General features: G+C 38.3%; 2 protein-coding genes across 3 annotated transcripts; one reads left to right on the forward strand and one right to left on the reverse strand.

Moving 5' to 3' along the window:
- Positions 1-7,646: 7,646 nt before the first annotated feature.
- SNCA (synuclein alpha) lies at positions 7,647-66,479 on the reverse strand. Of its 2 annotated transcripts, none has more exons than XM_015861335.2 (6): positions 66,312-66,479; positions 64,723-64,868; positions 58,213-58,254; positions 52,371-52,516; positions 9,713-9,802; positions 7,647-8,273 (listed from the first exon to the last, which is right to left on the reverse strand). In XM_015861335.2, the coding sequence occupies exons 2-6, from the start codon at positions 64,841-64,843 to the stop codon at positions 8,241-8,243; spliced, it is 432 nt and encodes a 143-aa protein (XP_015716821.1). In that variant the 5' UTR covers positions 64,844-64,868; positions 66,312-66,479; the 3' UTR covers positions 7,647-8,240. The 2 variants fall into 2 exon arrangements, with proteins under 2 accessions (XP_015716821.1, XP_032300314.1); XM_032444423.1 differs by lacking the exon at positions 66,312-66,479 and adding an exon at positions 66,028-66,048.
- Positions 66,480-81,475: 14,996 nt separating this feature from the next.
- Positions 81,476-120,067, forward strand: MMRN1 (multimerin 1). The gene is made up of 8 exons (XM_015861332.2): positions 81,476-82,116; positions 94,097-94,216; positions 96,183-96,289; positions 101,451-101,549; positions 104,191-104,364; positions 107,282-109,264; positions 115,715-115,861; positions 116,999-120,067. Exons 1-8 carry the CDS (start codon positions 81,587-81,589, stop codon positions 117,418-117,420), a joined length of 3,582 nt encoding a protein of 1,193 aa, XP_015716818.1. The 5' UTR covers positions 81,476-81,586; the 3' UTR covers positions 117,421-120,067.
- The last annotated feature ends 24,112 nt before the right edge of the window (positions 120,068-144,179 follow it).

Raw genomic sequence — 144,179 nt, forward strand, 5'->3', positions numbered from 1 at the left:
CCAAGCTACTACAAGGCTAGAAACATTCTAGTAATACCAGTCTCCATGCACTGAGCAAATATTGTGTTGGCAAAGCCCTGCATTCAGGAGTTTTTCCCCACAATATTGAGAAGTATAAGGACATCCAAATATTTTAGGTCTGTGGAGAAGGATTATTACGGTTCTGCAAAAATGATTTTATTAAGTTGGTTCCTTCCTTTTGCTTTTGCAGCATGAGAACTGTGACTGTGCTGTGTACAGAAATCTGTCAGTGCTGAAATAGCAGGAGGCTTCCTGGGAAGTGGTTGAGCCTCAAAGGGCAATTTCAGAAAACGCGTGTGCTGTAACCAAGCACTCCAGGATGTTTTTAAAGACTGTTTGCTTTTATTTTATAATCTCTTATTATTAACAATGTGCCTAAGATTTAAATACTGTACACAAAGTCTCTGTTGAGAAGTGAAGTCTTTGTAGATGAAACAGTTTAAACCAACAGTTTCCCTTCCTGCAAATTTCATTAAGCCACCAGCTGTGTTTGGCAGAGTGAGTGTTGCCTTAAATAGCTCCTCCTGAGAAAGTTAAGGTGAAGTTGGTAACAAGACAGATCTTCCTGGATTGAGTTTTTTTAAAAAAACAATAGTTTATGAACAGCTCCATTGAAGTGGGCATTTCAGCTTTGTTCCTGTGTTGCCTTCAACTTTATGCCAGGGCCATCCTATGCTACTGCTTCCCTACCTTCTTTTCTTCTTGGAGCATCTCTCCTTCCTTTCAGCCATTGATTCTCTTTGGTCAAGCATCTGCCCTCCCTGTTGTGCCCAAATAGCTCTTAAAGCCTCTGCTGTGCTGACCCTCGGCTTCTTTGATTGTGCTCATTTCTGTAGCTACTTGTGTCTCTGAAGTGAAATGCCCCAAGCCTTGTGCAGAGAACAAATACATAGCACCCATCCTCTGAGAAATAAGATCTCATACATTTCTGATGCACAACTGAGAAGTACTTCATGCTATTTATGATTTTTAAATAAAGTCTGCAAGATGTTAACCTAAACATTTGTATTTTTTGGATGATAACTAGAATAAGCTGGCTGATTTATTATTTTTTATTATTATTATTTATTTATTTTTCAAATTGTTCACATTTTATTTGTTTCCCAACCAAATTGTTGGCAAAGGAGATTAAAATAAAAAGGACAATAAAATCTCACTTTTCCAGTCACCACAAAAACATTGATTCTCTCTCTTTAAACTCTTCAAGAAGCACTTCCAATGAATTTAGCAGTGCCATTTGGTTAAGGTAGATACTCAAAGAAACTGAAAAAGTGACCCAGAATACAAAGAAGCTGTTTTCCACCACTCAGCCACCCACAAACTCCGACCTGCAGCCCCACTCACTTGAGGTCAACTTCAAGTTCCAAACAGTCCTTAGTGTAAAATACAGCTTAAGTCCAAATAGAAGACTGAATCATACAGTACCAAACCATGGTCTTCAATTACAAAGAAAGTATCAGCAAGTTTCAATGGCTCCCTCATTAGGATAACTGCTTGCCAACAGGAGAGAAGGAATGCTTGACCTATTTATTGTATGTAGGAACAAAGGTACACATCAAAGTGCTGCCTTAACCTAAGTTTTTCAGATCTTAGCACTGAACAAATACCCTAAAACCCAAAGAAGCTGATCATGACATAGAAAACCTAGGCTTGTATAAATGTTTTTTCATAGATGAGGTAGTTATCAGCTTCCATTCTATTTTGCAGTCCCAAAATACCCGCTGTTAACATTCATCTTCTTGTAAGAATATCAAAGCATTGCAAGACAGAAGAAAAATTCTTCTATGCCATCATATATTTAATAATTTCCAGACTTAGGATCTTTATTACAAAGCTTTTGTAGATAAGAAGAGACAGAAAATTCCAAATGGGTGAGTCTATGTCTGTGCAGTCTTTCAGAAGAGCACATCTGGAGCAGAGAGGGAGACAGAACTTGTGAAAAGAAAAACCTCTGATAGATCAATTGCATGTCAGAATCTGTCAGCAGTGTGACTCATTTGTACTGTAATAAATTACTCCTTTTCTAGGCCCACTTCATGTTTCACTACAGCACCACATGAAGTAAGCCAGCGCTGATCACCCTGCTGCGGGAATACTGTGTGTGGTTAATCATTAGCAATACAGTTTTAGAAATGGCTGGAGAAGGGTGGTGCAATGCACAAATAAATAAATATTAAACAAATTAATAGAAACAAGCAGCAGGTGGGTTAAAATTTATTGTCGTGGCATAATTGAAGTATGCTATTTTGCACTATGTCATCAGTGTTTCTTTTAAAATGCCACTGAAGAGCTAAGCAGTCCAATGTGAGTGTGACATGGAAGAGACCTGATGAAACTCAGGAGCTGATGCAAGAAATATGATTCACTAATATGAAATAAAGGCTTTTGATATACTTAGTGCAGAGTTATATAATTGTTTTTAGAGTTGCTTAAATAGAGAGTGCCTCTTTTGTTCCATTCTGACTGACATTGTTTTCCATCTGAGTTACAGACAACATGTGACAAAAGTATCACGCCTTCTAATCAACATTAATTTAAAAAGTCAAGTACAGGCTCTTTGGTGTGACTGCACAGAAGTACTGAGCAAGCTTCTAAGAGTGTGACCTCCTCTCAAGTATAACAAAAACCAAGAAAATCATGCTGGTCATTTTCCTTTCACTGTCTGTGTCAGTGATAAAATAAGAGTTTTTTTTAAGTACCCATATAAATATGCTACTTAATTACATGTGAAGTGTTTCAGGTGGCAGCACAATTATCCTGACTTCACCAGAAGGTGCTTAGACAAATGGTTATATCTGTCTGTAACTCTTGTGTTTCTGTGTCCAGCAGCAAATGACCTAAAGTCTTGACCTGGAAATTCCCCTGACTCTTTAAACTCTACATCAGTGTGTGAGACACTTCATGTTGGGTACGCACATGTAGCACATAAAGAGAAAATGTGGGGCAGGAAGAGCAGCAACAAAAGAGGGTTAAGCAGGCACTACTCTTCAGTTGCAGTGCTTCACCTCCACTGAGAGTCTGGCTTTCTGGGAATTAATCTTACACAATTTTACTGCTAGATAATAGGGGAAAATAAATGGTATATGATCATTTGGTGAATCATTCATTCAAAAAGATCTTGTACCTAATCAGATTCTCTGCTCTTCAGCTCTTCATCTGCTGACCTGAGTGGTAAATAACATTGAAGGAAAGATAAGTAGGCATGTTGGAGCTGTGAATCAGATGATTTTAAGTTCTTACTAAGAAGAACCTATTCAAAAACTGTACACTGAGAGTAGGTAAATTTTAAGGTATATTCATGCAGCTCATACTCAGCTCTTACATCTCAAACGGCTGGTATATATTTTATTCAGGACCAGTGGTGCACCTCTAGTTTTTAGCAATTTACTCACTGAAGCTTAGAATGGGGACCCTGACCTTGCTGCAACATCCTAACACAATGAGCACTGTCTTGTCCTGATACTTGATGCTTAATTGCTAGACACACTCTCCAGTTTACCTGCTCTGTCACCAGCTTACACAATATAGACAAACATGTGCCACAAATAGAGATAACACAATTACAAGAACAACTCCATCCCCAGCAGGTCAGTCTACAATCTCATTTTTTTTTTGCAATTGATTCTAAAACAACATCCACCTCACTCTCATGCATAGGTAATTTGAGGCAAATAGTGGACTTCTGACATTTAAAACTAGCAATTTATGGCTTTTCCCTGCAATGTTGTTTATTTGCATGACACTGGGGATGTGCCAGATGTTCTGAAAAGTCACAAATACACATCTCCCTTCAGCTTTGTAAATAGCAGTAAATCCATTTAAACTCTTTGTGAAATATCTTTCTTGAACCTGGTACTGGGCTCCTGGCCCTACCTAGGGCCTGTAGGTATTCTTTTAGTGGAGACAATAAATAATATAACCTGAAATACCTGGGATTTCACGGATGTGTAACTACTATGATACTGAGATCTGAAATAAGCTGCAGGCCTGCTGAGAATTTACAGTCTCATCAGAAAGCAGAAAAATAACACCAATAAGCTGGCCAATAAACTGTACATGATAGTCACAAACATTGTTTTTCTTATAAATAATGTGATTAAAAATGGCAGTGAAAGGACACCACTAGGTGAACATGGGTGAATGTAGGTGGGAAAGTGGTAAGTTTCTCAGCTTCAGTAATCTTTTCTCAAGCAATAGATAAAGACTTGCATACCCATAAAGACTGTTGCAAAGCTCCCTTGGGAAGATGGTAGTCCTGTTTTCAATATAACTGACTACCTGAGGCATCTGTGCCTGAAAGCATTGTCAAACCCCACGCTATTCTTTATCATTAGCTTCTGGACCAAGAAGTCCAGGGGAGGGAGGCAGGACAGCAGCCAGAAGCTCTCGTGCCTCTTTAATTTCTCTGCCTTCCCTATGCAGCCAGAGGACCTCTATAAGTCAATACTTGCCATGTCTTTAGACAACAGTCATAGGAGCATCCTGAGGAGGATATGAGCTGTGTTTTTTCTGCTCTATGTAGAGAGAAGGTCAAAGAGTAAACCTCAGCTCTCCAGGCACACTAGACACAATGACTGGGATAAGATTTTCTACTAAAATTGACATCTGGCTACAGGGATAAGGTACTACCGTGCCCTTTGAAAATTAAGCAGATGAATGTAAGGAAAGAAAAAAGTGGGACTGGTGAATAGAGAGAAAAATAACAGAAGCTGAGAAAGAAAGATGCATGTTTCCCTGCAGTTTCTATGAGAATGTTGCTCGTAACAACATCCTTCTTGTTAAATTCCTTAAGTTAACCAACAGAAACAAATAGGCTCTGTGGCTTCTTGCAAGCAGGTCTCCTATGTAGCAGCTCAGATAAACACGGTTGTAAATTTCACCTGTTCACCTGATCAAATATTAACAGAAAATGCCAAAAATCCTCTTTTAAGCCTCCACTGGAGGTAGCATTTTCAAAGCTTTTCTTCCAATGTGGAAGAAATCTCATCTGACCTAGTTTCCTACCCTGTTTGTTACCTCTTGGCTGTCTCATCTGAGGTCCACCTGCTGTCTTTCCATCTGCCAGCCTTTTTTAGATCATATGAACCTTCTGAGTTACACATTAAATGTCAGGCAGGCTTGAGAAAAGTTGTTTATGTCTACTTTTAAGCAGATTGTATTTTCCATTAAAAATGCAGCATGAAGACACTAAAAACAAAGATCTCATTTGTTTTTGGTTAGCGTAACTCAAAAACAAGTCTGCTTAAAAGAAAACTGACGCTATTTGTTCAGAGCTGTGTATGTTCATACAGAATATAAATCAATGGAAATATTCCCTTTCTTTTCGGAGCATTAGGGATCAGGACATTGGATATCAGTTCCACTCTGTACCATCAATCTGACTAAAAGGTGCAGTACAATCACTACTCCTGGAAACCCCCAAAAGTAAAGGTTTAAAGGGTTATCTCCCTAAATAGCATAGAAAGAATGATGGGAAATTCATCAGATGAGTATGCACTGCTACGCAGTGCTAAACTTGTGCTGGATCTATGGATGTTGTAAGGCATCCATGTTAAATCCACAGGAAGCTTTGAAGTACTTTGCATCAAGTCTTATTAGTAACTAAGAATTTAAGATCTTTAACTTTTTATGTGTAGGCAAATCTCCTGTTTTGCTCTTGGATGAATTTCAGCCTTCAGATGCACAGCCCTGCATGTTCAAGTCTCCCAGTCCTTGGAGTGAGTAGTCCCTCCTCTGATCCTCAGGGAGCTGATGGACCCTCTAGCCTTGTCTGACAATTCCCTACAAGAATCACAAAGTCTAAAGTGCCCAAGATATGAAACCAAGGATGAGGTTCTTGAGGAGATGCAGACATTATACTTCTTGAGTTTAAGACACTATTAATTATCTTAACTTTTCTACAGCTATCTTGAGGAAATAATGAGAAGTCACAGTGGGGGGAGGAATTTCTTGCTGTATTCCTCATGCAAATATAATAACTTGAATGTCATTATACCAAAAGCACACAGCACAAGTATTAACACTATGATTTACAGTAATAAAAACATTATTACAAGTGTTTAATTAGTAGCCATTATAAGACCAATTAAGGCTGTCAAAACAGAAAGGAAACAAATTGTACTTTTACCCCTAGAGAACTGGGATATAGTGGGACTCATTATTAACTCACAGTTTGAGGACAGAAGACTGCTTTCAGTTAGAAATAAAATCTAAGCTCCTAGCAAAAAGTGAGCTGAGAGGTACGTTGCTCTCTGATAGACATCACTTAAGCAAATATTATCACAATACAGTAAAAGCATTTTTTAATACCCAAAGCCCTTAAAAAAATAAAAAATTGAATACAGAAATAGTTGTTTAGCTCAGCTTTAGGATCATACATAATTCTGACATTTGCAATCCACACGTCACCATTCATTTCACTGCAGGAAATAAGACAAAAAGGCATTTATTCTACCTGGAAAGGATGGTTGGACAGCCCTTAAGGAATCTAATTAAAACACAGCTTGTTACCAGAGCAGTGTATCACACTGTGTTACCATAGTAACCAGGATCCCACGGACCATCAGGGTCATCTGAGGGCATGTTGGCAAGAGGCATGAGAACTACAGCAAATGCCTATGATACATTTTGAAGGAACAACCTGAAGACTCTGCATAGCTTGCTGATGTTAGCCTATGAAAGACAACGATCTCTACATACTCAGAAAATTGTCGTGTCTCAGGATTCAGTTTATTCTTATTATTCCTTTTTAGGACATACTATTTTTCAGATCTTATTTGAGAACCCTATGACTTATTTGCAACATCTGAGCAACAAAGCAGTTTGACTCCCTAAAATAGGAAGAATACAGCAGTTGAGTCCTGAGGAAGAAGAACGTCAGAACTATATTTTATATCTAGATGGCTGCATCCAGTGTCTGCTGCAGTACACCAGGCATCTGACCAATCATCAGGATGGCAGCTTTGTTACTGCTTTTGGTGCCCCAGACTCACTAGGGAAAAAACCAACCACAATACTACATCATTGAGCTTTTCTTCTTAATTCCTTCCCATAGAATAGAAAGATCCTTTAACAACATTAATAATTACAGAAGTGTGATCCTACATTGTATGCCATCCTGATATTAATTTGCCATGGAAGCAACCAACAGACATTAAGATAGACAGGTAAATATGTCCAAGTCAAGAGATTCTTTTGACGCATTGTTTGTGAAGAAGACTGCAAATTGACAAAATGGTTTGTTGCTGATGGCCATGGAAAAGTTCTGCAGAAGAGCAGGGGGATTTAGTCTTCATTATGCACTTTACCTATTGGTGAAAATATCCACAGATGATCAAGGAGATGATAACAGTTTTTAAGCAAGAGTTTGATTGCAATTCTTTTGAAAAATAATTTTCCCAAGAAATACAGACTTGGGACTTGAGGACAACAATGGAAATTGAAAGGCCAGTTTTCAAAGCACTGTAAGGCCAGTCCTGATACTCACATTCTTCACCCTGCTTTTTGTATAGAACAGGCTTGTTTGCTTCTTTTATTCCCCCCATGCTTTTTCAGGGAGCCTGAATTCCTCAATGCACGCTCTTGGAGAGAAAATAAGCCGTCATAAATGACTACTACCCTTGAAATTCATTTTTAACAGGTTACATTTTATTTGCTTCAGTTGAACACCATTATTTACAGACACAAGTTAATAAAACACATCACAAAACAATAAAATTTCAACAGTTAATATTTATAGGTGCATAGTTCATGCTCAGTTACTTTTTTATATATATAATACATACACATTTACATAAAGCTTTCACAATAAGTCTTTTCTGCACAGAAATAATAGTCATAGGAAACAAATAAAAATTGTATCATAAACAATATCAAAGTACTGACAGCCTATCAACAAAACATGTACAGAGTTAGAAAGAAGCAGTAGACACTTAGGTGTTTTTATTTAGTGTTTTGTTTTTAACTTTTAAAAGTGAAGCCACAATATCCACAGCACAACAATGACCCTGCCAACCAGCTTTCATTTCAGCAGGAGGGAAATGCTGAAACAAGGTGGATGCAGTCACAGATACTCCAATCATTGCTGATGGAAGACTTCAAAATACACTGTAAAAACTGTAAAAAAATTTTACGACTGGGCACATTGGAACTCAGCACTTGTACAGAATGGGACGTCTTTGTTAGTAGATTTCAGGAGATATAAAGGAAGAAAAGATTTCTCATGCTTCAGGTTCATAATCTTGATACTCTTCCTATGAAGGAGAGCAGAAATCAGTGCTACTATTTCAAATAAATACATCCTAACATATATATTTTAACTTCTACTGATTGTGCTAATCACAGTATGTGCAGTGAAAAAATATTATGGATTTTTATGTGATGAGAAACTTGTCTTGTGTTTACTGTTTTGTCACATTTTCCAGATACTCTATTTGACAAAGTGTGGTGTTAACAGGAGAATAAGATTTAGCAGTGGTTAACATACCACTCAGTTATCACAGAGACTTCAGCAACGAATTTGTGACTGATTCTGAGCAAGCATAATGAAGAAAGGGAAAATAAATAAAAAACACCTGTGTGTGAAGTCTACCTACACTACTCTTTAGCCTTTTTAAAATGATGATTTTTTTTGTAAACCCATTCATGTGGGTGAAAGCAAGCTGCTACATTTCAGCTGGCATCCAGCAAAACAATTGGACATGTTCTTCAGTGATGAAGATCACAGACACTTGAAAGCACGTAACTGGGCTCCTCAGTCTGCTTATGGTGAGTTAAATGAGCCTCTTTTTGAAGGATCAGGAGTGCAAGATGTTTTACAAAAGCTCATTGCAAAACACTTCAGGCCTTATGTGGTTTACTGAAACACTAGAGGCAGCTAAATCTCTGTGCTGTTAGCATACCTTTTTTTCAGGCTCATTATCTATGTGACTTCAGGACTTGGTTCAGCTCACTCGGAACTACAAAATGATCTCTTCTGGTCCCCACTGACATAGTGAGAATTTTGTGAGACAATGCATGCCAACTCACTTAGAACTAAAGAAGAACCTCTGAACAGCACACCAGGTGCTGCAAATACTCTGGAAACCTGAACAGCAATCAGAGATCAGGTATCTATTTAACTCTTCACTGGATCTAGTTCTAGATGTTTTCACCTCTGGTTTTCAGCCTGACTATCTGCACTACTGCAAAACTGCCACTCCAAATGCTGATGAATCATAGTATCATGTATTGTTGTAAAGCTTCAGAGAGCATAATCAGGATTAGCTCAAAACCCTCAATAATTTACTCCTATAATTTTAGTTATTACACTCAGAGCAACTTCCAGCACAATCCAAAAAAACACATTAAATGTCCAACCTATTAAAAGAATCTATGGAGAAGTAGAAGTTTCTCCCCATAACCTGTATCAAATAGAAGTTACTGATGATTACTCAGAAAGTGAAACATGCATGTTTTGAAACAAAGATAATATTTTCTCATTAAACTTCAAGAAATTAATTTTTTTTCCCCTTTTTCTTCCCCCCTCCCCCTGCACTGTACCTCAGAGAGATTTTGGCCACAAACTTATTTCTCCTTTGACCCTGCAGCTCATGGTATCAGCCTATGCCACACTAATGCAACTCCAGCATTCAGTATCCTATCTTTGCCTTTCTCCTGTGGACACAAACAGCAAATACCACAACAGATTTACCTCTGGAGGCATTTCATAAGCCTCATTCTCAGGATCCGCAGGAATATCAGTATTATTCACCATTCCTTCCTGCAGGAAACCTTCTTCATTCTACATTTAAAACATGGAGAGAAAAAAAAGTAATAAAGTGTCAGATCAACTTCTTGCCTTCTCATTTATTCCAAAGCACTTCTTTCCTCCCCACACAGTGGATAATGACTATAAATGCATGTAGAAGTAAGAGGAGGCCAAAAGGGATTGGGTAGTATCAAGACACAGAAATGAAATGGTAATTCTATTATGCATTTTGTTTTTGGCAGATAATTCACCCTCCTAATCCTTTATTTCATTTTATAGTTTTTACTCTTCTCATATTACATTTCAAAGTGGCCAAAGGAGGAAGAACAACTATAAGTTATTGCATGTTGTTGTCTTTTTTCCTACAGTTTTAGAACCTAATGATATTGGGAAGCATTTTTCCCTTAATGATTCATATTTTTATATCCTTTATTATGTCGAGTAGCACCTTACTCTATGCAGTATACTTATGACACATGACACAACTTCTTACATTCTTTCTTAGAGATCTGTTATTGACCATTAAAGAAGCATTTCTATCCACCTCTCCCACCTCTCCACCATCCCTGTAGGGGTTATTAATGCAGAAGGTCACATAGAAGAAGTAACAGTTTTACCAGAACAAAGACTGCTAGAGTTCATCCTAAACTGTAAGAAAATTGATATGAAAACCAGAAGATGATCTCATTGGAACTATTCTGACTGAACTAATTTATAGCAGTTACCAATCTAGACAGAAATGTACTAGAAAAACCCTAACAAACTCAGGAAGGGAATCACTAAAAAAACAAGCAGTCCTGAGGCTAGTAGTGTGGAAAGAAATACAAAATTAAGTCTGTCACAAACAACACTAATGAGGTAATTCTTCAAATTTCGTAATTTATAGGATAGTTACGCTAAATTAAATTTAGGATGTAGATAAAAACAAATAAAAGAGCAACTAAACTGGAAATTCACCTCTGCCAGTTTAACAGAAAATACAAAATAATATGCAAAAAAGTGGCATTAAAACATCATTACCTTACCACAGTATTTGTCATGCTCCCTTGATGATTCCCAATGACTACCTTAATTTAACAGGAGATGAAGGGCATGGAGTGAGCACTACATACTGAAGAAATAGTATTTTCACTGCGAGAACTGGATTTAAGACTTTTTCTTTCCTTTGATAAACAACTATTTGGAATAAACATGAGGGAAGATTAAATAGAAAGGTGTGTGCATTAATCTTCGCTGTTATGATAAGTAGCTCAGCACTGGAAATCACTTCCCAGGGCTCTTTAAAATGTGTGGTGGTTGGGCAGAAATATTTGGAACAAATTCCTAGTATACACGGTCATACAGCACATTTGAACTTGATTAACTATCTTTATTGCATATTTCTGTAGTTGGACAGATTCATAAAGTGCTACAAGACTTCAAGGATACACTGAGACTGATGAAGTAAATGCAAAATTTCAGACTGAAGCTGAAAATGCTTAGCTCATGACCAAAATTTCTCTAACATTATAACTGAATTCAATTAATTTCTTTGCTCTTTTTGATACTTCCTAATTGTTATCCTTTCCTTTGGTCTTCTTTCATTAGCTTCTTCATACAAACATTTTGTACATCATAGTCCCATAGTATTCAGTAGTACTAACAACTCTACAATGTTAAAATTCTGCAAACACAGCAAAAAGAAGATAAGCCTTGCACACCTCAATTTCAGACACAGTATCAAATTCCCAAATTCCTTTTCTTTCTCACATTGTCCACACTTCAGATGGAATTTTTAGATGATCACCCTTTCACAATCTCATGCTCTCACACAGCTTTTACCACTGACTTTCAGACTTTGCTCTCTCCTTCAGCTGGTACTCCCTTTCACCATTGCCCCTCAGGGATCAGCAAAAGGGTATAGGCTATTTACCGCATACCAAGCTCTCTCTGGGGTGTAACCAGTTGACCTCAGTCATGCTCCATTCTTAGTTTGCTACATCTATCCATGCACCAACAGTGACTCTATCTACCAGAAACCTCGTTCTTCCTCAGTTTGGTCATATCTTTGCTTTGGTGCCCTTGCCTGTATATTCACATCTTTCACCCTCATCTTCTAGGCACATCACAGGGAGAATTTATTTCTATTATGTAAATTCTCTTCTCATGCTCTTATTTCAGACTGCTATATAAGAGTGACCAGCATCAGTTAGCAGCTCTACTGACTGGTTTTCCTATCTGAGAAAAGTTACAATCGGATATGACTGTTTTCCTGGCAGAGAAGCATACAGTCTTTTGGTGAAATTCTCATATATATCCCAGCATAAAAAGATCATATTTACAGCAAGTCACCAGTGTAACATGAAAGGTCCAGTATGAAGACATACCTTGCAGCTTTTTCAAGCATGAAACTATCAGAAAATAACAGGACTACTTACAGTTCTACTCTGGTTTATCAAAATGCTCAGACTCCTGAGATTATTTGATGTGCAATATTTAATTTCTAAAGCATATTTTTAACAGTAATTTATGCCTGGTTACTTCTCTGAAAAGTAGACTCAATTCCTATCAGCTTTGACTGAAATAGCTAAACTACGTGTGTGATATGCAAATAGTTAAGCTGCCTCATCTAATGCATCAGATCTAAGGGCCTTCAGCTCCTGTTTGCTCTCATTCTTTTATTCCAAAATACCATTCAATTTCTGCTCTCTATCATCAAACAACAGCTTTGGCTAACAACTGGTACATCAAGTGAAAGTGTGCCCCAAATTATCCCAGTGGCTGCACAAGGCAGAAAAAAATGTAGTTGAATGTTATCTGTGGCAGGAAAACACACAGCAAGTGAAACTGCTAGCACTGTTAGTAATGACAAGGCAAAAGATTTGCCAGCAGAACTTATATATATCATATAATGCTTGTTTTTAGGAACCTCTGAACCACCTGCCAGGGTTACAGATACACAGTCCCTCAAAGAGACAGAATGTATCATCTTCCCAACTTTCTTTATCCAATTCCAATGGCAAGTTCAAGATGGAGAACTATGTATGGCTTCAGATAGAAGAACCAACAGCACTAGTAAAATACAGAGTAAAATACAACATCAGTGTTTTTCAAATTCACAAACCATACTAAACCAAGAAAGGAACTCTGCTAGTAAGGACTTGTCACCTTTGTAACCCAAACACTACATCTCGATGTCACTGCAGTTCAGACAAGAATGCTGTCACTAAAGGTCACATCTGCTATATTTAACTATAAAACACAGGTGACCACATCAGTTTTAATGGCTGCTCTCTCTGCTTCTCACCTATTTTCTCTGAATTTAGGACATCACAGAAATAAACAACCTCCCCCAGTAACACAGAGCTGCTTACAGTACACGTTATATCATTATTTATTTCCTTTAAAACAAAGAAATGCAATTTTACTTTCTTGTGATCAATACTTTCATGTCTCAATTCAATTATAGAGGAGGAAAGCCACCTTTCAGAGCAATGTTCATCTTATTATGATTTTCTTTTTTTTCTTGAAGCTGCCCCCTGTCTTTTTTAAATCATACAGAAGAACAATTCCAGAGGGAAAGCTTTTAGTAGAAAATGTGAAAAGCTAAACATTAAGCTTCTGAAAGGTGAAATCAATTTTGAAATGGGGAATTTGAGCTTTTTGCAGGCATGGTATTAAAAGAACGGCGAGGTGAATGTCTGCCTGTACCCCTGAGGCCTCCCTGAAGAATAAGCAGGTGTCTGTCTGTATCTTTTTTTGAAATAAAGACATTCTGGAAGAGACTTACACTTCAGCATCCTCCAGTCTTGTGCTCTCAGATCTGGAATCATATAATTTAGGAATTCTTCCCTTGACAAAGCTTTGTGATTATCAGTCTTGGATAGTCCAAGACCTACATGCCATCAGGCAGCCTTGCCAGCCCTCATTCACTTTCCCCAGGAACAAGGGCCTCTCTCCCCAAACTTGCTGTGCTCAAGCAACTTAATGCCACTTTGTAAATGAAGGTGAGAGAGCAGCATGCCATGGTAGAATTGTATATCTTCATGAACATGAACACCAGTTCTAAATTGAGGAACAGATACAACTGCTATACAAAAGCAGTAAAATAAAGATATGAAGTAGAACTTGTTACATTATTTACTGCAATGGCTCCGAATGATTGACACCTCCTTCACCGTAGAGGAAAGCCCTGATAAAGCAGCATGCATGACAGTGCTAACTAACCCACATCTGCAATAGAATATTAAGCTAGTATTAAGAAAGCCTCCCCTTTCTTTTTGTAAGCTGGGAAAAAATAAAGGGTTTTCTCTTATTTCATTTCTTTTGGTTAAAATCATGCCCTCTTCCTTCCCTTAACTCTTGTAACACTCTTGTGCTAGAAGTGGAAAAATTGTTTAGGACTGTATATGCTTGGAAAACAAATCAAGTAGTCTGCTCATACTCCCACATTTCGGGCAGCACTGGGTAGCAAAACGGTAACACCTGATCTTCTCAGTGATGTGTCTTTGAATGTTAATTTTGTTTCATCACAAATAAATGAAATATTTTATCTAAAGTCACAGACAAAAGCAATTTTAAATGGAAGCAATGTAATTGTAACCCAACCTAACAGTAGATGTAAGCATTATAATTTATTATCTCCCTGGTTATCAGCACATTTTCTCTTTCCATTATAAATTCTGAAAAAGTGTAACAATCACATACAGCCTCATAATTACTGGAGAGTAATTCCACCTTAAACAGTTCTGTGCTCTGAGATAACTAAAGCAGAGTAGCTGTATGGCAGGAAATAAGCATATATGGCTGCTTCTGAGCAGCTTTCAGATAACCCAAGGAAGGTATCAGCCACAGTCGAATAATAACGAAGGAATAGCTTAACCCCAATCACAAGATATGGGCCCACCAGAAAACTCACAGAAAAAAAGTAGTTTCTGAGTAGAAATAATTCCCTTGTGGCTACCAGCCTGCAAATGAGATTAGGGAGGAGTGGACCCTGGTTACGCAGGTGAATTGCTCACGCCTGTGTTCCCAGGGGTGGCCTATGCTTCTTCACCAGGTGCTCAATCACTGGTTCAGGCTGTGACCTAATTGCTCTCATACAAGTACCCAAGTGTCAGCTCCTCTAATGCTTATACCGTCAAGTGATCACCACTTTGGAAATCAGTCTCACTGTTCACTGAGGTGGGAAGGCACCTCTGGAGGTTATCTAGTCCATATCCCTCCTCACAGGGCTGCTCAGGTGCCTGGTCAGGTTTTGACTATCCCTACAACCTAAGTAAGCAGGGCTGCCTTAAGTCCTTACCACTGGTAACTGAATTTCCTTCCTGCCCATGCCCATCTCATTTTGGTATTATGCGCTTGCAAGATCTTCACTCACATAATTTTCATTACATAGTTAATAAGAAAAAACTGGAGATTCCCAAATGAAAGATTATCTTTTGTATACCCTCCAGGGCAGCTGTTTTGCCTGCTGTCCAAATGTATCTCTTATTACAAGATGAACTGCAACTTTCTCTGCTAGTGGGGTTAAAATTCCTCTTTGAAAAGGAAATCATTTATATTTTTTTCTTTTCCACCAAATGTCAGCTTACTTTAGGGGCTGGGTACGGGGGCTAAGTGAACCAGTAACTGCTGTTTCCATTTGATGACTTGTCTTTTACAACTATTCTGACCATAAAGCTCCACTTACCTGAAGGGTGAAAAATCATTTAACAAAACAGCAAATTGCAAACCATGTGCATAAGAAATAGGTATTAAAATGGCATTAATTCATTTGCTTTCTAAATCCTAATGTATTCATGGTGTGAAACTGATGGGTCATAACTGAGTTGTCAGGTCAGTTTAGGATGCCCTAAAGCCCCTGCCTGTTGGCTGCAACAGCCAATGCTGCGCATAGCTGGAAGTCCCAGCAGTGAATGAGAAAGCACTAGAGGCAGTCTGGTGATTTTATTCCAGTGACAGTGGGACACGAAGAGCAAACATACCACTGTGCTGCCTAGAAAGAAATAAATGCTTTTAATTATCCCTATGCTAAACATCTAGGTGAAGAAAATGTGGAGAAAGCAGCATGCTTGCATGCAGCCTGAGTGTGAAGGAATGTGTCTGTACCAGTTCATCACTCAGAATACTGAGAAGGAACTGCTACTCTTCTCCTTAAGCAAATAATGTGAGTGAAGAAGAGAGGTTCAATTAAACAAATAAATGTCAGAGCAATAGCAGGAGTCCAATGTTTTCATGCTCTTCAGCTGGGAATGACAAATAAGTGAAAACAGTAAAGACTGAGGCCTATGGAGAGAAGAAACGTGATGACTGCCTAAATGTAGTTACACATCCATCGTGATACCTGCAAGTGAGTGTAAACACCATTTACAAAAGTTAATGTACTGCTGCAAATTCCTAAAATCAAATTTCAATACAACACAAAATGTGTATGTTTTATTTCTTCCTCTTAAAATCCCCCATTTGTAAAGATGGGGCTGAGCCCATTTCAGAATACAACACGAATGTTTTTGTGAGCAAATTTCCTAAACCCCAGATCTGTGTTTTGCATTAAATAGGCTCATAAAGTTGCCAAGTTAGAAGTGCTGATATTTTGTTACTTGCTAAGAAATGTCGTGGTTGACAAGGAAGGAGCTGCCCATCACCCAGGTCAGACCAGCAAGTGACACCCATTCAAAAGTGACAGACAGTACATTAGTTACACATGACTTGAAATAACCAGTTGCATGGGGCTGACTCAGTGTGCTATTAGCAATGCATGCAATTGCATCCAGAACATGCAATACTCCCAGCTTTATCCTCTTCAGCCTTGAAACGTTCAGAACTCCACTGACAATATCTAGCATTGCCAGTGAGAACTCCACTGCCAGGGAAAGAAAAAGCAAGGGCTTTCCTTTTTTAGCAGCAGGAATGCTGGCTAGCTAAATATGAGATCTGGGAGCACCGTGCACAGCTGTGGGAAAGCCCCAAACTCTCAGAATGACTGGGGTCACTCTGGCCTTGTGAAAGCTGCACAGTTCAAAACTCCCAGCAACATCATTGAAGTGAAGGCTGGGAGGAATGAACATGTCAGATTTTTTCCACTTCCTTAAAACCTGCATATTCTCATTGTTAGTGCCACTGCTTTGAGCCCTTTTTACTTAAGTAACAGAGGGAAAGATTAGAGGCTGTGAGATGAGCCCTTGCTGACTTCTGTTTCTTTCCACGTAACACAGCCTAACAGGTTCCTCGCTGCAAGTGTCATGTGCCCCCCAAAACGAACTCAGACAGAGGTGCCTGCACTCTCTTCTGAGCCCTGTGGGACTGAGACTGCTTTGCATCACTGCTCACACAGTAAGACAACAGAAATCCCTGAGGCTTTACTGAATGGAAATGAGGGACTGGTATTTTGGGAAAGAGCCAACTTGCACTCATCTTTGCAAGGAAAAGGAAAAAGTCTGGAGCTGAAATACAGAACACTCAGCTGAGCTCAATGGCTAGAGAAATACCCCAGTAAAAACAACTGTTTGAAGCCAGAAAGAGAAAATGGAAAAATGAATTCAAACCAAAATCAAAACAAATAGTATCAAACTACTTTTTTTTTCTCCTGATTCAGTATAATTTTCCTAGTGGATGTCAGGTAACTTTATTTTACTAAAGGCTTTGCTGTGTCACAGTTGACATTCTCCTGAACAAGGTAGAGAAGCATAGGTCAATAAAAACATTTGAGTGATTGTAAATAGCTGTGTTGATAACAGATATTCAAGCATTCCCAAAATGGAAGTCTCTCTACCATATATTTTCACAGACACCCCATGTTCAATAGCACTAACATATTCACTAAGGATTTGGAAGAAATACTAAAGCCTGTACTTACTGTATGTTTGCACTTCAGCATTACAGAGGGATAATAAACATCCTAAAATTATTTTAGTGGTCTTACTAAAATTCAAAATTATCAGGACAAAATTGAACAAGTGACTGAAATAGGTAAGATGCTGTACTTAGGCACTCACCAAATCAAAAGAGAGAAAAGAATTATGAAGTCAAAGAATAACATTAGCCAGCAATGTCACAGTTACTGCAAGAAGGGCAGACCATCCTCTCAAGTCTTAACAAGGCCTGGGGGGTAACTGGCTAGGACAATTACCAGCATGCCTCCTGAATACAGACTGCAGGCTACACTATGCATGTTAAGAAGGATGCTGGGAGATCCCCAAGGAGAACAGCAGGAATGATCATGTCCTAGAATAGAGAGGAGAGACTAAGGGACCTGTCAGGAAAATAGAAGTGAACTAGGTTCGTATAATCCTAAAGGAATCACTTTAATTAGAAGCATTTAAGAGGTTGGTGTGCTGTAGGAGCTCTATGGGATTAGCTAAACCCATCTGACCCCTGATGCTGTGGAGTATTCTGAGATCTGTATGAATTTATCAGGAATGACCTCCAAGTGTGACACCTGAGCTTTATCTTCATTAAATGAAATGAGAACATAACAGTAAATAATATTGATTGATCACATTAACTACAGCAATGACTTTGCAGCCAGCATTGAAATGAGCAACTATGTTCAGATGTGCCTCTTGTCAGAATTTATTTAATGTTGGTAAGGATTATTTAAAATAGCACAGTCCCAGTCCATGCTTCAAAGTTATACCTTATTTAAGACCACTTGAAGACCACAATCGCATTCCAACATCCCATAAATTTTTAGTGCAGATAAATTCCACAAATAATTGCACACGTTCCTTAAGCACACACCCTCTTTACAAAGAATAAATTAAATGAGAAAATAAGTTCATTTTAACAAGGTTTCTACCTCATACAGGTATTATTAAAATAAATAATAACTGTGTTATCTGAAAGAAAAAATGTAATTGTTTGTCTACAAAAAGTCCCCTATACTGAGCTGCAGAACCAGCAGCCCACTAGCACTGTGGACAACACTAGCTTTGACTGTTACACGTTGCCCTGCAGACAGTATACGTTTCAATTCTGCATCACATACATTCTGTATCAGTGTTTTCACTGAACAATTCCAGTGACATACACCAAACGATCTTTGCATGTACCCTTCAACTCAAACTATTCCATTCTAACTTGATGCATTTCCAAACTTCATATTAAAAAACAACAAAAAATGCAAATAAAAATATAAATAAGTATAAACGTACACACACAGGCATACACACAAGCATGTATGTACTTATGAGAGCAGGTACAGAGATGAATAAAATCCCATTTGCTTTCCATCTAGTTGGATCTTTCCAAAATGCAAATTATTATAAATGCAGGATTAAATGCTGATATGCTTATGCATGTCACATGGTACCTCTTTTCAGATTAAGTCCCGCTGAAATATGAGGAAATGGTGAAATGAGGAACATAGGTGAGATAGGTTATCACAAGCCTCCCAGTGGGGGTCCCTCTCATCCAAGCTGACTTTAGAAGTCTGCAATGTCTGTGTAAAAACAGTCACAACAGTCTCTCTACAGCTAAAAGAGACAGACAGGCAGTTTCAGGGCGCAGGATGGGACCCTGGTGTCCACTCTGGAAGGAACATCTCAGATCTAGTACGGATCTGTTCTGAAACAGAACATATCTAAGGAAAGAGGAAGAGGGTTCCGTTAGAGATGGAAAGAAGATAGAATATGAATAGGTAAGCAAATGCAACCAGCATTGACTCATTTGCTGTTAACTCTCCAGCAGGCTGAGAGGAGAATTAATGACTGCATGGTCATGTTCAAATGTTTCACAAATGATTCACTGGATGCGCTGCTGCTGTATTGGTTACCTCTTAGGTAACTTCAGGGAGCATATTCTTTAAAGTGTTCCTTCAGCTCCAATGGATGACATCCCTTTGCCTAGCTGGGAAATTCTAAAATGCTTCCTCTTCAGAAAGAGCAAACCAGCAATTGCCCTGAGAAACACCATCAACAATTATTTTAACTATAAAGACTTAGGAGCATTTCCTGCAACTGTGATCTATTGAATGACAGATCAAACGTTACAAATGACTACAGAATTGGCCTGCATTGTAAAATTTGTATTCCTCAGATATCTCTCTTCATCTGAAAGAAAGCATAAAACTATTCAGAGCTTTCACTTGCATTGAGAAGGATTACTTCCCAGCTCATTGGCACAAAACACAAACAAACTAAACTCTTATTTGTTTCCTGTAAAAGTAGGAACAATTCATTTTAGATAAGTAAAAAGTATTAATTAATAAATCTTACTTAGAAAACCATAGCAGAGTCCTAAAGGACTAGATCCTAAATACACAGTAGCTGAGTATTTGTGGTTTCTTTTCCTTTGACTTTGTTACTGTTATCTCTGCTTTACCTTTTGGCTTAGACAAAGGAAAGATCAGACTGAATTCTCTTTACCTACAGAATGTATGAGAAAGGAGTTCAAGGTAAAGATGACCTTTCCCAGACAATTTTTTTCTCTTACCTATGTCAGTAAAAGCCTGCTCATACACGTACCTCTGGAGAATAGCCTATCTCTATGAACATATTTTCAGACATCTGCTGTTCCAAAAGTGATACGTACTACATGAATTTTTACTACTTCTCCATATATAGAATATTTTCATAGTTGAAGTTTGGAAGGTCCAAATTTTCTAGGTCCAACCTCTGCTTCAAGTAGGTTCACCTTTCTTTAAATCACTCTCAACCGATGGGGGCTGGAGCACCTCCCCTATGAGGACAGGCTGAGGGAGTTGGGTTTGTTCAGCCTGGAGAAGAGAAGGTTGCGGGGTGACCTCACTGCAGCCTTTCAATACCTGAAGGGAACTTACTCCCAGGAGGGGAGTAAACTCTTCGAAAGGGCTGATAATAGCAGGACACGGGGAAATGGTTTTAAGTTAAAAGAGGGAAGATTTAGGTTGGATGTTAGGGGAAAGTTCTTTACTAGGAGAGTGGTTAGGCCCTGGAACAGGCTGCCCAGTGAGGTTGTGGATGCCCCGTCCTTGGAGGTGTTCAAGACCAGGTTGGACGGGGCCCTGGGCAACCTGATCTAGTAAAGGCTTATGTTTGGTGGCCCTGCCAGGCAGGGGGGTTGGAACTACATGATCCTTGAGGTCCCTTCCAACCCGGGTCATTCTGTGATTCTGTGATGTCTGGGAAAAGCCACCTTAAAAGCTTCTTGTGACAAAAATTCCATCGCATAACCATGATTGGTTCCTGCACTCAATCGCTGTTACCAGAAGTGTTTTACCTGGCGCCTAACTTTAATTCCTTTCACATTTATTCCTATTCCTACTGCCAGTATTTCTAGTACTATTTCCACTGAACACAACCCCTTTCTCTCTTAGCAGCTGTTTGATACAAGACAGACTGTCCTGACATCATCCAAAATTCAGGAATAAAGTCACTAATTCCAATGTGGTGTTTTTAAGTAGGCATTCTTTACTTATGACATTGGATGCATGATGGGATATAATTTCCCTAACTATGCATACCTTGAACAAAAGACCTTCAGCTCATATATATTACTTGTGTTACATATACAAAAGGTTTCCCTGGTGAGTACATACTCAGTACTCTCTCCCAAAATCATTAACATAGGGTCTCACCTCCTTGCACATGTTCAGTCATTTGGGGGTGGGTGTCTCAAGACCCTCAGAGAAGAAGTAAGCAGTCTTCCTCTTCATGACCACAAATTGCTCTCCTCTTGGATTCTTTCCAAGTTGGCAGTTTTAGAGTGATATACTGGAGAGGGCACCCACACTGACTTAGATAACAATGATATACTGGGTTTCTTGAGTGGATAAAGGATGTACTGCTTAGCATCAGATCAAGTATGTTCTGTTTAGCATTAGCAAGTTTTGTGTGAGCAAGGATTGTTTAATTAAGGATATCACTGACTCCTTTCAGTCTCCTCTTTCCTGGACCGTACAGCCTGGTTCTGTTCATACAGCACAGCTTGCTAACCTACTGAGCATCTGCTGCTCTGTCTCTCTGGTGCTTGTTTAGAGATGCACATAAGGTACTTCTTGCTGTAGTTGGGGTGCAGCTGCTTGGCATTTGGCATGGAGACAAGTAGGTCAGACACCACCCTGCAAGAGGAGGAGGAGGGCAAGCCCCACCCACATGTTAAGCAGGAAAACCACTATGTGGATTGATGATCTCTTCAGCCACAGATAGGATTTCCAAAAAAGAACTGTTATTGGCACCATTCTGACCAGAAAGAGCCTTCTATAGATAAGCATTGCCAAAGCATTGAAATTGAAAACTTCTCTTAAATAATCAAAGAAACATGAAAAATTAGTTGTCAGAACTGTTAGAATGACACTTTTCATCCAGTCATTCGTTATTATTAGCCACAGTGGTTCACTAAGATTTACCTTTTAGGCTGGGATCTCGGCACCTGGGGATGAACTGGTGTAAAAGTGCAGTGACACAGGAAAATGATCACCACAAATGGCTACAATTCACAAATATTAGTTGGTCACACAGCTACAAGGAGCGTAACAAGAGGGAAATATACTCTTCTCCACAGCTGCCATTATGGTTTGAAAGCAGGGACTCTAACCATAATACTGCCATCACCTTGCTAGTATTTAAACATGTGAGAGGAAAAAAAGTGATGCATGCTCTCCATACAGATGATGTACAAAAAGCAGTTGAGGCAAAACCTTATTTCTGTTCACTACATCCAGAACAACAGACAAAAACACATTGATGCCAGGAACTTTTGAGTGAAATATTACTAGTTCAGCAATTGCATTCATTATACCTTCCACTTTGAACATAAACAGGAAAAAAAAAGGAAAAAAAAAAAAAAGACATTTGGCAGTATGCTATGTTATCTTTTAACTATGATTTCCAAATCATTTCTATTTAATTTTGTTCCAATTATCTGACAACAAATATTTGCATGCCTCCATAATGGGGGTACTGCTGTCATTAAATTATAAGTTTTTCAGTGGTCCAGCCTGGACCTGGTTGATTTGTTTACTATTTAATAAAAAGCATTGTTCAACAAGAGAATTCAGTGAGGAACAAAGCTGCTGAATAACATCTTGGACAAAAATCACACCACTTAATATAAAACTGTGACATTTCTTTGAAATCTGATGTAAATGATTCTTATCTAGTGAGACAGACAGGCTCAACATCCATTCATCTGTACTTATACAATTAAATTGGTGACAAGAGAACTTTTCTACTGTATCTATGCAAAAGAAGCTTGCCAATTGATACATAAAGGGAAAGCATTCAAGTAAAGTGTGTTTCTAACATGTTCCAAGACACTGTGAAAACAAATTTACATGAGTCACAGAAATCTTTTGGAAATGGGAAGTGAGACAATAATTTTTCCAATTACTATTGCAGAAATAGAACCTTTCTAGACTGAATTTGTTTTTTATACCACTGCTGATCACCTTATGCAAAAGAAAAATGCTCCAGAGCATTTTGTTGTGTGGGTGATACTCCCATTTCCCAACTGAGTTAGACTGAACATTTATAGCAGGGGTAAAGTGTTCTAAATTGGCTTGTATCAGTACAGTGACTCAGTGATTACTGCACAAGTGGGAGGATTTCAAGCATTTGACAGTGCTTCTCATATTCTTGATGTCACAAAAGCAAATGTGAGAGAATTTAAACTCATTTTTATCATGTTATTTTAAAATTGTAAAAGGGACTTTGATCATTCAAGAGCCTGTTAAATATTTAGCAGGCAGGGAGAGAAGATTTTTTTCCCTATGAACGTTCAGTTACTTTCAAATATAATACTCATTTCTTCACAAGGATACAACGTGTCATCATTTCTCCAGGAAAAGAAAAAAAACTCAAATTAAAAATTGATATTTCTCTTCAACTTTAATGAAAAGACAATTAATATAAGTAGACACAAGATGGGGCTGTGAACCCCATGAACTTTGCAATCTGTTTGCACAGAACTTGTGTGCATATCTTTGGGACTATCATGAAATAAACTATAACTTTGAAGGAGGGTGCAGTAATTATGAGCCTTGTAAACAGCCACAGAATTAACACTACCCTCTTGAAAAGTAGGATACTTGTCCTGCCAGCACCAATACACTAAAAGCACTTAAACCTGTTAACCCCACTGAAGTGTACTTGATTGTGTTTCATCATAATATGAATCGCACACTATTAGGATATCTATCATTTTATCCCAATGGGCTGAAATTAAGCACCTGTGAGCACTGTGACTAAACTCACTCTTCTCACCTAGGCTTTCCTTTGCTCATAACCTAAGTCGAGGTATCTTCTTCACTCTCCCACACAAACGTTTTCCATTGCTCCTGGTTGCAAGCTGCCTACTATGTTAATGACTCATCCCCACTGTAAAGTACCAGTTCAGACTTCTCATTAATCAGCTTAAGCATGCTGGGTTTCGCAGTTAGCTTATGAATAATTTAAGTTTGAGCTTTATAAACACAGGGAAGTAATCTGGACACACCAGAGCAGAATGTTGGCAATGACCCTTAATATTCAATAAGAATACCTTGTGATCATGAGCCTTTCTTTTAACCCAACTCCAGGGTATTTCCTGGATATTTATCATCAGTCAAAATACTGCTTTCAAAATGAGATTGTTAAATCAGGTGAATGGCAGGCAGTCACCTCTGATGACATACTTCTGCAGAGATTTAGTACTGTATTACTGCCTAGTCTAACCTTCCTGTAGAAAAGCCACTACCTTGTTCAACAGTATGAAAAACCTAGAATAATGAAAATACTGTACTGCAAAGAGATGGGGAAGAAAAAAATTCTCTCTCAAAGCTTACTGCAAAAGGCATTGAAATCTTTATATGAATGAGAGAGACACAGAAGAACATTTTAAGTTGCAGAGAGGAGTGTTTACTTCTAATGGACTATTGCTACTTTCTCCCAACATTATCATGATGCTAACTCAACTGTGCAAGAAATTGGGCATTGCTTGGGTGGGGCTTTTCTTTTTGATGAGTAGGATAAACAAGAAATAAAACATCAGCACCATAAGCAAGTTAAACAATATTGTTTATATAGCTCTAAAGGCTTCTAGAAGCAAGGTTTTAGAGGCTCAGGTCTGTCCCTTACAGAAGTCAGACTATATAGATTACAGAATCAGAGAATCACATGATCACATGATAATATCATGAAGCAGAAGGGACTCATAAGGATGCAAGCTGGTGATCCTCAACCCTCCAATTTAAGATCTCTCTGCTCTCAAAGGTATCACCACCTTTTCCTGATGTTTAGTCATTCACAGACTTACTTAGTATATGTTCAAGATCTGTATCCAAGTCACTGATGAAAAAGTTTTAAAAAAAAACAAAAACACGCACACCAAAAACTAGCCCTAAAATGGAGCTATGTAGAACCCCATTAATGGCTGGCAACCAGCCTGATATCACCCCTATTATTACAACCCTTTGAGCAAGTCCTGTCAGTCAACTGTTCAGCCATCATATTATGTTTTTGTTTAATTGTATACTGCACATTATGTCCAGAAGTATATAATGAAGAACAGTATCAAAAACTTCACTGAAATAAAAAATTACATCTCTGGCTTCCCTTAGTCAATTAGGTCAGTAACTTTGCCATAAAATGAGATTAAGTTCATTAAGCATGACTTTCCTTTTGTGACTGTGTTGGCTATAACCAGTGACCACATTGTCTTTCAGGTGTTCAGTTTCACGTGCTGGAAATCAAGGGGAAGCAGGCCAGCCCATCTGGTTTGCAGTGATCTCAGATTTACGAAAGCCATCTCTGCCTCCCTTGAAAAAGCTAGGGCTAAGGTTATGCAGTCAGACATTGTCACTCCCAGGCCAAAGGCTTCCTGGTAACCCTGTGACACAATGCCAGCTCCTCCTTTGTTCCCTTCTGTCTGTTATGGTTGTAGCCCTAGCCTTAGCCTGCTGCTGGCAAACATCAATAAAAGACAAACAAGTGCTCCTACTAGCAGGAGTCACACATTTAATATGATCTTCCCTCACAGCAGAAAGGTAGACCATATTAGATTAAATTAGATTCACAGCTTCTTCTTTACAATCCTTTCAGTTTCAGTTAACTGTATCTTAATTATTTCTGCAATAACTTTTTTTTTTGAAAAATTACTTATTTTTATTACTAGCCACAAAATAACTTGGCTTCATACTGTACACCAAAACAATTTACACACAAACTAGGGTAAAGAGCACTGTTAGCAAAGCATGTGGATAACTCATGTAAATTTACATTCACCCACAAGTGAGGCCATCAGTTTGTTCACTGCTGAAACTTCAAAACACTGTCAGTCATGCTGACATCCCAAGAGGCTTTGCCACAGAGAATAACAAAATAATTCTCCCTTCTAACTTCTTACACTGATCAATGAATCATTTGATATAGAGATTAGAGCTAAGAAGACACGGCTGCTCAAGAAATTCAGTTGATATGTATGCAATACATCAAGACTGCATAACATCTTGACACACAGCTTAAAATTTATATTTTCTAGGTATTGAAAACCATACATTCAGCAAATATATATCAGCAGTTGCTCTGACTTAACACTACTTTCCTACCATGATCAATCACTGCTTATCTATCTAGACTAATTTTCCATAAATCACTGCAGGTCTACATGCAAGTTTGTTAAGAAAGGTTTTTATGTTGTTCTAACTGAATAGATTAATTAACTAACTGGAACATAAGGTACTAATACTAATAATACCAATAAATTTTCAGAGAAGGGCTGGTCAATCAGTCACTGTTTCACTTGGCTTCTCTCAGTATACATACACAGCAAAGAGCTGAGGTGGACCTGCTTACGCAAGGTTATATATGCCCGCACAGTTAGGCAGACAGTTTTCAGAGGATGGCTTGATTCTGAATGATCATACTTGTTTTCTTCTGAAAAACAGATGCTGCTCAACAGCAACTGAGTTTTGACTGTACACATCCCAAACTGCTTTTTTTTTTTTTTTTTAAATCTGATCAGCGATCTCCACTTTGAGATTATTGAGTGCTTACAGCCCTGATGCCCATCTCAGACATTCTAGCGCATAAATTTAGAGGAGAAAAAGACAAAAGCAATGAACATCTGCTTGGGAGAGATGCAGACTTTATAACAACTAGGTAGGAAAACATAGATGTCATTGAATATTCGGTCTAAAACATTGCAGAAAAGTTCGTCTTAACTCCACCAAGATTTTTTCAGATATTTTTGGCGTCCACTAATACTCACTGGCTTTGCTTTTTCTACAGTCGAGCCACAATATTTACTGCTTTACCTGAAGGCCTTACAGCATCCACTGGTTACTCAGCTGTCACTCTGCAACAGGCAACTAGCCAAGTTCAATTTCAGAAATATTTCCCTGCAGAGTGACAGGCAAGACAGATGGAAATAAATTGCCTTCTGAGCATGAAAAATATGTATTTACTGATGAAGTAATCTGGACGTAAGTGAAAAAGTTTGGTTTTTTTTCCTTATGGGCACCAGCTCTCACAGAGTTAGTTAACTTCAGCTCATACAGTTTACATCAGCCAAACCAAAGATCTTCATGGCTCACTCTGTAAAGGAAGGGCAAAGCTTGCCTCCTGCCAGTGGCTGCCAGAATCAAGCCACAAAATCCTATAACACAATTAAGACTTGATATACCAGGTTAAGTGAGTAATCCTCTAATGCTTGTGTCTTGGAAACACTGCTTAATTTCTTTCCAGTCCACAAGCACCCACAGCTTTCCCACTGGAAGTGTTTGAACTTCCCTAAATAAATACCTTTCCAGCACAAAAGTGGTCGAGCAGAGGAAACAAAATACTTTTACTAATGCTACACAGAGATGGCATCTCAATGTCAGACAACAGCCTCAGACCTGGGCTCATCACAGAAAAGGGCTGCCCACAGTTGACAAAACTCGCAACAATTTAGTTGGGCTCACTTCTCAAGCAGCTTTGATTTTCTGCCTGAAATACATTTTCTTCCACCCCCACCCCCACCCCTGCCCCTCAGCAGCCATTTGAAAGCTGGACTAGGTGATCTTACTGGCCTTTTCCAACATTAATCATTTTATGACTTTTTGCCTGTTTCTCGAAGTCATGGTTCTTCTGGTCGATGCCACCCCAGTTAGGACCTCAGTCCCAATCTCACTATGATTTTCAATCCATCAAGGCCAGTTCTCACCTGGTGTCCAAAAAGCACTGACCTGTTGCAATGTGTGGTCCCATGTCATTACCAAGGAATATGTCCTGGCTAGAACTTTGGCAGAAACTGGGCTTCTCTCCTCCATATCCTGAATGGATTTTCTACCCCAGCACCAAGTTAAATAGTCATTGCTGAGCCAGTTGCATCAGCTCCTGGTAGCTGAAATCTGCCAAAATGCATTATTGACCACACCTGTGAGAACTCTCAACACACTAATTCAGTGAATATCACTGTTTCTGTTCCACCTCTTAGGTTTTACATTTAAACTGACCCCAAGATTTAAACAACTTTGTAAACTACCTATGAGGTATTTAAGAACTCTTACCACACACTGTATTTATCAAAATGCTAAAGGAGATTTCCAGTTCAAATTAAACACCTTTTTATTCCCTCCCACAACAAATTTCTTTGCTTTAGTCATGGCAGTCTGACACCATTCACTAGTCCATACCCAACAATTTGTAAATTAATAGTTGTCTTCCTACTTAGAAATTCAACAAAGTAATTAATTTTAGAGAATCAGCTTGTCAAAATTCACAGTGAAATCACTATGCAGAAGTCCTACACTGAATTTCCATTGTCAAATTTGTTTGGAGTAGTTGTATGTATTGGTATCACGAAACCAGTCTGTCTTTACTGATATGACTGCCAGAAACAACATCCATTAATATAGTTATTTCAGCAGTATGGCATTCTCTGAGACATTTCCTTAAAATTTTGTTTTTTTAAACAGTAAAAGCTTTGTTGACTCTTGGGATGAAGATGCTTGGAGAACTATATCAGTTTATCCCTGCCTTCTATATATAATCAGCTCCTCTAGCTATCATAACCTCTCATGTACACACCGAATCTATCCAAACTTCCCATACATTCAGAAACAAATGTAACCTTGCTGGGGTAGTATTGATCTGCCAGCTCTTCCCTGACATTTCTTTTCTTTTACCATCAATTATTAGACTGCATTAAGTTTATTCCCTCCAGTGCAATGTGACTGCTGAGAAAGAGCCTATTTCAAAGCCTGTAAAGTTCACAAGCAAAAAAAATGTTCTGTGATGCTTGTTGTTCTTCTAAATCTGCACAACAAGAACTGGCTCCCAGTCTCTATTCTGGACAGCTTCTAAATTTCACAGGCTGCTTCTTGAGGTCCATTTGAAGTGGGGAGTGGTGAGCTTTGCACCACTCCAAAGCCAAACAGTTCCAGTTGCCATGGTTTTGAAGTCAAGAGTTTTCCATATTTACTTGAAATTTCTGTTTCCTTCAGCAAATTCTGAAGGGAGAAGTTCAAAAGCAAAAATAAAATACTGCTGATACCAAGCAGTACCTTCCAAGTGCAAACAATAATCGCATGAGAAGATGCTTTAGACATTAATGATGCAATGACATTAACAGATGTGATCATAACAATCTGCTTCTGTGCTTTGAAAAAGTTATTTCTTTTGTTTTGGGGATGGGTGGGAAGGCATGAGTAGGAAAATAGCTACAATTCAGGTAATACCCTTTGAAGGGCTATACTAGAGACACAGAGGCAAGAAAACCACTCAAGTAACATGAAACACCATCTGCTTTCCTTTAGCTTCTGAAGTGTAGCAGCACTGTCAATATTGCCAACATTAGTCACTCTCCTCATAGTACTGGATGTTTCTCTTATGCTCTCAGCTCTCAATCAAAATTACACAACTACATCTTATTAAAAAGAAATTAAGAAGAAACCAGATACCTGGGAAAACTGAAAAAAGTCAGAAGTTCAGAAAAATCAAGTTAAAACTATGTATTTAGGCAGTTAAACCTGCATATTTAAACATATTTGAACTAGAGAACTAATTATGATAAAATATGTTAATAAGACTATTAATAGAGTAATAAGCATACTCCAGGGAACATTTTTCAAAGCAGTTTCCATGTACTCAAAGGAAAAAGCAGTCTTAAGAATAGGTTGAGTTAGAATCAGATTTTTGAATATGGCCTCAGAATATTTCAAAGATCTTGTTCTAAGCCCCACTCTAGTACTGAGGTAGCTTGTGAAATTAGTGGGACACCCTGTCTTTGTAAGCCACAGCGTTCAAACACTGTTTCACCTAGATCACAGGTCTCACTTCCTCCTCATCCAAGCACAGCCTGCATTACTGCCTAGGAAAGAATAAAAACTCTGACTTTCCTGCATACTTTACACTTATCAGTATTTTGTGTGACTCAGCTGCCTCACACCATTTTTATTTTTATGCAAAGTGAAGAGAAGTTTTGCTATTCTTGAGTGGAAAGTATGTCACAGGACTGCCTGCTAACAGCACCCAATGAGTGCTTTGGGCACTGTGCTCCAGCCAGACATCAGCATGTCTTTGACTGGTGAGCAGGGAAGGGCAGCCTTAAATTCCTCTTAAATTCCTTGCAGGACTTGGGACTGAGAAGAAAAGTGAGAAAAAGAAAACTACCAAGTATCTTATTTTTCCCATTACATGCTATCTGCACAGTTGATGGATTTTAACATACCTAACAGCACTCGTGGGAGCAATGCCCCACTTTCACAAACTGAAGGATAAGAAAATTAAGGCTCAGCTTTTCAGGCCTTTGAATTCTTCATTTTTTTTTATTACTTAAAGCATCAAATACACAGAAACTGAGAGAGTTTTAGCTGACAATGATCCACTAGCTCACCCTGTTTTAACACCAGAACCCTGATCCTACTCAAAATTTTGCATGCACATGCCTAAGTTAACACACTCGCACTGAAAAACAAACCTAAACACATACATGGTATTTTACAGGAGCCAAAATGTGGCATTACTCAGTCCAATTTGTGGGGGGCAGTGCTCAGGGTCACTTATCTTTTCCCTTTCCTCCATCCTTTCAGACAAATTATCAGAGAGTATTTGGATATTCAAAACGAGACCGCTTCTAGAAACCTAATTCTCAAGGATTAGGAAATTAGCCCTCTGAAAATCAGGCCTTCTTAGATGTCAGTGCAGATAATCTGAAGCAGTCATTTAAACTGTGCTTACTTTTACACCATTAATTTTAAAACTTAGAAGGGAGAGGACAGACCATGAGATCATCTGCTTTGCTGTCCATGAGCTGCTACTGTCAGTATAGATGTCGGGGAGAGGAGACATGCGTTTGACACAAGCAATCTATTCTCTTAATTTACTACAAATCAGTTCAACAGCTACTAACAGTGGTCACCAACATGTGCTCAGACGTCATCTATAAGCTCATTCATCACCAAACACCCAAACTTCCACATCTTTCTACAAATAAAAACAAACTTCTATTACACTAGCATAGTTTCAAGTTCATACTTTACCAATCAAAAATGTGTAAAGCTGATGCTTGGAATTAAGTAAACCGGCCAGATCGAGAGTTACTAGCATTATTTCCTTAAAGTCCAGTTTGTTTTGTATCAGGCCTTATGGCTGCAAGATTTTCACGAGTAGAATCATCATTTATCTCTTTGATTTTACCTTTGAAATCTTAGAAATTATAATACAAAACAAAATGCAAGGCTGCCAGGCTTACTACATATCATCTATATCACATGGATCTAGCATCATCAAAATCCTTAATTCCACAAAAACTGGAAAGCAGTTAGCAAATAGCAGCAATATTAGAAAGCATCTTCATTTCAGAAAACAGCATTACAGCAAATGTAGATAAAGCCATGAACATAAAAGAAGAAAAGCACTATCACCATATAATTTCTATGTCACCAAGCCTTCAATTACCCTGTAGAGAATGAGGAAACTTCATCCTTTGTTCTAGCAGGAAGAAGAGAAGCAGGCAAACAGAAGTGAGGAACAAAGGAAATGTTTTTCAAGAGAAACCACATAAGCAGAGCAAGCAAGTAGTATGTAGCTACAGAAAAATTACAGGAGGAAAATGAGATTGAATCACTGCCCCTGGTAAAAAATAAATAATAAAAAAATAAGTCCTGCCTTATAGTGGCATCTCCTGTGTCCAAAGGTAAGACAGATGTCCTACTCTTCTCACCTCTAAAGTAGAAGCAACAAGGGATACTATACACTATTTCTCCACATGTGTATTATAGAGAAGACTAACCTTCCATTCCCCTTCACCCCCTAAACTTTTTGCTGATGACTTCATGTGCTTGACACCACTTTCATCTTTTATCTGTTGAACTCATGTGTTGCTAGGTATTTCCACATGGCGTCCCTTTTTTTTTTTTTTTTTTTGAGTAATGCAGTTTGCTTCTCCAGCATATGTTTCTCCCTCTGCTACTTCAGCCGTTGTTTCAGTATAGCTGGTTTGGATCCATTATTTAGGCTAGCTTACAACCTCCATTATTGATTTCACACCCACGCAGACCTTTAAAACACAAATACAGCCCTAAAAACTGCTTATCTTTAGTATCTCATTGTATCAAGTACACTTTCTGTCCTTCTGTAATCTCTGGCATACTTTCCTCATTTCTGTTCATTGTCCATAATAAATAATATAGGAAAAAGCATACTACTATTGAATACTCTTCTGCTTGAATGATTAAGAAGTGCTATTCTTTTTTCTTGCAGGAAAATTTGATATTGAGTCCTCAAAGCGCTGCTAAGCATACGACTTGTCATTTGTTGGCTCCTTCTTGAGAGATTTGGTAGACGTGCAACCAAAGTAAAGCTCTAATGCACTGCTTCATCAGCTAATTTCTTGTGTCATCAAAAAAAACCCCAAACAAACAAAAAAAAAAACAAAACCAAAAAAACCACAACACAAACAGAACCATAATAGAACCACCTTCTTGTGGAATTATGCATCAGAATGTAATCTAATGGGTAGTAAATTAATTGAAACATAAGAGGTGCTAAATGTTCAATAAAGATACAAATATTATTAGGCCAGCATAACGGACAACACATCTTCTGAAGTTCTCAAATAGGGATCATTCCATGTGATGTAGCTACTATACATACAGACAGGCAAGATCTTATGGTTTTAAATTCTTTTCTCTGCCTTCTCTCAAATGCTCTATAGCGCTTCTGGTAAAACTGGAATTTTATCTATCTTTCTCGGAGGCCCAAAGAAATGAAACCAATGAAAGGGGTTGGACTCAATGACTCCCAGAGATCCCCTCCAACTCCTATGATTCTATGATCTAATTTATAATCCAATGTCAGGGTTACATTATAGTTTGTGGAACACTATGTCTTTCAACTTAAACACTGAGGAATTGCTTTCCCAGCACTATGCTGCATAATGCAAGACTCAGATTTACTATGTTTTTCAGAAGTCTTTACATACCGTACTTGTCTATTCACACTGTACTGAATTCTCCTTTTTAGAAAAGGCTCCTAAATGTTCTGTGCTAACAAAGATGACATTTATAAGTCTTACCATGAGCCTTTTTTCTCCTCAACTAATTTTATCATGGTAGGAGTATGTCAGTTATTTATGGCATGCATTTGGGTGGAGTGTGGGGTTTTGATTGCCAACTTGAAGAACTTTTGTTGTTGGACTTCTTGGCCAATCCTCCGATCATTTAAGCATGTATTAGGCTTAGTAACACCAGAAAAAAAGAAGCCTAGTGGAATGTACACTAGAAATACCTATTTTAGGACAGTTATAATTATTTTCAAGTTAGTCACCTTAAAATCTTAATTACAGGTCACTCAAAAATTTCAATGAACAATATCTTAATTTTTAACTCTAAATTGACTTATTTTATTGCTGCTCAAGAGGAGACAGAGCAAGTAGCTGTTGCCCTCTAAAGCACTGTAAGACAAAGAGCAATTTAAATTTACTTTTTAATTGGAAATATTAAAATTTCTAGAGTTATATGCAAATAATGCTTCATTGAATTACTTTCTCCACATTCAGTGACAGCCTTCCATTATGCAGAGCACAATATCTGCAGATGTTGACAGGGTACATTATTTCAGTTTTTCAAGAAAACACTGCTTCTGCCCTTTTATAGTCTTGAAACTTAGAGTAAAAACATCAGATCCAAAGGCAGTCCTCCCTGCGTTCACTTCAGAGAAGGGAGTAAAATAACCAGGACAAGCCTACACTAGCTCTTACATTCTAGACTTTGGACACCTTATTTTTGTTTGTTTTTCCATGAACAGTTCTCTGCAGGGAGAAGAATAAAATCTCAAGGAGCGTGTCAAGTTTGCAACAAGAAGAGGGCATAATTCCTGCCTATGTTTTCTTCATAAAATTTTGGGAAACTGGAGCTTCCATTCTAGGTTTTCCTTTGAAGAGTTATAGAATAACAGCATACCTCCAGCCATCATAGCTACGCAGCCCTGCAAACAAGAAACAGCTTCTGAAAACAAAAAACAAAAATCTAGCTACTCTTTTACCACATTTTCTAGGGAATACTTGACCAGACCTTCAGGTGGCCTAAAATAAGATCAGTGAAGATCAATAGACAACCACAGGCAGTCACATGGTACTTTGGCATAAGAATGAGACACCTACAGAGGGCATTTGAGAACCACTCTATGCAGGTCTTAAAGCTACTCTCACAGAAGTGTAAGCTTGCAACCAACTGCATGGATAAAAGATGTTGGCCACCACTATACACAGCTGAAAATCCTAGGTCCATGGGGAAGCCAAATGGCAATCAATAAAACACGTTGCCCTGTTATGAAACAATCTTGCCAGACAAGTTTGCTTCTTTTGCACAGAAATGAAAAATTAGTGGAATTAAGTGGGCACAGTTCAATTGATACATTTAGATTTAAATGAAATGTACCTCAAAATTTTAATTAAAAATAATTTATTTGAATAAAAACAAGGCCTTCTGAGTCAAAAGTGAAAGCCTGGAAAGAAAGAATACTAATAAATGACAGTGGTTCAGTTTGAAGGAAGATGCCTCACATCAGTTACTGAAGAGATTTTAAAAACATTTTTTATCATTATCTATGGCAGAAAAGATGGTGTAACATTCACAAGTTTAGAAGTGGTAGCAAAGTGGAAGGAATTCTGAATACTCAACAGACCAGGAGCACAAACATCTAGAAACTGAATCCCAAGAGCAAAAGCTGCAGAACATATCTCAGCAGTCCTATCTGTATTTGATCAAGTCAAGAAAATAAAGAAAACCAACTTATGTCTACAACTTGTTAGTAGGGAACATAGAGACATGTATAACCATTCCAGTTATATTATTCAGTCTGGGGCAACAAAACAGAACTCCACTGAATAAATTGCAGAAAAGCATAGGATTTTTCCTTCTCCCCTATTTTATTACAATGTGAATATTTTTACAGTAAGAATAACAACCTTGGTTGTAGGCTATAAACTGAAAACATCATAAATATCACAAATTCCACAACCAAAACCTTCTCACAGAGCATTTAGTTAAGCTGTGAAACCCCTTTCTGTAAGACACTGTAGTTGCAGAGGGTTACTTGTACGCAAATAAGCACCGGACAAATGGAGGAGTATTGCATAGAAAAATACTGCCTCCCATACAACACTTCCAAGTGTGAAAGTCTCTCATTAGCAAACCTCTTGGGACAAATGGGAAATATTGGAGAGTGACACGTGGCAACCCACATCCAGCATCTTTGATTCCTGCTGCCAGTAGTGAATGTTCACTGTTGTAATTTTCAGGAATTTCTTGGGTGCATATAATTATTTGCCCCTCTAGAGCAATGGGATGGTATGGCCTACTTAGTATGAAACATTTCTAATGTTATGAAACGCTATTTTATACAGAAGGGTTTCCCAACCTTATCATATCTCAAAATCACTATATTCATTCTCGCTGAGCTTGTTCATCATGGCCAAAAATCTAAAACAACAAAATATATCCAGTAGCTGCAGAATAGTTCCTAGACAAACTACATTTGATACTCTCATACTCTCACCTTCTTAGACATTGCAGGATCAAATAAGGTTATGACAGTACACATTACTTGAAGCTCCAGCATTTAAATTAGACTTAATCCAAATGTTTTAAATCAGTAGGCACTGTACACATGTCCTGAAAACCCAACATGCTTTTCTTTTATAAATCCAAGAAGCCTTTAACACTTCAAAGATTTCAATGACTTGCAATTTCCAACAAGCACAAAATAAATAAATAAATAAATAAATAAAGACAATTTAAATCTGACATTGCAGGCATAGGCCATCTTTTAACCCTCTGATGCAGCAACACTAAGAAATGCATTTGAGTTTGGACAAGTCAGCATCACAACTGAATTCAGCATTGTTCTCTGACACTCTCCCAAGTCCTTGTATTAAAAGCTTTTAGCTAGAAACATTGTTCGAAGGGATTGCTGCTAAGCTTTGTTTTCTTGTTACTGCAAGCAACCTAATCTTCAAAATGCTAAAGACAGACAGTCATGACACAAATAAAATTTTAATTATTTTCAATTCGAAAGGATGAGTGATTCATGAGGTTTGGGCTGCGCATGAGAAGAAGGCTGGCATCAAGATTTCTTTCAACATTCAGAAACCACTGACAGCACAATTTCTAAAATGCTATAGAAGTGCTTGTGAATTTTAACTAATGCAAATAGAAACTGTGGAGAAACAAGACACTGCCCAGCTCCAGCAGCTAAAACCAGCAACATGTCTCTCTGGGACAGACCTCAAACTTTACTTATTTTCACCTAATGAGCTCAAGTATCCTGCAGTGATTATCTGAGGTTTTTCTGCACTCTCAAGCAGAGGAAAAGATCTGCAACAGTTTTTAGCATGGAAAAGCTTATTAAACCTCAGGTTGTCAAGAGAGCCCTAGAAGGCTTGTTAGGTCATCCTCTAAACTCTATCTGCAGGTGTCTGAATTGAAACTGATGTAGTGAACCTATACTCACATACCTGACTGATGCCAGAAGACACCTGAGTAGCTCACGTTCTGACCAGCATTATTAATTGGACTAAGTGCATTCTTCTTCCTCCCAAACACCAAGAGAATTCCAAGCTTCCCTCCCCAGATTTCCAACAGACTAGAAGCATTTGTTCTAAAGATGACAAATGAAATTTGGCTTTTTAATACTTTGAAATACATAATCTGCAAGATCTTTAGAGTTCACAAGCAGATAATTTTTATCAATAATTTTTGTCTCCTAGTTTAATAGGTTACTCTTCTGTTCCATTTTATTTTCCAGGTAAAATTAAAAACCTCCGAATACAAGTGAATCCAGTACAAAACAAATCTGGAGTACTGTAGTTTTCCATCCATCCAAATTATACACTTCTCAAGATAGCTTCAGACAGCTGCACGGAATTCTTCACCCAAAGAGAAATAAAAGTTGTGTTGTATTCTACTCACAGGTTTTGATTTGGTTTATAATGGCTTTGAGGGAACAAAACAATTCACAAGTCACTGTTGCCAATTCAGGCTGACTACATAGTTATTAATTATGTCCAAGCAGACACTGAACACTTGTTTCAGTTTTTCAGCTCTTATAACTGTCTAGTTCTGTTTTAGATATGTTTACTTAAGCCAGTCCTGTCTAAACAATGTGACACAGAAGAAAGACATTGTCAAGAAAAACATGCATAGAATACTGATATCATAGTTCATCCTACTGCATGTGAGTTCAGGTAGGAAACAATTCAAATACAGACAGCCCAAGTAAACAAAAACATCTCTGTTCTTTTTACACCAAAATCCTTTTCTTTCTATTCGCAGACATATAAAGGACAAAAGTTAAAATATACAGTGCCCTAAAATCCTGTCTTCATGACACAATTTTACAAGCTCTGGGAAGCTTAACATCTATCCAAAATCTCCATCACTTAGCAAAAACTGTCTGCTTCTATGGCAGTTTGAAGTAGCTCTGGTCATTTATTGCATTATGACGACTACAGTGCTAAAGATGCAAACTGCAAGAGCTGGGAAAATAAAGGAAGGAAGAAGGAATAAGAGAAAAAAATGATAGGAAAGTACTAAGTTATCACTACAGAACTCAAAAGTTTATGTACAGAGGAAGAAATACGTTAATAAGGCAAAACATGTTGAAAGGCAGCATATGCTGTCTCTGACTGTGGCACATAGGATAGGTTAAATGGGTATTGATACAGTAATACTTCAGGAAAGCAAACGACGGCCTGGGTGATCTGTTTAATAGATTTACTTACATATGGTTTTTTTTAATTATTCTGTTTTATTGTGGAGTAGTTCTATGCAGTGCTTGACTGAACATTATTTCATACACTCACAGCTAAAGAACAAAACAGTTCCTCTGACAAAAACATCCTACTCCCCAACTCCTGGGCTTCCTAATCTTGTTAGTAGTAGCACAATTACATCAGTACTGATGACTGAGAAGTAGAATAGAGTATTCAATTTGAAATCTGGCCTTGGACCAAATTATCTCAGATCCTCAAATGTTCAGTCTCAATACAGACTAGAAAAACGAAACTGTTGATATGGCATAAACACTCAAAGGCCAGAGCAATCCTGAACAGAAAGCAAAGTGAACAGAAAACAAATGTTTTAGGCTTGACTGAAATTGTTCTTTTCAGTCTTCTCCCATCTTCCCCTTCTAAACTGACTCTCAAGGAGCGCCAGTCCATGCTGAGATGGCTGAGAAAACAATTAGATAAAACTGACCAAAGGAGTGAGTAAAGCTGAACCACAACCTTTGCTCAGCTGCCATCGTACCAGCCCTGCCTTTTTACCTCTAATTGTTGTTTAAAATCTTACCAACCTTCAAAGGCATACTAGGTAGAACAAACAAATAATGGTATAAGCTGGAATAATAATCAACATACTTAAAAAAGCTTTTATTCATTAAGTCTCATTTGAAATGAGATTAAGGGATGAACTGAACTGATCTTAACACCATTCTTTCATAGCATCAATGTGACATTTCCTGCAGCTCTGTGCTATTTGGATAGTATCTGCCTACTGCTTCATGTATCTAAATGCAGCACCTGCTCAGACGATTAATGCTGACCCCCACAGTAAAGTGAAGAGGAAGACAAAACATGCTGAGGAAGGACAAAGGACAATCTAATATTTCCAGGTGTAATTTTGCTTGTATTAGAAGTGAAATTTATTTCCAGTCTCTAGAAACTTATTTCCAGTCAGTGTTCAAATTGTGACCACTAAGTTTTATTATTAACAAAAATCTGAACATCTTTGATCCATGGCATACATTTCTCTAACAGCGGGAGCTCAGCAGAAATGTGTCACAACTATCCTGAACACAGAACCCAGAAAAAAATCTGCAAGAACTCCATATGGATGCATCCCAAGCACATACGAGGCTTAACAAAACTAAGCAGTAAGTATAGTCAATCTATTTAGAGACATGACTGAAAACATACTGTTGTGCAGAGCACTTCATCAGTTACTCTGAAGGTAGACTTGCACTTCAGATTTTTATATTATCAATGTGCTGATTCACTTTTGCTTGTTTTCCCCTTACTTCATGAGCAACTCCATCAATGTCAGATCAGCTTATTTACTCACCAAAGCACCACTGAACAACAGAAGAGTGTTACCCTTACTTCTACTTTTAATGTCAATATACTAACAGAAATTAATCTTGTCTAGCACACTCAGAGAAAGCTGATAACAAGTAGAATGTAGTCATGCACGAGCACATGCTTCCAGTTAATGTTTGATATATTTTTTTTTCTTCTTTTTTTTTTTCTACTGTATAACTGTATTGGAAAATATGTGTCCCAAGTCTCTCCTGGAGGTACTCCACTTACTGCTCTGTTAGACTGTTCTCTAGCCTTTTGATCTTATACTGAAATAACTTGTGTTTCTCAAGCTGCACAGTTCAATTCAGGCATCACCAAATATGGAGCACCGGTCAGGCACCCTCAACCCTTAAGCTTGGCTTAGAATCTATCAGATGATTTTCCAAACTCCTATTCTGTTATTACTCATCCCAAAACAAGTATGAAAACTTCCTGCAGTGCCTTACTGGATGTAAGAAAGCTCCTCCTACACAAAGGGAAATAGAATGTCTGTACTTCTCGACCCCACCTCTCAAATCAGCCTCAGACCATGGCAAATGCCAAATTGTATCTTGTCAGAACAAGAGGCACTCTTTTAACAAAGAGGGACAGTGTTCAACAGATGGATGGGTGATTCAAAGTACAGACTGCAAGGTCTGGGGATGAGCTAGACAAATCCCTTCCCCTCTCCTTCAAAAGAAATTTATGTTAGCAAGTTGCCTAAGCAATTTGAATACTTCCAAAACAAAGTTGTCTCTCTCAAAAAACAAAAACAACAAAAAACCAAAAAAACCCAACAAAATAAAACAAAAAAAATAGTAGCAACAAAGCCTCACACATGACACCAGACATCAGCATTATTTTTCTCCATAAAGGATATGAGCTAAATGATTTCAATACACACACGGAAAGCTTACCAGAGGCCAGATACTAAGATGTTACATTAGCTTTAAGCACTCAACTACTGTTAATACTGCTACAAGACCAGGCTCTGCCCCCCGCCCCCCACCCCCCCCCATGCTGCCTTTGTAAAACTTTAGTTGCCCTCACCTGTTCAGAACTTTTAAAATAAAGGCCCTCACTCAGACCTACAAGCAGGCATGGCTTAAAATATCAGTAAGTTCAGAAACCTCCAGGTCTAACACCCACATCTTTTGACAGCTGAGCACCAGCTACTGTCAAAGAGCAAAGCAACGATTATTGTGGTGTTTAATGCAATGATAGCACACATTTTAGAGCTGCAGGGAGAAGCAGTATCTGAGTTAAAGAGAAAACTTTACCTGCTGACTAATTTTGTTTTCCTTTCATTGACGCTGTTACAGTCCATTTATAATAACACACTTACCTACTTGGCTAGGTAATAATTACCACATACTATCAAGTTAACAAGAGCTATCAGCAGAAACAAGGTGAGTCAGCAGCTTTCAACAGCTTTGTCAATGAATGCTGCCAGAACAGATATAGAATCATTTAATCATAGAATCTTCAGAGTTGGAGAGGACCTTTAAAGGTCACCTCATCCAAATCCCCTGAAATGAACAGATATACAGAATTGCTTTGATTATTGTCCAGACTCCCCTTGAAAGTTTCCAGGGACCAGGCACCCATCACATCTCATGGCAACCTGTTCTAGTGCCTCACCACCTTCTCTGTCAAAGACTTCCTCCTTATATCTAACCTAAATATACCTTCTTTGAGCTTGAAGTTACTTCCCCTCATTCTATCACCACAGACCCTGCTAAAGAATCTGTCCCCTTCTTTTCTGTATCTTCCCTCCAGATACTGGAAGGCTGCTATCAGGTCATCTCAGAGCCTTCTCTTCTCCAGGCTGAACAACTCCAGCTCTTTCAGCCTGTTGTCACAGACTAGGTGTTCCATCCCTTGAATGTTTTTTGTGGCTCTTCTCTGGACATGCTCCAATAGGTCTGTCTCTCCTGTACTGAGGACTCCACATTTGGATGCAGTACACACATTGAGGTCTCACCAGCACAGAGTAGAGGATCTAGATCACCTCCCTCAACCTGCAGGCCACTCTTTGGATGCAGTCCAGGACACAGTTGGCTTTCTGGACTGCGAGGGCACATAGCTCGCTCATATCCAGCTTGCCATTCACCAGTACCAAGTAGAAGCACTATCAGTATCCCCTTTAGAACCACCTGTCCTGATCAAAACAGGTATCATTTTTTCTAGTAAATTTTAAATCAAAAATGCTCCCAGGCACAGAAAAACTTCAACTAATTGTACATTTATAGCAGTTGGAGCCAGCAGAGCACAGTAGCATGGAGGCAATTACCATCACCACAGATATCTTAACTAGTTACATTCACCCATATAAGTATGATCTACCATTCCCCGTGTTCTCTTCTCACACCTGCAAACCAAAAAGAACAGCCAAGTGTGATTCCCCTAGAAGAAGCCTGCAAAGGAGTCTGTGTAGCTGCTCCACTACCCATAATGTACCACACATGAAACGTAAAGTCTGAGTTAGCTCAGGAAAAAAGGACTCAAGCAGAAACAAACTATCCTTGTTTAAATGTCAACAACACAATTACCACCCCAAAAAGATTCCAGAGCTGGTCGTACATTTTGCCTTCTATACTAATTTCATTAACTATTTTCTTATTTCTCACTTCTGAACACAGCAAACATTTGCAGAATTCCAACCAGCTGCTTGTACCAGGGGAAATTCAGACTGGAATCTGGAAAAAATTTCTGAAAGAGTTTTCAGTTGTTGGAACAGGCTGCCCAGGGAAGTGTCAGAGTCACCACTCCTGGAGATAATAAATGTGTAGATGTAACACTGAGAGACAATGTTTAGTGGGCACGGTGGTGATTGGTTGACAGCTGGAACTGATGACCTTAGAGGTCTTTTCCAACCTTAATGATTCTATGATTATAAAGCACACATCTGAAATAAAGCTCAGGGAAAAATCTGCAAAAGAACTGAGACTTAAAAACCTTCTATCATAAATGCATAGATGGCATGTAGGAGGTGGAAAGAAGCATCACTAAATCTACCACCTTTCCTGTGAATTATGAACACATTACCCCTTCCAAAAATAGGCTGAAGGAAACATTGTGCCAATGACCGTGAATAGCAAGCTCACCACGCTTGTTTAGACAGCAATTCATCTGTATTTGAACATAATCCCTCCTTCAAAGCTACTAAAATAGTTTTTATTATAAAACAACAACAACAACAAAATAATCACACAAAACTTCTTTGAAATATTGATGTTTGGAAAGAAAACCTTCTCATTTCTGAAATCTGTATTTTAAATTCAAAGATAGAAAGATGAACTGACTAGCACAAACAAAACTCCTAGCAGAAGTTTCCAGTTTCTGCCTGACACTGTTGCAGCCCTTTGCTACAGTCTGCCGAAACAGCCAGCATCTCCTCCTTTCTCCCTTTATCTCTATAAACATATATTCTCCAAATGGGGCTGAACACAGCCAGTTTCCATCCAGCACTAAACAAAGAAAATGCACTTGAAATAAACTTTTAAGAACTTGGTGGGGATGAGGAGGATAAATCTTACTCCAGTCTGAGTATCAGCGTGAAAGATTTGTATTTACATTGACATTCCAGTGATTTTACTCTTGACCTGTTCAAATACTGTTCTCCAGAGAGGAAATGAATTCAGCCTTAAGCTCTGTTCAGTCTCCAATCTTTCTCTTAAAAAACATTTATATATAGCATGCCTACCTGAACTCTGATGGTTATAGCTGGAGGGACTTGTAGGATGAAATACTGCTTGCTCAAAATTGTGACTCAATCATTAAACCTGATACTCAGGAATCTGTAAAGTAGCAGTTGTTCACAACACCAAGTATTGTTGAAGTCAGATCAGGGTTAAACAAGCATCTTCAAACATAATTGTTACATAGCTAAGATACACTGGGTGCTAAGTAGCAAACTGAAATGTTTGATGCCCCAGTACAATGTCATTATTTTTTAACTGCCACGAGTATACCAAGCAGAACGTAAGTGGTTCATGTACACCTTATTTATAAACTGCAAAGAGGTGCACAATTGAAAAGGCTATGACTCTTCTTAGACACTAAAGATCTTGATTCAAGCTGACACTCAAAATGTAACCCAATCAAACCCGGGGTTTTGTCAGTTCTAGTGACTACATACATGCTTAGAATTAGACCACACAGTTCAGTACCTTTGAAGTATCAGATGTGTATAAATCATCTGCTTAGTTAATAAATACATGAGGAAAAAAATCAGGGACTGGTTAGAAGTAATCAGAAGTCAGTTCTCAGTGCTGTAAATGTAGAACTCCCAGGCTCTTTCCTAAATGCTCAAATGTTTAAAAGAGCTGGAGTCCAGTTGTTCAGATACAAAATACTCTTGGAGTATTTTGCTCTCTACCTGCCTTTACCAGAGGCTGCTCCTCTTTTTACTTGGGGTTGAAAGAAAAAGGGGGGCAAAAGAAGTTCTTTACCAGCTACACATGAGATGACAAAGCATTAACAAACAGGTCTGAAAGCAAAAACCAGAAGCTCGGAGAGCAATCAGTAATACATCCCAGATGCCTTATTATTTTGGTCTACTTTCACTCTTGCAAAAATCAGTGTTTCTGGAGGACAAATTAAGCAGCTTACACATCCAGTTTCCACACGGGATATTTTGCATTAGGCCACTGGCAAAGAAAGGTCTGAAATCTACTTTTTCTGATGTATTTCTAAGATGTTCAATGTAACTTCCTACAGTAACAAGTTTTAGTCGGTAGATACTTTAAAAGCAAACATTTTGAGAAAAGTACTTTAAAACTGGGGAAAAAAAAAAAAAAAAAAAAAAGTACTTAGAGACAGGTACTTTAAACTGCTATCACTGATTCTTACACAGGCCATTTAAGTTCCTTCAGGGGACAGATTTAACACAGCTGAAAGCAAATGAGAGCCAGATGTTAACACTGTTTTACTGTAGAAAAGGTAGGTCAACATGTCCTCCTTTCTACTTAGTAATATGCTAGTGGTTTTGGAAAAATCCCAGACGTTCACAGGTTGCATGCCAGCTTTCATCTAATAACAGAAACTCTACAGGAAGTTTCATCAGCGGTCAAAGTGGCCATCAAAAGTGTGTATCATATGTCACTGGTATTTGCTAATTACCTGTGGTCCTCAAACTCCCTTTCTGCTGTAATAACTACAGCACTACAATTAAGTAGGCAATCCTCACAAAAGCATTCTGATTTTTTTCCTCCTTTCCCTCTGTTACAGATGCTCTGTTTGTTTAGCTCATAAGATGTCATAGGGCTATTATTCTGAAAATATAGACTGGGCTCTCTCTCTCCACAGAGAAGTATTTCCTCTACAATTTAGTTCTGAGCACTTTGTTTCAGTTTATACTACTCTAATCACCACAGCAATCCAGGACCTCATTGTGCTGCTTATACCCACTGAGGACCCTACTGCAGTGCTCAGAAAATATGGTGGCAGACAAGGACATGTTGCAGTCCTTTGACAAAACATCATTTCAGCACCTGCCATAAACTTCCATTGCTAGCTAAAAAATAACAAACAAAAAGCAACCCATCATCTGCAAGGTTTGCATTTTACTGTATTAGGAAACAGCCTCAGTTATGTTCATAAAGCCTCTCAAGATAACGACTTCCAGATAAGAATGGAATGAATTGCATTTAATCTACCTATTTTTTGAGGTTATAACATACAACGTTGGTCAACAGAGGAAAGGAATACTGAAACACAGCAGAAGGAGCCAATTATTATATCCTAGTAACGTTTGCAATCTTGTAAAGTCTGTACCTCAAGCTGCACAGAAGTACCACTATTAAGCCTGCGCAATTACCATGGGTTACACAGAGTCATTTCCCATCTGCAACATCAGAATTTCCATACAACAGTGTACAAGTAAGAACAGGAATAGCTGGCATGACTATCATCCCCAGATGAACTTAAATACATTTCTCTAAGTAAACAGCACCTTTCTGAACATTTAACATGGATATGACAACTATTTAAAGCAGGAAAAAAAATATATCACCATGCACAGCACACAAAATCCCACAGATGGCTGCATAGGAAAGGCTAGAACACCATGAAACAGAACGGGTGCCAGATGAGCCTGAGAGACTTGCACAGCTCTGTATGCACACAACAGCCTGGAATGTGTTATGGGGGCATGTCAGGTCAGTCAGGAAGGAAACGAAAGATGGGGGTTTTAGGAGGTGGATGAAAGACTGGAGTAAATACCACGAGGAGAAAAGAAGAACAGGCTGCAAACAAGCAAACCCTTACATCAAATGCAAAGTCACTCTCTCCTGATAAAAGAACCAGGAAGGTCTTCTGCACCTTCTTCTAAAGTTAATGAAAAATTGTGTTTTTCTGTTGTAGAGACATTTGTAAATCATATTGTAATGACACATGCACAACTCATATTGCAAAATACATTTATTCTTTGAGACCAAGGGACATTGGCACATTCAGTTTAAGGATGGGGTACTTTATTTCTCCAGGTTCAAAGCTAAATCTGCAGTTAGGCAATTGCTTGGGAATATAGATCAATATGAAGTCACCCAATAGCTTTACAACCTAATTTCTCTGCAGGTAATTAGGAATGCCTTACAGTCAGCAGCAGCGAAGGCAGCAGGTAGACATAGTATCACCCTGTACTAAAATACTATCCCATAGTGAGAAACCAGAAGAAAACAAGAGGCCTTTACATTTAACTCATAGATGTTTCCAAATTAATGAAGAGCAATAAAATCCAGGATATCAAGATAAAACCACAGAAATTATCTCACCCTGTGACTCAGACAACTCAAGTTCTGTTTTAGTAATAGATGTCAATACATGGAAAGGCCATAACACAGAATACAGCCTTCCTTCAAACACTGCAGTTTTCCCCTGTGAGGAAAAACCCTGACAATGTGCTGCACAACAGGAAAGGCATTTTCTCAGCTCACCAGAGGCCAAGCAGAGGTCGCAACTCAAAACCTTCCCTGCATCTCCACACACCGATCAAACACCAAAACTTTAATACTTCTAACTGGAGGCATTTTACCACCTATTCTTCCTAATTTCTTGTATTTTCCAGTGCAAATTTCTCTATATATCAAAGCCTCAAAAGTATTTCATATATTGTTGCTCAAAACTGACATAAAATTGAGCTATGTACGTCCGGAAATGCCGCCAGCAGGTGCACATTTATCTGCTGAGAAGTGACAGAAAAGATCTCAAAGTAAATAAAGGTAAATATATGGGGTTTGCCTTTGTATTTTTTGTTCAGTGTTTTCTGATTTTCTGATTTTCCTATTTCTCAGCCTGTTTCCTGTGGGTTTTGTTACAATGCTTCACATAATGAAATTGCGCCTAAACATTAGACTGTTTCAATAAATACTCTGTAATGCTCTTTACAAGGCCATAATGCAGTATCAACACATGCTGCATTTAAAGTAAATGCATGTGGCTTGCTTACATGGAGACACCAAGGGAAAAGCAACTGGTTCAAGTGGCTTCAATTGCAACTGTCCAGTTTATTTTGGATTGAAAACACAAACTGATGAATCAAAGCCATGCGCATTTCAGTATGGAGCATTCATACATGATCACAATGCAGTTTCACAAGTCTTCTTGGCTTTCATATCTCTGGACAGCCTCCATGATTCCTGAGCTTTCCCACTCCAAGAACAGATATGCAATGTTATGAAAGGGAGATTTGACAGTGTAAAGTCCAAAACCTTAATGTTATCTAGCTGTAGGTGCCTTACATTTTAGAATAAATTAATGTTCCCTGTATTATTTGCTTCAAAAAAATGGATTAGCTTTTCACAAGCATTTTGTTATTCAATATGCTACCGGTAATCCTGGGATAAGAAGGGTTCAAACCCTTTTAAGAAAGGCCTAGACAAATATCTATCCAGCTCACCTGTTATCAAACAGAAGCATCAAGTTTACTGACAAGTCCTCTTACTACATGAATCTGAAGGAAAAGCTAACAAGTTTACTGACAAGTCCTCTTCATGAATCTGAAGGAAAAGCTAACAATCGCTTTCACTTAATAGGAGCCTCTTGAGGTTCAACTCATGAACAATGTAGAGCCCTTATTGGGCATTCATCTCTCCCTTGTTCTTCCATTTTCACTCCATCTACCCGAATTGAAAAAGGAAACAACACTAAATCCTGATAAGTACCCTGTTTTGCAGCAAATATTCACACATTATTCATATATAAAGAAATCAAACAGTAAGTGGAAGAGTAACCCTATCTCAAAGTACATGCCCTTCATTAGTGACAGTTTAAATAGAAATGTAAAAGCAAGTATTGTCTAATAGATGCCTAGTTGTGCCTACATGAACAGACCTACTTATCTAATGCATCTATCACACCTGGGCTTCCCCAGAGAGAACACTGTCTGGTGCACATTCTACCACAAACGAAAGCTTTCTGAAAGCAAAGATTGCTTTTACTATTGCTACTACAGACAAAGCATGAGTGACAACATTAAAACCACAGCTGGTTCTGCACTGAACAGCCAGAAATCCCATTCTCTGCAATGCGAAGCCAGAATGGGCACTGCTTGCGTTATGTTCAGGCCCTCTGGCTACTTCGTAGACTCAGATCTAGATTACATGCAAGTAATCATAAGCTTATCCATTCTCTACTTTGACCTTAGATTAGAGCCACAAATGGCAAAAAGCAATGGAGATAATTAGTCAAAAGAAAGCAATTAAATGCTGCTGCACCTGCTCAGACCACTTGGTTTACCGCACCTACAGAAAGTATTTAGGCAGTTACTAGGGCAGAAGCTATTTCTGCATATAACACTGAAATCTTATTTTAAAGTTCTTTATTCAGAACATCATTTTTTCCTCATAAAAAGCTTTAGAGGAAAGGAATAAACTTGCTTATTGTATCAAGATGACAGCAGTTTATGTCTCACATACTTTACACTAACTGCTCCACTTTTTCTTGGGTCAGCTGGCTAATAGCATGACATGTAAAGGAGAGGTGGAAAAACTCACCAATTCCTTTCCTGAAGGATGAAATAGTATATTTATGTCCAATAATTTCTAACTTTAATTTTCAAGCTCACTTACAGACTGTAAAAAAGATATGGAATAGTGTTCCTTCAATGAGCCAGGTCTTCTGCAAGATATGCTGAGCAAAAAGACTGCCAGAACATAACGAAATATGAACATTTTGCCAAAATGAACTGTTTGAAACAAAACTTTGGAATAATCAGACATTTATTTATTTATTTATTTATTTATTGGAATGTTACTCACAAAAAAAAGTGCATTCAAATTTCTTTTAAAAGTTTCAAGAATTTAAACCAAAAATATATATCTTATTTTTAAAAATAGAGAAAAAAAAAGAGGAAACACCTGTTTGAATTTCACCATATTACTTCAGTGAAATACACATGTCAGTTCTAAGCTCTTGGATCTTTCAGCATTAGAAAAATGCATAAAAAAATTAAAAGTGTAGAGATCTACTTCGAAACTCCAAAATATAAAGTGAAAAAAAAAAAAATCTTCTAAACTAAAAGTGGTAAGTAACATTTCTTTGAAGAGTACTCAGGAAATCTTATATAGCAATTTTCAAATAAATGCAATTAAGAAAGACTTTTAATTATTGAAAAGAATGCCTAATGCCCAAATTAAACATCTTACCTTTTCCTGAATGCTTGGTAAATAAACCATTGAGCTACATTATCACCTACATAATTACCTATTTATACATTAACTTCTACATTATCTGCTACTATAACTTTGTTTTTGCAAGCGTTATTCAGAATGCAATATGTTACATTAAAAGCTTGACTGTTTGTTTTGTTTGGCTTTTTCTTGCTAGCGTAGTATAAATAAAACTATTCATCACAGAAGTCAGAGAACTAAAACAGACACACTCCTGCAATGCTAGAGAACCAAAAACATGAGATAGCAAGAATATAGGGAGGTTAAGAATTTCCATTATTTAATTACTGTAATGAGATGGAAGAATCACAATGACAGCAGAGTAGCAAAGTCCTAGGCTGAAGCAAGCAACAAATTGCTCAAATGCAACAGTAGGCACAGAAACAAAGGAAAGAATCTGCTTACTTTCAGAAGGCCTCATGTATGCATTGTTCTCCAGACAGAAGAGAACCACCACTGCCAATCCTTAAATGAGGTGTGGAAAGAGGTGGATCCTGGCTCCACCCCTTCCAGTCACTCAGGTACATTGCATGCACCTGAGCTCCCCTAGGTTGGCCCTGCCTTCCACCAGTTGCTCAATCACTGGTTCAGGCCATGAATTAGCATTTCCAGTAGAAACTACTTATTTGGAAGCATCCAACTTGATAGTTTGTATTTTGTTCTAAGGCAATATTATATAATGGATAATCAGTTGTTGTTGTACCTTCATATTATCTATCTATATATACACACACTGAGCTAAAAGTACAATACACAAAGTATTTCACAGCTTTCTTAACTTAAAAATAACATGTTCATTTCTACAATAAATGTAATAATTATAAATCTGACATTTGTCTTCACTTTTTCATTCATTCATAGATCCATGTTGGCAAGACATGAAAACTTTTGAATTCTAGATCATGTTACAAATTCTTTGACATTTATTGAAATGCTACTCGTAGTGCATTAGACCTTTTAACTTTAATACAAATCTACTAACTGAAACCACCTTTGCTGCATTAAGTAGTGAGGTTCTGCCAGTATGTTTGCCCTCTTGGGCAATTCTATGAATAGCACACACTGTCACAGCTGTCACATTGTCTGGCAGCTTGGTGTGATCTCAGCTGGATGATTGTGCCTGCTCTTCATGCATTAGAGTCTCTATCTTGTAACTTGCATTGCCCAAGCAAGTGGTGTCTTGCACACAGAATGGCTTAAGTTGAAGCAGATCTTAAAGATCACCTTGTTCCAAACCCCTTGACACGGTAACAATAGCCAAACACTAGATCAGGCTGCTCAGGATTCCATCCAACCTGGCCTTCAGTGCCTCCTGAGATGGCGCATCCACCTCTTTGGACAACCTGTTCCAGCACATCACCAACCTCTGAGTAAAACATTTCCACATCTAGCCTCTTTTAGTTTAAAACCATTCCCCCTTGTCCTATCACTATCAGACTGTGTAAAATCTCAGTCCTGCTTGTAAGCTTCCTTCAGGTACTGGAAGGCCACAGAAATGTCTCCCCAGAGCCTTCTCTTCTTCAAATTAAACAAGCCCAAGTCCCTTAGCCTTTCTTCATAGGAGAGGTGCTCCAGCCCTTGGATCACTGTGGCCCTCCTCTGAACCCACTACTACAGTGGGACACAGTTGCATGCTTCAGGACAATACCAAATAAATGCCTTCTAGAAAAACAAAGTTAGAGACACTGACTAGCCACACTCAAGTTCAAGGAACAAATTAGGTAGTGTGGTCTATTGTGTCCAATTTCAAGTAACCTGAGGTTAATACAACCTAAGAAAAGGCAATCTTATAGAAAAATATATAGAGAATTACACTGAGATTCACACTGTATGACTCATTTTACCTTTCCATTATTTCTGGAGGTCTCCTACTTCCAAAGCTGGATACAGACACTGAAACTAAATTGGAATGGATTTATATTATATTTTTGAAATGGTTATTCATCTCCTGCAAGATGAATAAGACACAAGATGCAGTGGAGCCTGTTAAGAGCTGTAGACACTGATCAGCTAACTAGCCAGCCATGCTGTGTAGCTGTCTGAGAAACTTGGCCTAAAAATACCAGTATCAAGAATCAAATGAATGGTTTCCTCTATCTCAAGAACAAAGCACCAGTTCAGAATAACAGTGCTATTTATAGGGCTATGGAATAATATGCATCACATTATGGATGCTCTTTAATTTCACAGATGTGTCTCTATTCTGTTACAGCCATCATAACTCATATGTAAGTATTATAATATACAGAACAGAATTAAATCAAAGTCCATAGAGATTTGCATCATGTTCTATAATTATAAAGCACTATAAGCTTACATTAAAGATGAAAAATATTAGTTATGGTCAATATTAATGTAGGCAGCTACACATTAAAGCAACAACGATCCTTATGGCATCAATTAAAAGGTTCAAAGAACTACCAACAGAAAAGAATATCCTCAGTGCTGAAGTACCGAAGAGCTAGTGGTGAGCATTAGCAGAAACTAAGGGTGAACACTACCATGCTCACTCCATACCCCTTTGTCCCTCTGGCAAGTTCATTAAGTACTTAAATTTGTAAACCTTAAAAATAGCTTTTATAAAGAACCATGGGCACATCAAAAGCAACATTTTCTTTATATTTGAGCAAAAAAGGGCTAAAAAGTTCCCCCAGGAAGCCTCCTTTGAAAAAGAACAAAACCACTTATGAGATGTTTTCCAGACCAATCTATCACAGAGGAGTGAATGCCTACCACAGTGTAATACCACTTTCTTCTCCTGATTTAAGCACCAATAGTCTTTAAAAGGGAGACAGAAATACACTATAATAACAGATGAGGATAAAGAAGAGCATTTAAGGATTCAATTTTAACAGCCCCTCTGGACACTAAATGGAAAAAAGATACACCATGGAGCTTCATTTTAAAAATCAATATGACACCCATATTTCTGTGAAAATACTAGTATTCTTCAGAACTTCATTTTGTTATTATACAACACAAATGTTCATACACAAAGTAGTATGAAAGGAAAAGTTTGGGTTTTTTTCTGGGTTATTTTTGTCTCCAAGCAATAATATACATATTTTAGAAAGCATCATTTCCATCAGTTGCCTAGGGTCACTTTCTTTCTAGTGTAAGTGGAAGAGCATGACTTCAGTATACTAGCAAAACAAACAAAAAATGCAGTGAATTATCTTCCCATTGAACATTATGGCAGTTCTACAGCTGTTGGCCCCAGTTAGAAACTACTCTTCAGTTCTCAATAGTTTGATAACCTACTGCAGGTTATCAAAATTCAAGCTGTAAACACCTGCAATTTTTCTTTGCTATTCATTTGTTTAGCCTAACACAAACTATTCTGCACTCATACTACTAACTGAGGCAAAAGGAATAGCTCCACCTGACCTTGAGTTCAGAGGGGCCACTCATCATTTACTTCATCATCTGGAAAAAAGCATAAACAAACCAACCTGTTTAGCCAGCTGATCCTTCTTCACCAAGCCAGTGGCTGCAGCGATATTCCCTGCTCCTTCCACTGTCTTCTGGGCCACTGCTGTCACCCCTGTCACCACAGCTCCCCCAACATTGGATACCTGCTCTTTGGTCTTCTCAGCCACTGAGGATAAGCAGAAGATGGAAAAACATTACAGCTTTGGGAACTGTAAGTTACTGAGGTTTTCAGAGTTGCATTTATCACTGGCAGCCCAATATCATGAAAAGCCATATAGCCATTATACTTTGAATGCCTCAAGTGGATCTTCAGTAATGAATCTTTCAAACCGATCACAGTGGAGCAGGAAAGGTAAAAGCAAGCCTCATCTATGGCACTTATTACACCCAACTCACAGTGTAATGTCTAATTAGCACACTCCATATAGCACAGTTTGGAAATTCATTCAGATTAGTTCAAACACCCCTGCTGCATGTCACATGGCATGGAAGACTCATTTATTTTAAACCTTAGATTCAAAAGCTATTGATTACTTTTCTTATTTTAAAGTACGTGACTAATAAGCAAAACTACTATTGCTTGACCAGAGAATTTCTAATACAGCATTTCATCTGATTTTCTGAGATTTCTGCCTCACTGCTGATCCTTCCATCTATAACATACAAACTACAAAAAGATTGAATGCCAAAAATGCCTAAGCAAACTGGATTAGTAACTAACTTCAAAGCCTTAGGGAAACAAAAACTCATTTAGCCTACATATACATCAGTGGCTGACATTCTACCTTTCAGAGTATTACTGGATTCTTTCTGCTCATTCATTCCCAAGGGCTCTTCTCTGACAGCAACTTGCGTTACAGAGAAAACCCTCTAAGAGTAAAGAGATTGAATGAATTCATGCCTTCAAGTAACAGGACCAGATTTTCCAGAAAAGAAAAAAAAAAAGTGCATTTACTTATCTAAACAGGGGTCTATTCATAAAAAATATCCAGCACGAAGCTTTGTTATTCTAACTAATCTTGTATTTTCTCCAACCAAGATCCCTTCTGACCCATAAAACGCATTCATAAATCTCGCGGCATCCTTTATGAGCACAGGTTGGATTTTACCTGATATACAGGCTAACTTATCAGGAACTTTTCTTTTTTTTTTTTTTTTTTTTCCCTCCAAGAAAGAAATTCGGGAACTTCTACAGATAAATTAGATTTCTTTAACTCTTAACAAGAAATAGTGTCAGCTTTATATATCAGAAGGGATGCTGCACAGATTGCTATGACTGATATTAAATAATGGCAAAGACTAGAAAGGTAGTAAAATCTCATATCAGGTACATTGTGTCAGGATCTGAATAATAAATATCTGCTGACAGATAAAGGAAGCAAATGATTTAATTCTCATTTCAACCAAATTATTGTGGAAAAAAGAAAGCAAACAAAAAAACTACACAAAAGAGTGAGGATTTCTAGGCATCCAAAGCCGTTGACAAATTTCTAACCTGTTATTTTTCATAATAGCTTATCACTTGGTACAAAACCAGTAAGCTGGTTCTTTACTAAAGTACTGCCTTTCAGAGCCATTGATGTAAAGCAAACTATACACACAGCACAGGTTTGGAAATGCACTAGTACTAGTAGGAAAAGCTTTTTTTTTTTTTTTTTTTTTTTTAAGTTTCTAAAGAATATGAAAACACTACCAATGTTCCTGTTACCACAATGATTTTGTAAATAAGCTCCAACTTCATAAACCTTCAGCTGCGTAACTCCAGTGACATGTGGAAAAATAACAAAATAGGTTTCCAGTATTACAAGTTTTATTGCTTACACTAAGTAGTAACAAGGGAAAAGCATTAAGTGCATATTAATTAGTTCTGAATGTAGGGGTTCATATCAACTAACAAAATTAATCTGAATACCAGGTTGTTCAATGATTTTAAGCCATTAAGTCTTTGAGAAACTGATGTCTGCTTTGCATCATGCTGCAGAAAAAGACTAAATTGACTTCTGTAGAGCTCTACTGCATTGTAGCACGATTGCTTGTGTCCACCTGTGGAATAAGGGATCCTGGAATGAGACACAACTGCCATACCAATACTAACATTGAAATGGAAGTTCCAGTACTGACTAACACATTCTGCAAATAACTAATGCTGAAAGTTTCTTTTTCCTCATCATAGACAACAGGGTAGTAAACTTCTAACAATCTTCAGAACAATTCAAAATGAAAACTTGTTCTTTTCTATTTGGATCACTGAAAATAGGTGAAAATCACATGATTTCACTGGATCAATTACATTAATTCTTACTAAATATTCTTTCCAATGTGTATGTCAGCCAATAAGATTGCCCTAGGTACTTGAAAAAATCATTTATAAAGAAGCCATAAGGAAATTGTGGTTTCTTTAGTTTATACATTTACTGTAAGATACCTGACAAAATGAATGCAACTGAAATACCAGTGAATAAGAATATAAAGAAGCAAAAGTAGAATGCAATTCATAACTCCTAAAATTGTCTCTTCATCACACTACAGGAAACTGACATCTGGTAGTAGTACTGAGGCTGAGGGCTTTTTGGCCTTGAGCTTTTCTGCATACCAGAGCTTTACTTTTACTACTGGGACACAGTCTGAAAATATCCCATCTTGGTTGCCGCACATTTATAGGCACTTATTCTTGGGAGATGAGCAAGACGGATAAATCCCTACACATTTGTCAAAGGCCTGTAAGCATGTTAATTAAGCAGGAAAGTCAGATACACAAGCTCATACCCTCATAACACCAACAAGCAACACTTCTTTTTCTTTGGAAGTTTTGAGAAAGGGCAACCTGACAAATAACAAGCTCACAATATTCCTGAGAATCACAGCCAGGCATCCTCATTTTGCAGTGTCTTGAAGTGACTAAACCTGGTAAAAAAAAATCAGGTCAGACCTGAAAGCAAGAAACTCCTTAAACCTTGTTAATTTCCAGGTTTGGAAAGCCACTGACTGAAAAGGATGTTTTGTTGATCAGCACTTGGAGGGTTTTACATCAGAAGCTAATCAAGAATAAGAAGACTAGGAAGACTCTGGAGCTCAAACAGTAGGAAAGAACTGACTGAACAACAGAAAACACTTTCATTTGGATCTATGATTCTATTACGCATTCAAATGTCTCTAGCCTCTTGAATCAGTTTTCTTCAGAAAAACGTGTTAATGCATCTTGAGTTTCATATCAACATGCTAGCTTGTATTAAGATCACCAGAACTGGCGAACTCCTAGCTGTATGGAAAAAAAGACAAGTAGGCTTTTAGAAGTATCTTAAAGGACAGCATTATCAATGCAATTTTAGGTGTTTATTTAACAGATTTAATTTCTAGAATAACTTCAATAGCATTTTTTCAGAGCATCTTTATATTGTAAATCAAAGCATCAATTCAGTGAATCCAAATGTTTTCACCTACCCTCCTCTACTTTCCAGAGCAGCACCTCATGGGTTTATTTGTTTTATTGTTCCTCACCTCCACGTCCAAGCAAATCCCCTGTTTTTAATACTGCCAAGACCATACTGCTCCATTTCAGAAAGCATGCTCTCTGAATTTTACAGTAGGTCCTCTCTTCTCTCTGTCCTCTGCATGCCCTCTATCCATTTTTCATTGTCATTCAACAGCCAGACTCCTTTCAACCAGTTGAAATGAGTCAAAATTACACAAACTGTGGCACAGTAACCATTATTCTCAAGCTCTGAGTTACTCATTTTGTAAAGTAGATGAGGAACTTTTTGCCTAAAATTCCCAGTGATATTGTTGAGCATTCTACTTATAGGCACAGCACAGAACAGATGTGTTCTCTCTATGTTTTGATTTATAGTCTGTTATATATCACGCAGAACAAAATTTAATATATCTTCAAATCTGTCAAAAATCCTGTTCTCTTAGTTTAAATTTCCCGTCTCACTACATATATTATATCAGATAAGGATGGAAGAAAGGAATCACCCACTAAGCTAGCCTGCTACAGAAAAATCCATTATTTCAACAAGTTTCTCACATGTGCAAATAGCCTTGAATTCTGTTTTGATGTAAAGCCCAGCTTAGTCAAAAATAAACTGTTAACTTGTTTGTAAGCGTTATCTATTGTTGTTCCCACATCTGTGATCATATGGGATACACATGCCTCAAATCTTATTCTATGGCAATTCCCTGTTGGTTACAGTAATGATCCTCCTGAATATTTTCCTTAATTTAGGTCTGAGAAGCTGAGATTTCAAACCTCTTAACAAGGATATAAACTTATTTAGCCTGCAGCTAAGTTCTGAAGGCCTGTCAGAAACATTCTGATCAGCTGTGCTCCTAAATATACACTTTGCTTGCTTCTCAAACATTTGAGATGTGATATTAAGTACTGTCAAGTAAAGTCTAACTACAGTTTATTCTTTGTATTGACCTATATTAACACAGATCAATAATAAACCTGTCTGTACAAAAAGCAAAAGAAAAACTCTTTTCTACTCCCGTTTTCATTTTTATTTTATTTATTTATTTTAAGAGGAAAAACACAGCAAATTTCTTGACCAAGCACTTTTTTCAGATCTCCAGAAGTCTCATAATTTGCGGCATAAAGTTACACATTCTACTTAATGCATTATGGCCAGCTCAATTTTTCCTGCAGTTCATTTACATTTAATATTTCCATTCATTCTGCCACCTACTAATTGCTCCAAATTATTGGTTACTGATTTCAGTTTGTATTAAAAAAAAATGATCCCTGTACATCAGTTTGAAATGCAAATTCACTCCTTTTCAGTGTAAAAATACCCACATAAAGATACATGGCCAGCAGTAACTTGAACACTTGAAAGTACGGTTGCTACTGAGAGACTATGCAGTTAAAAAAAATAAAAAGATTTGAAAATCTTCCAAACCATGACAAATTCAAATTAGTTTATCAAAACTCTGAAACATGTTTCATTCCTACAAGCTATTTCCCTCCTATCTTCCCACTCAGCCAGCTCCTGGGAGACATATTGATGAGTCACAATAATCTTTTAGGAGTAGAGGGAGTGATGGGGCATGTCCAATATTGTTGTTTCAGTAAGACCTAAAACATCACTATCTGTGTAGTGTTGAAAACAGTTCTCAGACAAGGATGAAGAACCACTAAGAATACCAGTAACCAAGTATTAAATTAATGAGAATTTTCTTCAGGCACAGACCATCACAGTATAGCTATACACTATATTAGAGTTACACTTAGCTATACCAGAGGCAACCAGCCTACAATACCTTTCACAACCCTCCCCTTAAGCAGCATTTCTCTTCTCCACTCCTTCCTCCAGATTCCACTAGTCTTCCTCCTCAGATCACAAGGAAACATAAATAAAATATACCTGGCTTTCAGAAATTCTTCACAAGAAAACTAAAGCTTTTCCTTTTCTTTTCTTTTTTTTTTTCCTTTCTTTTTTTTCCTTTCTTTTTTTTCTAATGTCTACAAGCTTATAACTCTCCTACATGGAATATTTTGGCAATAAACAAAGAACAGAAAGGAAATAATAACTTTGATTTATCTACTTCCACAACTGCAAGCTGTTTCCTTCTGTTTGGAATCTAGTTTCACTACCCTCCTTGCTCTTACTAGTATGGCTTAACTTTGATTTGGAATATTGCTTAGAAAATCCTCCTGACATATAGACAATGACTTAAATATTTCACTGTAAAATATAAAACTTTATGTGGTTTACATAAATACTGCTTCATTCTACCCATTTTTTTTTATTTTTCTACATTTTACAATCCTTCAGACATTTGTGCGCTCACAAAGAAATGCACAAATTGATAATAGAGTAAGGTTTGGTTAATCAAGACATTGAGAGATAATTGTCTTACCTGTTGTGACACCATGAACAACTCCTTCCTTGGTCCTGGATCCTAAATAAAGAGTAATATTTAGTTGAAATACTTGCTCTTGAGTACTGGAAAAGACAAGATGAATAATAAGGCAGAGTGAATACACAACACACAAAGTTACACACAGTATTTCCAAATTAACTCAAGTGAAATTAAGTCAAGAGAAGTTCCATCTCAGGGAAGGCTAAAACTATCAATTAAGAGCAGATACTAGAACACATAGTGATTACAGAAGAGTGCTAATACTGCAAACACTTCTGCAGTTCATTCCTTGTACACTGACTTTCTTGCCATTCTCTTAGAAGTCATGTAATTGAAGTCGGCCACTCCACAAACTCACAGGAACAACTGCACAGAAGTCATCTTACTGTTAACATCCTAATGAGACTCATGTGTGCATTTTTATATGAGCACAGCCTAAGTTCCCAGAAGATCCTTGCAACTTCTAACAACTCTTGTTCAAATCTTGGTTTCTAGGGAATTAACAAGCATTACTGAGCCTACAGAAAGACATAGTAGATAAATTCACTGGAAGCTTGTAAAATGGTTGTATTTAGACAAAGAGCCATCTGAAAGGGAAACATTAGGTAGCAGACAGTACTTAAACATAAAAGTGCCAATGGGGTCAAGCTCAAGGCTCACCTAATCTGCTGCTCTCCTTATCACAGACAAGAATAATCAACATAAAGATTCTGCAGACAGAAATGTTGAGCTTGTGCAACACCAAGAAATACTATAAGACATGTTTAAGCAATGTAATTCTGCCACCTTGAAGACCAAGCCAAATTCTGGAATGTCCGTGTAAAAACATCATGATAATATGACATTTTTTAACTACCAAAAAAGATTGCACATTATGATTTTTTTGTTCACATGTCACTCAGTATCTCAGACAGTACAATTAGTATTTGACTTACCACTTTAATACCTACATAATTTTAGCGTATCGCTATATACAAATATATACAAACACAAACTGATAGTAGCAGAAACACATGAGGAAACAAACTAGCAGAAATACATTAGAAGAAAGCAACTTTTTTCATTATTATTTAGAATACTATAAATAAACAGTGAAATAACATAGAAGCTCATTTAACAATACCGTTCACCGCTAGTGCCGATTTGTAGAGCTTAAACCATGTATTTATAGCACTGTTGGATTGATTACATCATTGAAAAGGCTCATCTATGAGCAAGAGCTTTATTCCATTATAAAATTAAATAACATTGTTGCATCAAGTAAAATTACTTCCTGTTCCTTCAGATAATGAACAAGTTGCATAGCTAAGAAACCTTCCTCCCTTACTTTGATTTTCTCTTTAAAAATGAGTAGTTCATTTTCTCTCAGTGAAAACATTTACTATTGGAAGAACCATTCAATTTGGTAAATCCAAGGTGTTAATATTTACAGTCTTGTTCCTAGGACTTCAATTCTCAATTTTGCAGCACCGCAAGCACTGAACAGCACTAAAAATACACGTGGAATCTAAGCAATGACTGGTTCCACTGACTGCTACAAAAGGGACTAAACACCATTTTAGGTTTACGGCACATCTATTCGAACATTTGACATTAACAAAGTACTTTTAAATTTATTTGTAGACCTGACCAAAGTCTCATTCATCTTGTTGAAGTTACTGCCTGCAATCCAAGCCATTAGCAAATGCAAACCTGTAAATAGCAAGCATGCAGTTCCCTAGAGCTAAGAAGGATGAAGGTGAGAGATAGATGGTACAACAGAACTCCCTGGGGACCTCTTTAATGCACTTATCCTTCAGAGGAATATCCACATGCTGATTCTTACCTCCCATAACACTGCTATAAGCACAGCTAGTCTAGAAATGCCAGTCTCTTTCTGTTGCCAGATTTTATTCTAGCAAAAGCACAACTTGCTGACCTGTACAGAACAAACACATTTACATAAATAACCAGCTAAGCTGTGGTCCAGAACTTATAGCATTATTAGAGCTAAATATTCAGCTCCTGCACACTTGAATGGAAGTAGCTGTTTCTCCAGTCAGAGCTACAATAGGACCTAGAAGAACATTAGGACCTGCCAGAACAGGTCTATAAATACAGCAACTGAATTTGTTAGGACAACTCCTGGCTGGGAATGAATGAAAGCAGTCACCCATACTGTTTCCTCATAGAAACTACCTGTCTTTCATTCTGATATTTTCAAAACATCAATAAACCAGCTCATTATACTCAGCACAACAAGGGAGAATGGAGAAATTAGATGAGAGGTAATGTGACACTGACTTATGCCTACTTGGTTGAATCAAGAGCAATAGTAGCACATGGCATGCTATTTTTCCTTATTATAATACATACTTGAGTCACTCAGAGGAAACCAAACACACAATTTTTGTCTTTATGTAATTATCCAAAACAACGATAGACACTCTTAATTCCCTTAGGTATTATCATCACTACCAGCAGTTTGTCAACACCCTCATTCTGGGCCCTTTGAGGGATGAATGGAATATATCAAGCAAGCATTTACTGAGATTCAGACCACTTAGAGCTGGCTGAAGATGGAGAGACATAAGCCCAAACCAAGGATAAATCGTAACTTGCTCCTGAGTGCTGAAGTCCACCTGATGGACCTCTAGCCCCCTTGACTCCTTCACAAATCTTATCTACTACTGAAGGAAAATAAGAAACCCTGGGGAAAGAAGGTTTGGATTGAATTTGGATGATCCTGCCAAATAGGTCATGAGTGCACTGATCTATTCTAAGGCCATGTGCCAACTGAGCACAGGGCAGTAAATTCTTCCGCTACAAACTTTCATAGTTTCATAGTTTCATAGTTTTGTGCGGGTTGGAAGGGACCTTAGAGATCATCGAGTCCGGCCCCCGGGATTCGAGCCTCTGTGTAGCAGAGCGGCACTTCTACCACTTGTGCCACAGGGGGGATTCGAACTCCGGGCCCCAGTGTTGCAAGGCGGCGTCTTTAACCACTGCGCCACCGGGGCACACAACTTGTCCCCTGATAAGCTATTCCTCTGTTCTGCTATAGTATATCATGGCTATAAAGATTAGATTGGAAACTTCTGTTCCTGAGCATAGCACAAGCACTCAGAAATCAACTGAGCACAAATGTTAGCTCCCTGGTAAGAACACAAAGAAACCCTTTAGCAGCATATCACTGATGGCATGCAAGAGCACTATCCTTACTTACAGATCTTGGCTTCAAAGTCAGTGTGGGAAAGCACTGCCACTTCTTTTCTTCACTGCTTCACACCAACAGCTTTTGAAGGATACACGGAGACCCAGTTTTGAATTTATGATGTATCAGTCCTACTTCCTAATCAACAAACAGGTCATTCTTTGAAAGGAAAAAAAAAAGTTCTGAGGCTCCTTCTGTAGGAGTCAAGACAAAACAACTGTATTTCACCTGGTCAGTGTCAAAGGACATCAGCAGAGAAATTCAGGAAAAAAACTAACGGAAATAATGAAAACATACTGCAGACTGTATTAAAGGATATTCTGAGTACTAAAAAGCCAGACAAAGATCACAGAATCCTTAAAAGTTGGAAGTGACTTCTGAAGGCCGTCTAGTCCAACTGCTCTACAATGAACAGGGTCATTACAGCTAGATCATGTTACCCAGGATGGTAGGTGGTAAGACTCCCATGTGGAAAGGAAAAAGAATCCCAGTAATCCTCCATGAAATGCCCTCTGAGCTGTATGTTCCACACTTGAACCTAAACAGTAGCTATTGTTAATAGATTCTTATTATGTAGAAATTTGTTACAATCTTTATTATAATAGTTAACCACTAACTGGACAGAAAGATACACATTTTCTTTATTTACTTAAATTACACTCCCAAATTTCTTAAATTCTACTATCTAAATTAATCTCTTAAATGAAAGACCATAGCACCTTAGGAATCTAAATCAAACATTCTAATAGCAGTGGAAGGCTGAATGCCACAGAGATGACTGGTGAAACTAAAAATGATTAAGAGGCCCCTCTTCACCTAATTTTGTCAGGCTCTTTGCAAGATGTCAGGTAGCTTTCACAACAGAATCTCACTGTCTGACTGCAATTTCTATCTGAAAAAAAAAAACAGCTACAGAAGCAGGAAGAAAGAAACCTTTTGAATCCCTAACACACTGTGCTGCTCCTTCTCTCCAATTATAGAGTGTGGTGGTTGTTTTTTTTTAACCACCTTCCAGATTGCAACCATTATCAGCCTAGAGAACCAAGAGATATCACATCAGTCTTTGTTATGCTGTTCAGGAAAAGAGCTGCCCCTGCTGTGTGCTTGGGAAGCATAGAGACATCCTCAGCTCAGAAATAGAGGGGTTCTGAGCAGCCTGAACATGCTGATTTGGCAGGGAACACAGAGCTGTGACCCAGTTTCAGCTGCCCTCTGCCAGAACCTAGCCTGCACAGAGGTCCCCAAACACCACTACAATTCGCTGAGCCTATTGGTTTCTGCTCTAATGTTTACCCTCCTTGTTTTAATTCTGGCCTTTCCAGTTGCAGCTGGAGAACCCAAGGAACCAATAACCCAGCAAGTTTATTGCTTGGGTCCATTTCCTAGTCGATCATTTTGAAAACTCAGCTATGGAAACCTTGGCTTGCTAAACCCAAGCATGCACCCAGACACATTACCTGTCAGAAACCTTGAGGAGCTGTTCTAATGAATGTGCTTTCTGCCTGCATGACTGAAACTGCATATAGCTCGTTCTTCCTGAAAAGCATTTATCTGCTGCAGGAAAGGTTCTTGCTTCACATCCCTGCAGTTGCATGCACAAATCCTCACTATGGCTCAAGGCTTTGCTGTCCAAGGTATTTAATTTGTGAAATAAACAACAAGCCCACCCTATGCCTTAGCAAAAATATCTCTGAAGACAACAAACAGGAAATCTGTTGCCTTTTGGAGGACAGCTAGTTCCAGATGTCATTACAGTCAGGAGAAGAGGTCAGGGACAAGAAGGACTGTTTCAGCACACAAAACAGGTTTCTAATACAAAGAAACCAATGACCCTAAAACCACACTCAAGATAAACAATAACAACAACAACAACAAAAATTTAAAAAGTAAGCCATACCCTGAAAACTGATTTTAATATCAAGTATGATGTGCAGTGAAAGAACAGCTATTTTGATGCTGAAAAATGAGCAGATGCTCATTTTAAAATAGATTCATCTTACAACTGCTTTTTAAAATGACTTCCATCTCTGTCGGCAAAAGCACCAAGCTTAGCTACGGCTCAGGAGGAGAAAAATATATTCCAAATGAGTAGTCTAAACTACGTGGAGTAGAAATAATTCATTACAGACTGGCATCAACCTGCAAGGGCAGAAGGAATCCTGGAAAGATGTACAGAAACATCAGTTCTTCCATCTGTTTTTTTGGTTTTTTGTTTTAAACTCTGTTCAACTTCTTTTTAATATTTGTACACACTTCCCCAGATAAAAGCAGCATCCATTACAGAATTGACTTGCTGCCAAATCATAAAAAAAGAACGAATCTACAGAAAAGAGTGTATTTTCCTTCCTATTCTACTACCATGCAACTGAAATTAACTTAAAAAAAATAAAATGGAATTCCTCCAGTTTAAATGACCTATTCATATGTTCTTGGCAGCTTTTTTCCTGTTCATTTTTCACTATGGCATTTATGAGACAGTACTTTAAGGCCTGGTAGTTTCTAAGTGAAGACGATGATTGTGTCGTCAACAGTCCAATGTGAGATTTGAAAAGAATCTTTCCCCGGGTTCCATGCAAAGTACTCGCATAGTCTGGGTAAGTCAACTAACATCTGCTTCCCACTTTCTCCACTGTCTCAGTGACCGTAAAGGTTCTTCTTTGAGTAGCCATGGAAAATAGCTGCTGAGGATATGCAATAGTAAGTATAGAACATTAGGTTAACTTTGAAAAACAAGGAGCTGACACCTCACCATTCAAAATGTTACTGCTGAGGACCTTTATTTAGTGAAGAAAGAAAACAAGCTCCTTTCTATGGGGTGTACAGTTATCTTCCTTCTACTCCAGGAAAAGACATTGGCACGTCTTAGATTCAGTTCCAGAACCAACATCTCAAGTTTTTTCTTTAAAAATCCTGCTTAAAACTCAGGCATTCTACAGGATTCTGTGAATTTACCTCCCATATAGCAAGCATCTTAAATAGGGCCAGTCAGTAACTTGCATTGTAAGGCCTCTTCCAACAGGCAAGTTTATCCTGTACAACATTACAAATGCAGCCCCATATGACCAGCACACACAGTGACAAGAACCAAAAAAAAATACATGACACACAACAAACAGCAATCAAACAAACAAGCAACAATCGTCAAAGACCCTATGCTCAGGAGAGTTCAAATCTCATCATGTTTACTTTGCAGTTAATCCTCTCCTATGAGTGATTACATATTTCAGAGAAGAGAGAGAATTCAGCTCTTTCTTTCAGATGAGCGGGGCTGTCAGGGTACACCAATCAGCAGCACAACCTCACTGCCCACCTACCCACATAGAGGACTCCCTCTTTCGTCTTTCCTGCTGCTTCTGCCACTCCCTGCTTGGTTTTTTCTGCTGCTGCTACAACCCCTTCCTTTGCCTTGTTAAGTCCCTTCATGAAGACATCCATGGCTGAAGGATTTCTTCACACAACACTAGAAAAAAAAAAAAACAATACCAAACACACTTTAAATAATGGTTCTCAGCTTTTTTTTTTTTTTTTTGCCAGAAAATTTTATTAAAACTGATTGCACATCAAAATACTTTTGAAATACATTATTTATACTCACATATTATATAACTTCCATCTACATCCGTATTAGCAATATACACATACCTCTCTGTATCTAGGATCGCTTTCAGTATTTCAGATAGACAAAAAACAGTTAAATAACTAGAAAACAAAGGAGCTCCATTACACAACTCACCTTTACATCTCACATGCTACCACAGAGCAAGTTCAAGTTAAGCAGTATGGCTAAGGTAGTCCCTGAAAGGCCCAGGAGTTCCCACAGAAACGTACAGAAAGGTCACTGATAACGCAGTTCTCATTTGAAGTTGCACTCACTGAAAGGAACAAATCCATTCCTTGCCTACCACCATCTCCTCCAAAGGACAGTTTCTTGTCTATTAACTACAAGATCTAATCCCATCATTCGCTGATGCTCCACCTTCTCATTCAAAGGAAAAACTTAAAAACTAACAACTTTACAAACGCTTCTTCTAAATGAGAAACGTTCGCTCATTGTTGTTTGAAGAACCACTAATGTTCCAGAAGGACTTGAGCAAACACAAAACTGCTTTCCAGCAACCCAGCATTTTGCATGCAGCCCATATTGCTCTGCCAGCACTTGAGCTTTCAAAAGGGATCCTGCACATGCATCAAGACTAAGGAGGAAAAAAAAAAAAAAGCAAAGGCAAGAACATGCTACACTAATAACACCACACTACAGCTAGCAAGTAGGTTCTGTGGCAGTTATACAGCCCTACGCTACAATTAGGCCACAAAGACAGTAATTAAAGCCAGCAAGACACCCCTTTCACAATCCCGTCGCCGACAGCCCCTTCCCTTTCTCCCCCTCCCCCTCCCAGAAGATGCACTGCCTGCTAGTTCTTTCCCTCCGCCGGAGGAAGGGATGTCTAGGAAGACAGTGGGGAGCTTGCTACTAACCCGTGGCAATCAGAAGGGCAGAATCCGTGCCCCACTGACACCGTAGGCAGCACCGAGAGCAGGTGTGGGAGCACCTGGGTGCAGAGCGAGGGAAGAAAGCAGTACATGGCTACGTGGCTCAGTCTAAATAAAAGAATGGGCACCTGTGGAGGAAGGAAGAAAGAACGCGCAGGGCTCTCCCACATGTATGTGTCTGTATCTATACGGACTATCCGAGGAGAAGGGCAGGGCTACGTGAGCACATAAGCACCCAGCGGCTCCCTCACACGGCAGCCGCGGCGCCCGCTGGTTTCCCCTCCCGTTCCCTTCCTCCTTCGTGCCCAAAGGAGAACACGTTGAGCGACAAATGCACCTGTCCGCACACCCACCCCTGCGGCTGCCCAGCCCCAGGGCGAGCAGAGCCTCTCATGCACTCCCCACCACCTACCGCTGGGTCCGCCGCTGCAGGAAGGCGGGGGGAGGCAGGGCAGGAGGAGGGCGAAGCGCAGAGAGACCTGATGGGAGCTGCCCCTTCTCAGCACATCGCCAACTCTCCCGACGGCAGCAAGGCAGGCAGCGAGTGTGAAGGAGAGGCAGGGTGCGGGGCGGGGGCGGTAGGAGGAGGGGCCGGGGGCGGTGGGGCGGCTCCCAGCCTCCATCCCCTTCTGGGTGGGAATGTGCTGCGGGTCGGGTATGCGTCGTGACGTGGGGGTGGGAGGTAAGGATAGGAAAGAAGAGGGGAGGCTGAGGTCCTGGTCATCTCGTGGCACCACCTGTCCGCTGTTCGCCCCGGCGGCTGAATCACAGCACTCAGAAGCAATGCGAGCAAGCTGTTGCTAGTGAATTCAGCACACCTGTTTCGCTTCACCCACGGCTCAGAAAACGCCCCCGAGCTCTTGGTTACTTATCTTCCTCTCGTAAGCCTTCAGGCCGGAGTGACTTGAGGTGAACGCTCTCAGGATTCACGCTCCCAGCTCATTTTTAAGGATGGCAGGTAATACTCTTGTAGGTAAAACAAGATCCTTAACCCCACAGCATAATATAATAAAATCTTTGTCTAAACAAGGATGAGAAGCCCAGCCTCACACCTGTTGGTCTCCATTGTACAGACCAGAGCCACTGCATTTCCCCTCTTGGTCTGTTACACTCAAGTCACTTTTCCCCAGAAAGGGAAGGCAATGTCACTTCTCTGCATTGCTGCAGAGCGTAGGCATGAAAAGCCAAATTCAGTGGAAAACAAGGTATTAGAACAGATGGACCTTCAGCATCAGTACATCAGTCAGCATGCTGTACAGATCCTGCAAAACCTTGCAAAAACAGTTTGTTCTGTCATTGCGCTCCAAAGGAGAAGCAGAGCTTGGTACAGATGAGACACAGGGATGTGAGCTGCACAAAGCACCTTCCATCCATCATACTGGGCAGACAGCAGACAGGTTCCTGCTTTTATTTCCATTCTGAGCACACAGTGCAGAGTTTTCTCTTTTTCAGGTTTCTTAATGTTTCTTTACCGCTTGGTAATCTTCCTTGGGATTCATTCCACTACTACATTTAACCAAGCAAACATTTGGTGAAATGTATTTTTTTGTGTGAGAAGGTGCTGACTGAGAACACAAACCATTCCTTCATAATTCTGCTCTCCAGAAAATCCTTAGCAAATGATCCAGCAATTGCACATCCTATTCATCATGAGCTACACTTTACTTGCAGTCAAGGTTGAAATTGCAGAAATAACACATTTTACATGAGCAACAATAACATCTCAAATTAATGACTTTGTCTGGCTAGATAGTCAGTGTTTGAGTGGAAAGCAGCTCTGTCCCCCTGGGACCTTAAGTAAATCCATACTCTGAAAAGCAACAGCTCAAGTGGTACGGAAGCCAACACAGCAGCAGTGCATTTCTACTCAGAGACAATAGATGAGTAGGTGATCAGAGACTTCAGATGAGGCCGTCCAAAGGATCCCTGGCAAAGTCAATGCTGATTGTTCTTTAGGATGTTTCCCACTACATAGCACCAATGAGCTGACTATGAATGAGAACAAATTCTCTTCCTCATGCACGATGCAATACATTAGCCCTATCTGATATAACTGACTGTGCTAATACTAGTGAAGTGGGAATTGTCATGCAGGATCAGCTCTGATGCCCGTCTAGTCTCCAATCCTGTTTCAGATAGAAGCCAGCAATGAAGGCATCCAAGGTCAATGATAACATAGTATGCTCTGAAGTAGCCTGCTTCAAATCTAGGTATCTGAGCCAGTGCAGTCACAGCACATTAATTACCTGGATGGCAGTGTTTCCCAAGAGATGTATCAGGAAAGCAGCAGCTTTAATTAGATACTAATGTTAGTCACCAGCAAACTGTTTAAACAAGTGCAAAACTCAGACAGTAGCATACTTCATTCCAACCTGTCTTCTTTTTACAATTTCTAAAGGGAAGTAGACAGCATACAGAAGAAAAGTAATAGTTTTCAAATAGGTTGTGGTTTTGACAGAGGTATTAATACACCAGAGTTGAGGAGCAAGTGAGCAATCTATGCACGTGACTGCATCTTTACAGAAGATCCTTTTTCCATTTTGCCTACAAAAAAAGTTCCCTTTATTGCTGCAAGTCTTGTATCTGACACAATAGAAACACCTTATCTAATGGTCATCAAAACTTTCTACGCAGAAATTATTTTATTGAAAATTTGGCAAGTGCACAAATGCAAATCTGCAGCAATATACAGAAAAAAGTAAAGACTGCACAGCTTGATTTATGTTTTGCTGCTTTAAACTGCAAGAAAAATTGAATGTAAGTACTAAGCATTAAATACGAGGAAGCTTCAGATTCAGATGATACTGAGATGGCAGATACTAACAGACAAAAAACAAAATCTATTGAGTTTGGCTTCAGACAATACAGGCTAGGATTTGATTCAAATCTAAATACATTGTTGTCCTAGCTTATTCCCAATCTAAACAAATACTTAATTCCTGGAGAATTTTAGAAGGAAAAAGGAATAAGTATATGAAAAGGAACAGTAAGTAAAACAGGTAAGCTACTCACACCAAAAATCATCAGTGATCACTGCCTGCCTAGGTATCAACTGACCTGAGAAGTGAGAGTTCAGCATCTCTGTGGCTTTTTCTTCCTTTCTCAGTGAACTTACATTAGGGTGGATTGCTTCTTTCCAGTTTCTGCTGTAATCTTCTCTTCTCTTTGCTGTCAAGGTTTGCAGGTGTTCAACCTACTGCTAACATACCACAAGATACTGCATTAGTCACTATAATTTCAAGATTCTCGGGAGAAAACAAACAAACAAACAAAAATAAAACAGTCTGATCTGCTGCACGCCTTGAAGATTCTTGCTTTTACAGTGGTACAGAACTGTCTGCATCAAGATGCATTCAACTTAATGCATCCTTTTGTCCACCACACACACATATTCAGTATCTTCTCTCCATGCTGCCAGGAGAGGTGCTGCTCTGGGTTGGTTAGGAAAAGCAGAGACTAAGTGCTTATGGCCCTCATCAGGGCACTCTAGTAAATAACACTGATTTGATCACAACCTATGATAGGTATTTATACATTAACTGTTCATAAAAGGCTAATGTATTTTCAACATCTCTATCAATTTTTAGTAATTATGTACTGTTAGTGTATAACCAAGCAGTAAATTTTTTTGTACCTGCGACATATACTTCTTGTGACTATCTTCTGCTGGAGTCCTCATAACCACACTTCTAGGTACATTTGAATCTCTGTTCAACTATTAAACTTGTACAAAAGCACTTGAAAGAGGGCATAAATAAGCACTGTAAAGAATTTTTTTTGCTAATCAAAGGCCAAATTAAGCTTTCTTTGATCAGCTTGAATGCACTGCTGAAGGAAAGCATTCCCCCCATGAGTGAACAGGTATGTTTTGAATTGAAGCACAAGGTGAGGTGGCTTGCAGCCTATTTGAGAACCTGAACAATTTTAACTGATGTTTTTCACACCTTAAATAAGTGAAGGGAATTTAGTGATTTTAGAAGACTGCATTTCAGACATTGCTGCTGTTATGTTATAAATAATATTTCACTCCGTGAGGGTCATCTGTGCTGTGAGATGACAACACTCTATGAAAAAGTGAGATTTTGACACTTCATTAAGACACTCCAGCCTGAAAACACTGTTTCCAATGTCTTTAATTTTTCCTTAAGTCAGTTATATTTATCTCACCCAGATCCTTCTGAACAAGGACAGTGTTACAGTTTTGCAGTTTTAACATGTTTTTGTTGTCTCAAACCATCTTTGACTACATTTGACCTCAGTGACTCCCATTTGATACTACTCATCCAGCTGAGACTACTACCTTCATGAAACACTGAATCCTCTTAGAGACCATAGAACTAACTATACACATGGCCCGGTATGAGGTGCTAAGTCAGCCAAAGATTTTAGGTTGTTCTGCCTCATTCCTACTCACAAAGAATCTTTTTAATGATGATCAAATACTCAGAAAACAACTGTGATTTGTATAACATCTACTCAAAACCAACAATAACCCATACCCTCCTTCCTCCCCAAAGAAAACCCAGATGAACCAACCAAAAATCATATTAATAAAACCTATCAGATTAAATTAACCTAACCAATTAGCCTAACAGAAAATAAAAATAGGACTTACCAACTTTTTGAACAACTGTTTTGTCCTGGAAGCTACTCTTACTTGTAGACTACTTAACTGAATAATTTGGAGTTGTTACAAGAAAACCCATGCGCTTCTCTCTGGTCCTTGACAGTTCTTCATCAGAGGTGTGTTAGCTGCTCTGCATTCTTCAATGCAGTCCCATAGAGTGAACAACCTACAGACTTTCAGCTCTAGGCTTTGTCTCACAAAGAGTCAGCAAATTCACAAGAGATTTAATCTCTTTCTGATCTTCTGATCTCTAGAAGTCTGTCCTGGGAAGTCTTCTTTGACCATATCAACACTAACAAATAGTACAATACGGTAGGGAAAGAGCAAGTACACAACATATATATTCTGAATAAAGGTTTTCCAGACTAGCTCTAATTTGTTCCAATGGACAGACCCAAGAGCAAAATAAACTATTCTATTTTCATTCAAAATGAAAAACTAACCTATTTTGAGATTAACCTATAAAACATACCAGTAAGTCAAGTAACATGGGTGGTTTACTTCAAAAGTGCATTCCTGATTTAATCTAAACTGGCAATGTAGAATCACTGATGCAAATCTCCCCTAATATTACACTGTGAATACATATATTTATTTTAAATGGGCTAAACCAATTCTGAAAATTACACTTGTAGTGCAATGGAAAGCCCAGCAACAACAGAAGAACAACAAAATCCCAGATTTTAGCAAGTAAGAACTTGCTTTAACACAGCAGCCATAGACACAGAAATAAAGGAGAACAAATTACTTATCCTCCAAAAACTCCAGATACACAGACTTATCCAGAGAGATCACCCTTACCACTACCAACAACCCCTAAATGAGGTCTGGGAAGGGGCTTCTGTTCACTCAGGTACATTGCATGCACCTGAGCTCCCCAGGGTTGGCTCTGCCTTCCACCAGGTGCTCAATCACTGCTTCAGGCCGTGACTTAGCATTTCTGCTACAACTCTTCAACAATGCAACAATGAATCCATCCGCGCATTTTGTACTACTCATTTCCTTTTCTTGTTTTCTTGCGTTGTACAAATGCACACAACTATAGAATGAGAAAATGTTCATTTCATATCACTTAGAGAACACTTCTTAACAATCTATTTTCTTGGTAAAATATGGGATTGTAGGAGACAATGTCCTCATACTGTGTGATAATTCAGTATAGCTTTGTTGTGAAATTTCCAATAGAACACAGCTATTGTATTGTAATTCTGAAACAGTAATATCTTTTCTATGTCTAAGTTGATTTGCTATGATTGAGAGAGGAAATTGGGGTTAGTTTTAAAAACAACTGTCATTGCTAACTTCAAGTGTGGTGTAAAACACTACCAATTTACATATAAAAAGATTTTTGTAGATGATGCAAGAATTATGGTACTCCTAGTACAGTACCAGTTGCTATATTTAGCAAAACAAACAGATGTTAAGCATTTTTCTTTCTTTAATGAGCTTTCCTAGTCCAAGATGTTCAAGAATGTTTTAAGTTCTACTCAGTAAGCAAGCTGTATACCTGAACCTGAGCTACCAGTTGTTTTATTATAGAGAAATTATTTTATCAGACAGATAAGCAGACACAGCCCCTTGGAATGTAATTTTTTGTTTCAGCCTTACTACATTAAAGGATATAATAAACTACATGCTAATATACATTTGGTTGCACTTTTACAGATGTAATTGTTGAGAATTTTATAAATTTTTGGGATAAATAAAATATAAATTTTATTTAGTAAAGCCTTGAAAAAACTTTTTGGGGGTAAATAAAAAAAACAACAATCTGTCAGGAAAACTGCTTAGTATTTGATATTTTGATCAATGCATCATAAAGCAGGCATATAGAAACAGCATTTGATATCCAGTGTCTTCCTTCAGTGAATATTTGGAACAGAAATATATATAGAATAGGGAGTCACTTTCAATGAGAATTTTAGTTGTGAGATTTACGTACTGGTTGTTAAGGTAACAGAATGAAGAACCAGGAGAAATTTTCATTTAATTCTCATTTAACTCAATGCATTTTGCTTGACTGGAGAGTTCAGTATCTAAAAACTGCAAAAAACATAGCAAGAGGTTGAATACTGAGGAGTGTTTATCCACCGGAGAAAACAGTTTGATGAGTCTGCTCAAGATGTTGAACTTTTTCAGCCACAATATAATGATACATTCTTCACTGTGAGTCTTGCACATTAAAAAGAGTCTGTAGGTAAGGTTGTAGCTGACAAAGTATATTAGAAGATAAGAAATGTAGTGGCACAGCAGCTTGGAGCTTAGAGCCTAGCAGACAGATGTAGAGTGAAGTTCCTGATGTTAACTGCAGTTCACATTACTGGAAGGAAGGCCAGGAAGGCTGGAAAGTAGACTGAAGATGATTCAGCCAAGCAAAGCTAGGAGATAGCAGCATGCATGAGGCAAGCAAGCTGAAGTCTTGACCTACTTGTAAGTTAGACTCACTAAGTCCTTTATACAAGCAAATGAACCTTTCCCTACTTAAGCCTGCTAATGTAAAATAGCCTTTACTGGAGAGGGTCCCTTTGGTTGCATGCAAATTTATATCTGGAAACTATTGTCAGACCTTAGTAGGACTGAGTTTTTCACCTGTTTAATCATGTAGCCTCCTAAACTGAGATTTTTCTACAAATACCTATGCAGACATGTTGAAAAAAACACATTTGATCTTCATCAGATTCTCAGCTAGAAAGAACTGTCTTTGTGGACTTACACCAACAGAATTTTATTGTAAGAAATATGTTGCTCTCTCCTTAAAATTACAGAGGAATACTGCAATTTGCTTTATGTTTGCCTTCTGTTTCTATCTTGACTACTAAATGCACTGCTCTCCCAGGTAGCCTTGTTCTCTCAAACAGCTTTGGCTCTCCTAGTTTTTTTTTTCTCTGCCATCAATAGGCTGTCTGTCTGAAATTAGTAATCACAGCAGCAGATAAAAAGATTATCAAAGCCTGAATTACAGTTACATTATCCATCAGTCAACGCTCATGCTAGAATATATGACATTCTTTGTATACACTCAAGCCATTACCATCTTGGGAATGTGATTTCAGTTCAGTATCTGAGCTCTGTTATTTCCCCAGATTTACAAGGGAACACATGATACAGCTGCTTCACTAGAAGAAAGATCCTTCTGATCTGAGCATCATATTTAAATGAACAAACATTCTAGATCTTTCATTAGCATGAAGAGGCTGCATGAACAATTGCATGGCTAAAGAGAATAGGGTCAGGACCCTAAGGACACCAAAAGCTATCCTAAGTAACCTCATATGTAGTCTCTATGCTGTTATGTTAACCTAAGGATCCTGACAAATAAAGGAACATATTGCCCACTATCTCTGTATATACAGATTTCTCCAGCTAAGTACTTCCACATTCTAGAACTCACACACAAGACGTGATTCTCATCTTCATGCTGAGAACTGTCCCGTCAGAGTTGACTTCTCTCAACAAAGCCTCATTATCACAGCACAGAGGAAAGAGTACAGAAGCAACTAACAATTTAAGTAACAATAAGAGACATCTGGCAAGGTTTGATTTAATCATCTCAGTTTTATTTGTGTTTATGTAGCAGAAATGCTATGTCACAGCCTGAAGCAGTGATTGAGCGTCTGGTGGGAAGGCAAGGCCAACCCAGGGATGTTCAGGTGCATGCAATGCAATGACTCTACTAGATGAAATTAAAAAATGATAACATAAGCATGCCAGCAATCGCTGTATTTTTCTCTCGTATTCATGTCTACTGTATCCCTATTCCTCAAATCTGATTCAGACAGCAGTGTGGCTGAATACTGTGCTATGCTGCAGAGAGAACACACAGCATACATGTATGTATGTTACCTAAATATATTAGATGCCTGCCACGATGAGTTATTCAACATCACAATGTACCTTTAGCCATATGCATTTACACACCCTACAATGAATTCCTGAGTGGATTTAGGGACGCTGCAGCTGACTGCTTTAGGCAGATACATTTAGGTATGTATATTTTGTTGCACAGCAACAGCTGCTATCCCAAAGTGCTGTTATCATTTCCACCCCTCTATCTCTCAAATTTATCAGTTAGGAGTGATTGAAACTCAGCAAATGTGTCTGGCAGTGGCAAAACAACAGTGAAGCAGAGCGTGTAGAAATTGAAATGGGACTCACAGGGAGAATTTCATTATTGCAGGGGATGAGCATAGCTCACGCTCAATCACAAGCAAGTATGTTAGGCCACGAGCATAGCTCATGCTCAATCGCAAGCATGTATCTTCGGCTGCCACCTGACAGTAAAATGTGCTACTCGGTTCAAGAAGTTTGCAAATCCAGTAGCAAGTCATTGTCATTTCATTTTACTGCGCCTTGTAAATTTGTCAAGCCTGTATTTCCCAGTGGACCATACAGCCCACTTCATAGACCCAGAGAGCTTCTCAGGCAGCCAGGCACAGCTCTGTTCTGTTACATTTTCTTTGGATTTTCATCTGCAATGCATGCCGTTAGCAATGAATCACTTTACAAGAAATGAGATTGTCGTACCCCCCATCAGCACCTAGAAATACCCCTGGTTAATGGCCCTGTTTACTGGCAAGGCTTGTGTAGGACTGCAGCACACACTGACATTTTCCCCCTTCTAACCTCAGTCCTCTACTCTCAGCACAGACTGCTCTGCACACTATTACCAGTATGCTGCATTCAAACTGAAGACTAGATTGCCTGAAATCTCCATCATTTTATCACACTGCAAATCTTATCATGAGCAGAAAGGAGAACATACCTTCTATGCAAGACCAAAAATTTGCTTTTAATTTAATACAAGCCTAAACCATTTAATTAAACATTTACTTTTCATCTAGTTACTATGGTACTTGCACAGCTCAAAGTATTTGGAGTTAAAAATGACATGACCTTGCACTGCTCCTCTGGGCATGAAAGCTGGTGCCTTCAGTGAGCAGGCAATGAAGTACGGCACAGTCAGCGTATCCCATTGGGAGAAGTAAGATGTGGATGTGGATTCTTCCCTCTCACTCTAGAGCTTGGCTAATCTTTATGTTTGTTCCCTTCAGATCATGGCCTGACAATGTGATTTCTAATGAAACCCCAGGGTTTTTCATTATAGATGTTTCCTGTTCCACTGGGCAAGGGAAATCATGGATCGAGCTTTAGTTTTGAAGGGAATTCATTCCCAAATAGGTTCACCTTGGGCGCTCCAGCAGGATATCCCAAAGTCCCTTTTCTAGAACTGCACCAAGTTTGAATGATTCAATGGCTCAATGCTTGGAAAATGTCTTTCCCTTTTCTTTTTCAATGCCTGAATATTATGTAGAAGGCTTAAGCAAATCTCAGTGCTTTCCTGCCAAGGATCAGGGAAGCTGCCTGATCTTTACATAAGCATTTAAAGGCAATCCTAGAAGATAGATTAGACGAGCTCATACTGCTGTACCTCCTGTAGGAACACTGTGCTCAGTTTCATACTGAGATCTTACGCTCCCCAGTAGCTGGTCCTAACTTTCAGCTACACATGATAAAACATATCGGGTTCAATTCATCTCAAGTCTAGTTCTGTTGATAGAAGGGAGGAAAAGAGTTTCACAAGAGCCTTTGAAATTTAAATTCCTTAGCTTATAAAGAGGAATGATTTTACATTTACTTTTATTTCTTCTGTAAGAGATTTTTGTTTTGAAAGCTTTTTCTCAGTTATTCAATTTGTTTCTCTCTGTTCCATTTCCCTTTAATCTTTTCACCAACAGTGACTGGTGTGACAAATAAAACACACACAGTTATTAATGTGCAGATTTTTCTAATGGTAATAAAGCCCATAAATGTTTTGATGAAACAAGACTTTATTATTATTTCCTGTTTTTAAAAAGAAACATTATCTGTAGATCTAGTGACTTGCTCTTGGGGATTCAGTTGGAAAGTGTGAACAAAAGAAAGAAGCTGGTGTGAGAAAGAAGAAATCACACTTATTCACTTGGTTCAAGGATTTTGATATCTTCCATTAGAAATCAGCTTCTGTTGGCCTTTACTTCTTGCTCTTATCTCCCTTGACTCTCTTTGAACTTCCAGTTTTTCTCTTATTGATACAACTGAGGAAGTGAGACCTTTCAAACCCAAGTGCTTGTTTGACACTTACTGTGTCACAATTACTATACATGAGCATACATACATATATTTAGATTTAGGACTCAGTCCCAAAGCTCATTATTTTCTAAATTAGGCTCGTTCAGGCTCCATTCCAAATCTAAACTCCCAGCTGCAGCAGCACATTAGTCACTCCTTTGCCATTTGGCTCCAAGAAAAAACATTAGTCACTACAATAGATCTACAATTGCTCAAATTGGAGATTACACAGAGAGGTTCCTCTTACTCTCCTTTGGTTTTTCTCTCAGGGCATGTCGAAACTGCTAACCAATTTTCTAGGAATGGAACTGATGGCGTGTGCCAGGGAAAAGACTCACAAGTTCATTTTCCACATGATGGGGAAAGCTTCTCTGTAAATAGCAGGAGGGTTCACTCCTAGATGATCTTTAGGGTCCTTTCAAACCTGAGCAATTCTATGACTCTATGTTTCTCATTGAAAATGTAGAGTGCTTTGAGAAACCTTCGGCTTCACATTTTACTAAGGTTACTGGAAAAACAAAGCCCAGCCTTAAAGTGCAGCACACACACTGTCACAGACTGAGATTTTAAATCCAGGTTCAAAGACTACAGGAAAGGGTAAGTTTCATCTGATTTGCATCTATTTATTTATTTATTTACTTTGACAAAATAAATCCAGGTTTCTAGCTTTTCTCCATGGCTATACACCATTTTTTTTTTGACTGGAAAACTGAAGTATGTTCTCACTGGGCATATCCAGAAGTAATTTGCCTTCTTTTCAGATGCCAAATTTTAAGGAACATAAAACCCCAAGTATTTTATAAGTAAATAAAAATGATGAACAGCATTATAAAATAATTCTATAAAAGAAACGGAGGAGCTTAAATTAATATCAGTTCAGGAAACTGGCTCCAGCCGGTCATTGCAAATCATATTAATCTCTTGTGAAGGCATTCAGCATCTTCAGCTCTTCTACCAAGCCTATGTATGAAATATAAAAACCTGCTTGCTGATCCAGCTGGACAAAACACTTCTCTATCACAGGAGAGAGAACTTTTACAATCCCCTTAGGGTGTGCAGCAACTGGTTCTGGTCTGGGATACTCAGCTTATTTCTGAGTTACCTGAATGAAATTAAGACACTGCTGTATCCTGTCCTGGTGCGCTTCAAGCCATGGATTTGCCAGCTGGGAAGCACCAGGCAAACCAACTTTCTTTCCCCACTGAACTACAAAGTAATTATCCAATCAAGGCTCACTACAAAACATACAGACTGACATTTATTCCTTGCAGTCCTAGGAAAATGAATGCAGGCTTTTTATGTTTGTATATGCAGGGTTTTCTTTAATATTGATTGCTCTTTTCTCTTGCCTAATGATCCTTCTTCCTGGAAAAAGCAAATGGCCTTCCACTGTCCCTTTGAGCAACCATGACTCTCATTCCAGACTGAGCTGCTCAGGAGGTAAAAAAAAAAATCAATCTATTTTTTCCATGAAATACATATCTACAAGAAAAGTGAGAAAAGAGTGTGGTTGTTGAAAACCAAGTCTGTATATTTGCCATGGAAACAGCATTTATAAGAAACACAGTGATGGGAGGAATATCAACTATTGCCTCAGTTCAATTATTGCAACATGCAGGCACAGCCAGCTGCAGGGGGTTGCTCCTTACATAGCCTGACAGGCTCGTCAGTTTTATTAACTTGGTAATTATGGGCTGTTTCTGTCTGCAGTACTTGAGATGTTAGACGTATCCTTTGCTCTATTTAGGAAATACAAAGGATTAAATAGAAGGGAGAAAGTGAAGATGGGAAGGTGCCTTGTTCAAGTTTTTTCCTGCTTAATGCCTTGTTCTTTGGTCATTTTACCCTTTCCTATTCCTTTCTTTTTGCTACCAAAGCCATAATGGAAGCTTCCTGATTTCCCTTTTCCTCCCTGTTGATGTGAGCAGAAATACAGCCAAACCAAGCAATCAGTTTGCCAAAGGAAAAAGAAACACATGCTGAATGCAGTCTGCAAAACAATGATGATTCATGCTCTGGATTAATTAGCAGCATTTGATGACCTGCGCATCATTAGAATAGAGAAGGGTTTGGTTGCTACCACTGTTTGGATAAATGTAATTTTCCAGTCCCCTGCCACCATGCTGTTTTGGAGAGTTCCACATCTCTCTTTGTGGAACTATCTTCTACTGTGAGAATGCAGTCCAGTGGATGTTTGAACATATGCTACCAAGAGAGGAATTACTGCTCCAGTTTTCTGTCAAAGTCTTGGCTTCATTCTAGCTTTCATAGAGCATTATTGATCAATATAGTAGGAAATAAGCTAGCACAGAAGCCTTTCAGTGCTTATCCCTGACAGCACCGGCTTGCTTTTCACAGAGTGTTTCTATCAAAGCTTTTTTTTTTTTTTGGTAGCAGATATGCGTGGGAACTTCACACTACAGACAGATTAAAAGTGCACCCAAGAAATTTTCAACCTTCAGAAATGACTGTTTAGTCCACAGCTTGCCATGCTCCCCTGAATTAAATGCAGTAAGGCAGAGTCTTGACTCTGGGATTTAGCCAAGCTTTTCTTTGTGTTGGACTTAAAGCTATACACATAACTGTTGTTCCCCTGTCTTTGCTGATTTCTAGTCTCTTGGGAATGTCTTAGTCTCCAGAATATTATGGACATTCTACAAGCTAAACTGACTTATAGTTGACTCCACTGAAGGCTGTTAAAGAGGCTGTGATGCTCACTGAAGGCCATTCATTGTCTTCATCAAACTTTGGAGGTAGTACAGGGAAGGAAATGGCCAAGGTTAGATCTCTGTATCAACATGTTACCTCTTTTGTTCCAGGAAAATTCCAATTGGTTTGCAATTGATTTATTTGCAATTTTATATCAGTTCTGAAGAGGACACTCTAGAAGCAGCTCGCACTTGGTGAATCTCCCTCTGATCGTTTCTGTATGTAAATTCCTGATATTATGTTTAGGCTGCAATTCCTGCTGGTTTAGAATAACATCTTGTGTTATACAGCCTTGATTGTGAAATTAACTTTGTGACCTGTGAAACACTGAAACAACTTAAAAGAGGTAGGATAAAATGCCTTCAAACAACCTCAGTTTTAAGATCTTAAATGTTAAATGTTTTAAGGAAGAGGCTGGTGGAAATTAAAGTACAGTAAAAGGGAAGAAATGGACTCAGTGATTCAAGATATTCCTTTCAGCTTTGTCTGTGGGTGGGATTGAATTAGTAGATTTAGAGTTATGTATTTAGAGGTCCATAAATATGGGTCTGAATTTGAAATAGATGTCTAAAATAGTAAATTTCTAACAACATCTGAAATGCTCTCAAGTATTCTGAACTCAAAGGGCACATGTATACCATGGATCATATGCCATCTTTGCCAGGACCGTATAAAATATCTTGTATCCAAGAGGATCTGAAATGGCACCAGGTGCTTCTGTGTAAGTAAAAAAACTGAACACCTAATCAAGGGAGTTAGTAAGCCAATGTCTAAAAAGCTGTTTTGATCATCCTAAACAAGGCACCTCTGTTTAGTCTAGGAGTACTCTAAGATCCATCTTCATTAATGGTCAGGATAATGGGTTAGAGCATATCCTCGAAAAGTCTGTAGATGATAAAAGAATGGGAGGAGTGCCTGATACACCAGAGGGTCATGATACCATCCAGAGGGACCTCAACAGACTGGAGAAATGGGCTCTTTGGAGTACAATGAAGTTCCACAAGGGGAAGTGCAAAGTCCTGCACCCAGGGAGGAATCAGCTATTTCCTGTGTGGGTAAACAGGCACAGGTTACCCAGTGAGTTTGTGGTGTCTCCTTAGAAATCCTCAAAAGTCACCTGGATATTGTCTTGGACAGTCTGCACTGAACGGCCCTGACTGAGCAGGGTTTGGACCACTTGGACTGAGAAATGCCTTCTGATCTCATCTGTTTACATTATCTTCATTCCAGCTAAAGTACAAAAAGCTTCTCCATCTGGTCTGTGGGCAGTATAGATACTGAGAGCTGAATCACATGGTTATCTTTCCTTGGTAGTAAAGTCCCTCGTTAACTGCTGGAAGTATCATCAGTGTCATGTGGTTCCTGGACAGAGTAAAGAAAAATTTTTATTGTCTCATCTGAATCCCTTCCCCTGACTTTCAGTTCATTTTTTACTCTATGATAGGAAATTCTGTTTTTCTGTTGTTTCTTTTTTTTCCCCAGTGAAGGTTCTGAGCATGCCACCAGGGTGGCATATTAGCTCAGGACTTGATTCCAATGTTTTGTTCAGAGATAGTATTCAGAATGTTTTGAGCACTGAGAGCAATTCTACAGGACCAGGAACTGTTATAAATGATCTATTACTTTCAGGTAAGTGACTGCATTATACACTTGTTGCACAACTTTTTCTTCAGCATCTCCCCACTTCTGGCATTAAGTGTGCTTAAATATTCGAAGCAAAAGACAAGATACAACAAACTGAGCTTTATGTAATGCAGTAGTTTTTCCAAATCTTTTTTTTTTAATGACAAGGTCACAAGTACAAACCATCCAAAGCGCACAGGTGACCAGTCACTTCTGCTCTCTGGTCATGTATGTATGAAAGGAAAATTACCTAATTATTTCGTCTGTTTTCCCCCAGGATTACCTAACAGTACATATTTTTCCACATTTCTATTGTGTCATTAACCTTTATCCTGTACATTCTGCAGAAACTTCTTTCTTCCTTTCCCAAAGGCTGTCAGGCTCCTGCTCTCCAAGGGTCATAGGTTGCAGGGGAATCCACAGAAACAGGAAACTGGGCTTCCTCAGTCAGTTTTGAAACATCAAAATCTGTTTCCTTTCTACAAAACATAAAGCCCAGTAGGGCATTCTATGGTGGGCTCTCAGCTGTATGAGTAGCAGCTCAGGAGGAGAGAGAAGCTACGGGGCTCTTGCTTGGGAAATAGATGTGAGACATCCAGTAGCAATTACAAACCAGCAGAATGAAGGAAGTAATCTTCTTGCTGCTCCTATTGCTCTTACAGAGTGGCAGCAATGGATTTAATCTTACAGAAAAGCTCTGGACAACAGACCAAGGCAATGAAGCTCTGACAAGTGACACAGATTTGACTCCATCTCCAGCTGCAGTGCATGGTTCTGTGGATGCAGGTACAACTGCAAGGTCACCTCATTCTGAGACCCAAGCTGCTGAGGAGAGCGTATTGCAGGCACTCATTTCTGCGTCTTCAGGCAAGACTCTGGGAAAGAAAGCTCTGAAGAAAGACTCCAATGCTATGACCTCTATCCTTGCAAGCCAGTCAAAAGGACACAGTGATGGAAACTCTGACATAGATAAGATCAGAAACTTACAGAGCAATGCAAGAAAGGCTCCTCTACTGCAAGAGGTCACTATAAACCAGGATACAGCTATAGAGAACAGATATCCCAAGCAGCCATCCCACAGCACTGGTATCACCAACATTCAAAGGGATGCCAACACTAAACCATCTGTCTCTGAAGCTACTAGAGGAAAGTAAGAAAAGCTACACATTTTTTCTTGTCTCGTGTCTACTTCTTAGGAATGCTATCAGTTATTTTCCTTTTTCTCAATGAAATAATGGGTAAAAGTCCTCCTAATTTTGTTAAAACTGCTTTTTGAGCTGAAGTAAGACAACGAAGAAACAAGCAAGGAACCAAACCTATAATATTTACTCATTCAAAACCATTTAGTTATCACAGAGTAAAGGCTGCAGTATTTAATTCTTGAGGTGCTTATCTCAAAACCAACAGGAAAGGTATTACCATATACATATAGGTAAGAAAGGACTACACTAGAAGCCTTCCTATTTTATGCACAGTAAACATTTCTTGTTCTCTTTCCTGTGGATAAAAAAAAAAAAATAATTCAAGTGTGAGATTTCATTGTATTAAAAATTATTTTAATTGTAGAATTCCTCACTAAACTAAACTTATAAGCATTTGAGGATACAAAAAGGAGCAGCATACGACAACTAGAAGCATTTTATTCTGTGATACAAACTTCCTGCACATAGCATCACAGGGGAATGTGCATTCAGAACTGCATAACTTAACATGTATTAGCTATTGCTTAACAGATATACGGTACTGTCTAGCTTTATAGCTCTGAACACCCCGTTATTTTCTTTGTGCTTCCATGTCTTCAATTCTGAATGGGAATGATAATACTGACTTTGGAAAAGTTGAAAGGCTCACTTAATTGCTGATATATATTCAGATACTGGTAGAAAACAGAAGGCATAAAAGACTGGTGTTTTTCATATTATTTATGGACAGTGGGCTTTCAGAATGTACCTTTCTTCTTTTGATTGTACTTGACAAATGCTAAAATCCAAAATGTGGAAAAACTCTTAAATTCACATAAAAGAGATTATACCAGATCTTAGAAATACACTTCCCATTGACTCGAATGTCAGTGGACTATGCATAATTGAAGTCATGTGAGAGAGACATGAAGGAAAGGAATTCCTTACCTCAACTTAGAAGAGATACATGGTAAGATGCTGTGTTTTCCACATAACTTTCCTAATATATTTCAGAAGTGAATGTCATTTGTTACATTACAGTTTTTGACAGCATCTGACATAACCTGAGTTAAGTGGGTTCACTTAATTCCTTGGATCTTATTCTTGCATCTCCATTTGCATAAAGTCTTAACATGCTAAGCTTAGAGTCTTTAACTCCTTCAGCTTTTCCAAAGAACAATATTCCAATGAAATTAATCTCCAGAAAACTTTGTAAATACTGTTTCTACCTTTTACCTAAAATGGATAAGCAGAAAGCAAAAGATCAGTCTCCGTTGAAAAGGTTCTCATGTTTTATTTATCACAGAGGGATGTGCTTGCAGCTGAGGAAAGGCAAAACAATTTATTTTGTGTGGTCCCTTTGTGAATGATCAAGAAGCAACTTGTTGTGCAACATGCATAAAGGTCTTAATTTGTTTGAGTAAGGTTTACAGATCAGTGTCGCAGGACTGAGTAGCAGTATGAAAGTCTATCATAAAACCAAATGCTGAATCCCCACTCTCAAACTGTTCTAGGTGTTGCTTGATCCTTTTCACCTAGATTCTTGCCATATAAGCCTAGCCCTCCTGCTGCAAACAAGTGTTTTTACAGTGTGATTCAAGATTTTCTTTCAGATTTATCACCAGCCTAGACTGTGACTTAAGTCACTTCACTGCTCTTTCTCCCTTTCCCTTTGAATTAGACTTGAATGAATAATAAGGTCTCTTGCAGCTCAATTTCTTCCACTAAAGCCATGAAAAATCCCTAGACTTATGTACTCACTCTTCCCAGTCACTGCTGTGAAGCACCTGGAAAACTACTGCTGCAAAACTAAGCATAAAAAGACAACTGTTTGATTTATTATACACAGGTGTTACTGACTACACTTTACATCCATTTCAAGCATGTTTTCTTTTTCTTTTTTTTTCTTGCTTTTTTGTTTTGCATCATTATTGCAAGTAAACTGAGAGAGAAGATGTAAAATTTCCAGCAAATATATACAGACTTCCTTGAGGTTTATTTATTCAGTACCTGAGTAGAGCATGAGTGAGTCAACAGCGGATTTCATAGTTGTAAAATAAGTAGTATTTCATAGTAGTAAAATAAGTCTCTGAGGAAATTTGGAAGAAAAAAGTTGCTTTTTGCTTTAATTTAAAATTAAAGGAAGTCTTTAGTTATAGACTGTATTTTCCAACCTGAATTTTCAGGTGACCTTGTAGAAACTGCATGACTCTGTAATCTTTCATGTCAACCCATTGTGCTAACATATGTGCAGAAATGCTGATGCTGAATGGTTCCATATACAAGCAGGAAAAAACAAAACAAAACAAAAAAAACCAAAAAAACAAAACAAAAAGGTCAGGAAGAGATGAGTAAGAAAAACAAATCAATATGAGCCTTTAAACATGTATCTATAATTAATATATAAATTAATTTATAACAAACATACTTTGTTGGAGAGTCTCCAGGGCTATCAGGTTATCCACAAGGCACAATATGTGCCCACTAAACAAAATTAATTACCCAAATATCCTCTTTTTGAACGAGGTTGTGTGCTCTGCTGGCTTAATTACAGAGGAAATCCCTCAGTTTGCTCTACCCTAGATTATTTGAGGTTGATATTATGTATACTTATCAAATGATTCCTAGAACTATTGATAGGGCAATGGTAATGAGGCAAGCCCAAAGAAAGAATCACAGCATTATTAAGGTTGGACAAACCTCTAAGATCATCAAGGCCAATTGAAAAATCCATCCCACCATGCCCAATAAAGCATGTTCCCAAGTGCCACATGTACACTTTTCTTGAACACTTCCAGGGACTTGCAAATGTGAGCTAAAGAAAAGATGGAAAGCTATAGCAGACAGAGAGTTTTATGCAAATATGGAGAAATTAAATATAAACACAAACTAAGTGACAAAGAAGACAATTGATAATACATTGCTTTCAGCTGAGTTCACGTGAGACACACCTTTTTCAGCCTGTGAAGAGGAAAGAGTTTTGGGATTTCATTTTAATATAAAGCAGCTTAAATAACAGCAAAACTATGGATTGAATCAGAGTCTGAGTCTTGAGTCTGGTACACTCATCCTTCCATTCTGAAAACAATTTTATTAATTATTATTCAAGGCAGCTCCAAAATACACAAGACATTCATTTAGGCTGTAAGTCAACCACATTGTCTCCGTGCTGCTGAATGAATCTGTATTACTCTATTCTCTCACTGCTTATTTCAAAATTTCCAATTATCATGAATCCAGTGAGGGTCTTTGTAGATTTTCCTTGCCCTTACCATGCATAGCAGTGAGGTGATGGTATTTTATTACTAAGCACGGAGTACTTTAATAAAGCCAACACCAGGGGCAGATTTGCTCAGCTGTCATGTGGTAGAAATGCTGAAATATATCATTCTCAAGACCAGAGCTCTCCCCAGAAATCTCTCCCCAGAAATTGCTTCTGCTTTTATCCGCCTGGCAGAATTTCGAGTGTTCTGGTAAATTTAAATGAGTGGTTCAGCTCAGCAGATGGTTCAAATACAGAAGAAACATAGAAACCTGATTTAACTGCCTGGCTAATGTAAGGTTCACAGTCTCTTCTGATCATGTCACTTTTTAATGGAGCAGAGAGAACAATTCTTAAGTGGATTTCTTAAGATTTTGCATCACTGTGCGTTTACAACAATTAAAACTCATGCATGACTTACATTTCTGCCTCACTAGGTGTATTGAATGGGACCTGGTAAAGAAAATCCCTTACACTAGTGCTGAGACTGCCTTGGTGGTTAAACGTCAGAAGATGTTTGATGGTACTTTGCCTTCACAGTGTTATACTCCAGCCATGCAGAAAATATTTACAATGATACTCTCTTCTCCAGTAGCATTTTGAAGGTAATTTTGAAGATTGGCTGTGAGTCTACAATTTAATTTCCCTGAATGTGATAACACAGTGTTATTCCTATTGCAGTCCTTAAAAAGCACACACACAAAAGAACAACAACAAAAACAAAGGAAATCAGTAATTCAGGTACTTTATTGCTATTTCATCTGCCAAATAAGGGATGGGGTAGGCAAAGGACATAATTGTGCAGTTCAGTAATGATGGTATGAGTATTTGGGGACTGGTTCTGATTTCTGCTGAGCACTGCAGTAAAACGGCTAACAGGAAACAGAGAGTACTTGTGTGAAGTAGTGCAAATCTTACCACATTATGTATCCTAGGTACTACCACATGCTGTATGGTATAGGGCAACCAATCTACAGGGTTCATGCGATTCACAGACATTTTGTTTGTATCATTTTATATCAAATATCCCATGCAATCAGGATATAATTCCCATTGCTGATCCATGGATAGAAAAAATAAAAAGGTCTGTGAAAATGTGAGTCTTTGCAGAGTTTACATTTTAAATGGTTCCTGTACCTGGAACCATTCAATGGAAACCCGGAGTGACTCTGTAGGGTATATTGCCTCTTAGGAGGAGAAGAAATGGTAAACACATACTCAAGCAATTCTGGATTGTAGGTGACAGAATCATTTATCTGGAAATAACAAAATCCATAGTTTTGATTCTCTCAGACAGCTTTTCAGCAATGATAGTTGGGGGAGTCGTGACAGACTTTTTTCAAGAGTACAGGAAACACAGCACTGGAAAAAAAAATGCATGTCTTACATAGCTTTTGAGACACTCCCAAGGCACTTGTAAAAGATGATTAGTCTCTTAGCCTCCTCAGATTTTGACTATTTATCTTTTCTGTGATCAGATTCAGATAAGGCAGTATTCTGCATATGAGTTCTGAAATATTTTAATGAAGACAATAAAGGTTACCATTAATCTTGTTACACTACCTACTGCATTAATGCACATGCTTATTTTTTTTTCTTACTCTTTGTTTTATCTATCATGGAAAGAGAGAGGATTAAGAACAATTCTCCTTCCCTATTTGACATCTCTCCACCCCCATTGCCTAGATTAGGATTGCCATAACAAACTGAACAAAGGATTAGGATTTAGCTCACAGTCATTGCAAACTGTAATTTTTTTACAGCATTTCATTGAAGGTTCACCAGAGGAATCTGCTCAAGTTTGCACAGAAGATATGCATTCTCACAACTCCAAATATGTTTAACACTTTAGAAAACTGTCACTCTCCATTCCTGGAATAGACATGGCAAGGAAAAGAACAGCAGTAAAGTGACCCGAATGTTTTCCGAAAGCATTCATTGCATTGCCAGATTGAGAATGCAAATATTTCAAAAGACAGTCCTCCTGCTACATCTCAGCACATCTACTCTATATTAAACTCTTGGTAAATGGTATGCAAGTAACTGACACCACAGGTCATGAGAAAAAAAATCACCTTGAATTTCATGGACTTTGGCTCAGATCCCTTTTGTTCAAGAGCTCCACAGAAATCAGTCAGTGACAGAATAAAAACACAGCTCTTCATGAGCAAGTGGCAAATTAGATACAAACCAATTAGAAAGGCAATTTAACTAGTTAGTGAAGGTAAATAAGAAGAGAAAAGCTGCCCAAACAACACTATAAACAGTTAAAGGAAGAAGAATACTTGTTTCTGGAACTGGGATGGGATTTTCTTTTCTAACATTTTCAGGCATCACATTGTTTTGGTCAGCATTTCTCAAAATTAAGTTATCACTGACAAAGAGCACTTTTATTTTACAGAGATAAGAAAAAGACTTAAAAACAGCTAATTGGCTAACACTGAGGTCATCTGAGCAGCAGTGTCAGTAAACTAGACTAGAATTGTCTTGATGAATCAGGGCCAATTATATAATGAAAAACAAACTTATATTCCAGAGGAAGAAATACACAAGTAAGATACTTTAAAAGAGAACTTGGACTGTTTTCTTTCAAATATGTTTTGCTGGATACTTCTCAAATAAGCCTAATGCATAACTTCTCAAAAGTCTAAATTCCATCTATGGGAAAGTTTGAATATTTTGAGGGGCTCCAGACACAGTGGAATAAGGTCTTGAAAGAGCTTATGTGGTATGGAACTAGACAGCTTTTTTAGTGCCAAAATTGGCTGGTAAAGTGCTAGCCAAGTGGCAATTGTGAACTAATTTTTGCAGTATACATAATATTTTTTGCTAGATCAGGTTGCCTAAGGCTCCATCCAATCTGTCCTTGAACACCTCCAGGGATGGAAAGGCTTATCTGTACAGCCTGTGCCAGCACTTCACCAATCTCTGAGCGAAGGATTTCCTGCTAACATTTAATTTAAATCCCCCTTCTTTCAGTTCAAAATTTCTACCCCTTGTAAAAAAATCTGTTCCTATCTGTATGGGAGCTGTTGAGCCATAGCCTGAACCACTAACTGAGCACCTGGGGAAAGGACCTAGTTAGCCCTAGGAGCACAGGTGAAGGTGATTCATCTGTGCAACCAGAAAGGATGGAGCCTGGCTCCACCCCTCTTGGACCTCTTGGACTGCCAGTAGGTAAAGATCTCTTTCTGGGGATCCTTCTTTGGTGAGGCTTTCTCTTGTGAATCTAGAATCTTCTGATACAGATGAGCAATTGTTTTTCTTTATAGTACTTTTCTATTGTGCTGATCCTTCTATCATTACACCTTTGATGTAATGCCTCTCCCACTGTATTGAGCTGCACTGACTTTTAGTTCCTTCTTACATACTGGAAAGCCACAATGAGGTATCCCCTGGAGCCTTCTCTTTTCCAGGCTGAACAACTCCAATTCTCTCTGCCTTTCCTCACAGGAGAGTTGCTCCAGCCCTTTGATCATCCTCATGGGTCTTCTCTGATCCTGTTCTGATGGGTCCATGCACTGCTGGTGCCGCAGACCGCTGAGCTCCTGCTTCAGTACTGCAGATGGGATCTCACAAGAGCAGAGTATAGAGGAAGAATCATCTCCTTCAGCCTGTTGGCCACATCTTTTGAAACAGCCCAGGATAGGGCTAGTTTTCTAGGCTACAATTATACATTGCTTACTAATGTCAATATTGCTAGTATAAAAAAGTAAGAGGTCTCCTGAGTCATCTAGTGGATTTCAACAGAAGTTGCTGAAGCAAGAATCTGGTTTCCTATGCAATAATAAGAGGTAGATGAAGGAAGGTGAGGAAGATATGAGAGTGCTTTCTATCATTTTTGAGTGTTTACATTAAGTCTATCAACATATCTTTCCTCACTAAAACTTGGTAGAATGCTCAAAGCAATTTGAAAATGCAATGTTAAACTCAGGGATTCTGCATAATACTCTTTCAGACTGGGAGAAGTTCTAGCTTTATAAGATACGTACATATGGAAAAGATTGATTTATTGCACACAGTGTCAGTAAGTGAATGTATATGTGAATGCTCTATATGCTCTACTATATTTAGAAGAACAATTGTATTGCCTGAAATATATATAAGCAAAGAGCAGTGCCTCGCAGAAACACAGAATCATTCAAATTGGAAAGGACCTCAGGAGGTCTCTAGTCCAAACTCTTGCTCATGGCAGGAGACCATACCAGGTTGCTCTGAGCCTGATTTAGTTGCATCTTTGCTCCAGGACTCACCAGGTCAGGCCAGTGACTGCACAACCTCTCTGAGCTCTACTCCAGTGCCTCAGAGGGGAACAGATTTCTCGTTCTCAGTCTGACCATTTCTTACTTCAGTGCATTTGCTTTGATTCTCATCCTCCTGCCATGCATTGTTATGGCTCTAACTTCTTAAGAGCATCCCTGCAGGTCCATGGTGGAGGCTGCTGTTCAGTACTTCTGAAGCTCTTCCTTACCTAAGCCAAATAAGCCCCAGTTTCTTAGCTTCTCCTTCTAAAATACCTCCTCCAGGTGCTTGTAGCACCTTTCTAAAACCCCTTTGTTTAGACATAATGGACATCATTAAATGAAAATGTGTAGAGTTTAGTGTTTCAGAAACTGTTCTATGAAAGAACAAACAACTGTATAATCTGAATTAGGCACAGCCAGAAAACCACACACTGGCTTTAACAGCATTTCCAGGTCTGGGTACTGTTTTATTCCTTCAGCAACACAATAATCTTGTTTCTGTGACGCAGTGATGTTCAACTGTGCTGAATCAGTAGCATTTCTATTGAAAGCCAGATAATCTAATTTACTCGTGGATAAAAATAACTCATTTTCAGATATAATACAAAAAGGAAGAATGAAATCTCCACCGTTTGTGTCCTGACTGCCACTGCTGCTCTTTCTGTGTGGTTTCAGGACCATTTACAAATGCTGTTTGAAAACATAATGGCTAAAAAGCAAATGGATCGACTGCGTATAGCTGTACATCATGATCACTAGCTGGCAGTTTTTGTATTATTTGTTATTGCTCCTGTTCAGTTACCTAAAGAATGATTCAAACCAGCAATGAACTGTAGAGGGTGTTAATGCAGTCTCATAACTTCCACTTGCACTCAGGAAATTATCATTTTTTAATTGGTGGTGTGAATTGCACTTTACTTTTCACCACCATTAGGTGTCCCAGTGTCAAGAGCACAGATTCAAAGCCTGCAGAAGTCTTGTGCGAATGCATTCAGGGTACACAGACTGTCAGGGAATGGATAACTTCACCAGACAAAATATAAGGCAGGGAGAGGGAGAGAATGGACCCAGGCCGCCGATAACCGCAGTCATTCCCATTCCCTCCTCTGCGGGCAGCGACCGCCACCTGCCGGCCCAGAATGGCAGAGCCTCTCGCCGGTGAGAACAACAAGAGCTCGTAACCGCTGCTGAGACATTGCATGTCATTGGTCTTTAGCTATGCGCCGAAGGGCAGACCTCCGCAGGTTCTTTGGTTTCATAGACAGATAAGGAAGGTGCTCTTTGCCGGTAATCGTGTCCTTTTGAAGCTGTAAAACCTTGCCTGATAAATGTATATCTCCATATCATGAGGCTGTAAATCACTGAGGATGAGTCAACTAAACACAGGGAAACACTGCAGTAATTTCTCCTGTGCCTTCAAAAAGATGGTTTTTTTGTTGTTGTTGTTTGTTTTTTTTTTCAGACAGAAAGGTGCTGTACCTAGGTGACCTGGGCGTGGAACATGTTACCATTGAGGAAGCGTGTAGGCAGCTCTTATAGTGGCTCTGGAACAGCCTCTATCTTGCAGATGTCCCCAGTATGCACGCTGTTTTCTGAAGACTCAAAGGTGTTCTCCACCACCTTGCTACCAGCAAGTTTTGCTGGCCAGTACTTGCAACAGAAAGATAAAAGCTCCTACAGCAGCTTTATAATAGTTGACTTGCACTGCTCTCACTGTTGTACAATGTGTTTTGTTTTTAAATATAGCTTTCCTGATTGAGACTGGCCTTAGCAGAAAAGAAACAAGATGCTGCTGCAGTTCTTGACAAAACCTATGTATCAGAAGCCTGTGTTGCTTCTGATATGTGATCTGGAATATATTATTCTGGGAAGGTTAAAGAGGGTTTTCAGGTTTAAGTCCCTGTCACACAAAACAGTTGTCTTCTGTTCTGTCTTTGTATTAATATATCCCATAATAGTTCTTCCACCATGCTTCATCTTCTGTTTTCAAATGTACTTCTTTTTTTTTTTTTCAGGCAATTTGATTTCAAAATTCTATTTACATTCTAAACATCTCTTAATGAGCTTAGTTCATTGGTAGCATAAAACTAATTATGAGTCACACACCAGGGGCTCTTTTGCTGAGAATATTTCCTCTAATTTAGCTCAAAGATTGCTGGGCCCTTGTGAGAACCACAGGTACACAGGTAGTGTATTCATTCAGCAAGAGAATGAGTTAAATATCATAAGTAGAAATGATCTGTTCAAGCTGGATTACGTTTTTTTGGTTGGTTGGTTGGTTTGTTTGGTTTTTTGTTTGTTGGTGGGTTTTTTTTGTTTGTTTGTTTTTGTGTTTTGTTTTTTTTTTTGGCAGATGAAAAGGACCGACAAGATCAGAGGTTGAATTCAGACTGTTTTTAACAATAAACAGTTGTCTTTACCTGATAAGTTTGGGATTTATAGTACTGCTTTTTCCTTGGAGGACATCTCCAAATGAGCAAATTCCTGTAGTTGTAACCTTTAAATTGGCTGCTTCCTATAATAACGATAAAGAGTATATTTACATAATGAATTTTTTAAAGCATGGTTTGGCTTTATTTATTTATTTTTAACCTGGTCTTCTGTATTTCAGGGCTTTGGTGTATTTTACAATTGTGCTTTTAATGTCTGTTTTCCTTGATTTATCTTTTTGTTGATCACGTTTGCTCAAATGCAATTACTAAAATCAATATCTCTCTTGTATACACTGTGTAAAAGACCAACGCTGACAGTATTGCTGTATTTCTTCAGCTTACTCCGTTTTTATGCTAAGATTTCAAGTCTTTGTGTGAGGATAAGAAAGTAGGTGAGGGAGTCAGGAGCTCAAGTCCTAACCACAGCATTAGCTCATTGTAGGTTGAGATAATACAATTCCACCCAGATTTTGAAATCTGACTTCTATTTCATGGTTCTTGATTTGCAGGTGTGGTAAAGCACCTTGCTGTCATTTGCTCTTAGCTCCTTGCCTTCTAGGCAGTTAACTTACTAGTAAAAGAGATGTAGTACTGAACAACTGTTATCACTTCAAACATCTGAGAGAATTGTCTAAACAGTTCTTGACCTCTGAGGGCCATGACTACTACCCTGGGAAGCTTACTGTAGTGTTCATCCACCCTCTCAGTAAAGAACCTTTTCCTGATGGCCCTGACCATCCTGACCATCCTCACGTTGAGGTTGTCTTTATTTATGACTAACTATGTATTACATGACATTTTTTGACACTTAATCACTTGGAAATTAAATATGAGGAGACTCATGCAGTTCTTCATAATAAACTTCAGGTTTATTACCTAATTATTATAGTAAACTTTGTTTTTATTACCAGAACTACACACTTTTGTGTAGTTTTGTTTAACTCTCATCTCCCTATTCATCTATCATCTCCTTGATGCATGTAACGTCTACTATGTATTCATATGAGTTTGTGCTGATTGTTTCTTAAGAAATCTATCCAGTCTTTTACTTTTCTGATTGAATGCCTTTTAAAATCTGTAACAGGACGTGTCTTCTCAATATGTGACAGCTTGCTTTTTTATCTACTTAACACTTGCTGAGTGACCTTGCCAAAAGCCTCCGAAATCTGTCTAAATACTTCTGATTTAAAGAATGCCGATAGATTTGCAACATTATTTCACTGTACAAATTCATCCTGTCATTATTCAAATGATAATTTTTACTTAATTCTTTTCTCTGTTGTATCTTCTACCACTGTATCTGCTTTTGAAACTGGATATAAACAGTTTCTTCCAAACACCTGATACTACTTTTAAAAGAATGTGGCCTTACGTTCACCTTCTCCTTTTTCCTGCTCTGCAGCTGACACCTTGATTATTTCATATATGACTTCTTTCCAGGGAGAGGAGGGGGGAAAAGCAGTGGCATAGCCAGGAGCAGAACTATGGCACATTATGACAGTGTGTGGCTTGGACCTCAAAGTGCACTGGAAAACACACTTTATGTCTGCTCAACTTATTTCCAGGGAAAGGAAGGAAGAATAAAAATATCTATCTATAAAATGAAACCTATTGGTGATTGAGAGCTTTGTTAAACAATCCTTTGACTTCTGGAGAAAGTTTCTATGATCTGAAATGCAGAGGTATTTTAAGATCTATGATTAGTGCAGGCTGGAAAGACTTCATTGTATTCGGTACTACTTAAGCATTTACAAAGAAAAGAATCAGTTATACTCTAAATAAATGTAGAGGTTTAGAAATAACTGCCTGTTCTCCTTGTTGCTAATGGATAGCTGAAGCAGAAAGAGCAAGTAACTTGCCCAAAACTACACTGTCCATCTGAGGGAAAAGAAATTTAATTTACATAACTTAATCCTATTTGTAATTTATATTCTTGATAACTATCATAACTCATCATATTGTGCAACATGTTATTTATATTTTTATTATGTCTACTTTCTATCCCTTACAGAAACTGGTGTGCTTATATTCATACAAGACTCTTACCAACAGTTGTAGTGGACAACCTGGAAACCTTCTCATCAGGCAGAGCAAAGCCTTGCACTTGGCTTATTGGATCCTGTGCTCAGAGGTGTGTAGAACTAGGAGGAAACTATACTCTAATTGGCACCAGCTGCCTAATGAATACAACCATAACTTCAGAAAACAAACAAAGTAAATAACATGAGGTAGCAGATTAGCACGTTTCCAGATCTCATCTTACTGTGTTGCTTTAGCAAGTATAGAGAATCTATGATTGAAATGTCCTGCAGTTCCACCATACACGCTTGGCATACCCTGACTCTGGCAACATTTAATCTCTGATCCATGTTGCTTCTGAATTACTTCAAGAGAAGCAGCAAGTCTTTAAAGCACATGTGAGAGAGAAAATATTTTTGTGCAGTTTTCCAAGCTCGTGCATTGTGTTGCCGGGGCAAAAGTCTTTCTCTGAATGGCATAAATATTTTTGTTATTATCTCTCCTGGGTTTTTATTTCTGTCGCAACAATGTTGGCCAGGCAGCAAATCTAGAAAAGTATTGGCCTGGATATAATTTGTAAGTAACAACTCTGATGAACATATTCAGATTGTCCTTTGTGGTTTGAGCGACTGTATTCTCCAAACATTAGATCTTAATAGAAAGCGAAGTCGGATTTTAATACATGGGACTGGAGAATGGTATCTCGAAACAGAACCTGTAAAACAAAGATTATAACATGTTTCTCCTTTGTAAAATTTCAGAAGCTTCGTACAAGTCAGCTTCTTCTGAGAATTGTCCTCTAGATGGTAGGGCAGAGCATACTTAAAATTTGAGGTGAAACCTGAAACAGAAATATCCCTGAGATATTAGGAGAGACTGAAATATAATTAATTGTATCTCAGAACTGTGGGATAAGCCCTGTGGTTGCAGTGTCGGCAGCTTTTTTCTTATTCAACCTGATAGATTTGCAATAACTCTGATTTTTACTTAATTTTTAAATTTTTTTTATTATTATTTTTTAATTTTAATTATCTCCTTGAGCTGCTCATGTAATTTAGTTTGTTATATATACTTCTGTGGCTTGTCTACATGAAAAGCTATTTCTGAAATATCTATTCCTGATTAATTTCTTTCATGGATGCTTCGTTTTTATGAGAACATTCAAGAATTGATTATGCTAATACAGAACAAGGCAGTTTTATTGCAAAATAAGAACACATGTACAGTGAAATAATTGAGAAGACCAATCTTGATTTCAGTTCACCCTGATCTTTCATGTGCTTTTACTGCTGAAATGTTCTTTTCTCAGAGGCAAAGCAATTCAGGGTTGTACAAATCTGCTATACATTTTAATATACAGTATTGCATTCCATATGAAAGGTTGACAAGATTAACTACTGTGTAAAACAAGGGTGCATTTTAAAATTCTTTGGAAGTGTATTTTTTTTATTTGACAGTCTTCAAATTTGCCTCCTTTCTGGAGTGAATTTGACGTTGTTTTCTTCACATTTTTGCTGGAGACAGTACTCCAGGTGAGGTCTCATGAGAGTAGAGGGGCAGAATCACCTCCCTTGACCTACTGATCATGCTTCTCTTGATACAATCCAAGATATGATTTGAATGAGAAATGAGAGGCTTCCAGTATGTACCTAATATGGTCTGGTATAGCATCAATTCATCAGAATTTCTTTTTGTTATTGATTTCAAAGGAAATGTGAATCTACGGTTGTATATTTGACTCACTCTGTCCAGCTTAGTAGTTATTAATAATAATAATAATGTTAGAACAACAACAACAATAATAATAGTAACATCCAAAATTCCTGGATGATATATTCAAGGAAGAAACCTGATGGCACTAAACAGGTCTTAAAGGAAAGTGTTGTCTATTCAGATTATCTGGAGGTTGCAATACTAATACTCTTGCTGTTGAAACACCAGCTCCTAGCTAGGCTTCATTTTCAGTTTCGAGCAGTTAATGAGAGGATGCATAAATAACATCATAATGTACATATAGTGGGATACTGCATCTCTTGTACCATTGCACAAAACAGGTTTAAAATAGTTTTGTTCTACAGGTCCCAGACAACAACACACCAAGCCTATAGAATTGAGCATAAAATAGTAACATCACTGGAGTGGAAGTGCTGTCCTGGCTACAGTGGGCAAGACTGCCAACTGAAAGGTGGGTGAAAGTTGCATTGATCTGAAACCCATTCACTTCAATGGAAGAAAGCAATACAATCTTATTTGTAAGTAAATATCTCTGCTAAATAGCATTACGGTTCCTTCTCTCAATTCAAAATCAGGTAGGTTAAAATGCTTTGGAATGTTGACTCTTCCCTGCATGTGAGCTTCCAGAGCGGCTTAAGCAAAATGTAATTTCCTTTCTTCCTCTCTAAAACTCGTAACATCTTCAGCCTAATTCCATTTTGCTAAGATATGGAGTTTGAATTCAGGCCTTCTCTACTTTTGACCTTTCAGTTATTGAGTTCTGCAGTGTGGGAATATTAAACCCAGGTCCTCCCTTGAATATTTGCTACAAAATTCTTCTGTGTCACTGTGACCCTTTCGGATTTTAGTTTGTCTCTAAGAATATGTTACACGCATTCAGTAAAATAATGTACTAACTTTGTTTTCCTCTAAATTGAGTAGGAAATTTGTTGTTCATTTCAATGGTGACTGAATTTTAGTTGATATTGTGTGATATGTGTATAACTTTGGTATTTTCTTTTTGACAAAGCAGAACACTTTACCCTTGCACTGGCGATCAAACGTATGTTAACATACCATAGTTTAACATCTGTGTAATAGCTATTTCTTTGCTGCTGGCCTTAAAAAAGCTGCCCTTGAAAAATAAGATACGGCATCAGCATGCATATTTTAAATGAATGAATATTACAAGAAAGGCCATTACGTGTGATAGGGAGTTCAATCAGCAGTGGTAAAGAAGGGGCTGTGATTAAAAATTAATGTAGAGAAATGAAGAGAAATCACTGTTGCTCTCATCCAGGAGGGAATTTCAGTGCTGAAAGAGCCAGAACCTCAGCAGGCAGAGAATTCTCTTCTGTGCAGCTGAGCGTGGAGTCAGATATTGACACAGGACACAGCCAGTCAGCAAGGCTGTCCAGTGAGCATGGATAAGATGTTTTAAAAGCTCGCTTAAAAAAAAAAAAAAATAAAATGCAAACATTAGCAAAAATAGATTTTAAAATGCTTATTAAATGGGTAGAGTACAGTTGATAAAATTGAAAAGACATCGAAAAAACATGGAAGCATTGACCAGGAAAAAAGCTATTAACTCAAATAGTAGTGGCATATGTGTAAATGAGAATAAAGGAATACATTGTCAAGTGTTAAAGGAGTGGGTTTGAAATTGCATCTCCTGGGTTCTATTCTCAAAGCTCTTCTGACTTGCTGAATGACTTAGGGAAGCCACTAATAATCTGCATATCCAAGCTTACTCATCTAGAAAATTGAGATGGCACTTATCTCACAAGGGCTCTGGGATATTTAATTAATTAATGCTTTTAGAAGTGCTTAAAGAGATGGAGATGAAAGGTGTTGTATCAGATGTGCTCCTTTTCCCCTGTTTCTGGAACTCTTCTTCCCATGAGGAGCAGACCACCAGCATAGGCCTTGCCTGTATTATTCAGTTCCCACGAAAGGGCATCAGCTAATGAACTTGAACAACTGGGAGCCCTATTGCTTTGTCTTCATGCACTCTGTTTCTTCAGAAGCAGGGATAGAGACACTGTGAAATCAGACAGTGACCCGTCAGAGTTCTTGAGACCTGTACTTGGCCCCTCTGCACTCGATCTGGTAACAACACGACCATCTAATGAAGGATTTCTGTGCTGAGGCAACATAATGATCTGTCTGACAGTCTAGGTAGAAGAAAAACTTGTCTGCATGTGATAGCTGCTCCTAGACTTTGGCAAACTCTTTTTTGTAGTCAGTTTGAGACTGGCTGGTTTCAGGTGCTTTACAGGTAATGAAGTAGTGAGTGATACAGGAGAACTTCTGGAAAGGTGTTTACATCACTATTTCCAACTCCACCTCTCATGTAACAAGAACATGTAACTGAAGTGAACAAGAAGTGTATCTTAGTTCACCACGGACCATGTACTTTTACAAGAACTACTTTTTAAAATAAATAATAAACAGGACATGATTTCTTTATTTTAAGTCTTGTGGAACAGCACAGCATGGACAAATCAACAAACAAAAGTGCCAGAAAGAAAGGCCTTGTCAACTATGGGTTGCACAGTTTGTGACATATCATTATTACTAAGAACAGTTTTATTTCAACTTTTTATCCTCAAGCTGGGAATACTTTTCATCCTTAAGCTGGAGAAAACAACATGCATGTACCAATGTTTTGGGGTGGGAGGGAAATCCCAGTTCATTCATGGGTGTACAGTTTATGAACATTGTATTATGTATCAGCTTTGCTGTGGGGTGAGGTAATACAATGTGCAGTAATGCATTTCCACCTAACCTACCTTTGGCTTAAAGCAGGGGGCTTGTTCTTGAAATGGCTGACAACACTGTAGCCCTTGTTAGAACTGAATTCTCTTGCTTGGTAGCGATGTCATTTCTCCAGCAGATGGCTGTAAAATGTTCTGCACACGAGCAAATGTTGTTCTCAGCATGGGGTGAGCTGAAGACAAAAGGTAGCGATTCATCTTCAAGCTCAGGAGTGCCCAGACAGGGAATGTGAAGAAACTACATAACTCCCCAGAGGGGTTTCCCTTAAGTCACTCCTGACTAATCAAAAATATATTGAGAGGTAAAGATCCAATTTTCATATTTTTAATATCCCCTGAATTCATTTTGCACACTGTGTTTAAAAATACATGTGATAATAAATTATACATCTGGGCTGATATATTCAATGTTAGGAGCCTCGTGTCAGCTTCCTGTATGCTTTAGCTTACACTGGGAACTTCTGAAAACCATGAAGCTCCTCGAGGAACTCCTCATCACTCAGCCTTCTGAAATGCTGTCTCTTTTGTATGTGTGTGTGTTTGTTTTGTTTTCTTTTTTATTAGTTTTGCTTTCTTATTGTAAATTACATTTATAGGATGGATCTGGAAGTCTATATTCTGTTTTCTATTTTCTCATTTTTTGCTATAGCTGAGTGTAGCATTTTGCATTTCAAGTGATTTGATAGCTATTTCTAACTTAAGGATCCGTGTGTTGGTGTTTCAGTCTGGTGCTTCAGTCTCATCTGCTGCTTTTTGGCATCTGGGATAGGGATCTCAGCTGTGGGAACAATGAACACAAAAGGCTTCTCACTGTATGTTCTGTCAGAGTCGTTCCTTTGGAAAAAGGCTGAGCCATTGGAGAAGAATGGTGTGAAAGGAGCTATACTGCCAGTGACAGTTCTGAGTTTGTTTAGCAAATGGCATTCCTGAATCTAAGGCTGTCTGACCAACATATTTTCTAGACGATGATGAAATTTCATAGCTGTACAATATGAGATATTCTCTCTGCATCTTATTGTTCAGTTGTGTGTGTGTGAATCATTGGTTATAGTCCTTGCCATGGTTTGAAGCAGTACAATGTGTGGTGGTTTGTTCCATTGCCGGTTTCCACCAGCAGGGTGATATCTGTGTCCTGGGTTTTACAGGGATTAAGTTATCTGAGCAGTTCAAAGCATTAGTAAACAAGCATGCAGCAATAAATATATACCCTTGATGCTCCTAAAGCAAATAAAACTAACTGTAAGGGCTTGAGTATTCTGCAATGTATAGCTGTGAGTGATGCACTTGATTTAATAGGTAGGATAGAAGATAAGATGGATAATATAAAAAATCAGGTGTCTGTTTCAGTAACAGTGGTGGTGAATATATTTAGAACAACAGAAGGATCAGTAAATGCAAGAATAAAAGGACATCGATCAGTTGGTCTTTATCATGGTCAAGTAATTGACTCCCTTGTCATAGATTATATCATCACGTCAGCAACTGGTAACTGATGTGTAATGAATTAAGCAAAACGGAAAGAGTTAACTCCTGTCAATAGCCATGCCACAGGAAGATAACAGAAGCTATTGAAATTGTAGCTGAGGATTTTGTGTTTTTTATCAGACAATTTCAGTAGATTCTATGAGATTTTCAGTCCATATTGTAGTTTGCTTTGAGTCCCTGTTCTAATCATTATTTTCTCCCTTTATTTACAACCTCAAGCACCTTATCCTTTTGTATAATTTATATTGATCCTTGTGCACACTGCCAAGAGGCTGATGGGACATAGAGAACTTTCTAATTCAGCACATTGTTCTATTTCCTTGGAAACTCACATTATGGCCAGGCCAGGTTTTAATGTTTGAACAGGAGGATAATATCACCATACCCAGCTTCTTCTGCTTGGATCATAAAATAGTTGGAAATCATATTTGTGGCATTCCTTAGATGTGCTCCAACTGGAACAACAGCCACTTCAAAATGCTTTTTGAACAAGCGTATGAAAATTGGTATGAATTTACACAAGGAAGTTTACAAGCTACTATGTACATTTCATTATTTTTTCCGCTTAACTGAAAGGAATGTGACACTTAATCTTAATAGCTCGAGAAGTAAGTAATGAAAATGGAAATCTCATTTTAGTTCTTAGTTCTATCAGTTATTGCTCACATTTTTGGGGTGAAGGCAGTTAGCTTTCCGAGACCTCAGTTTCCCCAGCTGTTATACTGAAAAAATAACATTAGTCCAACTTTTTACAAAGTGCTCTTGGATCTTTGAATTGACATGTAAAATAAGAATAGAAAATCTCATCTGCCATGACCAGAGTAAATATTAATGAACTCACAGCCTTCCTGAACTTCAACATACATACCTGTTGCACATCTCATGTTATATTTTTTAGAGTCTGAAATTTTATTGCATTTTGAAATAATTTTCATTTTTTAGGTGCTGCAGCATCATCATATTTATTGAGAAGCATCTAAGTTTTGAAGATTTGTGTAATCTGCCAAAAAACAAACAAACAAACAAACAACCATTAATTATTGTTGACTTTTTTTTTTTGTACTGTCTTTGCATTTGTTTTATATTGATGTAAAGTCTTTCTCTAGAATTTTTAGCTCTGTATACTTCCATGTTCTGTTCATTCTAGTTTTGACCTTTTAGTACTAACACCAACTCTCACAAATCTTAGGAAGCCATTTATGAACCTATTCACTATATTCATCTAAGATGTGGTCCTGCACTCTGTTGTAAAGCAATTATTTCTGGTTTTGGTAAATTTGGTATACGACATAGAAAGTATTTGCAATCAATTGCTCATTTATTCATGTTTAGCATTTCACTTGCTTCCTCTCCTTTTTGTCCATCTCTTAGCTGAAGAACATCAGTCACTTCTGCACAGCACTCAGGCTGAAAGCAGCAGAACTGTCAATGAGAAGGCACCAGGAGCTTCACAGGAGCCTAGTGGGCCAGGTCAGCTGTTACAGCTAATTTCATCTTTAGGCCAATCATCATTCTCTAGTAACATTATCAAGAAGAAGGTGTTTAATAAAAAATATGAAGGCACTAGCAGCTTAGCATGGCTAAGCTAAGAAGTTTATTAAATTTGTTCTATTAGAATATTTAAAATGCTGCATTACTAAGTTAAATGAATTAGCAGAAAAACAAATAGTAAGTATAGTAGTATAAACCAGCACTGAATTGTAGAAGAAAATGTAGTGATGTACAGTGTTTTCATCAGGCATGTGATTGGCTTTTATACTAAAACATTCAGAGGAACCATATAGTAAGATTTGTTATCAGGTCTGTGCACTCCAATTGCCAGTATATTACCCTGATTTTGGGATAGTCATGCATTCTCTGTGAACAGTGTGTCAGAATGCAGACTGCCACATGGCTTTATGGAGACAGATCATTTGGGTTTATGGCTATATATGTGCTTTGCTTCAAATAATAATAAAGAGAAAAATCACAAAGCATAGGCAGGAGAAGGGAAGACTGAATATAGCACAGAGATGAGGAAAAGTAGTTTCAAATGGGAGGTAGAAAGGGGAAGATTCTTGCACTTGGTGATATTATGTGAACAACCAACTTTTCCAATGCTGGAAGGAGGAAGATGCTGTCTAGTAAGGTAGCCAGGATTCATACGAAGAAATGAGCCTGGTCAGTGAAGTGTTAAGTAGATCCACTTCTTTTAGTAATAATCCTAATCTAAAAATAATTCTTAAACTGAATTTTCAGAGCTCCATGTAAATTTATTTTCAGTGATTTTAAAATCAGAGTGGATCAATTTGGGATTGGTTCTGGTTGCCAGCCCTGCAAACAAAACCTGGGTCCAGGATTATCTGTCTGCCCTGGTCTGTCATTCCATCGGCTGCTGCCAGGCCAAATTGTGTTTCCAGCTGCTGCAGTGTTGTTGTGCCATTTATAAACCACATTTCCAGGTTCACTTATGCAGCTCAACTACTCCCTTCAGCAGGAACCAAGAGAAATGTAACTGCAGAAACTGTTGCACCCTACAGATTAATTATCATTCCATGATCAGTTTTGGTGGCTGTAGATGTGCCTGTAAAGTTCTCAGTTCACTTCCCCTCAGTAACAATTCAACCAGGAGCAGAAGTATACAGACCTATCTGTCTGCCCATGTCAGAGAGTAGCGTTATGACAAGGTATTCAAAGATCTGCCAATGGCTTATCTCCATGATCATGCTGAGGACACGGCAGACTCAACTGCTTAGGTAAGATGTAATCACAGGTTTATGTCTAAGTAGACACAGAGGGGAAAGGAAACAGCTGGATAGGCTAACCTCCTAACCTAAAACAGTCTTACTTACCAGGGTGACCTATTAGGAGTTGTACAATCAGTGTGCCTCTACAGGAGAGCATTCCTGTAAATGTTGGCACAGTTCATCTGCACTGACTTGGTGCACTTAGTGAATTCTCTGAGTTTTCCCAAATGGGTTTTTACATACCAGAATTTTAAAGAATCAAAGTCTAGTAAGAAGAATATGCTTTTTTATGTGTAACTTGTTTTTTGTTTTTTTTCCCCTTGTTGTAGCTTTTAGGCCTCTGTGCCTACAGATTGTATTTGACACTAAGCATGTGTCTGTGATTTCTGATTTATGACTGTTTGCTGCCATGGGAAAAGACAGTGATCCCTTAATGAAAAGAGGCATAAGATCAATACCAGTACTGTAAATTTACACTAATAAGTATTTGTATGTATTGTTAAAGAACCTCTCACATAGCAATTTATTAAGTCATAGCATAGTTTTAATCACATACTGTAGTATATTATGTGTATAAGGTTGACTGTTTAAACTGAATTGTTGAAGGATAGGAAAAAATTTGTAGCTTTGCTTACAGGAATTATAGCATTTAATTTTCTCAGCGTCTTCTGAAAATCACAGACTAAGTCTCATTCCTGTCATCTGTTAAACTCAAGTGGATAATTGGAGTCACATGGAGTCTGAGCCTGCAAGACCAAGGCTTTCTTTACTGCTAGCTGCCTTAAAAGCATCCAGATAGGCTCTTTTGCACCTGAAAAGACTGCAAACATCTTAAAATAAACTTGACTATATGGGCTGGATGTCTATTTTTTTAATGACAGATAAATGATTGTTCTGAAGTCATTTATCTCTTTGCTGCTTTTCTATCTCTATTTTGAACTCATATCTGAAAAGATGATATATTCCTTCACATAGAAGACGTGCAAAATCATGATGTTGTAAACGATAAGTAAAAATCAATGCTTTTGTGATTATGTTAAATGAGAAAGACTAAATGAGAGTTATCAGAAAACCTTGTGGGATGTTAGGTGTTGGAAAAATGGCTTTACACTGATTAAAATATGCAAACCATTCCAAGTACTATTCTAGATTCATAAATACTTTATAATGGATACAGATGCCTTAGCAATTAGCTGCTGCTGTGCTGCTGAGTGTCACTAATACATGATACATGACAAAAATCAAGATAATTCATTCAAAGTAATAATTCAGAAACTTTTTGCTGCATTCTTGACTAATGCCTTTGAAGTCAATTACATTTGTTTCCACCCCACAGTTCTGTAATTCTTCTTTTTTTTTCCTTCTTACTTTGTTTTCCTACCCAGCACTTACACAAAAAATGAATGAGAATATTAGCAGCCAGGAAATGAAATTGACTTTTCTACAAAAGAAGGTTGACAACGTTGCTGCTGCCATGAATGATTTGAGCAAGATGCTGTCTTCTCTGGAAGGCAAAATCAATGAAGATAAGGGTACAGACTTCCAATCTTTTCTAAAAGGTAAGAAAAATAAATTAATGTAATCACTCATCCAGTTAAAGGTGCCAGGAAAAGAAGTTGTAAAGACATTTATGGGCTCTCCTACCCTATTGTTCAGCATTTGGAAAGAATGCTATTTTCTTTTTGCTTTAGCTCACAACAGGGGGATTTTTTTGGTTAAACATTTGCTGTTATGGTGTCTTTTGTAGTGACCAAAAAACAAGTTATTGGGTACTACATCATCTATGTGGTAACTTCAGCTGCTTTCAAGACATATTTATTTACTTTGAATTTCTGCAAACAGTTGTTATTATTATGTTTTATTTACCTGATAGCTGCTGAGGGAGGTAGTATTTGCTCTTATACTAAGTACAAGTAATGTTCTTTAACGTGTCATTCACATACGCAAGGGAAATATATAAGGAATTCTGTAGTTGTATCTATAACATGTCATCTTCCAGAATAATTTACCTTTATGAAAATATGGGGCTAACTTGGATAAACTTCTGTACTCATGAGTTGAAAATCAAGTAAGAAATTATCCTTTTTCTTTTGGGTAAATGAGAATGACGTGGCCAAGGATTAGAAGATTGAGCAGATCTTTTTTAGCATAAGTATGCATCCTTTTCTTGTGAATTCCACAGCAAGAACTGTTTGTTATCCAACTAAAAATGATACTTAAGGAACAGTTTGGGATTTAAGCTTCCTTTTCCTTGATGTGCAGCCCTTTTCTTATTTTTAAGGAATGTTTCTCAAAGTGATTGTTCATGTTCCAGAATCCAGAGGACTGTCTATTGTTTTAAAATACCATGAAGCACCAGGAATTTTTTTATGTAGAGTTAAAACCAAATGACAAAATAGGTGATTTTGCATCTCCCTCGAAATTACCAGTTGTTGTTCCATTGTGTGCATTTTCAGTTCTCATCTGTCTCCTGAGTTGCTCATGCCAAATGCTAGATGGCTCCCTTGTACCCTGGATCGCATTTATCCCATCTTTCAGTGACCTGCTTTCACCTCTCCACATATTGCTAGACAGCATTCTTGACCCTTGGGCATACGTTTAATTTGTCTTTGAATATTTTCCATTTCCTTTCTGCTTTCTCTTCATTCTTTTTTGTACTCTGCTCATTCTAGTTGTCATTTTGATACTATTCCAAGAGGTCTTTTGCTCCTGCTTATCCATTCCCTATTTATATCTACACTGATGGTCTAAGTCCTAATTAAAATGCACAGTACAAACCCCATTATTTTCCTACTTGTCTTCAAATACGTTTCAGGTCTCAGGTCTTTATTGCTTTATTGTTTATGTTTACCATGCTCTATTTAATACTTTCTTCAATGAAATGTCCAATTGCTCGCTTTTTTTTTTTTTTTTTGATTTATATTTTCAATCGATGTCCCAATGAAGCAGCTCTAGTGAAAACACTGCTTTTATCATGGACAATCCAGTACAGGTTATTCTTGGCTTGTATGTAGGTGTAGGGTAACTGTTAAGTCACAGCCTTGAGCACCGGCTGAAGGGGAAGGTGTGGATGGCTAGCCCAGGAAGCACAGGGGCAAGCAATTCACCTGTATCTTCCATCTGACCTGAAGGAGTTGTCCCTGGATCCATTCCTCCCTGAGCTCACTTAAGAGCTAGCCTCAGAAGGGAGAATGTCTACTGGATGAAGGCTCTTTCCTAAGAAGGACTGCTCTATATCTAGAGATTCTATCACTGGTCAAGTGAGTCAACTTTTTCCTATATACAATTATTGATAATTTTCATGATGCTTTGCCTGGTATTACAAAGAACACATCAGAAGCAGTTTTGCTGCTTCTTAGGACGTACAGTGGTTAAACAGCAGGAACAAGTAGAGCAGAGGAGAAAGTTTTATATGCCTGTTGGCTCATGTATACAATGTCAAAGGACAACTGTGCAGTTTCTGCCCAGCAAGTATGTCTGTCATACTACAAGTAGGCAGAATGCACTAAAATAACAGAAGCTGGCTAGAGTTTTCAAGCTTCTCTCTAGCGTGGAGATGCACAACACAGGTGTGTCAGGGTGTTGGTAAAATATTTTCTTAGAAGCTAGCTTGAAGAAGGCACTTGAGTTTTTTCCCTACTGCTATCCTGAAGCAGCATGCTCTCAAAATATGGCTAAGTCAGTAGTTGCTTTGTGTTAGTCAGATTTTTGCCTTCTTCCTTATCTTTTCATTTTCTTCCCATGATCTCCACTTCCTTTCTCACATGTGTTATTTACTGTATCAGTTATTTTGTTCTTCACTGATGTCTTATATCCTCCTCTCAACTGCCAGTACATCTTCATTCTTGAGTATCTTACTGTTTTTCCTTCACTGAAGTTCCCTGACAAAGCTCTGTGTATGTGAGTACACATTCATGCATCTATGTGTCCGTCAAGTCATTTACTTGCTGTTACGGTACAATTACTCCCCTAGGCATCAGATGTGTTTACAGTCCATTTTACCTGACATAATGACAACTGAGGCTCACATATAGTTCATGTAAAGTAACTATTATCAGTTACTTTAGCTTGTTTCCAGCTGAAAGCTCGCACATAATTCAGATGGATTTTCTAAATAGGGGAAGTACTATATTTCTGTATCAACAGGACAAACCATTTCTGAACAAAGCCACATTTATGTGGACTGTCTCTTGCATGCCTGGAGCCCAGAGATTCACTGGCACTTGTTGTCATTGTGTTTCATGGTTTGATTTCCTGATATTTTTACTGCTCTTGAGAAGAACATATTTTCAAGGAAGTTTTCAGAACTTGCCTTGCTTTCTTCAGAGACAAAGCAAGGAAGTCCAGGTTATAGAAGTAATTAAGTAACAGGAAAGTAACAGAAAAGCTTCTGTCCTTATTGGTACTGTTGCTGACAATATTGTTTTGATTATTTCCATATTTCTCTCTCTTTTTTTTTTTTTTTTTCCCCTGAAGGTCTCAAATCCAGGAGTATTAATATGTTAGTCAAAGACATTGTCGGAGAACAGTTAGAAGTATTTAGAAGAGAAATGCTAGAGAATATGGCTCAGATTTTCAAGACTGTGTCTAGTTTGTCAAATGATCTTGAAAAGACAAGAGAATTAGTGAAGCATCTAAATGAAACCCAAGAAAAATTTTCTCTAGACAAAGACATAAGGTCAACAAATCTTGACATTTTGGAGCTGAAGAGTCATATGGTGCAGATGAAAGAGGAAATTACCCTAATTTGTGACAAGCCTATAAAAGCTTTACAGAAAAGGCAGAAATCCCTGGAAAACAACTTGGAGCATCAACAGTCAAGAAATGTCATTTATTATGAATCTTTAAATAGGACCCTTAATGAAATTAGAGATGCTAGTGAACAACTATTATCGACTGAAGAGTCTTCAAGACAAAAAATTCCTTCAACAGATGAAGTCATAGAGTACAATATTACAGAGTACATGTTTACTCTGCATGAGAAGGTAAAAAAACAGGACCTGATAGTACTACAGATCTATGATGACTTAAGAGTTCAGGACCACAAAATCAGTAACCTGAGTCTTGCACTGGAAATTCAGAGAGGTTCTGTTCTGGGAGTCTGTGATGACATGTTGTCAGAGAGCAGAAAGGATTTCCAAATGCAGGTGTCAGGAACCCAAGAAAATGTGGTTGCCCTAAACAGAAGTGTTTTTGATTTGGTCCTTTCATTGGACAGTAAGATGGACAAAATGAATGAGCAAATTAATGATTTGTCCTATGATATGGAGATCCTGCAACCCCTTATTGAACAAGGTCCACCTTTTAGTTTGACTTCTGAGTATGAACAACAAATCCAATCTGAAGCAATCAATGAGAAGCTTGAAAACCTCACAGCTGTTGTTGATGGAATGAGTTCTACCATTAAGGAACTCTCAAAAACTCAGGAAGGACTTAAAAACAAATCTCAGGCTTATCAGGAGCTCTTGGAGAGTCAAATGAATGAATGCTCTAAGGAAATAGAAGATGGATTAAACAAGACCATGATAATAATAAACAATGCTATTGATTCTATTCAAGATAATTATGTACAGAAAGATATGTTATATGTTCTGAAAAATGAGACTGAGGTCTGCTGTGGCAGGGCTGAGAAGCTGGACAGCCTGTTGGCTTTTTTTTCCCAATTCCAACAGTTGAATGAATCCATCTGGACATTGCCTATTAGCAAACAGAAGCATGAATTCACTTCACAAGTAACTCCGTCACTTCCTGATATCCCACATGTAGAGTCTGACAAAACTATCCTTCACAATTTTAGAAGAATTAACTATATTTTAAATGAAACATCATCAAAAGTGGACAATCAACAACAAGATATCACTCACCTTGAGGAAAAACTACTTGACTCTCTGGAGGCATCAAAGGACCTTGAGGTTCGTCTCCTGGTTGTGGAGTCAAAAATTTCCAAGTTTTTGGAAAAGAACTATGTTTCACAGAAAAAAAACAAGGCTGCTTTGACAGAGAAAGAGCAAACAGCCTCGCTTCAGCTCCAGACACTGAATTCCAGGATCAAGGCCCTGGAAGCAAAGTCGATCCGTTTCTCAAACAGCATTCCACTTCTGAACAAGACTGCTCATGAGGCCTGGGGTCTGTGTCAAGATGCCAACAGCAGAATCCAGAAAGTGAATGCAAGTATACCTGTATTAATTAAACTTGCTCAGCCAGATATTCCTCTGCTGCACAGAGGACTCCAAGAGCTCATTGAGTCTGTGCTTGAGATAAAAGCAGGAACTATCCTGACAAATCTAACGCAGCATGTTGACATGTCGGTGGCAAGTGCAATGAACAACGCCACCAAACTTCAGAAGCAAGTGAAACCAACTACGAAGAAACCAGCTCCAGTGAAAAAAGGAGCAGCAAATGTCACCCTGAGTCTGTCAAGTCGAAGTCAGCGAAACACAGACAATGCCATAGATTCAGGTAATATGTCTTAGCCTATGCAAAATTTGGCCCTTTTGCAACTGTCTTAAGCAATTGATGTGACAAACTGAGTAAAAAAGCATTCATAACAGAGGTGGCATAAAAACTTGATTTAAGATGATTAAAGACTTAAAAGAATGCCATGAAAAGTGTCTCAGAGGAATCTGAGGTTGCTCTATTCTCTTGCCTGCAAGATTTATTTTTCTTTTGAGGAGACTTTGTATGAAGTCATCCAGAAGTTCCATATAATTTTATCTTACTAAATTTGTATTTGATCTATTTAAGTTATGTGTATGCATATACTCAGATGAAAACCTGACCTTTCAAACTTAACTGACTATTTAGATGAATTCTAAACTACAAGACTTCATGCCTGCATATCAATCAGCAATTTCTGTAGAAATGTGTATTCTGGGAGAGAAATCTGGAGTTGCATCAATGCTTTGCAGCATTAGTAGGGATGAAAAGTATTGAAATTCTTAAGCAAGTCAATACAACAAATGATTGCAAGAAGACTTTTGCCAACTCCTTCAGAACTTATAGCTGTAACTACACTAATAATCTTAATAATAATGTCCTTGTAGAATCAAGAGTCAGCATATAAAGTAGGTTTGACTCTTGAGTGTGGTTGGATTTCAAATGTTTAAATTCAAACATGATCATAAGAAATTAATTCTAATGGATGATTTCATAAAAACTAAATTGAGTTATGCCTTTTGGCATCACTGCTGAGATAAACTTTTTTAATGGAAATATCTTTTCTGGAAAAGTACAAAAAATGAAGAATGGTTAAGTGACTAGGAATACTTAGAGGAGACTCATTCCAATTAAAATAAGCAAGATAGACCAAATATGGGCAAGTGTCCAGATAAATTTTAGCACCCAGACCTAAATCTTTTCTATACAGCATTCTTAAAGTTAAGAACATCTCTAAAACTCTATTTGGTCCCTGTTCTAAGCAGACATAAGGGTTCTGTAGATGTAGGGAGAGCTGCCACTATTGTTATTGTGCAAGCTTGCCCTCCATCCTTCCCTTTTTCCACTTGCACTAGGAACAGCCATTTCAGTATTCAGTGGAAGGATGCTTGTTAACACCTCAATCCCATGAGTACCTTCACTTCTGCTGAAATCCTTCCACACTGAAGGAATTAACTCCTTGGATATCTTTTCAATTAGGGAAGGCACAATGAAAAATGCACATGCAACAAAATAATTTGATTATTTTGACTTTGGAAACAGCAATTATTTTTCTGTTATATATATTTCTTTTTTGTTGGTTTCTGCTGCAGCACAGAATGGAAATATAAAACTCTTGAACTCAGTTAAAACAGGGAGAATAAAACCTGACATCTTTGAATCCTCCTGAGTCTTTTACATTGTTGGAAACTGTCACTAGTGTGACCTGCCTGAAGCACAGCAAGTTGCCACCTACTCTCTTCTTTACTGCATGTTATTGCATTAATGACTTTCCTATTTATTATTTACCTCAAGATGAATTTTACCAAAGAGCTTATGTTGATTATGTTCTCACTTTTACAGAAAGTGCAGATCTTTGCAGATACAGTAAAACCCTATTTATTAAACAAGGTCTTTATAATGTAGAGATTATGCAGTTTTCCAGTAGTAATTAGCATTTGTACTCAGTTAGGTTTTTTGCTTAGCAAAGTCCTACGTTATGTTCATGAAAGTTTAAGGAGTAAGACTGTTATCTTAGTTGACAAGTATTCATTTTCTACATTGATAGATTTTACTTCTCTAGGAAAGGTTTTTCTCTCCTAAGTTTCAGGAGACCATCCAGAAGTATGTGCTGACTGTACTCAAATTTCTATAAGGAACCTTAAAATTAAGTAGCTTATCACAGAACATGTTACCTGTTAGAACATCTTTCTAATTCACAGAGATTGAGATCGTATTATATAAACAGTGCAAATGTGAATTATAATTCTCATTGATTCCAGCATGTTCAATATTTGATCCTACTTGAACAGATGGCAGTTTTTCATTGACATTACTGAGTTCAGAATGTGGCCCTGAGGTAACGTTTTCCACAGCAGACATTTAAAATTAAGGAGAAACAATGTGAATTTGCATTATTGTATGTAGGTACATGCAGTTCTGGAGACTTGTCATGTTGTGTATTGAATAAAAGAAAAACTTTCATCAGCAGTAAGCTGGTATATGTACACGAAGAATGAAAAATTCACTCTTTACCTGATAATAAATGTCTGACTGGGTTAATAAAAAAGGAATGTCTTAAGACAGCTTAAAATAGCTAACATAAGGGTGATGCATTCCTCTAAAGAAAAAATACCCAGGAAAATCTTCATTGTTTTGATCATGAATTGCAATTAGTCTTACCTTCCAAACACTGTTCTACTACAGAAAGGCATGTTGCAGAACAAGTGCAACATATCTCAGTTCCTACTTGTCCATTGCTTGTTAGTTCTTTCTGTTCTCTAGGGGAGAACATTCATTGAGAACATTCATTTTTCCTATTTCTGACCCTTCCATCTTAGTACTTTCACATAGGTGTGACTGAAATCAATGCTCTTAGTACCCTGGAGAATGAAGTACCAAAGGAGTTTAAGACTATGGTCTCAGCAGTAGCCACTTTTTATTTCCAGTCTTGCTTCTGACGTAAGCTTAGCAAAGCAAGGCAACCTGCTGTAGTGAAACAATGGATTATATCTTTCATTTGGCTATATTTTGTTTTAGAAATTGCATGCTGGAACTGAAGGAAAAGTCAAAGTCTGTAGTTGAATATATGGAAAATGTTTCCTATTTTTTGTCAGATTTTAGCTTTGCATGATTTCTGACTCCTAAAAGAAATGCAGGCTTCCCTTTCACTTATATCCTTTCACTTATATCCTTCAATTAATTTATCCTATTGAATTATTTTGCTCTGGCTAGTCCTAGTTTCTGCGAGCAACTTGCCTCACTCTGCTTGTCACCTCTCTAACAGATGCCCTAGGCCTGCTGTTACCCCTAGCTCCATTGGGCAGCTTTTCATAGGTAGCCTTGGCACACCTTGTATCTAGGCTAATTAGGATGCTCAGTGTTTTTATCACTGTCAAACTGAGAGTGCTAAGCTAGCCATGGTTATTAATTGTGGACTGACAGCTGGTCAGACCCTGTGCAGCCAGTGTGCTCTGGTGGATTTCTAGTCTCTCTCTTCCAGTCTCTCAGGGCTTCCAGTGACATGATTGTGGAAACACTGGAAAGTCACTTCCTTTTCAGACATTTTCAGATTGAGCCCCCGGCATCACATTTTTGTATAAGGCAGACATTAAATTGTTAAATAAAAAAACCAAACAAAAATACAGTGGAGAAGAGTAGCATCAACCAGAAATGATAGCAAAAGCATACTGTCCATAGCAAACTTGTAATACACATGAAAATTGCACAGATTGATTGCTCATTGGCCTCCTATTCTAAAAATTCTAATTGGCTCAAGGCTTCTTCACAGCTTATTTAGTTTCTAGAATCTGGAGTGTATGTCTCAGGTGTTGTTAAGCAGTGCTGTTGCATGAAGGATAAGTTACTACAGGTGAAACAACGTCAGAATTCAGTTTAACTCCAAGGTTAAAAACAGGTAAAATTGTCCCTCTGTGGGCTGGTGAAACACTGTTCTTGATCTTATTATAATTCCTTTTTGTGTGGTCTTTTTCCTGCTTCTTGGATATATCAGGCTTGCTCGGTGCTACCCCTTTCATTATGTTGGTCCATGATGTCGGAAGCTGATGTTGGTGGTATGGCAGTAGAGGTTGAACCTTCCCATCAGTGTCCCATTACACGTTGTTGCCGTGTGGTGGATGACAGCAGAGGGGCAGTCTGACAGAATGGTGTCTTACCTGGAAGGGTGGATGAAGCAAAGGTGTGTCATTGAATTCCTCTGAGTGGAAAAAAGTGGCACCCGTTGACATTCGTTGACTCTTGCTGAGTGTTTCTGAAGAACAAACAGTGATGTGATGTGAGCACAGTGAGATGGTGGATGGTGTGTTTCAGCACTGATTTAGATTTTTATGAGAATGGCATGCAGGCATGCTTATATATAGCAAAAGTGCGTAACTAGTGGTGGTGACTGTGGTGAAATATAGTGTTTTGCAGGTAAGAATTTATTCCATCAAAGGGTGTTAATATGCTCTTTTATCTGTTGTAGTTTCCATGGAAATAAATAAAAGGCATTACTTTCAGACTTGACCTATGCATGTTTTGTTTATAATTCACAGATGCCAAATAACAGACAGACAGGCTGCTGTGTGTTTTTTGAGTGTGATAGCGAAATCAGCTGTTTTCCTTCCTATTCTGCTTTTCATACAGCATCCAAGCTGCTGAGGATGCTTGGTAAATATGACTGAAAAAAAAAATAAGTTTGATTATGTCAAACAGCAAAACTGTTATCTGGGAAGAAAAACATAATTTCCTCATGTCCGGTTGCCTGTGCTGTGACCCCAGTCATGGCAGACCTATATTGCTTGATTGCAGCGTGGATGTTATTTTTTTTTTGTGAGAAGAATAACTGCTGTGTATTTATTTTGTATGCTCTGCTAATTCAGGTGGCGCTGTAGAGAGTGATTTAGCTTTCTGCTCACTGAACTACAATTTCTCATGGAAACTGGTTGCTGTAATTGCTTTCTCTGGATGAGAACCTAAAGATAACTATAGACATTACTGAAATACCACTGTGTGAAGATGTAATTTCATACTTTTCTGAAAAGATTTTTGAGTTCCCATCCACTAATCTGGGTTTATAGCAGGACTAAGTAGAGTTAGAGCACTTTTGAGAGCTCTGGTGGTAGTTTCTGTCAAAGAAAAAATCATTTTATAAAGCACGTGACTTTTACTTGACAAAAGCAGAGGAAAAGAAAAACATATGTCTTGGATGTTTCATATTCTGATGTTTTCATGGAAATTTTTAGTATTTAATATACTCGGAGTGTGGTTCCTCCAAACTGCTCTGACAAAGAATTATATGTTAGCACTCAGTAATTACTGCATGATAGCTCAGAAGCACTGGAGTTATGTATTTCTCAGTATTGACAGGAGATGATTTGGTGAGCTTGTACATATGTAGAGGAAAGCCATCTTCAGTGTGAGTGTGCTGCAAGATCACCTGTTTGGTGTAATTTGCATTGCTTGTCCTACAAAACTTCTGCAGCAATGTTGGTAGATACCTAGAAATGGAACTGAGATTATTTATGGACAAAGGACAAGAACCTGAAGTAATCTAGATAGTAGTTATTACCTTCCATCTCCATGAGCAGGTGATTCTGACACATTAGGGTGAATAGTATTGTGGACCAGACAGTACATTGTCAACACCAGAAATACAAAACTTGTGTTTTGGTCTGCCTGAATGCAAATTGACTGCTCTACAAGAGCAGCTTTCTGTGCTTGCACTAGTGAAACCAAACCAAAGCACAGATCTCTATGAAGCAACAGGAAAGTAATTCTTTCCTTTTTCTCATCAAAAGAAGGAAATAAAATGGGTATGTCAGCACTGCCTCTTCCAAGTTTTCCTGTTTGTGCAGCACTGTCAACTCCAAGCCACTCAGAACATTTTCACTCTTAGCAAAGATTAATTAGCTTGTCCAGCCTATTTCTTAAATCACATGATCATAATCTGCCAGATTTTCATTTGTGTCTTTGCTTCTGTGTCAGAGAGTAAGAGTAGAACACAGTAAGAGAGGAAGAGGGCTGAAACTGTTGTATGGTGGTCACCACAAAAAGTCAGCTGCCTCTGTGAGCTGCTGGCGCTGGATGCTCTGTGGTTTCTGTGTCGGGAGGGGTGGATTCTCAGCATCCCCACATCCTTATGGGAATGAGTATCTTCCAAATCAAATCTGTCCTGAGAACCACCTGTAGGTACACCCCTCCTTAGAGGGGCTATAGAAAGGCTCATTTTTTCTTTCTTGCTATAGAAAGGCTCATATTGGGAACTGCAGAAGGAGCATTTTGCTAAAACTTGACAATAACCTGGCTTTAAGTATTTATTCTGGTGAGGGATGTCAGTAGAAAGGGAGGAAAGAAATGAGCAAAGACTGCTGTTTCTTGACAGAAGTGTCTTGAACTATACAATCACAGCTGTTCAGATATTCGAACTTTTTAATGATTTTTTTGTGTTTCAAGTCAAAGATTTGTAATAAATTTCATCTTACTACTTGTACCCAAACACTTGAGACAAGAACTACTCAGATTTTCTAGGAGTTTCTGAATAATTTGGAGACTAGCTGAGGATATGTTATGTTCAAGCAAAGAAGCAGGCTGCTCGAGAGGATCTGAGATTGGCTTTCACACAAAACCTTTTGAGAAATGCTACTGGCTTTCTGAATTGCTCAAGAGGCCTCCCAGAATATTGAAAACTGTGGGCAATGTCACTATAGTGATTGTTTTGATATGTGCATACCATTGCAACTTGAAGTTTTTGGTTTTCCTCCCTCTCTATCACAGGGCAGTATTCAGCTTGTGTCAGCTCCCCATGCCAGAATGGAGGAACATGTATCAATGACAGACAGAGTTTTGTTTGTGCTTGTCGCCACCCCTTTGGAGGAGTCAATTGCAGTATGAAGCTGGTGAACGATGATGCCTCGAGTGTTGGCAAGTAAAGAATTGAGTAGCACATTATACTAGCAGTATTGGCCTTTGCCCCAAGGTCTAATTAGAGCACATTTGCTGGTTGAAGGTCTCACGTTTCACTTTAATGAGTACCAAGTCAGGTAGTAGTGTCTTGTGTTTTGGTGCTGAAGTCATCACAATCCCTGTGGGTAACTCACAATCTCATTCTTTAATATGACCAGCCAGTGGGATTAAATTGGGCTAGCACTAGTTATAATAGCTGGAAAACTCCCTGGTGACTACAGTAGGCTGCTGAGGGATGGTGCTATAGCTGGGACTGGGGGGAAGTGAAATCACATCACTTGGAAATACTAGCTTTAGCACTGCAAGAAATGCCCTATAAATAGCACTAGCTACCATAATGTATGAGATTACAGCCTCAAAAAGTCCTTCTAGGCATACCTCTGATTTTCACTAGCAAACCATACAGCCTTTTAAAATGTTTCAAAGGAAATTAGAAATTGTGCTTATTCAGCCCAGAAAACAAATAATTTGCATGCAAGCCACATGGAATGTGAATTTAATGCAGCTTTTTGCAGCTGTTTGGCTGATTCTCATTCATGACAACTTATGAATAGTGAATAAAACCACTTTTACAGTGGCATGGCATCATAGTGTGCATGCTCAGCTGGAAGAGAAAACATACATTTTTTACTACCTCATTTAACATCAGGAGTGCCAAATTTCTTCACAATTTGTCTAAGATTTGTGGGGAAAATTCTTGGCTTCAGCACACACAGATGAACAATGAAAAGGATCCTGGGGAAGGGAATAAATTGGGAGTAGGGAGAGGGAAAAAAAATACAAGGAAAAAATATACTAAGTTATCATTAAGAGAGCTCCTATGCAATCACAATGTTACCCTGCTGTTTTTAAAATTCTTCCTTATTTTGCTGCACCTAGCACTAATTGTGAATAAAGTTACTTTTTATACAATACAGAAGAATGCTGTGATTATATAGAAATATAAATTAGTCTTGAGCTACTAAGTTGTGTGATTTCAGGTATGATTTCTGGCTGATCCTAGTTGCCTTTCTGTAATTTAAAAGGAGGAATGGGGGGGGCGGAGGGGGGAAATACCAAGGGCATTGTTTGAAACTGTTCTTTATTCCTTTCCAGATTTTTCAAAAGGATCGTACAGATACGCACCCATGGTGGCCTTTTTTGCCTCTCATACATATGGGATGACGACTCCAGGACCCATCAGATTTAACAACCTGGATGTCAACTATGGAGCTTCATTTGCCCCAGCAACTGGAAAGTTCCATGTTCCATATCTTGGGGTGTATGTTTTTGAATATACCATTGAATCATTTAGTCCCCATGCCTCTGGCTATTTGGTTGTTGATGGAATAGACAAACTTAGTTTTCAGGCTGAAAATATTAGTAGTAACAAATACAATGACAGAGTAATTGCTGGAAATGCATTATTAGAATTAAATTATGGTCAAGAAGTCTGGCTCAGACTGGCAACTGGTTCTATACCAGCCAAGTACCCACCAGTCACTACGTTTAGTGGTTACTTATTATATCGTACATAAATCACTCATAAATGTAAACATTCACCATCAAATGAAACACATGGCATACATATTTACCTTTGCTTTTAAATATTTCATTTCTTTCACAGCAATAAGTTTCTGAAAGTAACTAAAGCATTGGCATTGGCATTTGAAGTGTCTACTGGGCTGATTCTCCACATTGCTTGTGCATGCTAAGAAGAGAGTCCATAGGTTGTGAGTTAGTATAGGAAAAATAAGTATCCTCCTTCTGTAAACATGAGTCAGAAGCACAGATCTAGTTAGGTCCTACATTTCCATTGGATAAACAGACAAGGAAGCTGAGAATCAGTTCTCAAGAATAATCAAAGCTTCTTTTGATTACTCCTTTACAATGTGATTGCACGCCAAAGGAGGTGGATAGATTTGAGGATTTGAATGATGGGATTGCTACTTAGCTCATTGTACCAAATGGTAGTCATGTATAGACTTTTTTTTCCAGCAAAAATAACATTTTTTTCCCCATTTTGCTTGATATTATCCACCAGGTACCTTGATATATCAGCAATTAATTAATTCAAAATTTCATATAGAACCTACATGGTAAGAAACTTATTTTTTTGCATAGCAGAAAAAAAAATATCTGCATGTTTATGTGCTCAGATCAGAAACAAGGTGGACGTTTTTAATGCTGAATATAATTAGTCATAGGAAGGACATTACAATGGATTTGCTGGAGACTTTCTCTTGCTTGAAGCATTTAAATCACAGCTGGATTCCCTTAGGTGGTGTCTTTCTGAGCAAGCGTTGTTATAGGGGCATTATGTACACTTTTGGAGTGTAGTCTTAGGCCTATAGTACACAAGGTTAAATGAGATAACCATAGTTGTCTTTTCTAAGTTTGGACTCTATAAATCTCTGATTTTGTTTGTTTTTGCATTATATTCACTGACTACTAAGGCAGGATGAAATGAACTATGAACTTCAGTCTCCATGATCTCAACTCTTATTACCAAACCAATTAAAAAAGTATTTTCACTTTGTACTGTGACTGCCTGTATAAAATTATGTCACATTGCCTATTTCCTCAAAGGGAAGCAGTTTGAACATAGCTGAATAAAAGTAAGACAACTGTTTTTTACATACTTATTCCAGAAAATGCTAACATATACAAACCAGGAAGGTATATGCTGGTAAAATTTTACAGTAAAGTGGAAGTTATTTCATGACGTTGAACATCAGATACTGTATTTCATCCTTTCTTTCTCTCTTTTGCATACAGAGTTCATTAAATAGTTTAACCTCTAAATGGTAGGCCCAGTCTTCATTCTTAATGCTAAGAGTATTAGTATTCCTCCTGTGCTGCTGCTGGAGCCCAGCCTCATGCTCAGGGTTCACCTTGCACTGAGATGCAGGGTTGCTTAATTTCTTGGGAAGGGAAGTTGTTCAAAGTGTCCTGTAACAGCAGATGTGATCAGAGTTTCCTTCCTCGTCTTCCTTCAAAACTAAGGCTTCTCTTAAATGCTGTAAAACACAAGGGAGAGCATAAAGTGGTCTCACCATCTGCTCTAATCTTGGGCTTATCCTGCTATGGAATAGGAATCCTGTTTGACCTAGGGAAATGCATACAGCCTACTGCAAGCTAAGCTGTCCCATTGCATTTTTTTTTCTTTTCTATTTTTTTTTTTTCTGAGCACAGTGATCTGAATGAAAGCCTCTTATCACTTCTTTGCTGCAACCAGCCAGTTGGTTACATGTCCAAGGCTCTTTTTCTGTTCTCAAAGACTTACTGTGAATTCAAGGGAGATGAAAATGTTATATTAAAGCCCATTTTTCTGAAGCCTTAAATCCACTAATTACTTGTTAATGGATCTTGCAGCATATAAGTACTCAAAAATATCCTATGTTTCCCTAAATGATCTGAAATAAACAAAACCACTATACTAACTGCAAATTTTCCTAACAGTTTGAAATATTTTTCTGTTGCTTGCATTTTTGTTTTGGATTTTTTTTTTTTTAAGTTCCTTCATTTTTGTGGCTGATTGATTCTTGATATACCATGAACCCTGAGTGAGTGTGCTACAGACATTTCTACTGTTGCATGCTGTAATTTTCTGTACACACTCAAAGTCCTTGATAGAACACTAACTCAGCCTACCGTATCACTGAATTTTATCAGGCTTAATGACCACATGCTGCAATCCCCCCTTGTATGATTTTGTCATTTTTATGTGTTTAGTCTTCTTATTCCTGCTGTGGCTATGGCTAAATGGCGTGGAAATTGCTGTGCAGATGAAATTCAAATGACCCACCAGAGACTGCATGTCTATTTTAACTTGACTTTCTTTGCCCTTGCCACTAAATGGTATGAGCTTGCTCCTCTCCACTCTTTTTCCACCAATAACCAGAAACTTTCTGGGCCATTTCATTGCTTTTCCTTTCTCTTTAGTTGTCTTTTTTTAAATTTTTTTTTTTTTTTTTTTTTTAATTTTTTATCCTTCATGAAACTCCTAATTCCTTAGTTCTGTTTAAAGCCACATCTGTAGATGCAACACAGGAAAATTCTTTCCTTAATTCAAAATGATACTGAAACTTATTCTCATTGTACTATTTAAAACATGGAAGAAATAGTCTTTTAAAAATACAATAAACATTATACTTTTTAATACAGTGCAATAATCCATTAAAATATTTCCTCATGTGTATTAAAATTAAATGCACTTGTCTTTGTTTTTAAAAATTAATATTCTGCACCAGGAACATAGATTTGCATTGGCCACTGGGGCTTATTTGTGGGCTGGTGGCTCCATAACTTCTATGTTTGGAGTAATGAAGCACATAATATTGTAAAAATGACTGAGGATCAATAAAATGAGTCAACCTACCATTGTGTAGACAATGCTAAATCTATCAGTCCGAAAACTCTAGAGAACTTCATAGGAATCATAGAAAGGTGGTTCCTAAGGCATTTTGTCACTCTCCTGCTTTCATTTTCGCTGACTGATTTGCATTCCCTAATAACAACAGGCTGCAAATCTGGATGATCATCGCTATCCGCAGACTCAGTAAGGGATCACAAAGCTATCCCAAGACTTTGTACTATAGAGTGAATGGTGTTCTCTTTATTTGGGGGGCTCAATAACCATGGCAACATTTGGTCTGTCTTGGCTTTGACAAGCCCATCCAATTTAATCCAGAGCCTGTATTATCATTTCCTCACCTATTCCAAGTTATCACAGAATACATTCCCAGCTGCTCGTATACTTAGCATTCTTGTTAAGATCAGCAGTTTATTTTCCTTGTGTACCTTTTCTAGTTGAATAGACAGCAAAGCTCTGCTTCTTTCTGGCTGATGCCAAATTCCTCTTTTAACATGTGCTTGCCTGGTGCTATTGTTGCTGCCTGCTCATACATCTGGGATATGTTTTTTCAGTTGTTTTATTTTCTCGGATAATAACATCTATGTTTTGAGCAAATGCAAAGAGAGGTGTTATTTCTGAAATTAGGCATTGATATGAACTCATCTACTAGACATAACACCAGCAAAATCCCATCAAAATCAGTGAGAGTAGAATAACAATTACTTTGAAATGGTTGCAAAAGTGGACCTTTGTAGCAGTGGTATTTGGGCATGGGAGCAGATGAGCTTAAAATAAATTTATAAAAATAAAATACAAAAAGACACTTTGTATGACAGGAGGCTTAGGCTGGATATCAGGAAACACTTATTTACAGAACGGGTGGCTAAGCACTGGAATAGGCTCCGCAGGGAGGCGGTTGAGTCACCATCCTGGCTATGCTTAAAAACTGTTTGGATGTGGTATCCAGGGATATGATTTATTAGAGGGTTGTTAGAGTTAGGGTAGCATGGTTAGGTTGTGGTTGGACTCGATGATCTTTAAGGTCTTTTTCCAACTGAACAATTCTATGATTCTATGACATATCCTAAGAAACCATATTCAAAAATGTACCCATAAAGTCCATAGATTTACACATTTTTGTTATCAAGGTGAAACAACTGCTTCAGCATTGTATATGATACAAAACTGTGAACATGCATTGAAAAGACCAGTAAATGAAATAGACACTGATTACAGTAAGCCTAGCAACTTTGTGGATTTAATTAACTCTTTCAGGTTGTCAGATGTATCACGGAGTTAACAAGGTCTGCAGTTTTTCATTCAGTTTTTATTTGCTAAATTCTTTTTCAGCTGACTGCTAGAAAGCACGAGGCCCAGACTGCCACTCCTGTGTTTGAATGGTATCAAAAGCAGAAGACTTATTGAGTTACAGCGGAAGTCTTTGCACTTATTAAATCTTCTTGGTGTAATCATGTTTTCAGCAGAGTTCCATAAGATATACAAGTATTTATCACAGCCTTGCATTCAAAATGTATAGTAAATGTCTAGTTGTAGTCATTTGCTATTTGCAAAGTTGTCACTCCTTTTTGTAAGAGACCAGGAATGGCAGGAGAGCTGTCAAGAGTGATATTTAATGAAACACTGTCTTTAAATGGGACTTCAGTCAAGAGTGCTTAGAAAGAAAACTTTATTATCAAGCTGCTTTCTTGTTGAAGTTGCTATGAACATGTTACAGTGAGCACAGTGACTTGTAATGAACTTTCCTGCCCCACTTAAATCTTTGGTGATTGCTAAATGATAACAGTCTTCTGCATTCATATATTCCATGTAAACAAACTGGAGTGTTTCTGAAAATATTTATCAGGGAAGTTGCTGTTGAAAAATCTTAGCTAAATCATGTTGCAAGCAGAACAGATCATAGCTGTTTGTAAACAGTGGACAAACGCTTCCAGAAAGCTTGTAGTTTGGATCTTCAGAAGTTGAATACTACACAAATGTTTTGAAGTGCTCAGTAATTCTTTATAATTACCAGAAGCCTTTAGAGTGGTTTGTTAACCCATTAGAAAAAAGCATTATATCTTACATTTACGTGGATATAGCATCAAGGAGGCTTGATTGTCTCAGATGAAATCACACATTTGACTCTAAACATGCTAAGACACTGAGAGCACTCACTAAGTGGGAGCACTCTTCCATCTTATCTCGTGTCAAAGTCAAGAACAATAGCAACTAAAAAAGTTATCCTTGACTCCATCTGGCTACTTGGACTCCTACATGAGTTGCCTTGCAAGGGAACAAAAATTTAGTTAGGTTACTGTATGGAAATTATTGTCATAGCCTGAACCAGTGATTGAACACCTGGTTAAGAGACACAGCCAGCCCCAGGAACACAGGTGTAAGCAATTTATCTGTGTGACTGGAGGGGGTGGAACCTGGTCTCACCCCTCCCTAAGCCTCATTTAAGAACTGGCTGCCACAGAGGAAAGTTTTCTACTTGAAGTCCTTTGTTTTGGAGAATGTGACAAGCTCTGATCCTTAACATGAGTAAGTAAATTTTTTTTTTTTTTTTTCATTTACCAGATTGTGGCCATCATTCTTATCTGGGTGTTATCAGGGTAATTTAAAACTGGTTATCTATTATTTCCTTTCTGTATAGCTACTTACTGTTTTTTAGCTCAAAACTTTGGTTTAACTTAAAAGCAGGAGTGTAAGATTGTAACTCCTGCTTACTCACTGCTCTGTGCATACTGGTCTTCCTTTTGCTTATAACAACTGACAAAAATAGGCGTTAAATGAACCATCAGTCTCTTTTCAAGTTTGCTAAAGTTGGGTTCTTATGATTCCAAGTAAGTTTCTGTGCTACCTTGGGAGAAAAGCTCAATCCTTATCTAAATGAGAATTGATTCACTGAATTTAAGTTAAGAAGTAACTATTACAATAATATGTGTTTAAGGATGTGGTGTCATTACATTTGCAGTCAACTACCAAGATAGGCTTAAGAAGTTGTATCACAATTCTGACAGTTTTTCCCAACATCTTGAGGTAAGTTGAAGGCTACAAAGCCAAGTTCTCATTTCAATTCCACCAGCTATGCAGAACTTGTAGAGGGGAGGGAGGATGGATAAGAAACAGTACTGGTGTAAGCATTGTTATGAAGGTGTTTTTAAAATCTTGGGCTTTTATGGTTACAGTAATAGCAAGGAGAGCTGTGTATAAATGAATACTTAATTGTGGATGTGTAACTCTCCCTGTTTAATGGATTAGGGTCACATAGAGCTGCGTATACTCAGCAGGTACTTCACTGCAGTGGTGCTGAAAAGAGCTGATGTGCTTGACAGAAGAAAATTAACATTTACAGTGGGCACATAAATAGCTGAAGTACCAGCAATGTACCTGACAGTACTGACAACTTCAGAGCTAGGCTCCTGCTCAAGTGAAGACTTCTTGCTTGTTTCCTGTTGTGTTTGTACCTTTTCATTTTCACAGCACTGTGAGATACAATCATGAGCCCCACTTTCTGAAACCAGCATGATTGTTGCAGACAGATATGTCTGTTTCTTATCCATGTGAAGTGTGACCACAAGAAGTGAATTTCAGTAACTTGCTCAGAAACTACCTGGTGCTGGTGTGGATAACTGGCTGCAGGATGAAGTGCCACCTGTAACTAGTCATTCTGCTGTCTCCGTAAATTGGAAGGATCTTGTTTCTCAGCAGTTGAATAAAATAATGAAGTTCTGTGGTAGAAGAGGCTGCCTCAGAGTAGTCTTCCATCATTGTCCAATTTGCTGCTTTTCTTCCCAATGTGATTTTCAGAAGTGCTGACAAAGAACAGCTTGGTTATGAAGCTCCTTCCCAGGTAGTGCCTTTAATGAGAGTTGTTTGTTATAGTTTTGATCTTTGCCCAGCATGATGACTGTCCTGTGCAGAGCTATAGCACAAGGTGTGTGCTTGTGTATGCTGAGGACAGCATCCTACCAGTGCTGATGCTGTTGGACCTGTCTCTTGAACCTTACGGAGTTGATCACAGGAGTTCACCTCTGCAGTGCCCAATACTTCTGCAGTACTCCAGCCTTTCTGTAGTGATACCTAGGTCTGCGCTCGTAATGTGCTTTTCTTTCCTGCTGATTCACTCCAGATACATTATGAAGCCTCGTGAGGGCTTGGTTTTTACATCTTTGCTCTGAGTTTCTGTTTATTTCAGGAGCAGGAAGTCCACAGTAAAACTTCCACCATTGTTGTTATGCTGATAATTCACTGGTTTCTTTATCAGCTGCCTTGGGGTACAGCTAAATCTTTTTACTTTCATAATCTTGGAAGCATGAAAAGAATTACCTTGAGAATGGCATGTTTTTCCTATCATCTCAGTATAACTCTTCATCTCTTTTTAACTGTGTATTGCATGATATCTGAGCTAATTTGTTTACATGATTTTTAAGGACATCATTGTGTTCCTGTGCTCCTGCTTAGGATCTGGTCTGTGAGCACGCTGCTTTGGTTGGCCCTGGTATGTTGATCTGCATGTGCCTTAGGGAATTAAAATTCTCAAGGGTAGCTTCCCTTCAAGCCTGTACCTGAACAGCTTTCTCTTCCTTGCCTCTTTCACAAATACAACTCTTTATATGACATAGTAACTGCACATAGTTGCTGTCTGACCAGCCTGCCCAGGGACACCAAGTTTCTAAACAGTGGGCTTTATGTAGAACCAAAATGTTTATCAGGAATGTGCAGTAAATACCCAGAGGAAAACATAAATAGAAGACTTTGATATCTCTAAGGATTAAAAACTAACTTCAGTGGGGCTACACTTACTTGTAATTGTAGAGCAGAATCTCCTAATCTGGTATCATGTCTGGTTTTATACATACTGGCTATGAAAAGTAATTTAAAATACTTTCAATGATTATGTTTTTCTCCCTTCATGGGATTGCTTTGATGTCTGTTTTTTTAGTTGGAATGGAACTATTTGTCACAGTATCTTAAAAAGTTCACTCAAATCTGTGTATTCCTCTGCAGTCCCCAGAACATCTGAAGCTGAATATTTCAGAATTCAAAGAAGCCTTGCTCAAATACATAGATAAAAATAAAATAAAATAAAAATAAAAGTTTTCTTAGGAAACAGTTGCAATGCTTTTAGAGCATCCCCTCATTTTCACACCCTGACTCTTCACAGCTTGCAGATCCGAATGGCTCGTTTTGAAGTCACAAAGCTTCTCCATATTCTGTGAGGAGCTGTGAACGTAATTGAAACTATGAAACTATGCAGACTGCTGAGGCGCTGTAATTTTTCAGAAAACAGTGAAATTTTGCTTTGCAAGTTCACTCCTGTTTACTTGTAAGTTGCCAGTTCCAAAAAGACTTCAGTGTGCCTGTGACCTCGTGATCCTTTCATCCCACCATATGGAATGAGTTTGGGATTTACAGCTGCTAATTGGATAGTTATTGCACTGTAAAGCTGCACAGAAGAGTTAATTCAAGACTTATAAAAAAAGAAAACCAAGAAATCAGAAGGAAAACATTTTTCTTCGTCATCTCCTTCCTTTGTAGTATCACTGCCTAAAGAAGTTTTTCCAAGAGCAAAACATGCAACTTGATTCTTAAGGATAGCAATCAGTTGTGTTTTTTTTTCCTCTTGAGTGCTGTCACGAGTATAATTGCACTGTCAAGAGTTCACGTATGCTCCTCCGGTTGCCATGTGGTTCTGTTTCAGCCATCTGACTTCTATCTCTTACAGGATCTGCACCCCTCATACAGTTGTAAGATTGCTGTCAGCCCAAAATAGTTGTGCTGGTGCAGCCATGGGTTGGACACTACCAGTGTGGCATTGCCACTTTGTGCCAAATGGATGAACGTGACAGCCCGTTCCCCAGAGGCTCTTGGCTTCTGCTTTGTAACAGGTGGTGGTGCAGGGGAATCTGAGCCAAGGAACGTCACCAGAAACTGAAAGTGGGAGAGGGAAGAGAGAAGAAGCTATGTGAGATTGTAAAGCAAAGAAATAAATACATAGATATAACATGATAAAAACTGAGGTGTGAGATGCATCTTTATGTATTTAAGTATGTTACCAGTGAGAGAGAGAGAGAGAAGTGATCATGAGGGGAAGACCTTTGGAGGAAAAGGAAAGATGCTCTGAGCTAAAGGCTGCAGTGCTGTTACAGGAGAATATCCAAAGCAAAAAAGAAAACAAACAAACAAACAAAACAGCAAGGACCAAAGGAAAAGCAATGTTTTATGTGCAGTACTAAGGCAGAGAAGAACCCTAGGAAGGACATAACATAGAATAAAGCAGGATTAAGAAAAAACAAAACTGTGGGGGAAACAGGAATGATATAGACAGATTAATTAGCAAGGATTTCTGTTATCTGCTTGATTTCCCCTCCCCCTACAGCACTGAAGTGATCTGTTAATGGAAGGGAAATACCAGAATTTTGTGAACTAGCAAAGAAAACGTAGAAAACAGTGAATGCAGCGGGTCCCGCTCCATGATCCAAGGGGACAGTTGAGACCCCACACTGTATTCCTTGGAAGCAGCTGATGATTGATATGATCTGGATGAAGCTTCTATTTGTGTGGTTTGAGAGGCAGTCCCGGAGCAACAGTCACTTGGCTATGGATGCACTGGTGTTAATTATGACAGATTGGTTATAGAAATAAGGGACAAAGATAAACACAAAGAATGTGATCTGGACGTTTTATTTTGATTTTTATTTCCCTGCTGGTTATTGCTGCTCTTAATGGAACTTCCAATTAGCAGATTATTTCCTTGTACGTTTTTCTCTCTTTGTGCTCCTAAATTTGTTTTTGTTTACAGTCACAGTGTTGCTAATATATTAATTTCTTTTGTTTCCTAAAGCTTAAGAGAGTGTCTAAAGCATGCTATAGTCTGAGTTGACACTGTTCAAGTGATTTCCAAATAAGTGAACCAAAGCTGATGTGAGGAGCTGGTATGACAGGGGATGGAGGGAAGAGGAATTTCCCCTGATGTTACAGCACAGAATTAATCGTGATAGATTTGATGCTGTTTTCATTTTTTTTACCAGTGCTGTTGAATCAGAATAGATATTAGGAAAGCTTTCCATTTTCTACTCTCCTGTGATATGACGCTTAGCTGACAGAAAGATGATTTATTTGCTTTTCCAGCACGTCTACACAGTTCATACTTGTCACATGGTAAAGCCTTCCTGATTCACTGTGTTTCTATAGAAAAATTCATCTCCCTTCCTTTGCTTTTTATAAGAACTTTCTTCCATGTCTTCACAGCAAGTGAGTTTGAGTTCTAATTCTCAAAAGACTGTGTGCTCCTTCTAAATATTGAGAAGCTTGAGTGACCATAGTCACAGGTGGATTGTGAAGTAATTATTGGAAATAACTTTTTGGGATATTCTCATAAAAGAAGAAAAGCATTGAAGAAATCTCCAGAGTGGAGTACAAAGAATATGAAATGAGTCTGTTTCATGATAACTCCCTAAAGAACATCAGGTCTGCAGATGCTAGTCTGTTAGCAGCAACAGGGGAGCTTGGTGTGACAATAAGAGATGCAGCACACAATGGGAAGCAAGGTGTAACATTCAGCACCCAGGCTCTGTCATGAGATTGCAGCAATGGGAATTTCTTGGTACTATGGAGCTAACAAACTGCTCAGTAGTCACTCTGACTTATTAGCTTTTCTGTTTTCTGTTGTATCACTTGCAACAAAGATAGGTATGATTAGAGTCACTCAAGCTCCACCTGAGAGTAAAAAAAAAACCAAAAAATAGTATTAAAGTAGCTTAAAAGAGAAGGAATTTTGGGGAAGGTACCTTTACAGACAAGACAGGAGGATATTGTTGACTTCAGGGACTAGTGGTTGGGACGAATCTTGCTTCCTCCTGGTTAGCGATGCCTGTAGGGTAAGATTTGCACATTTGGTTGTACTGAGTGCTTCCCCTGAGAAATGTAAGAATTTCTATAGAGTTATTCCATAGTTTAACGTGTTTGTGGTTGGTTGTATTATTCACATTATTGATGTTAACATGTGTTCTGCAGACAAGGCGTTAATCACCAGCAATTTGTAAGAATCTGTATTCTGTTGTTCCAATAGAGAGCTCTCTTCTATAAGCCAGTTGTAAGAGCTCTCGTTGGTAATGGTCCAACTCTTTAAGAGTGGTCATGTGAATCCACCTGACACTGCCACATGAAGACATTCTGAGCTATGGGGGAATCTGAAATCATACAAATTTTTATTGTATGTGGCCAAATTTCCTAAGGTTGGTCATACAGGCCCATCTGTAAGCAACTGGACCTGCAGCTCCAAAGTGGGTGTTAATCCATTCACACAACACAAGGTGTATCCTATGAAGATTTGTCTTTTCACCAGCAGTATGAGTGGAATGAAGATTGATTGATTTCATCAGGTGAAGCAGGAAACGGGAGAATCAGTGAAGAATCAGGGTGAAGTTAAGATGGGTATGAGTGCTTTTCTTTAAAAGTAGTCTACTAAAGCTAACAAACCGGTTCTGCCATCTAATTTTACTTGTCTCTGGAAACTGCTTTCATAGGTAGTGTAGGAATACTCTGGGCTCAAAAATGCACTGTGCTGTCACTAAGATTATAAGCATAAGCATTCTTCAGGGCGATTTATTTTTTTGATGGGATTTTATTTGTCTGATTTTTCTAATGCTGACACACTATACCTGAAAAATAAGGGATAAAAAGGGGGATAGAGCTTTTGATTTTGAGTAAATATTGCAGTTTCACATAGATACTGACCTGATGATCTGGATGCTCAAGAAAGAATACTGGGTGAGTAATGGAAACTTAATATTGCACTTGTTTGTGTAGGATGTCAGGTTTGTTTACTGCTGCTGTTTGGTAAGTCGTGGTTGATATAACCCAAGTTTTGAATAGGTTTCTCCATCCTTTTATCTAGTACACAATTCATGACTGTCCTTTTTCTGCTCAAGATGAGCACAACAGCTACTTGTTAGTAAATTCAAGGCTATAGCCCCAGTAAAATGACAGAAAGATTGCAAGTGTGCATGTGCAAATAATCTTGTGATGCTTTTGTTAATGGATCTCATGCATTCAAGGCTCAGTGCTGTAACCTGTTCTACTAACACTTTGCATTTAAATGTAACTCACAGTTAGTGACAGAAGCTGAAATAAATATACAAGTAGGGGGTGAAGGCATTAGTTTATATGTAGTCATTTATCTTCTAATAGCATGAGCAAAGCTTAAGTCAGATACAGTTGAACGAACTGAAGCTTTAACAGTGTCTTTTGAACTGCTTGAATTAACAAAATCAATCCTCATAAATTAAACTATCATTGATCTGTGATACAATTAAGTGCTATAATCAAAATATGCTCTCGGTGCATGCTGTGTAACCATACTTTCTCCAACACAGAATTTTAACCACTGCTGGCTAACTGCTCCTGCCACGTTGTGTGAGACTCCCATCTGGCATGTGAGACACTAATGTTATGATACAGTATTTCTTTTTCATTTTTCAATTTAGGCTGACATCTGCTGGTCTACGCAAATGGCAGGCAACCCTGCTGAATGCCAACCAATTTGAGGCGGCAGTGATTTCAGTTTTCCTTTTGTCAGTTTACAGAGCTCAGAATTGCGACCAAAGCACTTAATTACAAAGGAAATTCACAGTGAATAATATGTCTCTGGAAGAAGAAAGGCAGCAACAATACTGTGTGAAGGAAAATGAGTTTGACATGATAAATTACATGCACGCACACCCTGCGTGCAGTGTAAGTACTCAAAGGAACCAACAGAAGGCTACTGTATATTGGTCAATTAGACCTACACAAAAAAGGTGTTATTTAAGGGCACCACACTGTGGGTTGTAATGAGGAGGCGGTAGATAGGAGTTAACTCTTTTTGCCCTATCAATAAGGCTAAAGAGAGGGGGAGTGGCAGTGCACTGGGCAATCATCTCTAAACGTTTGAGCAAGCATATGGCAATTGTTGCCCAGTGCTTGGCTTTCACAAGGTGAGAGGTTCCTCCACTTGTGCTGGTATTCTAGGTGGAGAGGTTCTGTGCATGTGGACAGAAGCAGCAGCAGAAGTCAGAGGCCAAGAAAGCTACAGACACTGCAGGTTCTTCTGCAGTTACTCCTTTAATTACTCCACTTAGAACAGCAGCTGCTCTCTTAATTCCTGGGTGTATCAGTTGCAGGTTACTTACTTAGTCTTGTCTGTGCCAGCCACAAACTGCCTGGCCTTCAGCAGCAGATGTGTGTTTGGAGTATGTCCCTGCTTTTCCCATTGTAATTAGCCTTGCTTTCCAGCAGCATGGAAACTCTTGTGTCAGCTGTCCCAGCTAACTCGCTGAGACATTTCAACACTTAAGTCGTTGCATAGGGCAGATGCACAGATATGAGTTATTCACTGGCTTTGTAGAGCACAGGGAATGCTGAGTGCCAGTTACAATAAATGGTGATGTCAGAATTTCTCCTTGAGAAAGTGAGCTGAAATTAGATTAGATGTTAGGAGAAAATTCTTTACTCAGAGGGCAATGAGGCACTGGTGCAGGCTGCCCAAAGAAGCTGTGGATGTTCCAGTCCTGGAGGTGCTCAAGGCCAGGTTGGAAGGGGCCTGTGGCAGCTATGGCAGGGGGCTGGAGCTGGGTGGGTTTTGAAGTCCCTTCCAACCCAAGCCAATATACAGTCTCTGCTTCTTTTTCCTGCGGCCATTCCCTTGGCTATAGCTTGGAATTGCCAATAAAGCCAGAGGCAGGGGACTAGAGTGCCCTGCCACAGCAGAGTACATAGCAAAAGAGAAAGGGTGGATAAGATTTAGGTCCTTTTATTCTCCTTCTCTGTTCCTGTAACATCACAGCACCTGACCACTGTACTGTGCAAAGCAGGACAAACTCCTGATGCCTGTCTGTGCACAGCCAGTCTGCTGCCAATAATGCCTCTGATGTCCTGACCTTCTCGTTCTTCCCACGGTCATTTGGGCAAACTTGTAGAGAGAGGCTGTGAAAGAGCAAAGGCTGTTTGCCTTCCAAGAGACCCCACAGGCACTAGAGACCTTCCAGCTGGTCCTGCTCAGAGCAGTAAAATATCCTCCTGTTTTCAGGAGAGATTATACAGAAATATACACAATCTTATGTGCTGCTAGTGTTTCAGTCAGCAATTGGAATCAAGTTGTTTTTTAGCACAGGTTTAGCAATAGTTGCTAATTACAATTAAGTATTATTGTGTTTTAAGTGCCAGCAGACGAGGAAGGAGATGGTGCCAAGCATAATTAAACAGTCAAATAAATCATCAGTTGTTGCCAATAATCTTGATCCCAGGTGCTAAGGTGCAGCTGAAGTACAGATCTTGGTGAAGATCCTGCAGAGGGTGTTTGGTTTGCTTGGGTGTGTTGGGGGTGTGGTGAAGCTGGCATTCTATTGCATGTTTATCTCTTTAAGGTTAATTTTGTAGTGCTTAAAAGAATAAAATTTCAAAGACTTATCAACCTTTGGGATACTAAATGTATTTAGTATCCCTAAAAATGTATTTAGGGAGGCAGGCAAAATAGTAAACAGTGTGATTTTTTTTTTCCCTCTTAATACTCCAGGTGCTACTACTTAGCACATACATGAGATACATACATTAAGTTAATCAGTATCAACCCCTGTACAAGCTTCAGCCCTATGATTTTGTATTTTTCTTTCTTTTTTTTTATATTTTTGAATTTTTTTTCCTAAGTTCAGAGCTTTAAACAATCTTTCTAAAAATGTTGTAAAAACAGTAATGACCAACAAAACGGGCCCCATGGCACTGTCAGCGTAAGCTTCAAGAAAATCCTTATATTACCTTAAGCCTTTGAATGACCTCTTTTCTGTTTAGGCTGCTATTTAAGCAGCTATCTGGTGCTTCTCCAGGTTAAAGCCCTCTAAATGATCCCCATGGCTCTGGGCTCTGAATTGTACTTCAGATGGTACTGTACATTTGCTTCCAAGTGAAAAAGAATCCATTTGCCACTGAGTTGCTGCTCCTTTTGCTGGTCTTTGTTTCTCTCATTCTCAGTTTCTGTGGACGCTTTGCTTCTAGTTGTGTTTAATAGCAAAATTAGTATACTGACAGATATGCCTAAGTATGGTGCAATTTGCTAGAGCTGATGGGGAAATATTTTCAGACCTGCACTTGCAAAATGTAACTGCTATATAACTTTCAGGATTGCCATTCTTGAGATCTTTACCTTTCTGAAAATGCTGATAGTCAATTTTCCTTTCCATTTATTCCTCTGCTCATCATAATAGATATATTCAGCACAGATCAGTGAACTGTAAATCTGAACAGAGTCCTCACAGTTTCATTCAGCAGAAGAGAAATATAGAAATCAAAACTGTAACAAAAATGAAATATATCATAGCACAAAAAGCTCAGTAAAGTGAATTTTAACTCCCAGTTTTTCTAAGGCAGATCCAGAAAGCCTTTTCAAGTCAAGGTTTTATATCTCTCTACTGTGGTGCTGCAGGTAGTAGACCTTATACAGGCTGATCCAGTGGATTGCTGGAGGATCCTCTGAAATTCTCATTTAGATGGACTTTTGTAAACACAGAGTGATATTCAGTGTGCTGTACACCCCAGATTCGGTTAATGGTGTAGTATTACTGTGTACATACACACTGCAATCTGTGTTTGTGTACAAGTTGTATCAGACTAACAGTTCATTTCAAAAATAGTTTTGGAGCTTAGCCAAAAGCTAAACAGAGTCCTGGTTGTGCTGTGTCTTGGTGGAAAACTTTACTGTGGATTTAATTCTGTTACAATTAGAAACCACAGAGCATGATGTGCTTAAGATGGGACTCAAGTGTGCAGTCTTATACTATTTGCTCACCACTTTTAAGTGCTAAAAACTGCCACTTGATTATACGAGAGCTACAGCTTTCCTTCTTGGAGTTCTGATAGGTAATTCCACATCTATTACAACTGTATAGCACTGCCTGTGCATTTAGCATGCACTGTTGTAGCATTTAATTTTATGTTACTCTACACACACACAGCTTGCGTAAATGTGGCCTCATTCACAGAATCTCTTTGATAGTGGCACTGTGCTAATGAGCAAGTTTTGTAGGTACTAATTTTCCTAAACTTTGAGTGTAATCAAGTGGGAAGGTCTAGAGGATTCCAGTTGGTCAGGATCTTGTTTGAACTGCCAGTGAATTTTATACTCTGGGCTCCTACACAAACAAGCATAGAAGAGAGGCAGACGAGCAAACAGTTCACCCGTATAAGGCCTTTTTTGGATATTCAGTTGACAACAAAGAACCATCTTTGTCTTTTCACTATTTCCTCATGAAACAACAAATTTGCTTCTGTTGGGAGTTGATTAGGTGAAAATCTCCCTGGTACAAACTAAACTCGCCAATGTAATCTCTTAAGGTTTTTCAGAGTTAAGATGAGAATGGAGCTGGCAGACTCTGAGCTTTAAAAGTGAGAGGCAGATGGATATTGCTGTCTGGACACCAGAAATGTTTGTTTTATTATTATTTTCTCTAAGTTGAATCATAGAAAACTCTCCCAGTGATTTGGAGAGCAGGAGAGAAAGTTCTTATTTCACTACTACATCATAAATAGACACATTCCCAAAGCTATGATGTTATATCTTACCTGAGAGTTCCGTTTTACAGATAATATAGCCCCCTAGCTCAGTTTCTACCTGCTTTAAAGCTTCTAGTCAACTTTCCCCTAGCTTCCTGTTTTTATGCCATTGCAAATAGTATAATCCATTAAAAGTGGATCCGTTGCTAATACTTCATTTGCAGTTTGCATCTGGTGGAGAAGTTTTAGAAACTGGGGAAGCTGGATGCATATGCAGTAGGTACAAATCAGCAAAGATTCAAATGCTATAACAAGCCCAGGATGCTTGAAAGACAAGCTAAGTGCAAGATGAGGACCTCTTAGTACAAGAGAGCTCAGGGCAGCATATGCTGAGGGAAGCTGCTCTGGTGGTATGTGAGACACCAGTGGGCCTTATGCTGTGGGGCTACTCAGGGTTGTGCTGCAGTAATTGGTCACAATGTGACTGAGAGGATTTGAGAGCTGCAGGGTGAGCGCAAATCCTTCCTAAACTGCAGCAGTGAGGAGCTCAGACCAAAAAGCTTCAGTGTTGCTGTAAAGCCTCTGCTTCTGTTCCCATCTAGCCCACTCAAGAGTTCTTAACCAGCAAAGCTTACTCATAATCCAGTCCAGTGAGGCATAAATACACTGTTTCTTTTTGCTCTACCACAGTGATGTGCTTTCAATATTTTTTGCTTAAAATCAAGGTAAGGATCTTTAATTCTTTTAATGCCACTTTTCCTGTCTGTTCACTACCTTGTGAAGCTGCTTCTCCTGGGCTCAGGTGGACCTGAGGGTGATCACAGTGTACATCTGTGGGGAATACTATCACCTGTGGAGCTTTCACCTGACCACAGCCTTGAGGAGATGCATCAGGGCTGAACCCTGAATACATGAATTAAAGATTTAACTTTGAAGAGCACACAAAAGTGGACAGAAGGCCTGCAGGGCATAGAGTGACATACTGTCCAATTTAGGCCTTGCATGAGCTTTCCATCTGATTCCAGCTGTCATCCAGATTCAAAAGGGAGTTCTTGCATTCCATGGCACCAGGGGACTGTAGGAAAAATACTCTGGAATAAGGAGGAAAGGAGCAAAATTCTTTGTTAAAGGCTCAGTTAGACTAGACAAGGACTAGCATTCTTATCTCAGTTCTACAGCTTTGAAACAGTTCACTTTCACTCTCATGGTGACAGAGCTCACTTTGTGTCCTTGTTTCAGTGTCTACAAGCCATGCAGTCTCTTACACTTGTTATGTGTGTCACTTTTAAACCTTTAGGAGAGCTAGGTCTCAAATTCTGTGTATGTCTACAGTACTTTTGGAGGTAAATCTCTCTCCCAGCCCTCCCTAAGCCAAGCTTCCCACACCATCACCAGTGCAGGAGGAGCTGCTAGTTTCCCAGGTGATATGGCTCCTGGTTGTCTTTCTTCATGAGACACAGAAGCATTTAATTTACAGAGCTGACACATTAACTGTGGTGGCCTAAAAGAATAAATGTGTAATACCATAGTGTTGTCTGCTCAACAACGGATGTGTTTTCCCAAAGATCTCTCTTTAATTGAAGCTATTTTTCATTTTGAATGTAGAATGTATTCATTAGAAAGCAGCATCTCAGAGGGACTAGAAAGCTCAGGAGATTAGTAACAAGTTACAAAGCCTTTTGCTGATGAGTTGCTGGTTTCAAATCTGGCCGTGTCAGTATTGATCAGAAGAAGTCATTACAGGCTGCCATAAGTTGAGATGCTTATATTGAAGTGACCTTGTCAGATTAGTCAAATTCCTTTGTTAGGAGATGCACTCACAAAAAATATTCTCATTAGCACTTTGTTGGTAGTCCTTACAGCACTGTTAAGGACAGGATGAGCTTGCTTATGCAAAATCAGAACAGAGGGATTTCTAAGCTCTAGGAAGGTTGATAGAAACACTTTCAAAGCATCTCATGACGTGCTTTGAAATTTCCATGTTGATTCTACTCTGCATAATTGAAAAAGAACAGTTCTTGCAATATTTGCCACATTTTGATCAATATGAATTTAAAGAGTCTGAGTAATTAGATGGTTTTAGAATCAAGAGTATGTGTATTAACAGTAAAATGTTTCATCTGGAATAACTCATATCTGATGTTTCTGTTCATTTTTTTTTTTTTCCTTAACTCTCAGAATAAGGCCCAAAGTATTTTCAGTCCTTGTACTCAGTGTATTTTGCTGTATTTTCTGACTGATACAGTCAGAAAATCCCCAAGAGCACTGTAGCTCAGCCTGGAGTATCTCACATTTGTACTTTGAATTAAACCCTTGCTCTGTGGGACATGGTGGCCACCAATGCTGAAGGCAGAAATCATGGGGGAAGGAAAATACCAGCTATCTGGTGGGAGTTGAATTTGCCATAGGGAAGAAAAGGATGTTTTTATGAGTTTTGAAGCCTGTGCTGTAAATTGAGTTTGAGACAGAAAAATCTCTGTGGGCTGTTTGTACTTTCTACATCATCACCAATAAATATCAAAGCTGGGCTGGTAACTTTGTTGGCAGAAAAAAAGCACAGGTGACATCAGTTTTTGTGTTGCAGGCAGCAAGAAAAATGTCTTGATCAATGAGGCAGGTAGGTGAGAATTTGTTCCATTGTGCTTTCGATTCCTGGCCAAATTCTGCTTTTTAGGGGGCTGGATCAGGTGTTTCCTTGATTTAAACTTGTTTCTATATGTGGTCTTTGATTAGGACCCTCTTTAACTCATTAAAACATCTCCATAAGGGCCCTGTGGGGTGATGCAAGTTTTCAGTTATATGTTTGAGATCAGCTGAATTTCTCTGGGGTTTTCTTGGCACACTTTGTTTTATCCTTTAAGCAGCTAGAGCATGTGAGTGGCTCCTTTTGTGTCATGAACATTTGTTGTGAAACAACAAGGTTTGCCAAGGCTTCTGTGCATCTTCAGCCATTCATTCTCAAGGTGATGAGAATATACATGTGCTTACATCACTTGTTCAAAACTGGGAATTTAGCCTTCTCAGAACAGAGAACATAATGTACTATTCCATTTTGGGTGAAAAGCTAAGATAACATACTGTATTTTAGACTTAAGGATGATGAATCAGCTTGTTTAAAACATGTATGGATAAATGTCAAAACGCTTCAGCCTTCAAACTCAAATGATTTGATTTTTCTTACCATAGAAAAGACTTAACCTGCCTGATACTCCTTTTTTCCTAAAGGTCTGAGTAATAACAGGTCTGTGAGAGTCAATATTTCAGCATGTATATTTTAAAATCTGACTTGTGTTCAAGTAATATCAACTATCAGTGATATTAAGCAACTGCTTTGGTTATTTTACTCATTTCACTGTGATGTCTCTGGTGGTGTGGTCCAGCACATGCCTGCTCTACTGGTCTGTGAAATCTGATGGACTCAGGAAACATTTTAGCCTGTTTCAAGACAGTTGGCCAAATTAATTTAAATCATCACTGAAGGTTTTCAGAATAACCTGGTCAACTTCTCTTAGTGTGCTCAAAGCCTTAGCACAGCCTGGAGAAGCTGCTTAGCTGGAGTGTTGCAATGCAGTAATTCCAGCTTCCCTCAAACAGTCGTGAGTGGTCATAATGCAGAAAAAAAAAGAAGACTACAGATAGTACTGCAGGATTGTATAAGAAGGCAAAAAGTAGCAGGACATGTGACTAATTTAAGACTTTCTCCCTGTTTTAAATAATTGCATTTTTTTCCTTAAATAAAAGGTTAAAAAAATACCTTGAAACAAAACCTGAAAACAAGAGGCTAAGAATTTTTCAAGGTCAAGAACTTCAAATGCCTGTGAAAACATAACACTTGAGTTACTAAAGAGATTTGGGAGGAGATTACAAGGATAAAAATTTTTAGAAGCAAAGCACAAGAGTTTTGAGTACAGCTTTTCCAACACTTCCAGCTAGACCCAGTGGTCAGGCAGGGGTGGCTGTGCAGTGTAAATGAAAACAGTGCATATCATGCTTTGAAGACTTAAAAAAAAACCCACCACCAACAACAAATCTATAGCACTGCTTGAAATGCACAGCTACTAAAGGTCATTTTTGAAGCTATTACAAGTAAATGCTATGTACCAAGAGCTACTGTCATACAGAAAGGAAAACTAAGCTTGCTGACCAAATAGCTTTTCGTCTCCCAAAATATCACTGAGACTTTATAAGTGAATAGCTTTATTTGTGTTTCCTATTTGCTTATCATCAGATTTCCTGTTGAGATGAATACAAGTGGAAGTGCATAATTTTATTTTCTTGGTTGCGTTACTGCAAAGCTTCTGAAGGATAAGTGAAATCTGTTTATCTTGAGCTATACTTACTTAGAACACCAGAATGGTTGTCAGCACGACCAACCTGGGCTTGGCAGTGCAGGGAGAGGGAGAAGGAAGTAGCGCTGAGCCACTTGCTGCTTTGGCCAATGAGGAGTGCCACCAGAAAATCCTGGACCAGCTGTACCCAGAACATATGCAACCAAGTGCTCTTTGCACATGCAAACACTCTGCTCAAACTATGGCTGTGAGCAGCTAATCTCTTTTTAATCTTACTAACCTATTTGCCTCAGCCGTATGTTGGGGTTAAAATTCCTGCTGATAAGATTAAGGGCTGTCTTGAACCAGGGCCTACATAAATAATAATGCGATTTCCATGGTGGCATTCATTAGAATAAAATGTAGAATGGGATGCAAGCCTTCATGCTGTGGGACTGCAGCCAGCTGCTAATTGTTTGTGATCAGGAAGAATTTCTCTTTTCCTCATCCATGAGGGGTTTTCTATGTGTTAATATGATGACATTTTACTCCTCTTGCCAAACTCAGTTATATTTATTTGCAGTGTCTGGGCTAGGTCTCTACCTTTTGAATACTGGACATCTGTATATGAACTTCACATTATATTATCTGTGTGCTTTGTCTTCAACTTTCTTATGAGGTTTTATATTTTTTTTTATTTGCACTTCACCTGGCTGTAAAATCTTTCTCCATGGTTAAGGCAGCCATGCCTCAGGTTTAATCCCACTCATTATAAAGCTGACGTGTTTTCCCCATTGTCACACCATTTGTGACTCATTACTCCCTTCTGCTGGCGAGTCACCCATTATATAATATTAAGAGTCTGAGAAGCACGAAAGCATAATTATAATAGTCTTTATTTAAAAGATTCATCCACAAATGTTTTTGAGAAACGAAGTGGCTAAGTCTGTTATTTCAGTGGGTAATCTAAGTAGCAACATCTGTCAGTGCACACTGAAATTGTGGCTTGGCTCTTTGAAAATGCTTCATGCTCTGTCACCAGCTTAAGCACAAAGACCAGAAGTACAAGCTTAATTTTCATCACAGCCACCCATGGCTGTCCTGTAGTGACTAAATGCTTAGGTTGTTTTTGCCTTGTTCTGGCAGGCTAATGAGGCACTTGGATGAAACCAGTGATGTTTTCCAAACCAAAACATGTACTGAGATAAAACAGTTTTGCAGCATTTTTTAAAAAATACATCTGTTCCCTATTGAAAAATGAAGGAACCCAAAAGAGCACAAACACTAGTTTTCCAAGCAACAAATGTCTCATGTAGAATAGCAAAAGCCTGCCTGTTGAAGTCAAGGAAATGTATGATAACACTTATCATACAGATATGCCGATGTTTCCAGTTCAGTTGGTTTGAATATTTAATTTTTAAAAATGTGTTTATTTGTGAATCCCACTGGGGGATGAGAGAAGGATGGATTAGGAAATATCCTTATCCGTCCCTTTTTGTTAAGGGTGTGCAGAGCCCTAACTGGGTGGCTAAAACCACAAGTGAAATTTAACTGATTTGGGAGCAGTGCTTTGCCAAAAGGGCCTTGTAGAGCATGCTTGCATATATGTCAAATGAGGCTTGTTTGTGATGCCATTCCCAGGTGTGTGTCATGAATTATCTTCATTGCTACTGTGTTGTGCACTCTTAAGATAGAAATGCAAATTTCTTGATGTCATCTTGAGGGCCATGGAGGGAAGAAAGTGAGGAATGGAATCAAAGAGAATATATTACTGTTGACAGCAGCTATACTAAGTGAGAGATGCAAGCACAAACTGAAGATCTTGTTAATGAGAGTATGGGAGGGAAATCTGGCCACCATGCATGCTAGCATGGAGGCTGGGGGATGGAGTGGGTGAAGAAAAGCACTTGGTAAGAAGAGCCAAAGAGAGCTGTCTCATTATGGCTTTGATTCCGCAGTCCTGGTCTTCCCAAAAAGCAGAACTCAGCTGAAATGACCAGAGAATCTCCCAGTCCTCCTCCTAGGGGTATGCTCCTGCTCAAGAGCAGAGATGCTCTCCTGAATTCTCATATTCTCAGTATTGGTGGTAAAAAGTTGAAAATGAATGTCATTTTGATGGTTCGTTAATGAATTAGTCATAACTGTGACGTCTCTTTCCATTTCCAGTTGTTCTATTTTCTGGTATTTTAAGAATGATTATTTTTTTTTAATTTATTTTTTATTCTAGTAAGAGGTTCCAAGTAAAATAATTTTCTTCCCAGAATATTTCCTTCCAAAGGATTTCAAAGTTAACATGTTTTATTGTAACTCATGCTGAAGCCAGGACAGTTTTTGAATTAACCAAAGCCTTTGCCAAATAACATTTTCATCCTTTTGCCAGGTCTATTTTAGCCTTGTAGAAAGACAGGCACAGGACAGATCTTGCATTGTAAATCCATCCCTACTACTGTTGTGCAATACTTGTAACCAAGACTGTGTCCTCATATTGGCCTGTGCATTCATTTCACTGTTTCTTTCGGTTGTTATCACACTATTATCACAACCTGGTTTCCTGTCTAGAGCTCAGAAAAACACACAGAAGAAGCATAATATCACAGTACTGTGGTTCTTAGCTTATGTACTTATGGAAATGCTTGGTACCAGTTTAATGTATTTATTAAATTCCCATTGTAAGATTTCCAGACCTCCTAATTTATGTGTTATGGAATATATAATTCCCCTTTCTATCTGTCATTCTTTGTGTTTAACTACTATTGGCATTCTTTCATCTATGATTAAGGTGATCTTCTATGATCAATATAGTCTCTAGGTGAATATTTTGCACATACTGCCTTAATAGCATCTCCCTGCAGAGGTTTTGCCTTTGTATTCTCTGCTTTGTTGCATTTAGGTTGCCTTCAAAATATTCAGAAATCATGAAGCACCTGACCTACATTATCACAAGTATCTGCATAAAAGTTGTTATTGAGAACGTATGGAAAACTGCACGTACATTGCCTTTTTCTGTGATAGGAATATTACTTTAACTTTTGGTTTCTCAACATTCAAGTAGAAAATTGGGTTCTTAAAATTACGGGGTGTATTACATGTCAGTTCAAATATTTTAGAATCTGGCCTGCAAGTGATGCCCAGACATGAGCTTGAGTACATGCATTTGTCATACCATTAATTTCTAGGCAAAGATTATTAAACATTAAAAACCTACATTAGTAATGTTTAAACATATGTATTCTGAATCTTTGTGGTGTTTTGAAACATGCTGTGCCTTCTATCGTGTATAGAAAGACATCAAAATTTTAATGAATGGGTTTTATGAATCTGCGCACCGTCTGTCTCGCTCATCCTGCCGTGCTCACTGAACTACCTCCCCTGGCTCTGCACTCATCTTAATATGTTTAACAGCACACTGCCATCAAACGAGGCCTGCAAAACAAATTATAAATGTCATCAAGGGGAAAACAAAAATCAGAGTTCAAATTAAAAGTTGTATTAAATTTGGATATGTAATATAACTAATCTGAGAAATGTAGGTAAGTGGATCATGAATCATGCTGAAAAGAGACAAATATGTAAGTAGTACTCAGATTTTATTCTAAAAATTTCTAGTGGCACTTCGTTTTTAGAGCAGGTAACGATGACAGCATGTGTAGATGAAAGCTCTTTTTGCCACTCTAATAAACAAGGAATTTTCTAAGAATCTCTTTGGCAGCGCTTTTAACAAAAATAAAGTAAGAAGATATGTCAGCGGAAATGTGTTAGTATTTCACACAGAGAAATAATACAATCACTTTATCAGGAGGCTGCTTGAAAAATAGATGTCACTTTGGGCAGGAAGGAATAGCTCCTTAGATCATCATGTGATCAAAGAGGAGGGAGTTAAATGAGACCATTTCTTAGCCCTGTAAGAAGCAACCTCGTGTCCTGCAGAATGCTTAATGCATACAAGCAGAGTGAAATCAGTAGAGAATTTTTCAGGAAAGGATAGGGTAGAGAACTGCATAATTTCCATCCACTTGCCCAGTACCAGAGAGTACACATTTCACATGAAGGTAAGATTAAACTGCCTTGAGATTTTTAGCAGGATGAAATTCATCTCCACTGCTTATAAAAACTGCAAACTCTTCAGGCCTTCTCTAAAGCTGCTTGAGTTTTCCTGCTTTTTGGAATGACTACCTTTTAGCTTCTGTCCTTAGTGGATTTAATTTACTGCTTAAAGTAACAGGAAGCAAGAAAGGTGGTTCTCTCTTGTTGACAAGTTATCTGTAATGAAAGAAAGGGAAGGAGGGGGAAAACAGGCTTTCAGGACTGAGGCCTTATCTGACTGTATGAAATATGCAGTCTCTCATCAGTGACCATGTCAGAGGTCTGGTGACAGAGCAGATCTACAGCATGATTGCAGAGCTGGAGAGGGCTAGGCATGAATCCAGAATCCAGATCCCTCTGGAGAAGCTTGTGGAGGAAACAACAGAGCATATAGCCCAACTGATCTGTGCAGCAGCTGGTCCTTTGGAGAAGAAGGATTTGTCTCTGTATTCCCTTCTGATCAGCAGGATGGTGGCAGAGGGAAGGGACTTGCTGGCTGCCAGCAGCCACAGAAAACACCTGCTGAAATGTTCACAACTTTGCTTCCAGTGGGAACTTCTGACATTCTTCCCACCAAAAACAGCTATAAGTGTGTTACAAAAAAGCACCCATTTTAGAAAGAGCCAAAATTCATAGATAAAATACCCTCCAGTTCTAGCAGACTTCATCTGCTGGGGATGCATGGTACCTATGTGCCCTTGTTTCTCCCTAAACACACAGCTGGATTAGAAGGGCTATGAGGGTGATGATTTGAACTGCTTCTTGCCATTAGCAGAATAGCTCTATTTCTATTTTTTAATAGAGCAAACAAAAGAAAACAAAAAAAGCCACAACCGTATAGAAAATAATAATCCAGGCAGTTCATAAATATCTTGTAAATTTGTATGTTGAGGTGCTAGGAAATATGATTGGTAACTGGAACATGAAAAGGTTAACAATTTCATAATCCTTTTTTAATGTGTGAATGCATGAATTTGAATAGAAATATCTTGCTAGCTAAGCAATTGTCCCCGTCCTAATTAGCAATCACAGTCCTGACTGTCAATTCCACACATAAAATGAGTATCAGACTAGAAAGCATTCTTGTAGCTCCCACCTTTGTCTCCTTTGTGCATTTGTAATTTGAATGCAGAAATCCCTCTGTGTGAAAATCAGCAAAATCAGCATATTTCTTATTTTAAGGTGGATATAAACCCATAGTCTCAGAACCAGTGTTTTTTATTTTCACTTAAGGTATGCATCAAGGACTGCAGCTGTTCTACAGAGTATTAGTACAAGAACTCATTACCCACTTTATTTTTTTCTTTACTGTGTTTTACGTGATGGCTTCCTACTATGGGCATGAGATGTTAAATAATAATAATTAAATAGGATGGCACTTCTGCAAAACAAACAACCCTCGTTTGAATTCTTCTCTTGTAACAATGTATTTATGGATCTAGTTCACTCCTTTCCTCTTGGGAAAGGGTTATTGCAAAATGCTTCAGCTCCCATGCTGTGGCTACTAGCAGTTTCATTCTACAAATCTCAGAAGGTAGAAATGTCATTCAGATGGGGCCAGTCCTGAAATCTGTAAGGCAATTAAGGCTGAGCACAACAAAGCACTTGCATATCTATGAGAAAATTTAGAGTCATGTGGCAGATAAGAAAACAACGTTTATACTTAAATATTTTCAGTCCTTTAAGTGCTTTTTTGGATGGAGTCCAGAGGTCTCCTCCCTTAGCAGGACTGAGCATACATACAGCCTGCTCCCCAGCCCAGGTCTGCACTGAATTCAAGGAAATCATGCCTCACTGTTATGATTTCAGCTGGAGTAGAGATGATTTTGCCTTCATAGTATCTGGTAAGATGCTATGTGTTGGTGTTAGTAGAAAAGCAATCTTGCTAACACAAGAATGTTTTAGCTGCTGCTGCTGAGCAGTGCTGTATGGAGCAAAGAACACTTCAGTTTCTCAGCTTTTTGCATTATCCTATCAGTGAAAGGGACTAAACGGGCACAGGAGACAGAACCAGGATAGCTGACCTAAACTGGCCAAAGGCACATGCTATCCTGTCTGA

Source organism: Coturnix japonica, chromosome 4, assembly GCF_001577835.2.
Source record: "Coturnix japonica isolate 7356 chromosome 4, Coturnix japonica 2.1, whole genome shotgun sequence".
NCBI classification, from domain to species: domain Eukaryota; kingdom Metazoa; phylum Chordata; class Aves; order Galliformes; family Phasianidae; genus Coturnix; species Coturnix japonica.

Excerpts from the sequence above, each read along its gene's own strand:
- MMRN1 (XM_015861332.2), top strand. The coding sequence starts at position 81,587 with ATGAAGGAAGTAATCTTCTTGCTGCTCCTATTGCTCTTACAGAGTGGC. Across the intron at positions 82,117-94,096 it reads TCTGAAGCTACTAGAGGAAA|AAACTGGTGTGCTTATATTC; the intron begins GTAAGAAAAGCT and ends TATCCCTTACAG. Across the intron at positions 115,862-116,998 it reads CGATGATGCCTCGAGTGTTG|ATTTTTCAAAAGGATCGTAC; the intron begins GCAAGTAAAGAA and ends ATTCCTTTCCAG.
- SNCA (XM_015861335.2), bottom strand. The coding sequence starts at position 64,843 with ATGGATGTCTTCATGAAGGGACTTAACAAGGCAAAGGAAGGGGTTGTA. Across the intron at positions 58,255-64,722 it reads AGAGGGAGTCCTCTATGTGG|GATCCAGGACCAAGGAAGGA; the intron begins GTAGGTGGGCAG and ends CTCTTTATTTAG. Across the intron at positions 8,274-9,712 it reads CTTATGAAATGCCTCCAGAG|GAAGAGTATCAAGATTATGA; the intron begins GTAAATCTGTTG and ends TCTCCTTCATAG.